This window comes from Mytilus galloprovincialis, chromosome 12 (assembly GCF_965363235.1).
Source record: "Mytilus galloprovincialis chromosome 12, xbMytGall1.hap1.1, whole genome shotgun sequence".
In the NCBI taxonomy this organism is placed as follows: Eukaryota; Metazoa; Mollusca; class Bivalvia; order Mytilida; family Mytilidae; genus Mytilus; species Mytilus galloprovincialis.
In genome coordinates this window covers 53,398,707-53,523,099 of record NC_134849.1, presented here as the reverse complement: position 1 = coordinate 53,523,099, position 124,393 = coordinate 53,398,707, and the positions used below count along the sequence as shown (strand labels likewise).

Here is a 124,393-nt window from a genome sequence, read left to right as displayed (position 1 = left end):
ATTGTCCTTATTTAGCAAACTGACTTTTTATCAATAGTTGGACATTTTTAAAACTCTATTACAACTGAAACTGGAAAATATATATTCGGAATCAGCGAAAATTAACATCAAATACCTTAAAAATAAATTGCATAAAAATAGAAAAATATTTCTTATTTTAGGCCAGTGTGAGATTATCCATATGGCCACTTAAAACATAGAGTTACAATCCAAGTACTTTCAATGATATTTTACAAATAAATACATGTAGATAGAAAAAATGTTTTAGAATGTCTGGCAGAATTTTACCCATCTTCCATGTGTTTCTTGCATTTTCATCGCTGAATACAAGACATATGGATAACAATGATGTTTTCAAAAGAATTTTACGAATTTGAAGAGTGGCTCAGTAGTTCCGTTTTCAAAATATATCACTCATTTTAAATGAAATACAGCCCTCAACCGTTTTTCTCATTTTTCCTTCCTGTTTATCCATTTTATTGATAAACATGACAGGTTGTTTTGTAAGAAGTACATTCCATTTGTTACCTGACCATTTGGAGATTATACACATTGTATTTTCTTACAATGCAAGGTGAAGGTCTCTTTATAGGAGTGATTACCCTTTAATGATAATTTGTTTACCCTCTTTTTTCTTTTTGATAAATAAACTAAGAACCTAGAAGATAGAGATAAACAAAACAGATTAGTTATGTAAATGATCAACAAAACAGAGTTTTTTGTCATGAATTCCATTCTCGTCTACAATGTTGGAGAGTGTCCTTTGTTGAATATGCACATATACCAAGGTGAGCGACATCATTTAAGCATTTAATAGACATGATGTTGCCTGTTTTTCTTCAATCTATGATTTTGATTAGCCCCTATGACAACTTGTTCCCCTTTCAACTTGACAAAAGGTCAATCAATACTTTGCTCATCATTTAATTTACGCCATTCATCGTTTAATCACTTTTACACTTGGAGTAGACACAACCTCATTGGGGTAAAGCTGATGACCGTAACTGCATTCACGGTCATCCCATTGCAAGATGTCGGATAAAAATTAGGTCAGTTTCTGTATTGTCTGTTAAAGTGTTTCTATATCATTTTCTTTGCAAATCATACATTGAAACTACGTAAATTTATAAAAGAATCACTCGGAAATCACAAATTACTACCGAGAAATGTGCATGAAATGGGAAATTCGATTTAAAAAAATTGTTAAGATGACCGTAAATCATAATCAAAATATTTTCAAGATGACCGTAACATATAACAAGGATGACCGTGATTGGTAAATAGATGACCGTAACTTGTGAAGGATGACCATAATTTGTAAAGGCTGACTCTAATTTATAAAGGACGACCGTCAATTCTAAGAAATATCCGTACTTGTATTCAAAGCTTGTTGTTGAGTTTGTCGATCTCAATAGGGGCTCGGTTAGCGGATATAAATACATGTATGTTTCATAAATTTCTTTTTTTAAACTATTGGCCGTATTTTGGGTTCATGACAATGATAGTAAATTGCATATTTCTCGTAAACAATGAAACATTTATTGGACGTTAAAATTTTAATACAAATTGACAGCGATACGACGAAAATTTGAAGAAACATGAATGTGTCCCTAGTACACGGATGCCTCATCTACACTATCATTTTCTATGTTTAGTGGACCGTGAAAATGGGATAAAACTGTAATTTGGCATTAGAATAAAAAAGATCATACCATAGGGAAAATGTGTACTAAATTTCAAGTTGATTTAACCTGAAGCTGGACAAACGGACAAACGAACAGACGAACGTACGAACGCACGCACAGACCAGAAAAAAAAAACATAATGTTCATAAATGGAGCATAAAAAACATTAATAATACATATGAATATTCGGTAATCGAGCCCATGTGTATGGTTCCAGAGGAAGCAGATTAAAATCTTGATTTGTCTTGATATATGCAGGCAGAAATCCAGTTGAAATAGAACAAAAGAATCGTAGCTCTTTGTTAGAGAAGGCGATAAATGTTTACTGTAATGTTTACTAAGTAACAAAATTTTTAAAAGTTATTAGAAACAAATAAAACGACAATTTTCTTCTCAATTACGAAGTGTTTAATTTTAAAAACACCATTTGCATAAGTTTTCAATTTATCAATTACATAGTAATGCAGCACAATAAGATATCATGTCGACGACATGGGTACTATAAGTTGGATGTAGAAAATGCATAACCTCCGAATTTTTTTTACCACGGACGGAGAATATATCAATCTATTCATCTATTAGTTCAGAAATTTTCGTGTCTGCCCTTCCATTATGTGAATCAAGAAAAAATTCCCAAAAATAGGTAACGATTGTATCGAAAAAAGAAAATCGAGTGCACCTTTTTATGTTAGGGCGTGTTTGAGGTGTATATTTTGTCTTTAAAACGTACAAAGCGAGAGTATTTATTATAGCATCTCGATTCAGATTCTATAATTTTTATATATCAAAGCTACAGGTTGACTTTATAACGTAAAAAAATGACAGTACGAAAAGATGAAATATATGGGTCAAGTGAAATACCTATCTAATAAATCACTAGTCTCGATCATCCAGACGCTCCATATGCATATTGTTGGTTGTAAGAACGATAACTCTGGTGCATCGAGACTAATGAATCACAAAAACAGAGTACGTGTGTTCGAATAGATATTTTTTCTAAAAGTACTTGACGACAGTCTTTTTTAACTAGGGTTTATAATCTTCAACCACTGAAAATTTTTAGTCTGCCCTTCCACGAAATATTTAATCAGATTTTTTTTTAAATGTTTAAAAATTTTCGAAAATTCCACCTGACATCCGATTAGACAATAGTTTTAAGTTGAATCAATGCAGACAAGATCATTAACTGATGCTCATTAGCTAGTAGATACATTTGTCTTTTAAAATACAACTGACATATAAGGATCGTAATGGTGATATGTGGATCAATTTATCGGATTTCAGGAGCAAAATTGGCAGCGCGTCATTCCTACGATTGTGAAAATGAACTGCCTGGCATAATGTGGAGATAATTTTGACGAAGTAGAATCCTGACTGTATGAATAACATTTCTGTATATATACAAATTGACAACGTTCCCCCTTGTGATACGCTATTCGTACAATACTATTTTAAGGATCTACTTTGCTGGAGCTCACCATCACTAGTTTAGTCGTATGATATTTTCAAAATATATTCTGTTATTTTATTTGCACGACAAAATGGAAGACGATATATCAATGGGTGTACATGCATTGGCATTTTTAAAAATGTGTATTTATAATACGTCATTAAAAAGGAATCCCAGAAATAAAAAAAAATCTTTTGTCTTGTAGTTGGAGGCTGTGCACCGCAGTTTTGTTCATTATACTTGTAAGGTGTCATTTTATCGCGCTTTTGTTGCATGGTTTCCCCACTTGTTCATGCGCATGTCTTGCTGCAAATTCATTTTAAAAATTCAACCCTCTACTGTAAAAAAAAGATACATATGGTGAACTATGCATTTGAAGCACGTCTTAGTTTCTTCAACTTATAGGATGATACTCTCATATTAATACGTTTTTACCAACACGATTAACTTCATTGGATACAAAAAGGTAGTTATATAAATACGGATATTTCTTAGAAATGACGACCATCCTTTATTAAAAGTTACGGTCATCATTTACAAATTACGGTCATCTTTAAACCAATTACGGTCATCCTTGTTATGAATCGCTGATTCTGTTACGGTCATCTCGATTGTGATTTACGGTCATCTGAGCGATTTTTTCAAAACGAAATTCCTGTTTCATGCACATTTCTCGGTAGTAATTAGTGATTTCCGTGTGAATCTTATATAAATTTACATCGTTTCAATGTATGATTTGAAAAGAAAATGATATTGGCTCTTATATTTATTAAGCCCAATTCTTGCTATGTATTTACTTTTCTAAAATATTGTAACATGTGTAACTGAACATATGGAATTTCTTGAAAGATACTACCTAATGTAAATATTACTGCAAGGAAGATTTAACATGTTTAATTGTTATATCAATGTTTTTTTTCAGGTTTAAGCGATGATGCGTTAAGCCAGAGACCGAGTGATATTGAATTACTGCGTTTTTCAACCAACTGTGTATCAAACCAAATGCATGAATTAGTGTCATATCTAGAAATGTCAAATACATGGGATAGTATCACACACTATCCAAATGATATAGAGGTTGCGAAGTTTTTGGTATTATCAAAATGGAAAGAGATAAAAGATCAAAGCAATTTCAAAACCTTGGCAGATGCTCTGACCAAAATGGATATATCAACACATGTTTTGTGTCAAGTTAGTTTGTATTATTTAAACATCGAGATATTTTCCGTAAAGCCTTTGTGTCCTGCATGAAACCATTTCCTTCTTTAGATATATTTAGTTACATTGGGAAATAGGAAATTACAAACCTAACTCATTTCTATCTATTAGAGAATATGATTCTCTTCATATGCCGTGCACATTTATCTTTATATAAGAATGAAACTATTGAGAAGCGAAATATATATTAAATGGACCTTCAAACTGATAAGTCGAAAATAAAACGAGAACGTCAAGGCTAAAAAAAGAAAACAAAGACTAACAGACAAACAACGTACAGTACAACATAGAAAAAAATGACTGAGCAACAGGAAGGGTAGGCAGATCCTGCTCCACATGTGGCACCCATCCTGTTGTTCATGTTAGTACAAACCCTTTTAAGTGTACATAGGTAGGTCCCATTCTGGGAAAATGGGGCGGTTTTTAGTAACGACAAGTGGAACATATATCCTTTGTCATCTGTGAAACCGATATTGCATAATGGTCAACCAACTGGTGATGGCGTCCATACATTTATGAAGGGATAGTTTTAACTTCACCACTTAATATATACAAACTGAAATATCATTCTAAATACATCACATGTATGTATAAATATGCACAGATCAATAGAGACAAAGGAGTAGGTTCAGTAGGACGATTTTTTGGCCCCAAAATATAGCAGTTTTACAAAATTGTGAAAATATAATCTTTATGCTTCTGCTTCAAGAATATGGGCTTTTTTTGACAATACAATGCCCATATATCGTGTACTACTATCATAAAGTCATGCTAAATTAATGAAATCTTCACAATTTTAGCATTTTAGTTAAATTTTAGGCGGTGTTCGTCTTGAATGAAAGTGACCGCATTCGTGTTCATTCATAATATTGAAATGTAAGCTATATTTAATGATAATACATAACATATATAAACATGATAAAGGTTGAGGATGAACACGGATGCAGCCATTTTCATATATGTCTAAAAACCATCTGAAAAGTAACGATTTCTTCCATATTTGATAGATTTTTCATATTTAAGCTTGAATCGAAGCGTTTTCATGCCCCACCTACGATAGTAGAGGGGCATTATGTGTTCTGGTCTGTGGCTTCGTTCGTTCGTTCGTTGGTCCGTCCGTTCGTCTGTGCGTCCGGTCAGGTTGAAGTTTTTGGTTAAGGTAGTTTTTGATGAAATTGAAGTCCAATCAACTTGAAACTTGGTACACTTGTTGCTTATGATATGATCTTTCTAATTTAAAAGCCAAATTAGACTTTTGACCCCATTTTCACAGTCCACTGAACATAGAAAATGAAAGTGGGAGTTTCAGGTTAAAGTTTTTGGTCAAGGTAGTTTTTGATGAAATTGAAGTCCAATCAACTTGAAACTTAGTACATATGTTCCCTATAGTATAATATTTCTAATTTTAATGCCAAATAAGATTATTTCACAATTTCACGGTCCATGGAACATGGAAAAGGATAGTGTGAGTGGAGCAACCGTGTACTTTGGACACATTCTTGTTAATGACTTAATCAGTTAAAAACTTTCTCATCAACGAATTGAATCAATTGAAATAGACACTAAAGTGTTAAAAAAGTGTCAAAAATATTTAGATAAACCTGAAGTTTGAGGCCAAAATCGGCCCTTACCAGACCTACTCCTTTGTAGAGTAATATATTTAGGTTGCACTTCTACTATATACAATGCAATTGTCCATAGGAACTTCCTTTGTGCTGTGACACTTTAACTAGTATGAAGTTTCGTAAAACAAGTATGTCCATTGTAAATGTTACCAAACTTTAACTGGGTGCTTTCTATGAAATCTAGTTTTAAAAATTGTATATAGGGATCTGGTCAATCACCAATCATGGCCGCTGATGCTAAACAAAATTGGATAAAATGTAGCTTTCGGCTTATTAAAACAAATCAAGCCGATTTTAAAATAGGTGAAAAAAGCTAGAATTTTCAGTTCGGACTAAATTCAAATATTCACCTTTAAAAATTTCTATAACATTTTAAAATCAACTTTGATTTTCATAAAGCTCCACAGTTATCTGAATTATATATTGATCTTACAATATGGCTGATTATTGGTTAGTTTAGCTTATTGCTTAAAAATTAAACGATTTATGTAAAAGAAAAAAGTTAAGTTCGCATCAAATTCAGATAGTCACCTTTAAAGGAAAAAAAATTAGGTAAATTTTGCAAATCAATTTATTTTTATAACTGTTTTAACTGTTCAGGTATGTCAACTTGATATTGGTGTTGTAAAATTCCAAGTTGTTTGGTAGTTTGGTTTAATACTATAAAATTAAAAAGGTATAATCAATAGGTGAAAAAAAGCTCTAAATTTTAAGTTCATATTTAATTCAGATTGAAAAATCTATAGCTTTTTAAAATCAACTTGGATTTTGATCAAACTGTAGAGCTATCTCAACTTCATAATGAGGTTAAAAATGATAGGTTTGTTGGTAGTTTGTATATTGCTGGTCAAATTTAAGGATTTAATTTATTACAAATACTAGGTTTTTTGGTAGTCGAATTTTAGAATTTGATTTAATAGAAAAACAAAGTCAAAATTTTCAGATCGTACTAAATTCAGATACAAATTTCCTATAACTTTGTCCTGGGATACAATCTATTGCCAGGTCAATAATTCTCGCTTTTTCAAATTAACTTAGATTCCCATACAATTTTACATCTATTTCAATCATATATTGAACAAAGGAGGTTATATGGGAAGGAGAGAGGACGAAAGACGATAAGTCATTTGTTAGTTTAAGTTTATTGCTATAAAATCAAACAGTTTAGGTAAAAAAAAGTTAATACTTTTAGCAGGTTTAGTTCGGACTAAATTCAGATAGTCACCTTTAAATGAAAAAAAAATATGTAACTTTTTTAAATCAATATATTTTTATAAAACTGTTGAGGTATCTCAACTAAATATTGGTGTTGTAAAATTCCAAGTTATTTGGTAGTTTGGTTTAATAATCTGAAATTAAAAAGGTATAATCAATAGGTGAAAAAAAACTATAATTTTCAGTTCATATTTATTTCATATACAAACCTTTGAAAAATGCAATAGCTTTTTTAAATCAACTTGGATTTTGATCAAACTGTAGAGCTATCTCAACTACATAGTGATTTTACAAATGCTAGGTTTTTGGTAGTTTGTTTATTGCTGTCAAATTTAAGGATTTGATTTGTTACAAATGCTAGAATTTGTAGTAGAAAGGGAAAACAAAGTCAAAATTTTCAGATCGTACTAAATTCTAAATTCAGATACAAATTTATATAACTAATAGTCCTCGCTTTTTCAAATTAACTTAGATTTTCATACAATTCTACATCTATTTCAATTATACATTGAACTTAAAGAATGAAATGTTATTTGTTTTAAACGGATTTGAGCATACTGGTTGCTGGTTGAGCATTAAGATTTGGTATGTTCAGACTCTGAGCAGTTTATAGTGTGTACAGTAACTTAAGGTCAAGCTTGTTCTGCCATATCTTGCGCATACACTACACACAGTGACCTATAGGTGAAAACCTTTACATCATGTGGTCTCTAGAAAGTTGTTTCTTCGGCAAACATACCACATGTTCTTCTCTTACATTGTCTTATCATGTCAGGTATCAAAAATAGATTAACTTACTCCCAGGAGGTGAAACGTAGTACAATTAGTTGCCTCTACCAGAAGATGTGTTGCATACAAGATCAGGGAGAGATACCAAAGGGACACTCTAAAATAAACTGACAACGCCATGGTAAACAAAGAAAAAAAAATAAAGTTCAAGAAACACGACATAGAAAACTAAAGTCTGGGCAACTGGACCCCGTTAAGCTGTTCTTGATTTTTTAGAACTGTTAATATTTGTTTTGTCCATACTCTTACTGTTGTATCTACTGATCAAACGTTTCATGTTCATACTCAACAATTGACATTAGTTTATTGACTCTAAAGTATTTACACAAACTGGGCCATCTAGTCCCATGGACACATTCTTCTTTTATTTTATATCTACATGGTGTATGTTTGTCATTATTATATTTGTTTTTGTAGGTAAGAAAAATAAGAAGAGCAGAGACAGGTATGTTAAAGTGATAGTAAACATAGTACAGGTTATATGTATACACATTATATACATTTCTATTACAAAAACAATCATTGACCTCTTAGATTATAGTGTTCTCAGCCAAGGCTGTCCTTCTAAAATTAGTTACTTAGACGTTTGTTTCTCTTTGCCTTTTAGATATTCATATTGATTTCATTGTATGTGTTTTATGAGTGACAGTTTGAGTAATAATCTGTATCTTGACTTTTTGTGAATTTATGTCAAAAATTTGAGTTTTACCATACAAATAGGACAGAACTACATCTATGGCCCATTTCATCTTTAAATGAATTCTGAGAATTTGTAAATTTGACAATCATGCAATAGGCAAGGACATTCAGTTGTACAGACACGTAAAGTATTATCCAAACAACATTAAGAAGTACTATATACAGAATTCGTGAAAAACAAGTAGGCAACAATAATCATTATCTATGGAACGCCGGAACTATCTTATAGTGTGAATATTAAATGTGTGTTGTCGCTTTGACTTTACGTCCTGTCATTTCGTCTTTATGTTATGTGCAGATGCCTTTATTTCCTGACACTACATTCCTGTGTTATGTCAAATTAATTAATTGTTTGGTCAAACAATTGTATGATATGTCTTTGCTAAACTTTGTTGTGTGCAATATGCATTACATTAAACTGTAACTACTATATATGTTCTGAATACCTTCAAACTTTATGATCAACCACCTTTTCATTCTTTCAAATTTTCACTATTTTGTGTCTATTCTTCCTTTAAGTAAGTCAGTAACTAATTGTGTCCTGTAACAAATAAGATTGTTTTGCCGAATGTTCTAAACGTTTTGTTTTGATACATCTTCGTTCAATGAAAACCTCAGTCTGTTAAAGTCTAACGGTTTTATGTTGTGTTTATACATCTGATCTCAAGTGAACAACATAATACATCATGGTATAGTTTATATGTTTTTTGCCGAACAATTAATACTCTCTGTTAACATTCATTACGTCATGTGCAAATGCCTTTTACATTATGTTCAAACACCAAATTCATTATGTGCAAACACTTATAGGTTTTGTGCCAACATCGTTTACGTTATGTGCAAACACCTATAATTTTATGTGCAAACACCTATTACGTTATGTATAACACCAATTTCATTATGTGCACACACCTATTACGTTATGTGCATATGCCTATTACATTATGTCCAAACATCTATTACGTTGTGTTCAAACACCTATAACGTTCTGTGCAAACACCTATTACGTTCTGGTAAACGCCTTTTGGACACAGATTAAAAAGAAAAAACGCATCAATGATATACACTTTGAAAATAAAGTAAAGAAAATTGCAAGTTTGAGCTTTCTAAAAAGGTGTGGACTGCTTAGCTGTATCCTTATTTATGGTAATATGTGTGCATCGGGTTGTTTGTGGATTTACTATTAGAAATTTTGTATTTTTAGATATTGATTGATTTAAACATGTTTAGTTTGAAAGGGAAATTATGTTGTATACTCTAAGAATGTGCGTTATACACCCATGCCTTTTAAATATTGTTCACTTTACTTGTTGAAAATTAAAACATTTACAAATATACAGACACGATTCTTGAGTTGTGTCTCTCGTTGGAGGTGTGCCTAGATTTGCAAAAGTTTCGTCTACAACAGACTCATCAGTGACGCTCGAATCCAAAAAAGTTAAAAAGGCCAAAATACGAAGTTGACGAGCATTGAGGACCAAAATTCCTAAGTGTTTTGCCAAATACAACTGACTTTCTTCCAAACATTCATAGAATTAATCTAGAAATAATTAATTAGGCATTGCGAACTAGTCAACTAGTAGAAAACATAAGTAAAGATTCTTAACAAAACATATTTAACTGCATTTGTCAAATTAAATTTAAGAAACAATGAATTTGAGTTTAATGAACACCCCATGGGTGGTATATTTTCACCGACATACACACATCTGCATCTCTCTGTCCTTTCAATAAGAATCTAGTTGGATAAGTTCCAATGTAGAGAAAAAAAATCGAATTACACTGTATCTATAGAGATGACGGTTTAATGGTTTTGACCGTTCCTTGACCTTCCGTTTGTTCTATATTAATCATGTGTTTCTTTGTCTAATACATTCTCATATTTATTTGTATTGTGGTCCTGTAATATTATGTTGTCATTGCAATGTTATATTTAACATTGCCATTAAAGTGCGAGGTTTGGCATGCCACAAAACCAGGTTCAACCCACCATTTTTATCTTTAAAGATGTCCTGTACCAAGTCAGGAAAATGGCCATTGTTATATTATAGTTCGTTTCTGTGTGTGTAACATTTTAACATTGTGTTTCCGTTGTGTTGTTTGTTTTCTCTTATATTTGAGTTGTAATTCGCATTACTATAAGACGGGTACTTTTCTATCCCAAATTCACGTATTTGGTTTTGATGTTATATTTGTTATTCTCATCGGATTTTGTCTAATGCTTATTCCGTTTCTGTGTATGTTACATTTTAATGTTGTGTCGTTGTTCTCCTCTTTTATTTAATGCGTTTCCCTCAGTTTTAGTTTGTTACCCCAATTTTGTTTTTTGTCCATAGATTTACGAGTATAATACTGTAGCCTTTATCTATAATTGGTTTACTTTTATAAATTGTGACTTGGATGGAGAGATGTTTCATTGGCACTCATACCACATCTTCCTATATATATTTACTGGCAAATTAGAGCATCTTGGAGATTTCTTTAACATGAGCGAACGAAATTGACCGTATATTTAAAATAGGTACTTTGGGAGAGGACAAATCTTTTTTTGCCACCCCCTCTTTTCCCAAATCTGTTGTATTTTCGTTTTCTATTAATTTCAATTATTTTCGCGTTTTTATGTGTCATTAGAACATAGTTATACTTCAAAAAACTTGTATTTGCTATTTACTATCAATTCCAAGTTTACTATCCATACAGGTCAATGATATATTATATAGAAACTAGGTATCTAACTTCGTACATCCATTGGTGGTACACATGAAAATGAAAATTAATACTTGCCGTAAATGAATATTGAAAGTTAATCTTTATTTCATCACATTATATTTAAACCACTATCAACATGCCTAAATTGTCATGATTTACTATTAAAAGAAAATAGTATCCTCAACACAGTTGAACTTATAATTAGCATAAAACGAAATAAGGTTCACGTATTGACTTTTATTTTAAACAACTTGTTGTATATTTTTAATTATTCAGAATGTATCAGGGGAGACAAGTATTGTACCATCTTTAAATAAAATAAAATTGAGAATGGAAATGGGGAATGTGTCAAAGAGACAACAACCCCACCAAATAAAAAACAACAGCAGAGGGTCACCAACAGGTCTTCAATGTAGCGAGAAATTCCCGCACCCGGAGGTGTCCTTCAGCTGGCCCCTAAACAAATATATACTAGTCCAGTGATAATGAACGCCATACTAATTTCCAAATTGTACACAAGAAACTAAAATTAAAATAATACAAGACTAACAAAGGCCAGAGGCTCCTTACTTGGGACAGGTGCAAAAATGCGGCAGGTTTAAACATGTTTGTGAGATCTCAACCCTCCCCCTATACCTCTAACCAATGTAGAAAAGTAAACGCATTACAATACGCACATTGAAATTCAGTTCAAGAGAAGTCCGAGTCTGATGTCAGAAGATGTAACCAAAGAAAATAAACAAAATGACAATAATACATAAATAACAACAGACTACTAGCAGTTAACTGACATGCCAGCTCCAGACTTCAATTAAACTGACTGAAAGATTATGATTTCATCATATGAACATCAGGCACAATCCTTCCTGTTAGGGGTTTAGTATCATACCATCATAACATATATGAGAAGAACATAATCCGTGTCATGCCAACAACTGTTTTTAGAATAAATGTGTTTAGTTCCGATGCAAAGACCTTATCAGTGACTCATTATTAACGCCAAAATATGCAATCTTTAATGACTTGACAACAGTATCGTAATTATATCCCTTCTTAATAAGTCTATTCAAAGGTTTTGTGAGTTTCTGAGGTGAATACTGACACATTTGTGCTTTATAAAGAATATTTCCATAAAAAATTGGATGTGAAATACCTGAACGTATTAGAAGTCTGCATGTAGAGCTATATTTACGAATGATGTCTTTATACCGATGATAAAATTTAGTAAATGTTTTGACTAGTTTGTGATATCGAAAACCCTGGTGTAAAGTATTTATTATTATAATATTATTATGCCTGATCATGAATAATTAATAACATTTGATCGGAAATGAAATACACATAGTTAATTTTCCGTCTTTTGATGTCTTATCCTGAGACGATACAAGTTTTTAATTATTTCTCTCATTACAGCGCATTTAGGGAAAACGGTACTATTTATTCTGCCATAGGCGACAATACTAACAATTCCTAAATTTACTACTTTTTATAATAAAAACCTGGATAAAACAGTTATGTGTGGTGTTAGTACTTTATTATTCTATTTCAAAAATTAAAGCCAAATAGTATCATGCCCAATTTCCAACGGAGCTTGTTTATGTTATCCATGCCCACCGTCATTTTACACCAAATTTTGGAAATTTTGGAAGCCTTTTCGAAAAATTCTCTAGAAAATATTTCAATAGGTTTTAAAATTTATATTGTAAATTTACACACTGCAGTTATTCATAGATATTTAAAAAAAAATATATTCTACCCTTACATCCAATCACAGCGCTCCTAATTTGACTTCCTTCACCTGCCTTGGGTACACAAAAGGCCAACCTAATGCTGGGAAAATGTAATACTACCGTTTTCCCTTTAATTAAGCCAATAGTTGTTGCTGTATTTATCAGCCACGTCATGAAGAATGTATATGTGACTAGTAGTTATTTCAAGATGGCGTGTAAACTAATAGATATATGTATCGTAATTCGAAGCAAAAAAGAATGCTACATGTTGAAAACAAAATGTAACCGCATTTCTTTTCGGAGATTGTGAACGAAAAATGAACGAAAAATAAACACCCCTCCCCGCGCTCCTAGTCAAACTGCTTATAGAACCAACATATGTAGCTTCCCTTTTTATTAAATTTGGTTCCGCCACTGGTCATTGATTGAGAAATCAAAAAGAACAAAACAACAGTATAGATCCGATTGTTTGTTTCCAGAGATTATCTAATGATACTTAAGCGGGAACAATTTCGCTATTCTTTTTTTCAAATCTATAACAAAAAGATTGTTTTACATTTTTCATTAAGGGGCCTTTTAATACCTGACAGTGCAGTACGGGCTGTGCTCATTGATGAATGCCGTACGTTGAGCTATCGTTTTTAATTTTTGCGTCATGAGGTCTCTTAGGAAGAGTTCTAACACTGGAATTCATACCACATCTTTTTTTTATGATTTATTGTTCCTTTCGGTTGTACATCTTGGAAACTAGACTCGTGTCTGTATATTCATAAATATTTTAATTTAAAATCATGGGTGTATAACGCACACTCTTAAAGTAGGACCACAAAAATTCTTCTAAAAACTAAATATTTATATAGAATTTTTACATCAATCAATATATAAAAATACTACATTTCCAGTACTAAATCAGCAACCCGATGCACACACATTACCTTCAATAAGAATATGTACAGCGCACCGGTTCACAGCCTTTCAGAAAGCTCAAACTTGTAATTTTTAAAATGCATAACATTGATGCGTTTTGTTTTAATCTGTGTCAGAAACGCGTTTACCAGAACGGATAAGGTGTTTGCACAAAACGTAATAGATGTTTGAACATAATGTAATAGGCTTTTGTACATAACGTAGTTGGTGTTTGCACATACTGTAATAGGTATTTGTACATAACGTAATAGGTGCTTGCACATACTGTAATAGGTATTTGCACATAACGTAATAGGTGTTTGCACAGAATGAAATAGATGTTAAACATTGCGTAATAGGTGTTTGCGCAAAAGATTATAGGTGTTTGCACACAATTTATTAGGCATTGACACATAACGCTATAGGTGGTTGCACATAACGTAAACGATGTTAGCACATAACGTTATAAGGGTTTGCCCATAATGTATTAGGTGTTTGAGCATAATGTAAAAGGCATTTGCACATGACGTAATGAATGCTCACAAAGAGTATCAATTGTCCGGCAAAACGCATATGAACTATACCATGAAGTATAATGTCTTTACTTGAGATACAGATGTATAAACACAACAGAAAGCCGTTAGACTATAAGATCCTGATGTTTTCATAGAACAAATATGTATCAAAACATAACGTTTAGAACATTCGGCATAACAATCTTATTTGTGACAGGACGCAATGAGTACCTGACTTACTTAAAGGAAGAATAGACACAAAATAGTGAAAATATGAAAGAATGTAAAGGTGGTTCATCATAAAGTTTGGAGGTATTCACAAAATATATAGTAGTATAATGTAATGCCTATTGGACACAACAAAGATTAGCAATGATATATCATACAATTGTTTGGCCAAACAATTAATTACAATGACATAACACAGAGATGAAGTGTCAGGAAATAAAGGCATCTGCACATAACATAAAAACGAAATGACAGGACGTAAAGGCAAGGCGACAAAACACAGTAAATATTTACACTATAAGACAGTTCCGGCGTTCAATAACTATTTATATGATTAGTGGAGAACAAATAGGCAACAATAATCACTATCTATAGAATTAGTGGAGAACAAATAGGCAACAATAATCACTATCTATAGAATTAGTGAAGAACAAATAGGCAACAATAATCACTATCTATAGAATTAGTGGAGAACAAAAAGGCAACAATAATCACTATCTATATAATTAGTGAAGAACAAATAGGCAACAATAATCACTATCTCTATAATTAGTGAAGAACAAATAGGCAACAATAATCACTATCTATATAATAAGTGAGGAACAAATAGGCAACAATAATCACTATCTATCTAATTAGTGAAGAACAAATAGGCAACAATAATCACTATCTATATAATTAGTGGAGAGCAAAGAGGCAACACTAATTACTATCTACATAATTAGTGGAGAGCAAAGAGGCAACAATATTCACTATCTATATAATTAGTGAGGAACAAATAGGCAACAATAATCACTATCTATATAATTAGTGAAGAACAAATAGGCAACACTAATCACTATCTATATAATTAGTGAGGAACAAATAGGCAACAATAATCACTATCTATATAATTAGTGAAGAACAAATAGGCAACAATAATCACTATCTATATAATTAGTGAGGAACAAATAGGCAACAATAATCACTATCTATATAATTAGTGAGGAACAAATAGGCAACAATAATCACTATCTATATAATTAGTAAGGAACAAATAGGCAACAATAATCACTATCTATATAATTAGTGAAGAACAAATAGGCAACAATAAGTAGCATTTATAAAATTAGTGGAGAACAAATAGGCATGATAATTGTAAGAGAAAATACACTCCTATAAATTATAATCAGTTCATTAGAGTGATGGTGTAAATTTTTATGAAAAAATTTAATTCTCTTTAACATGCTTAAGTTACCTGATTTCCTACTTTCAGACATGGATTATTTCACAACTATTAGGTATTAATTCATTTTGACATTTCAGACATTCCTTTGGAATATCTAGATTGTATCCCAACGGATGAGGTACTAGATAGATTAGCACCACAAATTGGCCATATCTATTTTCAACTTGGCGCTGAAATCGGGTTGTCAATTTTAATTCTGGAAACTATTCAGAGTAATAATCCCAGAGATTTAGCAGCTCAGAATAGAGAGGTATTATTCGCATGGAGAGAAGACAGATCAGTAAAACCTACAATACGAGTACTGGTACAGGCTTTAGTTAACATTGGGAGAGGAGCACGTTGTTTACAGAAAGTTTTAGAGAATGTGGATCCAAATACCCTTGGCTTTGAAGAAGAAAGAGGTAAATGTGAAAAAGAACAAATCAAAACAAATACAACTTTGCCAGGAAGGGTGCAAAAAAAATGTTCGAAAGCTACGTTTCTTTCAAACAGTTTTATTTAATTTTACATTGACAAGGTTGCATTCTGTTAAAAAAAAGTCATATAGAGTTATTTGGTGTTTGGAGTGATTAATACATGTATGTGTACTGTCAAGTAGGTTTTATCTGACCTTGAACTCATTTTTTATGGTTCAATGGACAGTGATAGGTTTTTGTGGCTTGATCACTTTCTTAAAAATTTAAGCAAAAGCTAAACAATTATTGGTGAATGGATTGATTGTAATTATAAGGTTCACATATCAGTCTTGCAGTGTTGATCTTACCTGGTCCTAGTTTTTCATGGTTTAGTGGTTTGTGTTTAGTTTCCATGTTTTTGATCCTTTTCGCAGATACTGTAACCAACACAGTAGGTCATTTATATAGGTAGTTTATGGAATGATTACAAGGTGTCTTTACACGAGGGCTTATCTTGTCGTGGTTAATATTAAGCTTAAATGGATAGATGTGTTTCTCAGATATCATAAGCATTGGGATCAATACATTTGATGTATGAAATGATTGAAAACATGTTTGTCTTGTAGGTTTCATTTTACTTTGGCCACATTTTTATTGTTCATTGGTCAACGTTATGCTTTCATGGTAAGATCTGTTTCTCAGAAACTATAATCAAAAAGTTAAGTATATTTAGTATTTGTATGATTGTATGGATTATGTGTATGTTTGACAGGATAAATGTATAATTTACATATTTTTCTTTGTCCAATGGTCAAAATTTCCATTTGGAAAAGTTTCATGGTCAAGTCTGAATTCTATAAGCAATATATTATAAATTTTGTGTATACAATTAATTCTGAGGTTTACATGTCTGTATGAAGAGGTACATCTCTCATTCATTATTTTTTTATTGTCAATTAGTGAACTTTGTGTTTTATTGGTTAAGTCGGTTTAATAGAAACTATAAGCAATAGGTTTACCAGATTTTCATCATAAATTCAATCACAACCAGTAAAGAACGCAAGACATTTCAGCGTTGTGCACTCTTATCATTACTTAAGTAATTTTATTTCCAGTTCATTCTTCATTTTTAAATATACAAATGAGATCACCTAAACAATGTATTCCTTTTATCCAAATATGATAAAGAATTAATAAGGAAATGTTAATGCATTTCTAATATACATACAGTTCTGTTTACCTGTTTCTGTAATAAGGAGCAGATACAGTTGGAATAGTTCTTACATCTCTTAAGAACTCTCAAAATAATATGTCATGACAGTTCTAGAACAGTTCTACATTAGTTAGAATTATTTTACTGTTCAAATATTTTCAAAGGTAGACTGTCATATTCAGTTATAGGGTAGAACACATCTAAAGGATGTAAATTAGAGAACCACAGTGGTAGTTAGCTGGATTTTCCCTATACGTCATTTTGTATATACAAAAAACATAAAATGATAAATAGGATTCATAAATAGTTAAACCCCGCTGCATTTTTGCGCCTGTCCCAAGTTAGGAGCCTCTGGCCTTTGTTAGTCTTCTTTTTTTTTTTTTTAATTCATTTATATGTTTCAGAGTTTGGTGTGGCGTCCATTTTTACTGAACTAGTAAAGTTGAGAATGGAAATGGGAATATATGTCAAAGAGATAACAACCCGACCATAGAGCAGACTACAGCCGAAGTCCACCAATGGATATTCAATGCAGCGAGAAACTCCCGCACCCGGAGGAGTCGTTAGGCTGGCCCCAAAACAAATATGAATGCTAGTTCAGTGAAAACGGACGTCATACTAAACTCCGAATTGTACACAAGAAACTAAAATTAAGAATCATACAAGAGTTAAAAAGGTCAGAGGCTCCTGACTTGGGACAGGCGCATAAATGCGGCGGGGTTAAACTATTTATAAATCCTATTAAGGGGTTTAGTATTATACCATCATAGAAATATATGAGAAGAACATAACCCGTGTCATGCCAACAACTGGTTTTGAAATAAATGTGTTTAATTTCGATGCAAAGACCCTATAAGTGAATCAATATTAAAGCCAAAATATGCAATCTTGAATGACCTGACAACAGTATCTTAACTATATTCCTTCTTAATAAGTCTGTTTAAAGGTTTGAGGTGAATCCTGACATGTTTTTCCTTTGTAAAGAATATTACCATAAAAGATTTGATGTGAAATACCTGAACGTATAAGATGTCTGCATGTTGAGTTATATTTACGAATGATGTCCTTGTACCGATGATAAAATTTAGTAAATGTTTTGACTAGTTTGTGATATCGAAAACCCTGGTGTAATAATTTTTCAGTAATACATCAATTTCTCTCGCTAAAATCTAATACGTTGTTACATACACGAGTGAATCGTACAAGTTGAGATATATAAACACCATAAGATGGTGACTAGGGAACGTCACCATCTTACAATGGATATTTAATGATAGGAAATGAAAATTCTTTTATCATAAATTGTTGTATTAAGCTTCCCGTTTATGATATAGATATCAAGATCGAGGAAGGGCAGTGGTCATAGTTAGTATTAGCTTTATTCAAATTTAGTTCAACAGGATACATTTCTTTAGTATACATACTGAAGTCGTCATTATTGAGAGCCAATGTATCATTCATATATCTAAAAGTATTGTTAAATTTTTGTATCAGATAGTACATATTTTTGTTTAGGGGCCAGCTGAATCCCGCTTCAGGGTGCGAGACATTCTCGCTGTGTTGAAGACCCATTGGTGGCATTGTGCTGTTTTCTGCTCTTTGGTCGGGTTGTTGTATTTTTGAAACATTCCCCATTTCCATTCTCAATTTTATTGTATTGCTGTCTTCTGTGTATATTCAATAGTTATGTTGTTTCTCCATTTACAATCTTGTAATTCATTTTAATAAAAAAAAATATTGTAATCGTATATAATAATGACAAAGCAGTGAGCAAGTGTATTTCTAATATTTTCATAATTATTATCAAAAATACTAGTAATATATTTTGTTTAGAAAGACAATAATATTGTATTTTTTACCAATGAACAACTAATATCTTACGACCACAAGTTGATTATAAAAAAAACCCAACAGGTCTGAAACCGTATAAATCTACCAGGAATTAGAAAAATAGGGTGTCCTATCATAAAGTAAATAGTAAAAAGAACATAAGCAAATAAATATCTTAATAAATACAAAAGAATAATGAAACATAAAAAGATTCATAAATATATATGACCTTATACAATTATCCATATAGCTAAAGTTGTCCAAATCTGCTTTAAAAATACATGTAGAACTGTCAGAATATGGTGTAGTGAAAACTATTTTAAGTTATATCAGCACAGACCAAAACTAAAAGCTTCTGTCAGAAACTATTTGTAAAGATATCAGAAGAACTGTTCGACATACTGTTCTAGGACAGTTTATCAGACAGGTAATGACAGGTTTTAAGAAAGGTTAGACCGGATCCTATCTGTCATCATGTATATTGATATATAATACATTGTCGAATGGAAAATGTCATATTATTTAATAGTAAAATTGAGAATGGAAATGGGGAATGTGTCAAAGAGACAACAACCCGACCAAATAAAAAACAACAGCAGAGGGTCACCAACAGGTCTTCAATGTAGCGAGAAATTCCCGCACCCAGAGGCGTCCTTCAGCTGGCCCCTAAACAAATATATACTAGTTCAGTGATAATGAACGCCATACTGATTTCCAAATTGTACACAAGAAACCAAAATCAAAATAATACAAGACTAACAAAGGCCAGAGGCTCCTGACTTGGGACAGGCGCAAAAATGCGGCGGGGTTAAACATGTTTGTGAGATCTCAGCCCTCCCCCTATACCTCTAACCAATGTAGAAAAGTAAACGCATAACAATACGCACATTAAAATTCAGTTCAAGAGAAGTCCGAGTCTGATGTCAGAAGATGTAACCAAAGAAAATAAACAAAATGACAATAATACATAAATAACAACAGACTACTAGCAGTTAACTGACATGCCAGCTCCAGACTTCAATTAAACTGACTGAAAGATTATGATTTCATCATATGAACATCAGGCACAATCCTTCCCGTTAGGGGTTTAGTATCATACCATCATAACATATATGAGAAGAACATAACCCGTGTCATGCCAATAACTGTTTTTAGAATAAATGTGTTTAGTTCCGATGCAAAGACCTTATCAGTGACTCAATATTAACGCCAAAATATGCAATCTTTAATGACTTGACAACAGTATCGTAATTATATCCTTTCTTAATAAGTCTATTCAAAGGTTTTGTAAGTTTCTGAGGTCAATACTGACACCTTTGTGCTTTATAAAGAATATTTCCATAAAAAATTGGATGTGAAATACCTGAACGTATTAGAAGTCTGCATGTTGAGCTATATTTACGAATGATGTCTTTATACCGATGATAAAATTTAGTAAATGTTTTGACTAGTTTGTGATATCGAAAACCGTGGTGTAATAATTTTTTAGTAATACATAAATTTCTCTCGTTAAAATCTAAAACATTGTTACATACACGAGCGAATCGTACAAGTTGAGATATATAAACACCTTAAGATGGTGACAAGGGAACGTCACCATCTAAAAACGGATAATTAACGATAGGAAATGAAAAATCATCCCTTTTATCATAAATTTTAGTATTCAGCTTTCCATTAGTGATATAGATATCAAGATCGAGAAAAGGGTAGTGGCCATTGTTAGTATTAGCTTTATTTAAAGTAAGTTCAACATGATAAATTTCATTAATATACATACTGAAGTCGTCATTATTGAGAGCCAAAATATCATCCAAATATCTAAAAGTATTATTAAATTTATTTATCAGATGTTGTTTCGATGGGTCTTTGCTTATTTTTGTCATAAATTGTAACTCATAACAATACAAAAACAGGTCCGCAATAAGTGGTGCACAGTTAGTCCCCATTGGAATTCCGATAATCTGACGATATACGGAATCCCAAAAGCGAACAAAAATGTTATCTAGTAAAAATTCAAGGGCATATATAGTATCAAAGCATGTCCAATTAACATAGTTTTTTTGTTTATTGCTACTAAAAAATGACCTAAAAGAGTTTGAACATATATATTCACATTCTAATTTTTTGAATGCCCATTTAATTAGGTGTGTGAATTTTTTCTTAATGAGAATGTGAGGCAATGTGGTATACAGGGTAGAAAAATCAAAACTTTGAACAGATTCAAAATCACCAATATAAGCATGCAATTTATCAAGTACCTCCAACGAGTTCTTGACACTCCAAAAGTAATTTATTCCACTATTTTCGAAGGCCTTATTTGAACAATTTATTATCAGGTTTTTAATTGTACCAAGTGTGCTGGTAAGAAGAATTGACAATTTAGTAGTTGAACAATGGCTTGAAGACGAAATAAATCTATATTTGTAAGGGGTTTTGTGTAGCTTCGGAAGCCAATACATAGTTGGGACTTTCATTGTATTTGGCTCTGCTTGTAAAGCGGTGGCTAAAAGTTTATGTTTGTTACAGATTTCGTTTTCTGAAAATGGAGTCAGTTGGAATGTTGGTGAATTGGTGATTTCCTTTTTCAGAACCTCAATGTAAAATTTACGTCAAACAATAATAATATTATTAGCAGCTTTATCGGCCGGGACAAAAACAAATTCCTTGGCTAGTTCTTTAAGTTTATGTTTGATACGAGAAATAGGTTTATTGTGATTATTGTTTATAGTAAAATGTTCTTTAAAATGTTGAATACGTATATCAACTATCTTCATTACTGAATTAAAAAAAGAGTCCAAAGATTTTTTGTCAGCTTTTTCCCGTTTATCCATTTCATACAGTAAGTATGGAGTGAGTCGTGGATGATATTACGACACTCATTCCAATTAATAATTGACGGGGGACGATATTTAGGTCCTTTACTGAGGAATGATTTTAACTCTCGGTCTTGAACGATGTTACGATCTCCTGTTATAACATGGGAAATGGGTCCATAAATATATTCGGAATTACTGCAATTACATGAAGTAGGTGTATTTTCACTGATATTAACATCTTTACACAATTGACTATAATTAAACACAAATTTCCGGGTAGATTTCTTGTAAATATAACAAATAAGAGGTAGCTGAGTATTGTCAAAATATCCAGGAATTTGTTGTTTAACAGAATGGTCGTTAAATATACCGGCAATATTTACAAAATCAAAGCCTTTATTGACATACTTAATTTTAATAAAATGTTTTTTATGATCTTCAGGGCGATCAATTTTGGGAAATAATTTAGAATAACAATATGCCATAATAATTTGAACAATTTCATACTTAGGACTGTTATATGAAATTGTGTTGCAGTCCTCCAAAATTTTATTTAACTTATTAACCGGTAACGAACAGAGTTTTTTTAACAGATAATGTCTGCCGTTGTTTTTTGAAATAGAAATTAGGTCCGAAATATTGGTATGATTGGCCCGAACTTTTTTTTGATTGCGATTTGTTCTACGACCGTGAGAACGTTTTTTACGAATAGTTTTAGAAACTATATCCAAAATGTTAACGGAATTGGTTCTAGATATATTACCAATTCCCATGATATTATCATTTAGACCGAGAGGGTAAACTGTCTGTAATTTTTTAATCCAATTTAATTCAATTATTTTCCGTGATCGTACAAACTTTGAATGCGATTCACCAGGCTGCTTATTTACTACTTCTAAAGGTTGAACTGCTAAATATTTAAAAGGATGGTTGTGCTTCTTAAGGTGTTGGTAAATGATACTTTTGAATTTATTGGGTCTTTTAAAACGATACAGATGTTCTTGAGTGCGTTCAGATAAATATCGTCCAGTTTCTCCTACGTACTGAATACCACACCCCGGTTTGTTTCATGTGAGTAAATAAATAATACTGTTTGTTTTTCAAGTTATATCAGTTTCAAAATTTAAAGAAAGTGTGCGACCATTAAACGTGGACCTTACCGTATTGTTGGTGGAAAGACGGGGACATGTAAGTCATTTTTTGGCATGACACTTATCGATAGAAGGGTAACCACGATTTTTATTGTTAAAAATGTTAGCGATTGTAGTATTTTTAGATAACCGATTTTGAAGATTGAGACGTGTAGATACCCTTTGAACAAGTTTAGTATTTAGTAATTTTCCATTTCTAAGCTTCATAATTGTTTTGTTAGTGAATTATATAATAAAGGAACAAAGATTGGCGTCCAGAATATGAACCAGCATACAATAATTTAAGTTATATAAAATGGATAAATTTTTTCGGCTAAAAATGTCAAACGCTATCAGTATTAATTACCCGAAAAAGATAGGGTATATCAGGGTAGTAGTATATTTTTTGACATTATTCAAACGAAACTTTCAACAAATTGTACAGCTGTCCCAAGTCCTAAGGATTTCATTTGATAACAAAGTTACCATAATAAATTACTAGTTTCATTATCAAACCCGCAGATATGCGTTTGAACATTTTGTTTAAAATATTACTTCTTGTAGGGTTTTTTTTTCAGATCGGGCTTAAAAAATGGTTCTATACATTGTACCTATAACTTGAAGAAGCATTGCAATTGCATCTCAGACGCAACAATCCCGGTCATAATTACATTCGGTAACTCTCCATGTTACTGGTTTAATTAGGATCATGTTTATTTACTAGTTACCCGTGTAACATAATTTTTCTGAACTGAAATTAAGAACATATTCAATAATAAATAAGAAAAAAAAGATATTTCGCGGTATTGGGAGGTAAAAGATACAATGTATAAAGAAATAGTTACAATTAATTAATATATGTAGCCCGTCCGTTTTCATTCATAAAACGATTGGATGTTTAACGTGCTAGTTTACAAGGTAACAGTCCGCAGGAAGCAATGTCACCTTATCCGAACACATTATTCTGACTTCGAGTCGACCTCAAATTGTAAGAAAGCTACAGCATGTTTCCTTTATATATTGAATTTTAGTATTTAAGCAGGTCCAACTTAAAAAAGAACTGATGGGTGTACACAGTCACTATTTATTCAATTTCTCAATCCATTGTCAATTTTCAGAATCCATTTTGACCAAACTCGGCCAGTTAAATAGTGATGACTTCAAGAGTCTTGTTTCTCTCGGAACATTTGCTTCTTACGAGAACAGGGTATATTTGGCTGGACCTTGTAATATTGGAAAATCGTCGCTAGCAAGTATTTTGATTGGTGAGGATATTCCAAAACAATGGTTTTCAACTGATGGACTAATTATTCATTTTGGTAGAAATGGCATCGATTTAAAACAAAAAAAGATGATTCCTTTGACAAAGGGTATGTATTATAAATGTTTTACATTTTTAGGCCCCAGCTTTAGCTAATAGGGACATTTCCGTCTGTCTATATGTCCCTCCGTCCGTCTGTCTGTCCGTACAATGTCTCATATTCCGTTCTCTTACTTTATAGTTTGCCTCAACCAAATGTTATGATATTGCTGGAATTTCAAGTATTAATTTGAGCCCGCAACCACAGTAGTACGTTACAAAATGTCAACAATACAACACTTTATGCTAACTAGTTTTCCACAAATTTTGGCTTATCGGTCAACGTTAAAGGGTTAAGGCTCTAATCTGGCAATATGTGTTTCTTTGCAAAAAAAATGATGAAATGTAGCCTTTCAAATGATCAGTTAAGGTAAACAAACAACTGTTTTCTGACTTATTTTGTTTCTTTGCTTTTTGCTTTAAAGATATCAGACCACCAATTCAAAATCCCTGTCTATTCCATCGATTCAAAATCAATATCTATTCAAGTTCAACCATTTTTTCAAGTTTCACATCTTTTTTAATACATGCATTTTTACTTTAGTTTTAATTTCATTAAAACCAGGTATAGACCATATTGAACATATTTCCCCTTTCTACATGCCAACTTTCAACCATTATGCAAAGTCTTGTTATGAAATTTGGCAGTTCAGAAGGCAGTTTCTACTTAAAAAATATCGCCTGGTTTTCTGGAAATTTTAAATAAGTATACTATGGAGCGCATTAACTCCCTCATTGTTATGCCCCCGGGACAAAATATCGATAGGCATATTATTTTACACCTGTCCGTCCGTATATCCGTTCATGTGACAGCGAAACAATTTCAAGTTGTTTGCCAACATCACTGTTAGCCGTATATGGCACAACTTTTTGTAATTTGAGTCCTCAATGCGCTTCAACTTTGTACCTGTTTGGCTTTGTAACTATTTTGATCTGAGCGTCACTGATGAGTCTATTGTAGACGAAACGCGCGTCTGTCATAATAAATTATAAGCCTGGTACCTTTGATTACTATTTGTCAAATCCAAAATATATGGAACTATACTCATGCTTATGGCAGATCAGAAAGGGGTGAATTGTCCATATCTAGTTGAATGCAAACTTTGGCTCAAAATGTTCCAAATATATTTCTCTTTCACCAAAAGTTTCATTTCTGCAAGTTAGTTGGTTAGTTTAAATAAACAATTACATCAAAAGCAGTATTTTTTGTCAGGGAAGAACTGCTTTTACATATGTTCTATATTGGAGTGGATAATTGGTGATCTGACAACCCATTTTGACGAAAATGGTCAGATGACTACTTATAGGAGTTACGACCTTCAGATTACTTTTTTTTGTGATCTGGCTATACTCTGGAATACTATAAAGATTGACGACAATTGATCAGTAAACAAGATCCATGATTAAGTCATCATGGCCAAAATCGTTAGTTGACCACATAGGTATCTTTATACTGATTCAATAAATATATGTTCTCTATAACCTTCATCTGAACTAAGGGGGATGATTTGCTATATCCGATTTAGAAATTGTCACTTCTGCATGTTCTGGTCTTATATAAAAGCTCTATTAAAACTGATTCCAAAACCATATGGTTTCTTAAAACTTTTGACTGAAATAAGGGAGATAAATTGCTACATCCTGTTAAGGAGAGATCATTTCCGGATTGATATGATAGCTTTATTCACACTGATTTCCAAAAAATATATAGTTTCTATATACTTTTCCTGAAACAAAGGAGAAAATTCCTGTTTATAAAAAATATACAATACTTATATTACTCCCAGCTTAACGAAGATATTAAACACATACTTATACATACAAAAAAGTGTCAAAATGGCTATTTCTAGTTAACTGACTGTCACTCCCGGTTGATATTGATCAAAGTCATATATCTTTTTTAAAAAGACCGAAATTAATCTATTATGTACCAATATGAAGTTATCATCAACTAACCTTACATTTTACAATATATGAGGTGATAACTCATATACAATTTTCATCATTTTGCTCGGGACCGAATGTACCAATGATGTAATTGCTAAAATTAATATTTAAAATTGGAGTTATTTTCCTTTGCCCATAATTGGAGTTGAATCAACTACAATTATGGACAAAGGATGATAACTCCAATTTTAATTCTTACTTAAGTTGCCTCAACCAAATGTTTTGAAACTTATACAAAATACTTATTACCACAAAATTCAGTTAAAGTACAAATTTAGGTAGCGTCACTTTTATCGTTCTTGACTTATATTCCTTTATAATGTTGTAATGAAGCGTGGGCATCATCCATTTATTTTTCAATACTATATGCAATAGGTCAATTATATTTGGTGTATGCGAATATTTTACGATGTACATGTCAGTCTGGTAGGTTTAATTTGACCTTGACATCATTTTCACGGTTCATTGCTCAGTGTTAATTTTTTTGTTTTTGGTCTGTTTTTCTAACTATAAGCTATAGGTCAACTAAATCATGTATATTAGGTGTATGGAATGATTGTAAGGTGTATATGTCTGTCTGGCAGGTATCATCTGACCTTGAACTCATTTTCATGGTTTATTGGTCAATGTTAATTTTCATGGTAAAAATTGTTTCTTAGATACTACATTGTATAAGCAATAGGTCAACTATATTTAATGCACAAATTGATTGTAATGTGTACATATCTGTCTGGCATGGTTAATCTGACCTTAATCTCGTTTTCATGGTTCATTGGTCAATGTTAAAGTTTCTTGGTTTGTGTGTTTCTTGAAACTATAAGCAATAGGTCAACTCATACTAGTATATTGAATGATTGTAAGGTGTACATGTATTTCCTGTTTGGTTTATCTGGATCATGTTAAGTTTATGTGATACTTAAAGTAAGCATTATATTCATATATATATGGACTATCAACATAAATGCAATGATCAGTAAAGCAGGCGAAACATATCAGCATGTGCTTGTTATATTTATAATGTTATGACATTGTCAACATCGTCGTTGTTATCGTCGTTCGAAGTCATTTGAATTCCAGACAATAACTTTAGAATGAGTGTATGGATCTCTATGAAATTGTACCACAAGGTTCCCAACAACTAAAGGAAGGTTATGATAGATGTTGGGAGGTTTATGTCTTAACGGTTAGATATATGGGGCTTAAAAGGGGACATGAACAAGTATTTTTCTTGTTTCAGGACAATAACTTATATATAAGTGTTTGGATCTCTATATAATTGTACCACAAGGTTCCATACCCCGAGAAATGTTGGGAGTATGGGTTAGGACCAAAAAGGGAAAACAAACTAGGATCTTTTTTATTTCTGGGCAATATCTTTAGTATAAGTCTCTAGATCTTTAAAAATTTGTACCACAAGGTCTTAAACCATAAAAGAGAGTTTGGACTGATTCTGGGGGCTATGACTCTCCGTTTAGAAAAAAGAGGCAAACAACAGTAATGTTATAATACTTTGTATAATTGCTTTTTTTTAACCAATTTCAATGTGGTTTAATTCAAAGTGTTGAATTCTTGGGGTTCTTCAATATGCTGAATCTATCTTCGTATAAAGACTTTAGATGTTGGGCCCGTTTTTTGAATTTGTCCATATTAGGGTCTAAAGTGTCCAAAATTAAATTATTGTAGTTCGTTGATGTACTTACAAAAAATAATGTAATCTAACGATGTATTTAGATTTTTTATTTGGGGGCTCGTTTCACATTAAGTCTAAAGGGTCCAAAATTTAATTTTCTTTGATTTGAAATAAGATTGAATTCTTGGGATTTTGGATTTTTTTAGCAGTTTTTTAATTGTTAATTTTAGCAATTCAATTCAAGGGGTTCATTGATATGCTGAATCTAAACATGTATTTAGATGTTTTAAATTAGGGCCCAGTTTTCAAGTTGTTCAAAATCGGGGTCCAAAATTGATATTTCTTTGATTTCATCAAAAAGTGAATAAATATGCCTAGGGTTATTTGTTATGCTGAATCTAACTGTGTTTTTAGATTATAGATTTTGAGCCCTGTTATCCAATTGGTTCGCATTGAGGTTCAAAACGTCCACAATTGAACTGTTTGATTTAATCAAAAAGGGAATATATAAGGTTCTTTCAGATGCTGATCCTTACCATGTATTTAGATTTTTGAAAGTGTACCATAATAGGTAAATGTCCAATTTCATTAGTTTAAGTTCTTTTACCACGTTTATTCTGTGTCATAAACTATGCTATGTAAAATTTATAATCACAATCCAAATTCAGAACTGTATTGCACAATCGATAGATATTGAAAGAAGAGTCATAGTTAAAAATTGATTTAGCATAAAATCTAATTTTAGAGAAGAAATGTATGCATGAATATAGTTATACATGCTATAAAGACTGTGTATATTTACACCAAACAGTTTTCATTTTAAACTGACAAAATAGATTTTGCAAATTCCCTACAAATTTCAAAGTTAATTGTTTTGAAACATGTCACAAATTCTTGTAAAGTCACTTTTGAAAAATCATTTTCTTAAAGAGATTTGACATTTATTATATTAAAATGATTACAATTTTTGATATCACAAGGATATTAAGAAAATAATAATAAGTTTGTGTTCAAAATGATTCACTTCATCAACAGTTTTAATAAATAAAATGATTTGCATTTGCTTGTTTTAGAAAGAAAAACTATTCCAATTTCATTCTAAAAGCAAATATTGAAATTGCTGACCATAAGCATTTTTTTTAATTTGACATCAAATATTGAAAAATGAAAAATGCTCTAACGTGACTTGAAATGTTGAAAATTAAAATGTGCAGAGCATTTATCATTTTGACATTATAAATTGAAAAATTTAAGATGCCCTAACGTAGAGCATTTTTCATTTTACTTTGTAATATTAAATTTAAAAAAATGATCCAACCTGCATAATTTTTTTAATTTTTAATGAGTAGAATGAAATGAAATTTGTCTCAATATTTGTGTTTTAAATTTTCAAATTGTCGACACTATTTTTTAAATGTATCACTGTTTTTTTTTGGTTTTTTCCCCCTTTTTTTAAGCAAAATGTCTTGAAGAACTTTTTATTGATGTACACGCCTGCACTGTGTGTGGTATCAACTTATTTTAAACATGAGTTAGTATATTGAAAAGTACAGTTATAATCACAAAGATGTGAACTTTTATTAATTAGTTTACCCACAAAACACACACGACTTTATACCTACATGTGTCTGGAACATGCCAAATGTCCTTTTATATGTATATATGATTAACATTGAGAATGGAAATGGCGAACGCTTAACAGAGACAACAACCAGATCAAAGAGCAGAAAAGAGCTCAATGCCACCAATTGGTCTTCAAAACAACAACAAAAATCCAGCACCTGGAGGCGGGCTTCATACAAGTGGCTCCTTAAAAAATCTGTACTTGTTTAGTGATAATGGAAGTCACACTAAAATCCAAAACATAAGAATTTAATGAATTAAAATTGAAAAACAAACAAGTAGGACTAACAAACGCTGGTTTCTGCTCTTTGGTCGGGTTGTTGTCTTTTTGCACAGTCCCCATTTCCATTCTCAATGTTATCATATACTGTGAACGTACTTTTATTCCTGGGGAACTTATTTTCGTGGTTTTCTCGGAAGGCTTTATTCACGACTTTAAGCGTCCAACGAAATAAAACAACTGTTGTCCAAATCATGGCATTGAAACGAAGCTGGGTTTGAGTATATGGAGACGGGAATATAAATCTAGAGAAAAATAAACAAACATATGTATGAAGTAGCTTATGCAGTGACGTAGCACTAGTGTAGCATACACTTGTTCAACTTCAGATGGAATATTAATCTTAAAATTACATAAATTGAACAACTTTTAAGCTTTTTTTATTCTAATGAAAAATCTTGATGTGAAAGGTAAAAGTCAGTCTTCCGGTGAAGATATACGATTATGAAGTGTTAATTTTATGTCCTCATATTCTCAAGAAAACAAAACCAAACTAGACTTGCATTTCATTTCATCGGTATTATTTCAAGGTAAATTTATAGCGATATATGCAACCTTTTTATTTAAATGACATGATTATTTATGGCCTAATTTTTTTAATACCTTTGCTGAGCAATAATTAGTTGATCATTCCATCTCCAGTTAATTAGTGTCAACAGTTTTAAGTACATGTGTGCAACCATTAAAATGTTCACTTTGCAGTTTTCTTCAATAAGATTAATCAACTTATTTCTGAAAGCAATTATTTTAATGAAAAACTGATGAATGTTGTTAGAAAGAAAGACAAACATGAGAGCGAAAATGAACACCATATGAATATTTAAAGAATATTTGTTTATAAATGCTTCATCCGATTTTTTTTCTTTAAAAAAACTAAAATCAACGAATTTATGAACTAACGAACATATAACTTTTGCTCAATCCACAATCTCAAAAATTGAAACGCACGAATTGAAGAACTTTCACAGTATAATCGGATATTTGACATGTTCCCCACACATGTAAGTATACAGTTGTGTGTTCTGCGGGTAAAGTGCGTCATAATAATTCACATATTTTAGGTCATTACCGTACTTTTTAGTATACTACTCATGTTCGGAATAAGTTGAAACCACACCACACACAGTGCATACGTATACATCATCAACAAATTCTTCAAGATATTTTGCTAAAAACAAGGGAAAAAACAAAAAACAGTGATACATTTAAAATTAGTGTCAAAAATTTGAAAATTTAAAACACCTATATTGAAGCAAATTTCATTTCGTTCTACTCAAAACAAAAATTAAAAAATGATGCATATCAGATAAATAAATTTTCGGAATGCTGTATAAATATTTTTCTCTAGTTCTTCGTCAATTTATCTCTTTCTGCACCCATTGTATAAAAAAATCAATCAACGTGTGTTTCGTTTGATCTCATTACTTCATTGGTTAAAATCCGATTATGACGTCGAATTTTTTTGCTTTCCTCTGAAATTCCTATTGTGACGGCATATAAAAGGCGATCATGCCTGATGACGTCACATAGAAAAAACACATCTTTCCGATCATTTGAAAAGAAGGAATAAGTTTGCCTGCATAATGTTAGAAAATCATTAGAGAAACAGGTTCCACCACCAAATCTCGTGTAATACGATATTTATCCACTCTCGACAGTTAAATTTTAAATATTTAAAACGCTCGGGAAAGCCTCGCGTTTTAAATTTGAAAATTCAACTGTCTCGAGTGGATAAATATCGTATTACACTCGATGCAGTGGTAGAATCTATATTTATCCAGCAAATCACTTTAAAAACTTTACTTATATTATCCATCAATTAATAGATAAATAAAATTATCAGTGAACTTGGTGATGTTGAATCTAACCGTGTGTTTAGATTTTAAATACTGGAACATCATTAGAAAGTCCAATTTCAAATGATTTAGTTCTTTGACAACATTAATTCTGTTTCAGAAACCTTTTCTGTGTCAAGTATTATAAATCACAATTAAAAATTAGAACTGTGTTATGCTTGAATGTAGTGTCCATACTGTGGTTTTGAACTCTGCTGTTTTATCGAGCTGGTCCAAGGACACAGTTATCGTTCTTTGGTTTTCGACGAATATAGTCCCTAGTGTGAACAGTGTATAACTTGCATGTTTTATTTGATACACTTTCCAAAATTATTTCTTGAAATTTAATGGATGAAAAATTAAGTAGGGAGTGTAATTACATGTTAAAAAAATTTCGGTTATGAATCTTTATGTTAAGTAGTGAATTGGTGCAGTTGAAAAAGGTCAAATTTTATCACGTCTGAAGAAGTCAAACTGAATTTTACACCCCCTTTACACAGAATTGTCAATAATTTGAGTTAGAGCTGGTAGAAGTTTCTATAAATTTGATAATATTTGTCTCACTAGTAGTACACTACACTGTAAAAAATCTTTTTGCGAAAAAGCAGGTGCTATTTTTTAATTTGAATTTATTGTCTTAAAAATGCACTACGAAATAACTGTGTTCTCGGGCAAGTTGTTCCCTGCAGAACATTTTTAGATGTTACTGTATGCATTTTGGGAATAACTGACATGTGAGCAATTAAGGCTTCTTTATGTTTTTGGAAACTAAAATCGACAAAGAGTAACTGTGTCAGGCAAATATGTTAAGAAGGACAAAATCTACTAAAATTTCTATCTCATTTCATGTCTTTCGTTTAGTTACTGCAACAGAAGAACATTGTAATTGCCTATCTAGAATTAATTGAAAACCTTAAACAAACTACCTCAGGTTCCGATACATTATATACCGTGCGGGGATATGCTTTGCATTTGCATTTTTGTTGTACTGTACATTAAGAAATGTTTGCGTGAATATTAAATTGCAACTGTTGCGCAAAGTAGAGATTACATATTGTGACTTCAGCTTATATCACATATCATAAATGCATTCCATATAATAAGAATATCTTTAATATCTTTAAATATATTTCAACAAATATTGTGTTTTTAAACATTATCAGGCAGTGGTGATGTTTTAACGAAACTTATACTTGGAAATCCTGAAATAAAGGAACAGTACAGACTGGAAACTGAATCTTCAAAAAGGCAGACGGATGATGAACAGGCACATGAATCCCAAGATGTTCCAGAGTCAAAAATTACCCAAAATGAGATCAATAACCTAATGAAAAACCAGCAACAACGAACAACAATGGCAACATCTAAACAGACCCCATATGATGGACATCAAAGCAAGTCATCAAAACCTTCTCTGGAGATGTTTACAAGCTTTTTGAAACCAAAAATACATACTGCCAATTCCATTCAATATAAATTAGCTAATGAAGGGAAGAAAGACACGTATATTATGAACATCGCACCATCTGATTTGGTTGATTTCGGTGGGCAAAAATCGTTCGATATGACACATCAGCTATTTATCCAGCACAGGGGAACATTCGTGCTGATGTTCGATGGCCGTAAAGGTCTGAATACAAAATTGGATGAATATCTTCAGGGAGATGTAACAGCCATTTGTAAGTTAATACAAATATGCCATCTATATTTGAATACTTTTAATGATCATAGCTAATTATCAAAATGCATTCATGGTATTTATGAAATACAATATTTTGAGATAAATAGAAATTAAAGCATACTCACAACTCTATAAAAAAATGGTTCCATTGCTATCATGGTAAAGAATTGCCTACACAAAATTGTATGCAGACTGTACATTGTTTTTAGAAATAAAAAATGTTTCTTGAGTTTTAAGCGGATTCACCTTTTCTTTCAGTTGAAAACTTTCATAAACAGCGTGTGGAAGTTCTTCATTTGTCAAAAGATTTTAATTTCCACTGATTTTGATAATGTGATGTCATGACAAAAAGAGATCTTGCCTGATTTTATATTTCTGGACAAAAAAAATATCATGTATACCTATAGGTCTTTAAAATCAAATCTGTTTGTAAAGAAAATTTTGAGGATGAAAATATTTATGAAGTACTAACTGTTTACAAATCTTTAGAATTTTTAAAATACTAAAAAGGCTTTTCTTCCTCAGGAATAGATTACCTTAGCTGTATTTGGCAAAACTTTTAGACTTTTGGACCTTTATGTTCTTCTATTTCGTACTTTATTTGGCCTCTTTAACTTCTTTGGATTCAATCGTCACTGATAAGTCCTTTGTAGAAGAAACGCGCGTCTGGCGTTAATACAAAATTTAATCCTGGTATCTATGTTGGGTTTATTTGCTATGAAATGATCATGATTATGGCCCTAACAGGTGTGTTAATTCGAAAGTGTTAATTTTAAAGCTTTCGCGTCAGGCAAAGATTGTACTACCAAATTGACACTTGCTGTTCTGAGGATTAGATCTGGTATAGTGGTAAGAACATCTTTACATTCTAAAGACCGGTGGTCTTTAAAGGCTGAAAGAATGGTTTGTAAGTTTGTTTCGAGAGAGATGAGTTAAAAATCAAGTGTTTGTGTACAGACGAATTTAATAGTGGTAATAACTATCACATTGTTTGGTGCATCAAAAGCTATTAACTGAAGAAACTTCTGAAGTATTAATCCCGCAAATCTTAGTTATCTTTAACTATTACATAAGGAATAATGCACATACATGTACTAGTTATTTGTCCTTCCGTTCTATTCTTCTATTAAATATGTGTATGTAAAAGAGGGACGAAAGATACCACAGGGACAGTCAAAATCATGAATCGAAAATAAACTGACAACGCCATGGCTTAAAATGAAAAAGACAAACAGACAAACAATAGTACACATGACACAGCACAGAACACTAAAGAATAAGCAACACGAACCCCACCAAAAACTAGGGTTGATCTCAGTTGCTCCGGAAAACTAAGCAGATCCTGCTCCACATGTGGCACCCGTCGTGTTAGTGAAATACATTTGGAACACCATAACTACACATTTTTCAAGATGTACATTGTACGTGGTAGTTGTTTGTATATTGTTAAATGTTTAATTGCAACGTTTATGGTTCCAGACACGGTGTTAATTTTTGCCTCATCTGGCCATTTTGTCCTGTTAAATGGTCTTTACAAAATCATTTACCCACCGATAGATTGCAACTAACACATAATCATTGTATTTCTTACGTTTAAATTCTACTTCATATTATTGCAGCTATTTTGGAGCATTGGATTAATTCTGTATTGACCTACTGTAGCAAAAGTGCAGATAAAATGCCAAGAATTGTGTTTGCTGCAACCCATAGCGATAGCTTCTCTGAGGTATGTAAACTTAAGACAGTATTCTACTACCCTTATTTTCAAAACTATTTTTACGTCTTCTTGTGAAATGACTTGAAATGATATGTATGCAAATGTTTGCATAAAAAAGGAACAGTTTTCAACAAATTTCAGATATTTTGAAGAAAAATAATCCATTTCTTTTCTGTACTTTTAAATTTTGTTAAGACTCAATTGATAAGGTACCAAAGATAAGAGTTAAACTCAACTTTTTTTATTTAAATACAATTTTAATTTTCAAATAAACAAAACATTATAGTGACACAACAATAGATGTAACTGTTGCATCAATATTGCAGAGAAACTTATTAGCTGCAATATTGCAGCAGACAAGTTATGTTTCAGCAATTTTAGGCGAAAAAATAAGGAATTCGTTATTTTTTAAAAAAGGCTTTGAAGACACAATACAAAAAAAAATCTATGTCCTGCTACATGTGTGTATCTTTAAATTTAGTGTCCCAAGGTACTCACAGTCCTTAAAATGAATCTGTTGATGGCAAATACTGCAAAATAAATGTAAACAAATCTAGTATATAAAAGAATAGATAAACATTATACAGATATAAAGTTTACTGTAATACAATTATAAATTCATGTATTGTAAAATGAAATAACACTTGAAAAGAGGAAGGGGAAACTTCTCCTGTATATAAATAAACTCATCATAGATACCAGGACTAAATTTTGTATGTACGCCAGACGCGCGTTTCGTCTACAAAAGACTTATCAGTGACGCTAGAATCCAAAAAAGTTAAAAAGGCCAAATAAAGTACGAAGTCGAAGAGCATCGAGAACCAAAATTCCTAAAAGTTTTGCCAAATACAGCTAAGGTAATCTATGCCTGAGGTAGAAAAGCCTTAGTATTTCAAACAATTCAAAATTTTGTAAACAGTTAATTTATAAATATAACCATATCAATGATAATTCATGTCAGGACAAAAAGTGCTGACTACTGGGTTTGTGATACCCTCGGGGAAATAAATCTCCACCAGCAGTGGCATCGACCCAGTGGTTGTAAATAAACTCAACAAAGATACCAGGACTAAATTTTGTATATACGCCAGACGCGAGTTTCGTCTACAAAGGACTCATCAGTGACGCTCGAATCCAAAAAAAGTTAAAAAGGCCAATTAAATACGAAGTTGAAGACCATTGAGGACCAAAATTCCTAAAAGTTTTGCCAAATACAGTTAAAGTAATCCATGCCTGAGGTAGAAAAGCCTTAGTATTTCAAAAAAATAAAAATTTTGTAAACAGTTAATTCATAAATATAACCATATCAATGATAATTCATGTCAGCACAAAAAGTGCTGATTACTGGGTTTGTGATACTCTCGGGGAAATAAATCTCCACCAGCAGTGTATGTTATTAAATTACAGGGGTATCTCTAAAAATATAAAATAACACGTTCAATAATTTATTGCGTCCGAAGCGCTTTTCTGGATTTACCTTCATCAGGAACGCTCAAAGCCAAACATTTGAAATCCGAAAATGTATAAGTACCGAAAATCGTTGAAGGCTGTAAATTCGTCGAGAAATAAAATATTAAAGACTTTAGAATTCATCATATACTTAAAATAAAGTTTCACAAACGCATGTATAACCTGTTAAGTCGCAACGTAATTCCCGTATCATGGCTTTGAGCAGGAATTATCAGCAACGTCACAACGTGTGAGGAGACGACAATAAGCTTGATTTTGTCAAGCGTAAAACAGTTGTAAGGAGGATGAAAAAACAAGTAATGGAACGATACACAAATAGTAGCGTTTTCTTTGTACATATATTGTAAAATAGCAGACGCTTAACACAATGTAAAGCTTGAAGCTCGTTTGCTGTGCTCACTGTTTAAAAAGGTTCACATCGTGGCTTGCAGCTAATATTTTACGATACTATCTATGATAAGAAAACCTAATCATCTATACTTATCTGGCCCTGAAGTGTCTTATGATATTGACATTATTGAATCCTTCTAACATTATGTTAATTTTATGGATGTATTGTTATGAGTATGCAGAAAAATACAATTTATCAATGTGTAGCAGAATACGCTATTTTCATGAATTCCCTCTTCTTATGATTGCTCAAATCGTGGACCCAAATTTAGACGAGAGTTCTGTACTGTTGTTCGAGAATCGTAAATCAGTTCAATGCAACCAAAATGAGAAATAGGAAAAATTAAAATCACAAAAATACAGAACTTTGAAGAGTATTCAAAAAGGAAAGTCCCTAATCAAAATGAAATTGATGAATTGTCTGATACATAATACTGTAATAAGATCATTGAATAGTGTTTTTATTGGTATAACTATTGATTTTTTTTTATCAGTAAACTAAAAGCAAACTAAATATTACTAGTATGTTATATACATTTTCACATTCATGTATCAATATATCGATACCTGTAACTTGGCATTGCACACGGTCATGTTTTTCTCTGACTGTTTATGACGTAATTACACTAAATTCATTGAATGTTGGATGTGTACGGATTGATTGTTTAGTCTTTGATGCATGATTTTTTATTAGTTGTTAGTGGCTTTGAACTAGCTGTCCGATAACTTTAAGTACTCTCAGATCTGTTCCTATTGTCTTTTTTTTGTCGGGATGTACATACCCGGCCATGTCCAATTGTATGTTTGTCCATCTGATGAGTTAAGCCTTTTTCAACTGCTTTTTATAGTTCGTTCTTATGTTGTACTGACATACAACTGTCCCAGGTTAGGATGGGTTGGGATCCCGCTAACATGGTTAGCCTCGCCACATTATTAGCTCACCTGGCCCGAAGGGCCAAGTGAGCTTTTCCCATCACTTTGCGTCCGTCGTCCGTCGTCGTTAACTTTTACAAAAATCTTCTCCTCTGAAACTACTGGGCCAAATTAATCCAAACTTTGCCACAATCATCATTGGGGTATCTTGTTTAAAAAATGTGTGGCTTGACCCGGCCAACCAACCAAGATGGCCGCCATGGCTAAAAATAGACCATAGGGGTAAAATGCAGTTTTTGGCTTATAACTCAAAAACCAAAGCATTTAGAGCAAATCTGACATGGGGTACATTTGTTTATCAGGTCAAGATCTATCTGCCCTGAAATTTTCAGATGAATCGGACAACCCCTTGTTGGGTTGCTGCTCCTGAATTGGTAATTTTAAGGAAATTTTGCTGTTTTTGGTTATTATCTTGAATACTATTAAAGATAGAGATAAACTGTAAACTGCAATAATGTTCAGCAAAGTAAGATTTACATATAAGTCAAATGACCTAAATGGTCAGTTGACCCCTTTAGGAGTTATTGCCCTTTATAGTCAATTTTTAACCATTTTTCGTAAATCTTAGTAATCTTTTACAAAAATCTTCTCCTCTGAAACTACTGGGCCAAATTAATCCAAACTTGGCCACAGTCATCTTTGGGGTATCTAGTTTAAAAATTGTGTGGCGTGACCCGGCCAACCAACCAAGATGGCCGCCATGGCTAAAAATAGAACATAGGGGTTAAATGCAGTTTTTGGCTTATAACTCAAAAACCAAAGCATTTAGAGCAAATCTGACATGTAGTAAAATTGTTTATCAGGTCAAGATCTATCTGCCCTGAAATTGTCAGATGAATCGGACAACCCGTTGTTGGGTTGCTGCCCCTGAATTGGTAATTTTAAGGAAATTTTGCTGTTTTTGGTTACCTTGAATCTTATTATAGATAGAGATAAACTGTAAACTGCAATAATGTTCAGCATAGTAAGATTTACAAATAAGTCAACATGACCGAAATGGTCAGTTGACCCCTTTAGGAGTTATTGCCCTTTATAGTCAATTTTTAACAATTTTCATAAAACTTCTAAATTTTTACTAACATTTTCCACTGAAACTTCTGGGCCAAGTTCAATATAGATAGAAATAATTGTTAGCCGCAAGAATGTTCAGTAAAGTAAGATGAACATACACATCACCATCACCAAAACAGAATTTTGTCATGAATCCATCTGTGACCTTTGTTTAATATGCACATAGACCAAAGTGAGCGACACAGGCTCTTTAGAGCCTCTAGCTCTTTTCACGGTCTCAAAGGCCATTTTTGCTTCGACAACGTAACAAAGTAAACTCCTTTTTAACCAATTTTGCTGGGATTTTATTTTTGACTGGTGATAACAAAGGGGGGGTAACTTCTTGAACAAATCGAGAAAAAAAACACAGCTTTGTGTCGAATATAACTTGACGTTTGCTTATCGGAAATTTAATTGGCTAGATATTCATATCGAGTGTTTGTCTTAATGGGATGCTTTATTTAATTTAAATTCAGTCCATCATTTTTAGTTTCCTCGAAAATATTTAGATTTTTCGATAAGGAGACTTGACAATTTGCACACAAACTTCAAGTTTGAAGATAAAATAAAGAATATTTTGTTTCATCCGTAGTTTTACTGATATTTTTACGGTCACGTGACTCTATTGTTGCTGATGGACTTGAGGTCAAACCGTGACCTGCTTTCCATCAGGTTAGTTGATGCGCATGCAACAATTATACGCTGTTTGGTCTTTAAGTGACATGGCCTTCAAGGAACCGGAGCCATAGATCAAACAGTTAATGCTTTGGTCAAAATTATCAAAAACAGAATAATTCAGAACTTTTTTTAACTTTATTCACAAAAAACTTGATGGGCTAAAATAAGAAAGAAGATGTGATATTATTGCCAATGAGATAATTCTTGACAAGAGACCAAATGGCAAAGAAGTTACCAACTATAGGTCACCGTTCGGTCTTCAACAATGAACAAAATTCCATACCGCATAGTCAGCTATAAAGGACCCCAAAATAAGAAAATTAATATAAAACAATTCAAACGAGAAAACTAACGACCTAATCTATCTTCAAAACAATGAACGAAAAACAAATATGTAACACAGCAACAAACAACAACCACTTAATTACAGGCTCCTGACATGCATTTCGACTTATACAGTAGTAACACTGCAAGATATTCAAAGCAACACTATTGTTTTAACAGAAAAAAAGGATATGATTCATTTGGTCATAATTTTACAGGAGAAATACATTTGGTCTAGGGTAATGTAAGTGATTAAGACATTTCATAATAGACTAGAATATCATGAATAAGTAAAAAAAAAATCAGTTTTCGAATGTTTTCAAAATGGGGATATTCTGAGCATAATAAGTAATTGATAAACAAATGATAAACTAAGATGCTAAATCTCCAAAGGAAAGTTGACCATACATTACTTTATCATTTTCATATTTTTTTTTTAAATAAATCCTTAAAGCAATTTGGATTCACGAAACTTTCGAAATTAATTCAGTGTTTTCCCCATCTTCTACATAAAATTCTCAAGACTGTAAAACAAAGGATATTTGCTAGACAAGTGCACATTAAGGTCATGCCCTATGAAATTACTCAGGCACTCTGGAAAAAAAGAGACAAACACGTGTGTATACTACTTTCAGTGGTCTAGCACGGGACCCAATTTCAACTATATTGCATTATTTCTTTGTATCATTAAGTGTACGTGAAACATGTAGTTGAAAAATTGTATAAACATTGTTTAACTAACAAAATGATGAAATGTTTCTCCGAAATCCGAAACTCTGTCAGACAGTGTTTATTTTTAGATGTAGTTTTTTTTCATTAATATTTTTATATTCCCTTATTACGTCAAAAGCAAGAGGAATTATCATCCGTGTACTATGGACACACTCGTTATTTGTTTATTATTTCTATGTCTTTGGTATCATTTTTAGTGCAGCTGGTTATGACGCGGCCCCTAGATTCTATTTAAAGGGACATAAGCTACGAGATAAAACAAAAATAAAATATGATTTTGTTTTGTTCAATCATGAATGAGATTGATAAAGTGAAATAAAAATTCACCTTTAGCAGTCAATTCAGTTCAATTTATAGACTACGAAACATCACTTGCAAGTTTAAAATACTTTAAACTCGGTGAATCCGTATCATGTGACCTTCAATTTAACCGATTAGCATTCATATAAAGGAAAAGAATGTCAAAATTAAGTGAAACAAAGTTAAGCCGTTTTGTTGACTAATTCGATACACAAAAAGTATACTAGTACAGGTAAATACGATGATAAATCTAGTTTTAAACATAAAACATAAAATCAAATAGACCTTAAAAAAAACAGCTTTTTGGCATGACACGGGTTATATTCTTCTCATATATTTTTTTGATAGTATGATACTAAACCCCTAACGGGAGGGATTGTGTCTTATATTTATAGGATGAAGACATAATATTTCAATCAGTTTGATTGAGGTCTGGAGCTGTCATGTCACTTAACTGCACGTAGTCTGTTGTTATTTATGTACTATTGTCATTTTGTTTATTTTCTTTTGTTACATCTTCTGATATCGGACTCGGACTTCTCTTGAATTTTAATGTGCGTATTTTTATTAAGTTTACTTTTCTACATTGGCTAAAGGTATTAGGGAGGTTGAGATCTCATAAACATGTTAAACCCCGCCGCAATTTTGCGCCTGTCCCAAGTCAGGAGCCTCTGGCCTTTGTTAGTCTTGTATGATTTATAATTTTAGTTTCTCGTGTATAATTCGGAGTTAAGTATGACATCCATTATCACTGAACTAGTATACATATTTTAAGGGGCCAGCTGAAGGACGTCTCTGAGTGCGGTAGTTTCCCGCTACTTTGAAGACCCAAAGGTTGTTGTCGCTTTGACACATTCCCCAATTCCTTTCTCAATTTTATTTGAAAAACCAAGCAGCACATGGTCGCAATCTATTTTTATATATGTTGATAGGTATATCGGGTAAGGTAATCATCAGTATTCGGAGGTCATCGCGATGGTTAATTAGCTGGCGTCTAAATTAAAATATACACGCAATGTTGATATATATATGTTATCGATTAAATGCATTGTTAATTTTTATTTCAGACTTAGTATAATTTATCAATCAAATTTTAGAAATTGAGTCAAATTGGTGACCATGATTTTGACAGTTCGTGCCCCTTTAATTACATCAGATATTTGTTTAAAATTTAAAAAAAAAAATCAAAAAAAAATCCATTTTGAATTCCCTCGACCTAGCTCATTTTCAAGCACTATACAAGATGTTATCATATTTATCAAATTATTCAAACAATATTTTTGTATGAAAAAAAAACCACATTATTCGTGTTATTGCATGCTTATTTTGTTGTAATTGACAGGATGAGAAAAAGAAACAGGCTATTAACTTCAAAGATGAACTGACAAAAAAGTTTTCCTCACACCAGCTTCGTGACCATATCATGTACGACAGAGTCTTTTTCATCAACGCAACAAATGCAGCTGACCTGGATATTGATCGTTTAACGGATACATTAGTTGGTATTGCCTTCCAGCAGTCAACATGGGGACAACAAATGCCAATTGTGTGGGTGCCTCTTGATTTACAGCTATCAGATATGAGAACAAATGGAGTAACGTTGATAACTAAAGCAAGACTTTATGAAATAAACAAGTCAAATAATGAATTTTCTCTTAGCGAAAGAAGACTAGAAGATTTCTTACTTGTTCAAAACTCAATAGGAAAATTATTATACTTTAACGAACCTGCATTAAGAAATTTTATTGTCATTCAGCCTTCGGCAATGGTCAACATTCTAAGAGCCTTCATCACAGACATAATGTTTTGGCCAAAGAATAGACACATTCGAGACATACTGGAGAGTTTATCATCTACTGGAGTTCTAAAGAAGACAGATCTATTTACACTGTGGTCACAACCAGCTTTCAAAGATATTTTGACTGATGACAGAACAAAGGAATATGTGGTGCAGGTCCTCCTTCATCTTGACATCCTCGTAGAACCTAAACGCTACACTGATAAGGATACAACTGCAGATTTATTTCTAGTACCTTGCATTGTAAAGTCTAAAATTCCACCTGAAATGCAGAATACTGCAACAGATGACAGAACACTATGCATTGCTTATCATCTGAAAGAGACAGTTGTTCCTTCTGCTTTGTCGTTTAAGCTTATTGGAGCTGCAATTAGTATTTGGCCTGTGAAAGTAGTGGACTCGCGTTTTGGTCTCTATTTTCAAGCTGTAGTTATGGATGCTGATAACAGAAATGAACTTCACATTCGTGTAGAAGACCAGAAAATTGTTGCATACCTTATTAATGAAGAGTCAAAGGCATTCATATCACCCGATTTGGCCACAAAAACTCAGGAATGCTTGACTTTGGCATTAGGACGAATTTTACAGTTGTACGGTCGTAGTTTTGGGAAACAAGATCACCAAGTAACATCAGATTTATTTGATATAGAAGTTGGAGAAGTATGCAAAGGAGAGACATGTTTAATACCATTGGCAGATGCAGAAATGCAAATGCATTGGAGATGCAAGAATGGAAAACAACATGAAACAAAAAATCTTCTGAAATTAGTTAAGGTAAGCAATATGTTTTAAAAACATTTCGTCTGACTGCCTACAAATGAAATTATTTGATAGTTGCTGAAAACTTTCTAGATTTGAAAAAAATGTGTAGAAGAATGAAGGAAATAGCAAATTGAAATATTTAGCTGAAAGTTTTTGCCCGATACTCGTTTTAACTATTTTTATTATTTATATGAATTTTATACTTAAAACTGTTTCCCAATGTTTAAGCATAGTGCGTGCATGAACGATCAGACAAGGATACTAACACTTTCGAATATTTTTCGTATCAGGTTTTTTTTCTACAAAATCAGTCCTTTTATAACAAAATATATATTGGTGTTGTGTGAAAAAAAATTATCATCTATTTACATGACAATGTGTATTTCAAATTCTTTAAGCAGTATTTTACGACAGAAAAATTGTTTAATAGAATATTGTAATGCTGCTAAGGGGTTTTCTTTAAACAAATCGTAAAAAGGAATATTTTTTATAACACAAATTAATTGCAATGAGTTAAAATATGAGCAAGCATTGTTTATTCTCGACATCAGTTGTTTTCCTGAAAACAGTATTTATGATATTTTAATTAAGCAAATGCAATAAATTTTCGTCACTTACAATTGTTCGCTATATATTGCATATTAAACTACGTTTTTCCTAAAACAAATTGTGCGAACAAATATTTGGTTGAATTTTAATCAGTTTGGTACCAATTTAACCAGATTTGTCACATGTTCCGATGGTTATATTGTTCTTATGAGGCGTTCTTATTTTCTAATGATATCAACATAAGCTTTTTTAATCGTCCAGACCTCTGCAATATTTTCCAAACAAATAAGGTAAAGCAATATTAAACATGTTCACATCTGGAAAAGACAACATCAACTAATGACAAAATTATGACCAAATGACTAGAAATTTCCTCGGATCATTTCCTTCAAAATATTTTTTTTAAATAAAGGCAACAGTATACCGATGTTCAAACTCATAAATCCATGGACAAAAAACAAAATCGGGGTAACATTCTAAAACTGAAGGAAACGCATAAGTATATATAAGAGGAGAACAAAGACACAACACTACAATGTAACACACACAGAAACGGACCAAGCAACAGACAAAATCCCACGAGAATAACAAATATAACATCAAAACCAAATACATGAATTTGGGATAGACAAGTATCGTGACACGTCTTATCGCAATGTGAATTTACACTAAAAAATAAGAGAAAACAAACGACGCAACGTTAAAATGTAACACATACAGAAACGAACTATAATATAACAATAGCCATATTCCTGATTTGGTACAGGACATTTTTAAAGAACAAAATAGCGGGTTGAACCTGGTTTTGTGGCATGCCAAACCTCCCCTTTTATAGCCATGTGAAATATAACATTAAGATGACAACTCAACACCACAGGACTACAATATAAATAAAATTGACAAAGAAACACACGAACAACAGCCAACAAAAGGCAACAAGTTGTGAATGTGTTTTTATATGCAATTTATAGCATAAAATTGTACGTTAGGAATGATTGCATCAATGCACTGCACATGTAATTAATTGAAACTGAATAAAGATTTTATATAGTTTCTTACAAACTATAGTAAACCACCTTTAGACGAGATTTATTTGATAAAATGTGCATGATGTACCTGTGATCATTGTTTACTTTGAGAAAACCAATAATAAAAAATTACCTGTTGTCCTTGCTGGACACATACATGTGTAAGGTGTGTAACTTATACATTCCGAAAATATCTATAAGCATTATATGGTTCGTGTTGATTAGTCTTTAGGTTTCTATGTTTTGTCTTCTTTACTATTACGTGTCTGTTTGTCTTTTTATTTTTAGCCATGGCCGTTGTCAGTTTATTATCAGTCCATGAGTTTAACTGTCCCTCTGGTATCTTTCGTCCCTCTTATATGACTTATTACTGATATACATTGTAAAGATTGTTTTTTTAAGTACAATTACATGTACAGTATGTTAGTTTCTGTTAACATGATAGTTGCATCATTAACAAGGGGAAACAAAATAATACCAGTTAACCTTATTCGTCCATGCATTAATCAAAAATTGTCAAATTTAGCAGTCCAAAAAATAATATAAATAAGAGCAATGGACTGATCTACATTTATGTGTGCTAAGCCTTTTGCAACTGGTTTTCATCAGCTGTTACTTTTAATGTCATCGTGTATGGCCATTTTTGTTTATCTTCAAAATAGAGGACCATCTTTCTTGTTTAAATATCAAAATATCAAATGTAATAAACGGAGGGTATTATTGGTAAATCGTACTTGGTACTAGGTTTGCGGATCTGCAACAAGTCGTGTTTATTTCCAAGTGGTAATTTTGTGTATCAAGATTACGATGCCCCCTATTTCGTACGGAAGCAGTTTAAACAAAAGGGTCAAGTATTTGGCATGTCCTTTTGCAATGTTTTGATATACGGCAAATGTTTTCTAGCGCTTTAACGCTTTGGTTAGTTTGTTATAATTTAGTGTTGTTACACCACTGTTTCAAGTTTTGCAGAGAGTTGAGTTGTTTGAATCAGCCAAATTAGGTAAACAAATGTATGTGTGCTTGTCCCGAGTTGGTAGCCTGTAGTTAATAGGTTGTCGTTGGTTCTTGTTTTTCGTTTGTTTGGATTTTTTTTTTTTTTTTTTTTTTTTTGTAAATTGCATTTTTAGAAATTACCCTTACAAAATAATACCAGTTAACCTTATCCATTATGTCCATGTATTAGTCCAAGATTGTCAAATTTGGCAATCCAAAAATAATACGAATAAGAGCAATGTACTGATTATTTATTTTTTAGAATAAAGCTCCTTGTGATCCAAACTGTACAGGTATTTATATAGTTTAGATGAGTGCCAAAAATAAAATAAATATCACATTGAAATCAAAACTCAGGTCAAGTACTGGGCAAAGAAAAATGTCTCAGAACAAATAAAATTAAAAACACGTGAACTTATCCACGCAAAACTTGGGTACTGTTAGTGGTGAACATATCGTGCGCAACTGGTAGAAAGCCTACAACATGTACTGTGAATGAGGAATACACACATTTATGACAAACAAATAGTATGATCTCAATGTTTCAACAGACCATATTTTATAAATGAACCGACCAAAATTGTTGAAATATAGTGACTAAAAGTTTGTATTTCAACATCGGATGCATGCTATTAATGATGTGCTATGAAAATCCTGCTGGATAATCTAGACAATACAGTTATATATAGGTTATTACAGCTTTAATTTATGGCATATTTGTGATTAGTGTTTTTTTTCTGTCAAATATTCAAAAAATATTGTTTTTGTTTATTTAAATTGTACACTTGCTTTTCATGTTCCTCTCCCTTAATTAAACTACTGAATGTGACAGACAATATTATTCGTGTAGATATACCTGCTATTGTCCCGATAAAGGTTCATTTTATTCTGAGTGTTCTATTCATATTTGATCTCGTTCATACTGAAACTACGAAACTATTGGGCCAAAGTTAAGGAACTTCTTGTGATTTATAATTTATGTAATGTGCTTTTTTCCCGAATCCCTATCACCATTGTAATATGTTCTTAGGCTAAAAATATAACATAATAGTACAGCACAATTATTTTTCCTTTTCTTAAAACTTTTTGTTTTTGTTGAAACTGTAGTATATAATTGGAATCTTTAACAAAAAATAACTGGTCAGCGAGTAAAGACACACAAATAAGATTAGTAGTTGACTCATTTTTACCGTGATTGGCAATAGCTTTACATGTTTGTATTTATTGCAGAAACTACGATTTATAGAAATAACTGTATAATTGATTTAAAGCAATCAACTGTTTTAATGACTTGGAAAACCCCCCAAAAAACATGTTTTTTTGGTGATATGATATTTTAGTCTTAATGCAGGTTTCATTTTAGCTGTTATTTGCTTATACTTGGCAGCGTCCAGTCTGTGTTTTTGTTAGATGTTTTCTCTATTGTCGATGTTATAATTAAGCCCTTTTCAACTCATTTGTCTGTTCTTATTCTATACGTAGTATTACTCAACGGGGGGTTTTGCACCAACAAACTAGATTAACCCATCCAAATTCTGTCTGTTTTAGTGGTTGTCGTTTGTTGTTGTATATTTTCTTTTGTACATAAATCAGGTCGTTAATTTTTTTCTCATTTGAATTATTTTACCACTCTCATTTTGTTGCTTGTTAAAGCTGGCTTTGTGGTGTGGGTTTTGTTTATTGGTGAATACCGTGCGGTGACTTAGAGCTGTTAACATATACGTCATGTTGGTCCATGGTGTCAGTTGTTTCATAAAAAATGATACCACCTCTAATTTTGTATTAGTTTTGTTTAGATATACGAATATAAAGATAAATTCAAGTTTAGCGATACATGATCCTGGACAAAGTTGCGAAAGCGAGACTTAGACGTGCTGTAACTGGCAGCAATAGTGGAATCAACAATTATTAGGTGGTGATTATGTCAGTAAGATCAGATTTGGCCTTCAGTCAAGGTCTTTTGATTTTAGAATTTTTAAAGATATTTGTTTGTTATAAAATTAGTTCAAGTACAGCTACAAGTAGTATGTCAATAGATTAATATTATGGGGTTCGTGTTGCTTATTCTTAAGTTTTCTATGTTGTGGCTTCTGTACTATTGTTTGGCTTTTTGTCTTTTTATTTTTAGCCATGGCGTTGTCAGTTTATTTTCAATCTATGAGTTTGACTGTCCCTCTGGTTTCTTTTGTCCCTCTTTTATATGACCTCGGCCTTTAGTCATATTTGAATGAGCGTCTATTTTTTTAATTAATTTCATATTTAGAATGCACCTAAATACGCATTTTTTCGTCCTATTTTTATTTAAGATATATTGCCTTGCGCCTTCAATCAAGGTTAACTTTACATTTTTTTAACAGTTTACATTTACAGGTATTATCATTTTGATTGCAAACATTTGCATTTTACTATCAAAATTAAATACCAGGAGATAGAAGTTCTTTTTCATATAAAAGTCAGTTATTTTTGCCCTTAATCCTTACAAATTACAAACTCTCACTTATTTCAGATTCTATATATAAATGTTTGTACAATTTACACCTTGCAGTTAAGTTTACAACATATATTTTTAAGAGTTCTTCAGTTATACATAGATATAGGAAGGTGTGGTATAAGTGCCAATGAGACTCTTCATCCAAGTAACAATTTATAAAAGTAAACCATTATACATCCATTACATTTAAACAGAAAATTCAGTAAAATGGCAAAACCTTGTTTGCTAATATGCAAGAAAATGTATAGCCACCTTTTTGGCATACGAGTGAGGGAAAATGACATTGGAACAATGTCATAAATGATGTCATTAATGTCTAAATATAGTTCACCATTGTTAATTTAAATTCATATTTTTTTTCGAGGTGTTGATGCAGACATCTTCTGTCATAAACCTATGGATCATCATTTTGTGCATCTAGCACGTACCTTGGGGATTGGTGACTTCTATAATTTCTTCTTTCATCTTGGTATGAGCAAAGCTGATTACGACAACTTGAATTTTTGTTATTTCGCAAATCCGATGAATTTTATGTTGATGGGACTGTTTCAGTGGAGGGATAGAGAAGAAAGTGGCCAATCATCTGCAACATTTGGGAAATTGCTGACGGCTCTGACAGCGATCGACAGACAACACTATCTATGTCAGGTTAGACTAATTATTTTGTTTTTAACTGGGTTTTCTGAACGTAGCATGTGGTTGAAACCATGTGAAATGCAGTTGCTGGCTGCAAACACATATAAAAAGTTTAACCAATGTTTTTTTATTTATAATATAGCGTTATTACCAATGTCATTTCAACTGATCGGGCGGAGCTTACGTTTGAATTTGCATAAGGACAGTCTATTTGAAGATGTGTGTGATTAGGATGATTGCCGTTATAATTATTACTGATTTCTAATCACCTATCAGTGCCATCAAAGGAATTAACAAAAGAATAACTGGACACTTCATTGATGAGTTTATCCTAAAACGCCTATCTATAGATGGAATGGTTTATTATGAGCGAAACGGTTAAACTCCGCCCAGTCAAGTGGAATAAATTGAGTAATACTCGTGACTAAATATAGTAATATTAACAATTTTTATCTTTACTGTTCAACAGTACAATTCCTTGATGAATGTGGAAATGTCGTTTCGCTATTTCAGTGCATTAGTGTAAAATAATACCCATTTAAGCTGCGTTTAATCTGGGCGTAACCAAGTTCAAAATTGTTGATTTAACTTCTACCGTTCAGGACATTTGATCCCTGTAAAATATGCACAGAACGTGGTTGAAAATGCCATGTATTTAAACACAGCAACTTCATTTACACGTGTTTCCCTCAACCTTAACAACGGTTACCTTTAAAAAATCTAAAAAAATCCAGTCAATTGTACAGCTCATCATTTATGAGTAAAGAAAGTGGGAAATTTCTTTAAAACAAATCAGTTACAATATTCGATATGACAGGTCGATATGCTATTGCTATATTAGATAAAAGGCGGAGAATAAAAACTCTCGATGCCCGGCTTACAAAGAAACCAAATAATGAATTGCGATGAAGGGAAAAATCAAAACCATAAAGATAACAAAATATTTCATATCAAAATACAACTGATATGGTTTTGTAGGATATATTTTCACCAAACAAAGATAGAACATTATACAACTGCGTATCGGTTATATTGTCTCATACGTGTCTACATTATCTGTAAATGTTTGAATATTTAAACTACTATTTTGAACATGCGTCTCCATTTTATTTACTGCATGTACGTGTACAGAAAATACCTCATTACGGGAGGATTATTTGTAAGCATTTTGCAAAACCATTGAAATGTTTGTTAACATGGTTTACCAACCCCATGACCAGCCGAGGAAATAAAGGTAGAGTTTTCGTTTTCCTGTCCCTCTATCCATCCATTCGAGTTTACCGGATTAAGAGAGTCTATGATCCATTTTTGCGCACCTGGCTACATGGGCTAAGGGATGTTTTCTCATTACTTGGCGTCGGTCGTCCGAAGTCGTCGTTTGTTAATTTTAACAAATATAATCTCCTCTGAAACTACTGGGCCAAAATCAACTAAATTTGGTCAAAACCATTATATGTGTATCTTGTTAAAGAAAAGTGTCCGCCTGCCAACCAACATGGCCGCTATAGCTAAACAGAACAATGGGGTAAAATGCAAGTTGTATCTATTGTTTTGAAAACCGTTATATATATATAGAAAATATCACAGGATCAAAATATTCAGTATGATGATCTCTACTAATTAACGATATACGTCAAAACTGTCAGACGATTTCTGAAGCTATTGCCTTAAAATAAAAATGTTTACTATTTTTGTTCGTGTTTTGCTATTATCTATGATTATCTTGAAAACTATAATATAAATAGATAAACTTTTAAATTCGAAAGGGTTCCTCGGAACCCAGTGTCTCGCCTACTTTTGCTGTTAATCGCAGCAAAAATGAGGTAAAAATCAATAAAAGTATTCCTCTCGATATTATCTTTGGAATGTAAGAAGCTTCTGTCCAAGTTTGTTAAAAAAAAATGGATAGTTTAAGAAATTTATTAAAATTTTAAAAACGTTAACCACAGAGTAAATGTAATGTTTCCTAGCAAAAAAAAACTAAGTCTATTTATAAGTAAAAAAACGGAAAAAATGGAATTTCTTTTTTTTTAAATTTACTTCTGTATACTATCTTATAATCATAAACATGCTTCTGTCCAATGTGGTACAAATCCAGGTTAGGTGAAGAAAATTATTAAAATTTCTAAACTTTAACAACAGAGTGAATATGTGTGGAAGCCGCCGCCGCCGACGACGACGGAATGTAGGATCATTAGGGCTTGCTAAAGTCGAAGGCACGACATAATTGATAAGCATGAAAAGTTATACAAATGCTTTTTGTCGAAATCGTCAGTCCAATTTAATTAGAGTTATAGCCCTTTGGTGACAACTTCGACCAATTTATTGCGTTTAATTCTTATATCTTTAAATTATTTTTTAAAGATAGAATCTAAGAGTAGCAAAAATGAACTGCAAGACAAGATTTACAAATAAGACAATCAAGAGAAAATCGTTCGAAGCATCTTTATTGAAGTTATTGCACTTAAGATGGTACCCAACACTTTCACTAAAATTAATTTTGCTCAATTAATTTTCATAAAAAGTTTTCAGAGTATTTACTTTGACCCTTTAACAAAAGTATTAAAATATAACAAATTTTGGACCAACCGTTTTGTCAGAAAAATTACACTGGTTATATAGCAATTTGACAAACACCAATTTTGATCATTGAGAAGCTTAATATTCCTTTTACAACACAACGTAATTAAAACGTTTAGCTGACTTTACATAGTTATCTCCCTGTAGTGTTAGGTACCATCTTAAATGGAGATATTCTTTTTTTTGTTTTTGCGTTTTGCCGTATATGGTAAAAAAATATAATAGGTAAGAAAACATTTAAGATCACAAAAAATTATCAATAAGGAAATATTGTTAGTAGACTCTCTCTCTCTTGATTGCCCTTCAACTATGATTTTTTTACTCTTTTGTGTTTTAAGCAAAAACTACGGAAGATAGCAGGACACTTAACAGACTAGTATATGATACGCTATACAAGATCAATAAAAAAAAACATTTTTGTCATAAATGATATCCTCATCTACAATATTGTAGAGTGTCCTTTGTTTAATATGCACAGAGACAAATGTTAGGGACACAGGCTTTTTAGAGACAACACCTTGTGAATGTAACTTCTCTGAGAATGTTATACAGAAAGTTATGATAAGTGAGGGACTCTATGCCCTCATTTGTAGTTGACCATATTGTATCAGTATCTAGATCTAATTAATATTGCGGGCATTATTAGACTTTGACCATTTCTTCCACTATTGCTCCATAAGGACACCATGTTTGATTTATTAAAAGATGGCACCTTGTGAATGACATACTATATGATGAAATGATATTTATGGGAGGAATAAGCAACTAAATTATTAAATCCGTATTCAGATACCTGCCAAATTGTTTCTCTTAGAACATCTTTTTTCATTTGGACATTTTCCATTATATAAAGAAATCAATATAACGTATATTCAATTGGCAGACACATCTAAAATTCTATAATTCCTTATATATATTTGACATATTCCAGGTACATAGACAGGACCATAGTTTAATAGGTAAGTCTATTATTATTTTAAAAGTCACAAAAAAAATGAACTGTCAATATATTCATGATATAGACTTGTAAACTTTGATGGAATTTTTTTGTTATTTGTTAACAAAGTATAAATGGTCAATGGAAATCAAATACTTATCATGTATTAAAATTATCATTTCATGTCATTTAATTTTTTACAGAAAAGGCTCGAATGCGTCTTCAAGATGTTCCGTCAGATGAGGTCATTGATTCTTTGACAGAAAAAACCTTGATAGGTGATTGTGTTGTCCACTTAGGAATTGAATTAGGTCGAAGTATTGAGGACATTCGGAAGACTATGCACAACTTTCCAAAGGATTTGGATGGTCAAATTCATGATCTTCTAATAAAATGGAAGAAAACAGACCACCCAAAACCAACTATCTTCTGGCTTATGACCGCTTTAAGGCGTGTTGAAGCTGCTAAAGGACTAAATTTCCTCGAGAAGACATATGGTGTGGAATAAGACTATTCCTTAAAAAAGGAATCACAGATATTTATTTATACATAACACTTAGCACTTACAACTTACCTTGAGTTCATGTAGGACCGTTAATACTAACAAAGTTCTTTAAGTTATGCGTTCATACTTTTGATAATTAAAAGTGCAACAACTTACACCGGAAACATATTAAGAATAGTAGTATTAGTAGTTGGAATACTGGTTCATACCACTTTTTCATGATTATTTAGATACGTTTCATTTTAAACAGAAGCATATATTTGAAATACTTAAACTTATTGCTTCTTTTGATAAAATAAAATAAAGCCACAAAATAATACGAGAAGTTTTGGTATACATAAAGAAAAAATATTCCTTGGTTTAACTCACTTTGTTTGACTTATAATTATACTGTTGGAAGTTTAGTGTTTAGGTCTCATTCTACTCTCGATTTGACTTCTTAACAAATTGAAAGAATTTTATTTTTTACTGTACATATTTAGGATTTTTGTAAATAATGTTATAACCTTCTATCTGCATGTTTTTAAACAGCCAGCAGTATTGTAGTATTATTCTGTTTTGGTCATCAGCCTTTACTAGTTTGATAGGAACAACTTGTGATAGATCATTGATATTTTATATGAAGATGCATTACTACCATTACATATCAGTGTGATGACTATTTTGAGGCCCTGTCCTTTATTACATTGTTCAGTGACTTTCAAATAATAAGCAATTTTTGTATAAGTTTTCTGGTTAAGATAGTTGATGTGTATTTTGTTAATAGATTTATGAAATTGTAATTACTTTTGCCTCTAATTATCCACTTAAAACAAACATTTCAAACCTAACAAAAATATAGAAACATTAAAACAAACTGGAAAAATCATGGATTATTACTAGGGTAGAACCGTAAACAATATATCATGTAAATGTAATCTTAGAATGAATAGTAATGAATCAGCTTGTACATAAATGACTTTGCGTTTTAAATAATGTTACTTTGTGTATTAATGCTTTTGTACATAATTAAGCATTAAATAATGAATTTGTGTTTTAGTCGTATGTTTTTTAATAGTTTACTAAACTACACTGCATACATTGTACATAGTTGATAAATTTGTTGAATTAATGGAAACATAATTTTTTTTTTTCAGCAGTTGTGCTGAAATATAAATCATTGTATGTTTATCAGAGAGAAAAAAACATAAATAAATATATATATACTAATAGTTTCAACTTTCTGTTTAAGACATTAAAACCTTATCGATGTAGGATATAAAATTAAGAAATACCATATAATACAGAGATTAAGAGTGATCTTCAATGGGTATTTCTTTTCATTTCAAAACAAGGTTTTTTATAACAAATAAGTTCTAGAAGGACCAATTTGAAATCTAAACCGTTTAATACGGCATCCTTATGGAACGGTATAAAAGACAACATTCATAAGAATACTCCTAAAATAGTTTTCTCAAAAATGTTCGTGTCAATGAACGTCACACAACAACAGATGGCAAGTTTTGTGAGACACATCTGAGAAGAAATTCATTAAGAAAAACAGCAGACAATATCTCAGTTCCATAGTACTAATTGACTTTATGTCAATGACACAGTAAGGGGGTATATGCCAATGACACAGAAATGGATTATATATAATTTAAAAGATAATAAATAGATATAAGAACATGTGGTATGAGTGCCAATGATCAACCATTATAGGTCAAAGTACGTCCTTTGACAAGGAGCCTTGGCTTACATTGAACAGCAAGCTATAACATGTGTAAAGGGGCCCGAAAATGACTAGTGTGAAACAATTCAAACAGAAATACCACCGGCGAATATTTCAAAGATACACTAACGGAATATATTGCAATAACACAGTCATGGGACATATGACAAGGACCATGTTATGGAGTATATGGTAATAACATAGTAAGAGAGCATATGTGAATAACACATAAATAGAGTATATGTCAATGACACTGTCGTGGAGAGTATCAATGCCACAGCAATAAAGTGTATGTCAATGACGCGTTCATAACGTATATGTCAATGACACTTGTACAGTAAGGGAGTTTATCTCAATGACACAGTATTATAGCTCAAGTATATGCTATGGTAATGTTACTGTTATGGAGTGTATCAATGACACAGTAAAAGATGTGTCAGTGACACATTAAGGAAGTATATGTCAGTATGAGTAATGGTTTTTATATCAATGACACAGTATGGCGTGTATGTCAAATAAACTCATCATAGATACCAGAATTAAAATTTAATATTTACGCCAGACGCGCGTTTCGTCTACAAGACTCATCAGTGACGCTCGAATCAAAAATGCTATAAAAGGCCAAATAAAGTACGAAGTTGAAGAGCATTGAGGACCAAAAATTCCTAAGATTTTGTCAAATATAGCTAAGGTAATCAAGGACACAGTAACGAATATATGACATTGACAAAATAAGGAACAACATGTATATGCAATGACACAATACTTGAGAATATCATTAACAGTAATGAAGTATGCGTCAATTACACTATGAGGGACTATAAATGCTACTTGTATATGTCAATTAAAAAGTAAGAGACGATATATCAATGGTCATAATGAAATATATGTAATGCTACAGTCATGTGGTATAAGTCGTTGACACAAAATGGAGCGTCTGTAAAAAACACAGTAAACGAAGTATATGTCAAAGACGCAGTAAGGAAGTATATGTCAATGTAGTAAGAGAGTATATGTCAATGAAACAGTAAAGGAGTATGTCAACTTATGGTTTTGAGTATATTTGTATTCAGTTATGAAGTACATGTCTATTTGACAACTGGGTATAATTTAATACAAATACAGCCGTGAATATGTTAATCCGATTGTTAGAGATTTAACGTAATTGACACAGTTATATTATATATTTGTTATGTCTATCAGATAACAACATAATATAAATAAAAAACCAAAAACATGCATGTAGAAAAACCAACGAGTGTACGTCAATGCAACATTAAGGGATCATATTTGAATGCCACAGTTAAAGATGACATAACCATGATAAACCAATCGAGTATATTTTTATGTGAAAACAAATCAGCATACCTAAATTCGACTGTAAGGAAATTTACGTTTACAATCATAGAATACGTCTATCAGATATCAGATTACAACTTTGTATAAACCATCCGATCACATGTCAGTGTGACAGTGAAGCAGCTTACGTTTTTGTAACAGTAACATACAATATCTGTTCAATGACACAGTTATTGAGTTTAAGTCTGGCAGACAAGAGTACACGCATGCACTTGAATATACATCCTGCTTTACTGATAAGATGTTTTGTTGAATCTTAAAGGTATATATATATAAGTTTGTGCGATTCATCTAGTAAAACCTTTTACATTATCAATGAGGTCAATGTCAAATGATTCCTGAAAGACAGGCACGTACACCTCACAATCATTTCATTCACCAGATATGGTTGACCTAAGTGTCTTACAAACAGACTCAACACTGTAAATCTACATTGACCAATAACTCATGAAAATGATGTCAGAGTCGGGTGAAATCAGCGAGACGGAAATGTTTATGTAACAATTATTCAATCAACCAAAAATAGTTGTCCTGCTTAGTATAAAATCAAAGAAGAGGCCGACAGATACCTGCCAGGTAGACATGCACACCTTACAATTGTATAATCCACTAAATATAGTTGATCTATTGATCACAGTTTTTAAATTACAGCCGAAAACACTAAAATGCAACATTGACCAATGGATTATGAAAATGCAGCCAATGTCAGATGAATCCTGCCAGATAGATAAGCATACCTTAAAATTATGCTGTGCACTATAAATATTGTTGCCCTATTGGTCACAGTATTAAATTACAGCCAAAAACACTAAAATGCATCCTGCCAGAAGGATATGTTCACCTTACAATGTTGTTATACACCATACTTGGCATCCTGTTTATAGTATGAGAAAAACGGACCTTACAATACAACTGCAACATTGATCACCAATCCATGAAATGAGGTAGGGATCAGTTGAATCCTTTCTCACCGATATGTAGACCTACCAAAATTTTTTTTATCAAATATAGTCATGTCGACACTCATAAGGTGGAGAAAAATGCAAATGACAACAAGAATGCACACTCTGAAATGTCTTTACTGACTTACCAACTGTTGATATAATATTGAGCCTTAAATATAGAACTTTACTACAACTATCACATCAATTAATATTATCCAAGAACATGAGGTAAAGGTTAGATAAACAAAACTGGAAATAGGTTTACACCTTACAATCATTTAATAAACCAATTATGCTTTAAATATAGTTGACCTAGTGCACATCGAAGAAACAAATTTCACAAGGAAAAATTAGCATTGCTTAATGAACCATGATAATGTGGTCGAAGTCAGATGAACCATGCCAGAAAAACTTGTACACGTTACAATCATTATATGCTTTAAATACAGTTGACCTTTTGCTTATAGTATCTAAGAAACAAACTAAACTAGGAGAAATTTAAATGGACCAATGAATCATGGCAATGAGGTTATGGTCAGATGATAATTGCCAGATATACATAAACATTTCACAATCATACCATACACGAAATTTAATTGACAAATTGCTTGAGGTATGAGAAAAAAAGACCACAAAACACAAATTTAACATTGAGCAATGAACCGTACAAATGAAGTCAATGACAAAAATTATACATATTTTTAAGTCACTGGACCATAAAAATGAGTAGAAGAACAATGAACATATGAAAGACGGAAACATGTAACACAAGGTATCTGTAAACATTTGAGGTGTTTTACCAAGTCAGGAATATGACAGTTGTACACTCGTTTGATGTGTTTTATCATTTAATTAGTGACTTACCGTTTTTGAATTTTCCTCGGAGTTCAGTATATTTGTGATTTTACTTTTTACCCTGTACTGAAATATAAAGCTGCATACACATAGTTTAATCGTATGGGAATTTACTTTAATGACAAGGTAAAAGATAGTAACCAATCATACAGATGAACAAATTAATTTGCATGAAAGTATACGACTGTTGCTGCCATTTCCAGCAAAAAATACATCAGTAAGCAACCCCAAAACTCATGCGCCTTTCAACAACCTAATTAAGCGCATGTTTAATGTGTAAGGATCATATGTATTGGCCGTGTGTTACTGTCTTATTAAAGAATATCCCACATTTCTTCTACATAAAATACATGAATTATAAATCATTGCACAAGTTCCCCATTGGACATCAATTGGTGTTCTAAGTGTTCACAAAAGACACCGAGTTGCATATGACAATCAAAACTAGTAAAATAGACCAATAAATCATTCGATAGAATATTCAAAATAAAGTTTTATGAATGTTGAACCCATTGGGTGTCACACATGGTTCTGCATCTGTTTACCATAAATCAGAGATCATTCCTGGTCTTTAGTTGGGCTTGTGTTGCTCAGTTTTAGTTGGGCTTGTGTTGCTTAGTTTTAGTTGGATTTGTGTTGCTCAGTTTTAGTTGGATTTGTGTTGCTCAGTTTTAGTTGGATTTGTGTTGCTCAGTTTTAGTTGGATTTGTGTTGCTCAGTTTTAGTTGGATTTGTGTTGTTCAGTTTTAATCTTCTAGATGTGTTGTTTGAGACTGTCTTTTTCTTTTTTTGCCATTGTTTTGTCACTTTATTTTCGACTTATGAGTTTGATAATCTCTTTGGTATCTTTCTCCTCCCTTTGTTGAGTATAATATTAGTATGTATCGACATAAGTAAATTTTGTTTACTTAAGTATTGAATGCTTCTTTTTGTAAATTCATTGGGGTGTAAAAGCGTTGACCGAAGTTCATTTTGTATGAAGCACGGAAGCGCTTCATTCTAAAAATGTGCGCACGGTCAATGCTTTTACAACCCTATGAAGTTACAAAAAGAAGCATTCAATACTTATAATTACATTTTTTTAGCTATGATCAAGAAAAAACGAATTTTATATTGTTTTTATTTAATTCACCTGTGCACTTTATTGTGGGACCACGTGTTATCATGAATGAAAAGTTTTATTGAGTGATACAATTGCTTATGGAATAACATGTGATGTGCTGTTAGCTAATCAGAATAAAGTATTATAATGAAACATACATCTAATGTAATTATAAGTAAAACATTATTGTTTTACTGGACTGAATGTCCAGTGAAAAATCCAGCACATCATAACCACTTTTATTATGCATTTATAATAACATATGACTGGATTTTTTTTTATTTCAACTTTTGAATTAAAAACATAGTTCAAATTGTGAAAGAAAGTTACAAAGAATAACACAGCATTCTATTTTATAAAACAATTTACAACTTATCAATATTATCTATTACAACCAAATCCATACATGTTTTAACTATTATTTTGCAATTTTAAAGTTAATCTTAAATTGTATCAATCAATTTTAAATGAAAGTTGTTTAGTAATGAATTCATTTTCATTGCTCAGGTTAACAAGTCACAGCAGTGTGGGTGATTTTACCTTAGATTTGCATGGACATTTCTCTGGAGTAATGTTTTAATACCTATGTAAGGAAATAATATTTTTGAGCCCATTTTAATCATATTAAAGTTAAATTAGCAGTCAAGTGCTAACATAATAGTGATCTGGACATAACAAATTAAATAAATAATGAATAATAATTTAATTTAGGATTTAACGCGTCTTCTGATTGGCTGACATTGTTTTGTTTATCAGCTCATAGACATAATTTTGTCATGTGGCCTTGACATCATCAACGTTTTTTCATGGTTTACTATGGTTTAAAATGGAATTTAGAATTAAATTATAAGAAATGACTGTAATTTTTTTCTGTCTATTCGAAATAACATAAAATATGTGGTGCAAACTTTAAAATAACATGCTAGATTGATTATTCAGTGTGCACCACATTTTTTATGTTATTTCTTCATAGACAGAAAAAATATTACAGTGATTCCTTAAATAACTTTACATTAATTAAAATCCTGAAGAGAAGGGTGAACAGGGCTCCCCAAATCTCATTTCCCTTCCCCATACTCCCAGTAGAAAATTGTCCCTATTTTTTATTCACCCTTTTCACCCACTTCCCACCCCTTACCTCTTGTTTTGCTGACAATTTAACCAAAACTTTTGATGTTTACATTTACATGAAAACATACATGTATAAGATGATTAGTTCTAATGCAGCACCAATGTTCATAACTTCCCTTTTTATAACGTCAACAATTTACATGGCATCAATTCCCAGTTTTCATATGTTCCTCAATGTAAAAAACATACATGTTATTAAGCAGACTGTATAGATGGTGGCTGTTTAATGTCCAGTGGCCAAGATAATGCATATTCAGGATGATAACATGTAAGTGGGATATGAACATAAACCAAGCTTTGTACAAGACTAACACACTAAGTTGGATTTTTAACTTGCTAGTTGACATGGTTACAGTCCACAGACAAAACATATTGCCTGGCCCACACACATTATTCAGACTTCCAAGCAGCCTAGTCTTTTCTTTTACTCCTAAATGTCGCATGCTTAGCAGAGAAGCAGGAATAACCAATTTTATAGTCTTTGGTATGACCCGGCAGGGGTCCGAACCTGCAATCTCACTCACTCAAGGAAATAGGAAGTAAATACACAGTAACTTAAATGGTCATAAATAATTGTTTTACTGGTTAAAAATGACAATTTTCATAATGATTACTTCTTGAAAGGACTTAAAAACAAGATTTGTATTATCAAATTAACCATTGTATACACTGATTACTCATTTACGTATAAATCAGATAGTTAGGACCCAGCATCCCTATCAATCATAATGTTTCACTGTGGTTCTCTCAACACGCTTCAGAAATGATTGCTTTTAAATTTCTCTGGATGTACTATTTAACTGTATATATGTAGCAATGATTGAAACATAGTAAGCTTTATAAAAATACAAGTAAAACAGTTTTTAAAATATTTAAAATAGCACTATGTAAATCTTTAATATCCTATATCTCCACATATACTGGCATGAAACTGTACTACATCTGAACTGTAAAACTGACTACAAATAGGACATTCTACATATTCTGGGGACCTTAAGCTGTCCACTGCTGCAGGGCCTGACACACCCACTTCTATGACATCTGGAGATACAGATCTGCCATTGGTACATGTCATTATATGGTTTTTCATCTGTCCTGGAGGAAAGGTTTCTAGAAAAAAAATCACAAATATATACATTATCAATTTTCAATGACAATACTTTTCTCTGACAGTGTATAAAATGTATTCTCATGTCCATAACTGAGAACCTTTAAATATTCTGAATGAATATTTCAAGAACTGTATCTGTCCTGGTTGATGGTCATTAATATAGTACCTTTTGATGTCTTGTTTGCTATTTGAATGAAGGATTGCTGTCTCAATGGATTACACATATCTTTGCATTTCTTCATAGCAACCCATTATTACAGAAATTCAACAATTAATGGGAGGTTCTTCTTAATGTGAATAATCCGACTTCTTGAGTATAGCAAAAATAAGAACTTGCATTCTGGTATATAATACAAATTTATATATGAAGCTTTTCCTAAAATCACAATTAAAATCTCACATTTTTTATTATTCTTAAAAAATCAAAATAATTGGAATAATATCTGAATTTACAGTAAATGAATAACATCATTGATTTTTTCAAATTATTTTTTTAATATTTAATTAATGAATATTTTTTGTTTAAATTAGGAATTTCATTTGTGTTTTTATAGTTCTACGCATTTTCTTACCAATTAAATTTCTTACATATTCCAAAAAGTGCTTGCATGTTTGTTATTTAAATAAAGACACTTCTAGTGTCCCATAAAATCACACAGGAAAATTTCATCAGCAGTCTGAACTTGGCTGATTTAATAATCCTGAATTGTTTCCTTTCTTCAAATTAACATCTTATTCTAATTCCAAACAATGGCTCATAAATATTACATATATTTCCATTGCATGAAAGGAAACGTTTTAAATTAGGCCATTAGTTTCCTTAATTGAATACTATCATATTTTTCATATCAGGGCCTTTTATAGAAGCTGGTCTATAAAACATGTTCTTGAAATAAAAGGGTGGACAACATGGGAGAGGGGAGGGTCTTGTGATTGTATTGAGGCAGGCAGGATGTCACAAAGTCATGATGTACATGATAAAGTCCTGAGGGAAGACCTATAAATAGTATTGCTGTCCATCTGCAGTGTATTATAAAAGTAGAGGCACTAAAAAGCCTGTGTAGCTCATCTTGGTCTATGTGCTTATTAAACAAAGGACACAGATGGATTCATGACAAAATTGTGATTTTATTAGATTTTCAACAAACCTTGACAATTTTCACATCGTTCAAATGATGTTGGTCTAGTTTCCTTTCCAGCCATTGCATTCCCACGTCCTCTGCCTCGTCTACAATGAATAGATACACTGTATATGTATAATCTTTTTACTTTTAGTACTGTATATATGTATTCTTTTTTTACAATAAAAGTATGCCTGCTTTACTTATCAAGATGGGGTTAGTATCGAAAGTCATTATTATGAAGGATTACCTACAAATATCCCATAAATGTAACCTATACATCTTTTCTAGTAATTAAACCATATACCAATTTTCATTACAAATATTTTCACCACAGAACCAAATTCTATCTAAATTGAGGAATAATCTCTTTCAACCAGTTTGACATGAATTTTAGTTTAGTAATATCAACTATTGTCAATTAAGAAATTATTGTGTGCATTTATTATTGTGATTTTGTCATTTTAGACTAATATGCAATTTTATGTGTTGTGATATTGAGAAAAATCCTGTTTTATTTCATATAACAAATTTCAAAATGTGAGTTTAAACTATGTCACATTTTTCGCAAAAATAAAAACATTGCAGTAATTTCTGAATTCACAGTATCTTTTAATTACCCTCTTTTAGGCGTCCCAGATTTTGATAGATATTCAATCTCCCCATCAGAGTTCTTTGAAACTTTGGAGGCCCTCCCTCCAATAGCTGCATTTGGACCTCTCTTCCTTTTACCTCTTGTAGGAGGTGAAATCATCACATCGGTTCTAGAAGGATTAACTTTGGATAACCACTGATCATTAGTACTAGGCGATGAGACGGAATTCTTCACTGGCGACTCATCATCGTAGCCACTGTCAGATTTACTAGGTCCAAAACTCATGCTGTTGCTGTTTTTATTTGCCTTGTAAGGATTTGTAAATGCAAATGCTTTTCTTTCAAGATATGACATATTTTTATACATTTCATTGTCTAACGCCATTTTTTTAGCAAAATTCTCATACTTGTTGTTTGAACCTGATTCTGACAAACATTCGTCATGACTAGAATAGTTAGTTCCTGTGGAGGTAGAATTTTCAGGTGATTGTATTTTATCTACATTTGCTGTATAATTTTTATGAGCATTTTGTCTTATTTGTTTCAGTTGATTTGCAATATCAGACTTCTTCTGTTCATCTGCTGGTGTTGATTTAGGAGATGCAAAGTCATTTTTAAGATGAAAGTTTCCATATTTTTCTTCCCCATCTACACTAGTATTTAGTCTGACAGGGGAGATAAGTCTGTCAGGGGAGTTAAGCCTGTCCTCTATCCCTGATTTTGATTCTTTGCCATAACAAATTTTCTCAGTTTTTCCACATTTCACTTTTTTAGAATTCACAATTTTCTTTTGTGAAGAGTTATTTTCAATGTTATCTTTTTTGATATTTTCAATTCCCTCCCTTGATTTCCCAGAATTCTCTTTTTTCTCATCATCACTTTCACCAAATAGTTTACAGATATAATTTCGGGCCATTTCAGCAAAAGTTTTTCTTTCATCTTTGTCAAGTTTTCTCTTTTTCTTCCTTTCCAATTTATGTCTTAAATCTGAAAAAAATATCAATAGTATAACATTTATTTCTCTGTGTAAAATTAGTTAAAGGCAAACAAATTTTAAGAAGTATATTTATACTAGTACTCACTGTCATACAAATTTGTTAAAGCTTGTACAATCTGTATAAACTGATGGCTATCAACAAATTATTTAGAAAAGTTAATTATATCAGTAATGTTTAAAATAGCCTTGTTTTCAACATTACTTATTTTATATAGCTACATGTATAGGTAATTTTTAAATTATTTGTTCAAGTAATGCCCCAGACTGTATCTTGTATGATTTTTAATTTTAGTTTTTTGTGTATAATTCGAAGTTTGGCCAGCTGAAGGACTACTCCAATTGCAGGATTTTCTGGCTGTATTGGAAGACACATTGGTGGCCTTCAGCTGTTGTCTGCTCTATGGTTGGGTTGTTGTCTCTTTATCATATTCCCCATTTCATACCTGTCAACCTGTGACGATGAAAATGCAGGTCATGACCTGCATTGAAGAATCAAATCTCAGGTCATAACGCGTACAAACTTTTTCGAGCTGAATTTCAGTATTTATGGTACATTTTCTTATAATGTATATCAAAGATACCAAAACATCAATGCATGTTCACTTGGTTAAGTCATTTTAAATCTTATTTATTATTATTTCATTACACTTTTAAAGATTTTTATTAACTTGTGTATCACAGTCTTATGTCCTTTACTTTTTGTCATCATCTAAAATTTATTTTTCAAATGTAATTTTAAAATGAGACTACTAGCCTTTAAACATACCATGTAGAGATATTACATGTATGAACATTCATCTCTCAAAAGACTAGGAAATTAGACTATGATTAAATATAGTAATACAGTTAAAGGAAGTAAACTTTGTTTTAAAAATTGTATAAAGGTATAAAAATAATGAAAAGTTATTTTTCAATATGTATTTGAATTTTATATTATTATGATTTAATCTTTTTCACCCATAAAACGTAAATATAAGGAATAATTTTGAATGGTGACAAATAAGGGGAAGTAACTCTTAGTTGAAATGTCTTTGTAAAACAACAGGGCAATTTATTTACGATCTAAAGCTAAGGTAATTGATGTTAATCAACAGTGTGTTTGACACCAAAGCTGTCAAGTGAAGCCATGCACTTAATGGGTCACTTAATTTGACAGTTTACATAGCTAGATGAACTGCATGTTTATGGAAGAATTACGAATTTGCCGGTATTTCAAAGGAATATTACTTCTGAAAATCAATCTCAAGGCTAAGAAATACGGGTGAAATCGGGTCATTTTCAGAAATTCCGGGTTATTTCAATGACCCGGCAGGTGATCCGGGTGATCCCTCAGAATTGTGAAAATCTTGGGTCACACCCGCAGAATCCGGGTCAGTTGACAGGTATGCCCATTTTCATTCTCAATTTTATCATATATGTATATATTATATATATATATATATATATATATATCTCACTAAATTCTCTTCTTAAGAAAGGAGGGATAGTTATTTTATACATACCAGCAATTGTAACTTTGTCAAGTTCTTCTTCTTTTATTTGCAAACCATTTAAAAAGTTGTCCACTTCCTCACTGAACTGAAAATATAAAACAAATGTGTAAATGTGTCTGATTGTATGATAAAAAATGCATGATAAACTTAATCTCAAAATTTCAGAAAGTACCATCTACATCCAAACTTTAAAAAAAAAATGTTTCAAGTTATGATAATATAATCTTTATTGCACAAAACATGTTATGAAAGAAAAGAAGAATTTCATAAGAATATCTTTTAACTTGAAAATTTTCCCTGGTAAATAATCCTGTTTTTATGTCTATGGTATATGGTAAGATGTGAATCAATGTCTGTGTCAAACTTTATCTAATACAATATAGGGTAACACGAATGACCGAATAACACTGTTATTATCCGAATAACACTGGTAATGACCGAATAACTCTTGAAATTTTAATATTAGCACATGTTTGTGACTTTAAAACATTGATTATTAAATAATAATATATAATCTATGTATTTTATTACTAAAAAATGATTTACAGATCACAGATAATTTCATAAAGATCATTTTAAATTTATTTTTTAGTGTGTACATCGAACATGGCGGCCATTGTGATTTCCGGTATCAGGTCCATTCAATCCCATTTTCGATGTGCACACTAAATTTTAAAAGTTTTTTATGAACTTATCTGCTTTTTGTAAATCATTTTTAAGTTATAAAATACATCGATATTTAATTTAATTTAATAATCAAAGTTTAAAAGTTTATTTGTGCGAATATGAAAACTTCAAGTGTTATTTGGTCATTACAAGTGTTATTCGGATAACAGTGTTATTCGGTCATTCGAGGTACCGTACAATATATGCAAGCTGCCAATTTACTTTGAAAGGAACATTATGGCAAACTTGCTAAAGTAGTGACACATCTTAATGGATAGTTGTTCCATTTGCAATCATACCACATTTTAAATATAATTTTTACTATAGTCAATTGAAAAGAAAAGAACAGTTACCTCTGGTCCATATTTATGTGCTAATGTATCAGAGTAGAAAGGTGTCTTATTTGGAGTTACTTCCCTTAGTTTACTTCCTGCTGAAGCTGCTAACACTAGTTTGGCTGTACGTGACATGGCACCTTCCATCTCTGTACCATTTTCAGAAGAGCCAGCCATTTTTAGTAATTTTGTTTTCACCTCATTTGTAGAAGTCTCACTAAAAAACAACATTGACTATTACAAAATACTAATGGGCTGCTTGAACTGCACACAAAAAATAAACATAAAAACCGGTGGAAGAAAAATAAATAGGCTTTGCCAGAAATTCCTATATACTGCTTAATCTTGTGCTTTTCAAACATTTAAAACATTTTTAACAAAACATTTTTACACGGTCTTTGTATAGCTCGCTGTTGTATTTATCCTTCTTTTTTTTATTGCAAATTGATCAACCAATGTTCTTAAAACTAAGGCTAATAATATCCATTTCAAATTTTTATTTTTTATAAAACATACATGGGCGTGTGCATCTAAAATGAAAAAAAAATTTGTTAGTGGTGAAAATTAGTCTAGATCATGCTTTTTTCATAAATTAATATCATCAAAAAATATTGGTTATGGAGCTTCAAGCTTCAAGTGGGGCATAATTGTAAAGTGTCATGTATATTATACAAACGTACTAAGAAATGATCATGAGAAACTGATTTTTTGAGGGGATAGGGATACAAACAAAACTAAACAATAGTCCTTTAATAAAATGAAACAGGATATCTCATATACTGTACTTTCAGAAAAGTTTTTCTTGCTACAAAACACATAAATTTATAAAAGTAAATTTTCAGTACATTCAAAAAAAAAATATATTTTACAAAGAAAACTAACCAATAGTACTTTAATAAAATAAGAGAGGATATCTCATGTATTGTACTTTTAGAAAAAGTTTCCTTGCTACAAAACATTTAAATTTAAAAGCTTAAGTTGTCTGTACATTCAAGTATAAAATTTCTGAGTTGTCTCCCTTTATACATCTTAGTGGAAAAATGTTGAATTGAACAAAAGATATTTGTTTCATATTTGTAAAAACTGTTTCAAAATTGAGATAAACCATATGGTCCTATAATCTTCATTTAGAAAAACATCATTACAAATGAATTGAATTCCCTTTTTTATTTTTTATTTGCATCCATTTTAATGACATTTTATGAGATAATTCAAACATGTTATCGATAGAGTAAAATAATTTGTCAATTAAAGAGATTTTTTACTAGCTTACCTTGATTTTGTCTTCCCAAAGAAATGTTTCTGAATGGATCGTATTGTCTTTTGTTGGTTTGTGGAAACTGAAGACAGATCTTTACTGGGGGTGATAGTGTCCATTGTTTTAATACGAAGGAAAGACAACCCAAATTGTACATCCTTCTTCAATGGTTGTCGACAAATGATTCTTATTCTGTCCCAAGTCTTTGATGTAACATGGTCTTTAAAATCCTCTGCAGACGACAGAAATATATGACAATTATTGAGATAAAAAAGGCAATGCCAGATCTGTATTTAGTACAATCTAATTAACTAAATAAACAAAAAGATTTTCTTTTCAAAATAATTCTAATATTCAAGCCCATTTCTCTCATGGTCTTATTTCTGTGTGAAAAAAAAATCCACTAAAGTAAATTATCTCATACAATGTACTCTGAACTTCAGTAAATTATCTCATACAATGTACTCTGAACTTCAGTAAATTATCTCATACAATGTACTCTGAACTTCAGTAAATTATCGCATACAATGTACTCTGAACTTCAGTAAATTATCTCATACAATGTACTCTGAACTTCAGTAAATTATCTCATACAATGTACTCTGAACTTCAGTAAATTATCGCATACAATGTACTCTGAACTTCAGTAAATTATCTCATACAATATACTCTGAACTTACAATGTACTCTGAACTTCAGTAAATTATCTCATACAATGTACTCTGAACTTCAGTAAATTATCTCATACAATGTACTCTGAACTTCAGTAAATTATCTCCAGCATTTACTACGATTAATAAAACAAAGGTGTACATAATCAATTACCTTGTCGTTCATGTGTTTTGTAATTCTTTAAGAGTTAGAGAGTAAGTAAACATTTCTAATAAACATTTAGAAGTTGAGCGATTGCACGATATTCTATGTTATCGCTAAGTTTTAGTAGTATGGTTTACTCAAGACAAATCTTACAACTCTCAAGGTGTTGCAGCAGGACCTATCATATATTATTAAAGGAAAGTACAGGGATATTTCAGAATGTCAGAATCATCAATATTCACCATGTTCACTGTGAAAAGTAACCATTAACAGGCCCTCAAAGTAGCTTCTGAAATGAAGTTGCCAATTGGCCACCAGACATGAAAATTTATTGGCCAACTTGAAATTTCAGTTGCCAGGAAATAATTTCAGGTTGCCTACATTTTTTGTCTAGCTAAAAAACCCTTGTAAAATAAAAGTAGTAAGTTTTTGTTCTGTGTTTTTATGCTGTAGAGGGTAAAAAATAGTTTGTATAAATTAACTGTAACATAACCACATGATTTATTTAATTTTATTACATTGAACATGTTTTAAGACAATCTGTGACCTTTAGCGGTAGTCCGAAGCCCCAGTCTTGTAAAATTTGCAACAGACTTGTGCAAAAGCACAGGTGATTGCCCCATCAGTCAACATGAACATCTGAAATCGTTTACGAAATTGTAGCTGGTATTTTATTGAATCGATGAGAACAAGTTACAAAATTGTCGCCGACCTTGTTTCATCTACTTATTGACGAAATCGAGAATCAGACTCGACCATGTGCTTTCAATAAACACAAGCTATAAATGACAATGGTTTTCTTTCTAACGGCAGTTGTGACCGAATGTCAAAATATAGGGAAGACAGATAGATCTGGGCCATTTTCTTACAAGTGACCTACAATTACCTGATGTAATTAAGCTCTTACAAGATCAAGCTTAAATCTAAAAGGCACTCGAAAAACAATATAAATTTGTGTTACTGTCAAGTGCTCAGACGATTTTTTAAAACCTGACTCGGATCAGGGCAAAATTTCTGCAAATTTACTGTCGCCAGGTCTTCAATTTTCTAATTGCCCAAATGGCAACCAGTTTTGAATGTTTTGTCGCCAATCCGCTTTAACAGTCGCCCTGGCAACCATTTCAGAAGGCTAAATTGAGGGCTGATCAATGATATGGACTGTATACCCAAAATTAGCTCAGTTTTAAGTTTAAATTCCAAATACAAGGGAACAGTTGAAATCTTACTTGATGAGAACATTCTAGTGCTGGTACAGTTCCTTGCTAGATTACAATCAATGGGTGTCATCATTATACAGGTAGGGGCCAATGTTTCATAGTCTTCACCCTGTGGCCAGTCTGATCTTCCAACCTGAATTTCTATATTTGCACACCAATGAGTACCTTAAATGTAGATTAATAAAGATGCAATAATCTGTATTTGAAAAGTTAAGACTAATATACGTGTACACTACAGCTAGATCAGTGATATTGTTTGCCTAAAATTACTGGAGAATAAATGCTTTTCCCCCTGGAGAAGCCTCCCAATTTGAAAAAAAATGGCTTTAAATATTCTCAAAAAGGGAACTTTTTTCCCAAACAGTGCAGTCTCAGTAGTAATTGTCCTTGAATTCAAACTGAAAAACACCCATTGAAACATTTTTCATACCTAAAATGACTATATGTGCAGATTTTAGGGTCTATAGTATTTATGTATCATCACTGACAATAAGGGGTCTTATTTCAAATAAGGGTTAACCTCTTGAAAGGGGTCTGCAAATTGAAGTTCCAGTCAAATTCATAGTTTATTATAAATTTCCCAATTTGATAAAAATGAAGCATATTTTCCCAATAAAAAAGGGTAGAGGTAGTTTTGAAAAAAGCAAACAATATCACTGTTGATGGATTTTGACACCTGAAATGCATGAACTCTTATATTTAGACCAAAATAAATAATATAATGATTGTGCTATCACCTGATCTTACCTATTTTATTTAACATTTTGTATTGAGCACTTTAGGAATTGGCTCCAGGTAAAATATGGAAAAATTAAAGAAAAAAAAAATAATTTAGCATCCTATTTTTTTATATAGATCATTCAGTCACAGTCATGATGGATATATAATGCTCCCAAAATAAATATTTGAAATCAAAACATATGTCAAATATTTGAAATAAAGCAAAATATCAAATCCCCTTAGTGTTTGAATTGGCCAGTACACATACTTTATATTTACTAAATTATCTAATACAAACCAATATCTATATAGGATATGGAACATTCTCTTTCTAATTGCAGAGTTACAGAAATCTCTCCTGATCTCTCCTTTGGATGGGATAACCACTTCTTGAAACCATCAGATGTAATAAGATTGGCAGCCTTATAGTGTTCATCCTATTAAAATAAATGAAATAAGAGTGTAATGTTAATGTCACGGCTTGCATCCAGTTGCAAATATTACACACATAAATGTATCAGGAGAAATTTAATAGGACTTTGTGACATTGATACGAACCTTGATTTGAACCAAGGGTCTGTAAACCAACAAATTAAAAAACCCTGGCCCTATATCTACACTATAGGCTCTCAAGAGTTTGAAAGAGGGACAGCAAACCGGATTTTTAAGCATTAATTTGTGTCTTGGCATTTTTCAATATCACATGGACCAGAACTCCTGAACATTTGAGTCTTAATTTTTGCTAATGTTCTTTGTATATATGCCTTTTCAATCTTCGTTGTTACATATTTGTTTGGGTTTATATATTTTTGTGATTAAGATTATAACACTGTGTTGACTGCTGTACCCCTACATGTATTTTTGACATTTTTACCGAGTTGTATTATTCAAGTCAACTAGTTTTGTTTACTAATTGTTGTCAATATAATGGAATTTGATGTGACTGTCATTCAATTGAGAGGTTTAGCTACTAAGCTATAAAACCAGGTTTAACCCACCATTTTCTACATAAGAAAATGGCTGTACCAAGTCATGCATATGACAGTTGTTATCCATTTGTTTGATGTGTTCCAGCTTTTGATTTTGCCATTTGATTAGGGACTTTTCTGTTTTGAATTTTCCTTGGAGTTCAGTATTTTTGTGATTTTACTTTTTCATCAATATCAAATTTGACCTCCATTTTGTCAGCAGTAACAACAAATTAAAATTACAAAATGATTTGGTTGAACAGTTCATAAGTTAAAGCACAAACATGACTGGAAAGACTATTTTAAAATTTTCAAGGACCATTATAACTCCCATATGAACAGTGAAAGTGACGGTTAATAAGTTACAACATTGACACTACTGGAAACACTATTTTGCAATCTTACAAGAATCACAACTTCTGAACAGAGAAAGTGAAAATCATCAATATAGCATTGACCTCCATTTCATCATCAGTTACACATTAAAATTTGAAAAGTTTTGGTCAATGTTGATTGAACAGTTCATGGGTAATTACACAGACACCAGCCTTAAAATTATTCTTTGGTTTCAATCTATCTACTTATAAACTATTTTTAGACATCAATCTTTAATGGTTCACTAATATTTCGTAATTTGATAGGCAGAAGTATTTCCGATGCATAATGGTCTTAGAAGACAGTGCTTTGCAACCTGTAGATGTTCATTTTAGTCACTAAATTGGTAAATCATGGTCTCCCAATGAAGTTCCATATCTGCATTTGTATTTTAATTGTATTGATACAATGTAGTGTATGAAGAAATTAAATCAACTCGTAGGTTATTTAATTCCAGTCTTTTAATATGCATTATTAAATTAGTCTCACAGGAAATATTGTGTTACATTGAACATGTTAAAGCTTTAATAATTTCCAATTGTGCCCAAAGCTACAATGTATTTGTACTGGCCTATATACATTTGTATATGTAAATGGTCTGCACAAACACAATCTTACATAAGGTACAGTGCAGTCTGGTGTATCCGCGTACATAAGACTTATAACTTTACTGCATTCAACTAATAAAACACAAAAAATGGATAATATTTTGTGAACACATTCATAACATACTTTTATTTCTTAAAATTTTGTTTGTTTGACTTCACCCTCAAGACTTTGTGTAATTTTATAATATGCATTAAAGTTGATTCCCCCCCCCCCCCAAAACACACTGCCAAGGATGCAGAGCAAAATTTATTTCAATCTGATATACATTTGACTTAAATAAAACAAATTTTATCTGATGATGTAGGTTTTTTTTAATGGAAATTGGCCAAATATGGTAAATCACGGGATTTCAGTAATTAACTAACTCTTGAATTTCCCCCACCTTAGTAGCAATATACCAACTTCACCTGCATATGGGATATATATTTCCCAACTTATTCGATATTCAACAGCTTGCAGCTCCTACTCAGACTTTGTAAAACGTCATCAGTGTCTGAGTAGAAAGTTGATGAACCATGACAAAGAATGTCTCATCCTTTTTCTAAAAAAGTTCATCGGAAGGTACCAAGACCTTGTTGATAAATATTCCGTATCAACTTCTCAAATAATACACGATGGTCTTGATGTATAGATTCTGCGTACTGATGTTGTTTATCATCTTAACAATGTGTTTTATAGTTCTTTCATTTGTCTTTGTTCTATTATTAATATTACTTTTACTGTTGAATGGTTTTATGAGATATCTGTTTGACGTGGCTCGGTACTTATACATCTCGTCAATGTGTTTGTATTGGCTTTCACTTTTTGGTGGTTTGTTTTGTATATGTGACTTTTTGTATTTCTTTTGTTCTTATAACATTATGATATATTTCTATTATGAATTACAATATACGTTGAACCACAAACGTCAAAATCATTCAATCTCGTAGTGGAATTAACTATTTGTGGATTTTTATAAATTCTATATAACTTTTGGACTAGTTTAAATCTCGGTCTATTTCTGAAATTTATTCTTACATCCTTTTGATTTTTTAACCCTGTATGCTAACATTGCCTATGTAGATTTTAAAATTGTTTGTATGCACATTAACGACAAATTTATGTGACGTATAAAATTTTCTGACGTCAGACACTCAAACCAATGAATGCGTTCGTAGATAGTGGATGTTTTTGTGTTCTGTTAAACTGTCCCTTTTAAAATTGTTATACGATGATGACTGATGTACCCATATTTTGACTATTTTATTTATTGTGTCTGTTTATTAAATATAACGGAATTTGATGAGACTGTCATTAAAGTGAGAGGGTTAGCGCTATAGAACCAGGTTTAATCCACCATTTTCTACATTTGAAAATGCCTGTACCAAGTCAGGAATATGACAGTTCTTGTCCATTCGTTTTTGATGCGTTTTGTTATTTGATTTTGCCATGTGATTATGGACTTTCCGAATTGATTTTCCTCTAAGTTCAGTATTTTTGTGATTTTACTTTGAACTTATCAATTTATTCTTTTCTATCCCTTCAGAAGGCTCAAACAATAATAAGAACTATTTTATTTGTGTTACTGTGGTGATATGATGAAATCAGCTAATGCACATCATCACCAGGGACTCCACTGTACATATGTCTTTAAATCCTTTCTAATTCAGCAATTGTATCATATTACCTATCAGTTCTAAGTAACATGAGTCATTTTGTGAGGCCCATTAAGTTATTTGCCGAGTTTGTTATGGGCCGAGATACATGTGTAACGTGTACATGTAACTGGGCGGGGACCTTTTGATATTTTTAACCTTGGGTTGGTACCAGTTTCCTTGGATTTGAAGAGCAATGCAAAAAATATAAAGTCAAACGGTTTACACTATCACTACCAAATATAAATCAAATTCTTCATGAAATGAATAGGTGCCGATTTGACTAGATGCCGATTTAACCAAGTGCCGATTTGACTTTTTCTTATGGTTGCCGAATTGACCGAGTGCCGATTTGACTATGGTAGCACTCCACAGTTAGGTGTGTAGTTTCGCATTTTGGCCCCTGTGGATTTTTTAAATATGAGAGCTAGTGTGCAATAAAATTCATTTTTGGATAGCTGAGTATTTAAATAGCCTTTGTATTGGGTTTATATGAACATCAAGGTTATGTAATGTATGTAATATAGGCTGTTTTCTGTATGAAAGTCCGTATTTGCATGTCCATACCATACATTGGTCCGGCAATTATTGTAATGTTTTTTTCCAACTTTTTATCGCACGAACTTTGTGATTGGATTTTACGAAAAAATGAGGCGAAAGACACCCATTTTTTATTTGATCATTAGGAAGATTTAAGAAAACAGTTTCCAAAAAGGTATCACTCAAAGGCATTGAAATTCTAGTTTGATCCAAATTTTGGGGGGATATATGACATGTTCACCCCCCTTTTTGCAATATTTTATGGTAAATAAATGCTGAATGTTGCCATGGATACACATACACGGAATTAATTTTCACCCTTTTAACTTTGGAAAATTGAATCTATGGAAGATACTGATTACATACATATGCACATGTACAACACAAACAGTTAGGTTAATGTATTAAAAATCCAGGAATAGGAGATGATAAAACATTTTGGGGCTCATTTTTAATTTTATTTTCTAACTGTGGAGTGCTACCTTTTGGCACATCAGAAAGCACAGAAATGCACTTTTAAAGTTAAAATTGACCACAAATCTTTAGTCTTTTGTGTTCTTCTTTTAGTTCTGATTGTAAAAAAACTGCTAGGAATGCAATTTATGTTAATTTTATTGTTTACTGTCCTTAGCAACCAAATATACACATTTTGACACTTAGACATGTTGCGGTCTTAAATTTGTACCCCGTTAGCTTTGCCCTTGTAACCAAAGATTGCGCTTTATATGATAATCTCAGAATGTATCGCTTTATATTTTTGAATGCGAATAAGTCAAATAAACATTTTTAGCAGGATTTTATATCATAATTTGGCATTAATTAAATTTAATGATGCCAGTACTGTTAGAAATTTATACCCTGCTTGAGAGCTTCTAAACCAAGGTTAGGTATGCTATTTACAGCAAAAATTACCTATAAGTGCTTTCAAACACCTAAAACATGTACAATTTGTCCTCTTTTAAGGCAATTTTATAATTTCAAATAAAAAAAAGGGAAAAGTTTTAGAAATTTACCCCTATAATGAGACAGACTTGAAGTTTTTCACTATGATCCAGCATTTATTTTAAAATCACTTTTTGTCGCGTTTCAACACCAACTGCTAACCTTCATAAAATCTTTATTACTGAACCAATTTTAAAAACTAAGGTACCATTTTCATCGTAACAACTAGTAGAACACAGAAAACATAAAAAAATTTGAGGCAGGAGGGAAAAAAATTCACCTTAAGGTAGCACTCCACAGTTAGGTGTGTAGTTTCGCATTTTGGCCCCTGTGGATTTTTTAAATATGAGAGCTAGTGTGCAATAAAATTCATTTTTGGATAGCTGAGTATTTAAATAGCCTTTGTATTGGGTTTATATGAACATCAAGGTTATGTAATGTATGTAATATAGGCTGTTTTCTGTATGAAAGTCCGTATTTGCATGTCCATACCATACATTGGTCCGGCAATTATTGTAATGTTTTTTTCCAACTTTTTATCGCACGAACTTTGTGATTGGATTTTACGAAAAAATGAGGCGAAAGACACCCATTTTTTATTTGATCATTAGGAAGATTTAAGAAAACAGTTTCCAAAAAGGTATCACTCAAAGGCATTGAAATTCTAGTTTGATCCAAATTTTGGGGGGATATATGACATGTTCACCCCCCTTTTTGCAATATTTTATGGTAAATAAATGCTGAATGTTGCCATGGATACACATACACGGAATTAATTTTCACCCTTTTAACTTTGGAAAATTGAATCTATGGAAGATACTGATTACATACATATGCACATGTACAACACAAACAGTTAGGTTAATGTATTAAAAATCCAGGAATAGGAGATGATAAAACATTTTGGGGCTCATTTTTAATTTTATTTTCTAACTGTGGAGTGCTACCTATAGCACTTGTACCCGAAAACATATGACACGACGATATGTCTCATTTGCACTTTTCAACGGAAATAAATGGTTTCCCGTTACATTTGCAATTGCCAAATCGTGCGGAACATCACCTATTAAGGAGTAATGATAATATGCGTGTAATAAGTTTCTCACCTGTGACGTAAATGATACAATAAATTTGCTTTTAACTTGTGGCATTGTTTGGATTTGTTTACGTTTATGTTTTCCGCGGGAAATTCGTAAACTGGTTCCTTCGGTAAATTGAAACCAGTAAAAGTATAAAACATGTGAACGAGTCCCGGGTTTGTCTTGCATTTCCCGGTTTTGTCTACATTATGTGTTCCAAGTGTCCATATGATCTGATTCTTACAAGTGTGGTTGTAAGGCAGCAACCATTTGATTTTCAGAGGGAGGGGAGGGGGCTATAGATTTTTTTTTGGAAAAAAAAGTTTGTTTCCAGTTTTTGGAGAAAAAAATAATTTGTTTTTGACCCTGAGAAAAAAAAAATGTTTGTTTCACACTCAGCTGCCACCATATGTTAAGCTACGATTAAAAGAACAAATGTTTTCGACTTGTCGCCCAAAAAATAGATTGTTTTTCACCGTAGTCGATAAAAAGGTCTGTTAGGAAGAAAAAAAATCCATACCCCCCTCCCCCCAGAAAATCAAATGGTTGCTGCCTTACAGGTGTCAATCTGACTGTTCGTGTGATGATGGCCCGGCCGTGAATCTGATTGTTATGACAGTCAATCTGATTGTTATGATAGTCAATCTGATTGTTACCGTGCTAAATGAGTTTGTGACAAATTCAATATAAAAGTTAAAACAAGTTATAGGCATTGTATCATACAGTACAAATGTAGTTAATTACATAGTCTTCTTCTTTAGTTACGGAATATATACCATCAATTTTTTTAGGATTACTTTCCGGCGCATGCCTGTATGAGGTCGTTTTAAGTAAATTTCATTTTTTTTTCTTTTATTTATTTATGAAATTTACAATTTTTTAAGTTTTAATTTTTACATTTTTTATATATATTTTTTATAACTATAAGATAACAAGAATGTGTCCTAAGTACACGGATGCCCCACTCGCACTATCATTTTCCATGTTCAATGGACCGTGAAATTGGGTAAAAAATCTAATTTGGCATTAAAATTAGAAAGATCATACCATATAGGGAACATGTTCACTAAGTTTCAAGTTGTTTGGTCTTCAACTTCATCAAAAACTACCTTGACCAAAAACTTCAACCTGAAACTCCCACTTTCATTTTCTATGTGCAGTGGACCTTGAAATTGGGATCAAAAGTCTAATTTGGCTTTAAAATTAGAAAGATCATATTATAAGCAACAAGTGTACTAAGTTTCAAGTTGATTGGACCTCAGCTTCATCAAAAACTACCTTGACCAAAAACTTTAACCTGAAACTCCCACTTTGATTTTCTATGTTCAGTGGACCATGAAATTGGGGCCAAAAGAAGATCATATCATAAGTAACAAGTGTACTAAGTTTCAATTTGATTGGACTTCATCAAAACTACCTTGACCAAAAACTTTAACCTGAAGTGGGACGAACGGACGCACGGACGAACGAACGGACAAACGAACGAACGGAGGCACAGACCAGAAAATTTAATGCCCCTCTACTATCGTAGGTGGGGCATAAAAACAATAAGCACATTTAGTTTAGGTGAATTAATGTTTTAAGGAGCACCTTATGAGTAACATGAGTAAGTGCATCCTTAAAGCTGCCTGTAGAGGTTTGGTTTGAGATATCGGGTGGTAATTTGTTCCAATCTTTGATTGTCTGGCTGAAGAAAGAAAATTTAAAGCTGTCTTTGTTACATTGAAGTTGTCTGTATGTTTGTTGATGGATAGATCTTGTTTTAGACTGGCTTTTTATGAGTATATCTTGCGATAGTATTGCAATATTATTGTTGACTATGTGGAACATTTGGAGTCTGATTTTTAGTCTGCGTTCTTGTAAGGTTTGCCATTTTAGATTTTCTAGCATTTCAGATACACTGCTGGTATTGTGATATCTGTTGCAGGTATATCGTGCAGCTCTTCTTTGTACTCGTTCCAATATATATATACTTTTGAGGTGTGTGGATCCCAAACTGTACATCAATATTCTAGTTTTGGTCGAACTATTGTTTGCTACGCTTTTTTTTTTTTTAATTTATTTTTTAGATTTCGTCTGATGAATGATAATGATTGGTTTGCTTTAGCTGTTAATTGTTAAATGTATTTGTTTCATTTGATCATGAGGTCTGAAGAGAGTGTAATGCCTAGATATTTTTCAGATTGAACTTGTTCTAGGATATGACCATCCATATTGTAATAAAAGTGTATTTGTTTTTTTCTTTATTGAGACTCTCAGGATATTACATTTGTCCGGGTGGAAAGACATGAGTCAGTCTTTCTCCCATTTAATAGCTGATTCTATGTCTTCTTGAAGCTTTATGCAATCATTTTGGCAGGTTATAGACCGATAGATTATGTTGTCGTCTGCAAAGAGTCTTATTTGGCTGTGTTTTAGATAGTCTGGTAGGTCGTTTATTTATATGAGAAAGAGTATTGGACCACTAGTCCATCTAAAGGAGCCTGTCTCATTTATGTTCTTAAGGTTGTGCTTGGTTGACATAATAAATCACATTGGTATTGAATCATGAGTTCACCCCTATTTACTAATACCCTTATGTTCACTTTGACCTATTGGCAAATAGAGCCGTATTTTCACCACACATATCACTCTAAGTACAGACACAACTGTGCACCTAGGAAAAATTAAGTGTGAATGGACCTAGATGAATACAACTTGAAATACATTTAAGATATTTATAGAATAACTAAACGAAGATTTCAAATAGAGAAAAATATTCAACGAGTGACCGAACAACATTTTTCTAATATTTTAATAATCATAAAGTAGATAAATCATCTTTTAGATTTTATTATTTTGGGTATGGTGCACATTTGATCTATCCATGGGTATTGATAAAATTGAGAAAGGAAATGGTGAATGTGTCAAAGCGACAACCACCCGACCATAAAACCGACAACAGCCGAAGGCCACCAATGGGTCTTCAATGTAGCGAGAATTCCCGCACCCGTAGGTGTCCTTCAGCTGGCCCCTAAAAATATGCATACTAGTACAGTGATAATGGACGTCATACTAAACTCCGAATTATACACAAGAAACTAAAATTAAAAATCATACAAGACTAACAAAGGCCAGAGGCTCCTGACTTGGGACAGGCGCAAAATTGCGGCGGGGTTAAACATGTTTATGATGTCTCAACCCTCCCCATACCTCTAGCCAATGTAGAAAAGTAAACGCATAACAATACGCAAATTAAAATTCAGTTCAAGAGAAGTCCGAGTCCGATGTCAAAAGATGTAACAAAAGAAAATAAATAAAATGACAATAATACATAAATAGCAACAGACTACTAGCAGTTAACTGACATGGCAGCTCCTGACCTCGATTAAACTGATTGAAAGATTATGTCTTCATCATATGAATATCAGGCACAATCCCTCACGTTAGGGGTTTAGTATCATACTATCATAAAATATATGAGAAGAACATAACCCGTGTCATGCCAACAACTGTTTTTTTAGAAATAAATGTGTTTAGTTCCGATGCAACGACCCTATAAGTGAATCAATATTAAAGCCAAAATATGCAATCTTTAATGACCTGACAACAGTATCGTAACTATATCCCTTTTTAATAAGTCCATTTAAAAGGTTTTGTTAGTTTCTGAGGGGAATACTGACATTTTTGTACTTTATAAAGAATATTTCCATAAAAAATTGGATGGGAAATACCTGAACGTATAAGATGTCTGCATGTTGAGTTATATTTACGATCATTTACGAATTATTTCCTTATACCGGTGATAAAAGTTAGTAAATGTTTTGACCAGTTTGTGATATCGAAAACCCTGGTGTAATAATTTTTCAGTAATACATAAATTTCTCTTGCTAAAATCTAATAGTCGACCTTCCCATGGATAGAAACAAGTGCCTGAGGGTGGTTTAGTTGTTGGTAATATTACTACGTCACCTATAGAAGCTATCGCTCTGCTTTGCTCAATTTCATATGACACATGTCTGCGGGTCTACATATCATCGTCATCTGCGCTTCCGCGTGAAGCCGACGACGTAGACTTTAAACGAACAGAATGATAACCTTGATTTTTCTGCGATGTGTCCATTTAGTTTACATAGGACTACATAAAGTATAAGTATATGAAGAAAAAACACGGACCTACAACCCATACTACTTCGGAAATAATTTGGCGATTTTTCAAGTCAATATATATTCAATTATTTACAATTACCACGTAAATTTCCGGAAAAGTAATAAATAAAAATTGCGGAAACGTATACTTTAAATTTGCGGAAGCGTAGCATTGGGACTCTGAAAAATTAGCGGAAATGCAATACGCCCATTGATTGACATGGACAAGAGATGAACCCTAGATACCTGAAAATAAATGGTGATTAAAACTGTACCTGATAGGACCATATCAAGTGAAACTGAACTGTTTGTTAATTTTATCATCTTCTGCACTAGACGAAAATAGTGCACTGCAAATCCAGTTAAGTTTTGAAGTTTCTAAATCATACAATTCAGTTTATTTTGAGGTGAAAATACAGCTAATTTTAGCCAAATGGTCCAAATGGACCTTATAAACTCTATTAATTTGCATGGACAATATAGGGACCAACAATTGATGATTGCTAACATCTTCTGCAGACAAAGGGGAAATGGCATCAAAATCCAGGCAAGGTTTTTGGTTCATCTGAATAAAATGCATAAAGCTTTAATTTTACATTTCCTATATATATATATAGGTCTTTATTCATCAGTTTGTCTTTCCACCGACGAATAATATTTGTGGTCAGTTTTTTTCAATTCTTTTTCCATGTTGACGTCACGTAACTGTTGTCTTATGTAAAGGAAAAGTCTTCATAAGTTCGTCAAACCTGTGTCCGACCCTTTTTATCTCTTTGAGTCTCTGAGTAAAAAAAGTTACTATAATTTATTATATTAAATGTTGGATTTTTTTCGATGTGAAGTGTGTATAGTCAAACTACGTAACGTTATATATATATATATATACACGTGACTGTGTAAATATTGATGAGTATTGTTTACAATCAAGCGGCTTGAGCAACACAGGATATATAGGAACATGTTTTCGCATTTGAAATCATTACTTGGCTTCGAAACATGCGTAAGTTTGTATCGCATTGATGTTGAGGTTCATATTTATATATATATATATATACGGTTTCAGATGTTATATCTCAAGTACTTCCCACTACATAAGAGGGGGCCCCGCTCTCGTCACGCTTCATTGGTTCCATATATAACCAACCAAAATTTTCCCATTGACGATGGTCGGTAGTTCTCGCTGGACACTCCGAAACCATTCTAGGTTTAATAATAAGTGAGAATTGAATGTCGTTTCATATCAACTGGAGTACTGGAGCTATTTAATTCAACGAGCCTATGGCGAGTTTATTAATTTATTACTATCTAAATTAAATAACGAGAGTTGATATCCAGCGATATCATATTCTCATGAGTTGTTGAGAATATTTCTCATATGATAACACTCGGTTGTATTAAATTAAAAATTCCATGAACCCTTGGTACCAGTATGACATCATATCCTGTTCCAGTGTCAAACTGTAATACCAGCTATTTCAAAACTGTATGTTCGCTTCAAAAATGTAATGAAAGACAAACAAAAAATCAGGTGAAATTTGTGAGTGTTTTGTGTATATTTGAACAGTTCGCATATGTCCATTACAATGAACGAAATGTACATAGTTGTAACCTTTAAAAGACTTCAAGTGCCTAACTTATAGCCAATCATCATCATGGAAATATAATGCGAATCTTACTGACAGATAATTGCCTTTCTCAGCATAGTAGAGTGATATGAAAAATTATAGTTCTTCTTCTTCTTTATATACAGAAAAACATCAACTGGTTGATGATTACTTTCCGGCGCATGCCTGGTTTAACAATATTGTTAATGATTAAAAATATATATTTTTGGTTTCTTAATAATTTTTCAATTTTTATGATACAAATGTATATGTAAGTAATATTTTTCAATTTTTATTTTTTAATTTTTGGTATAAGATAAAAACAAGATACATATTATACATGTAGGTGTTTGTAAGTGTCAAGGAGCATCTCTCTAGTGAGTTTCTCCTTGAAGCACTCAGTAGTGGTGCTGCAGGCTATTGGTTCTGGTAATTTGTTCCAGTCTTTTATAGTTTGGCAGAAAAATGAAAATTTGTAACTGTCTTTGCTGCATCGAATTTGTCGGTATGTTTGTTCGTGGCTAGACCTGGTGTTTGATTGGCTTTTAATTAATATGTCAGTATGTGGTATGGCAATTTTGTTGTTTGTTATTCTATGGAACATATTTAATCTGCTTTTGAGTCTCCTTTCTTGTAATGTTGGCCAGTGGAGTGTGTTAATCATGTTTGTTACACTTTCAGTATATTTGTAGTTTGAGCATACATATCTCGCTGCACGTCAGAACTCTTTGAACTTTTTCTATGGAGTTAATGTTCTCTGTTGTGTAGGGGTCCCAGACAGTGCAGCAGTATTCAAGTTTTGGTCTAATAAGGGCTTGGTATGCTCGGTCTTTGATGGTTACTGAGTTTATTTTTAAGTTTCTTCTGATGAATCCAAGGGTCTTATTTGCTTTAGATGTCATGTTCTGAATGTGTTTGTTCCATTTTAAATTTGATGAAATAGTTATACCTAAATATTTTGCATTTTCAACTGACTCAAGAATGTGACCGTGCATGTTGTAATAAAAATGGATAGGTGTTTTCTTTGTGGTCACTCTAAGTATGTTGCATTTATCAGGGTGGAACATCTTCGCTAGCCAAGGGTTACGATCCACTCCCGCTCTCTTCACCCTTGGCAGATTGAGCTAACATTTGTGATATCAATGTTGCGCCATCTATCGGAAGATTAAAGTCACGCCCATTCCGAATACATTAATCTTGACCAATGGTAGCACTTGAACTCTTCAATTTGGAGGTAAAAACACTGTAGCGTCTAGATTCTACACACTTGGTAAAGCCGGAAACGAAAATATACGTCAACATTCATGCATTTGTGCATGAAACATACACAGGAACTTCTATTAGTTGATTAAAACATTCCAGTTGTCACTAAATATAGTCGTATGTTAAGTGATGTAAAGACTTGTTGCGCAATAAACACGTGGCAATTGTTTACAAACACTTTCTACATCTACACGTGATCATTTTATAGGCGCTTTTTGATTGGATGCAGCGAGTTTCTACTGCAACCAATAAAAATCCTTACCTTGTTTCTCCGAAATTTTATCTCAATCCGCCAAGGGTGAAGAGAGCGGGAGTGGATCGTAACCCTTGGCTAGCGAAGATGAGGGTGGAACTGCATTAGCCATTTATCAGGGTGGAACTGCATTGTTCCCATTTGATTGCTCCTTCTAGGTCTTCCTGGAGTTTAAGGCAATCTGATGGTGATTTTATCTGTCGGTAAATGATGCTATCGTCAGCAAAGAGCCTGATTTGACTATGATGTAAGTAGTTAGAAAATAAGGTCGCACGTCCCGTTGTCTATGAAGTTAACAACGTCTTCATGGTTAAAATAGTGATACATAGATTATCATTGATCAGCTCCATTCGACTGCTTTTCTCACTTTCGCCGTAATGGCTTAAGCAAGAAAATCAGTTGAGATGACCAACGATAATCTATAACTATACAAATAGGTTGTGGCCTGTTATCTATTTCTTGCACGAAGAAATATTTCTCTTTATATCATATACTTAGACTAAATAACATGATTTGTACTGTATGATAATAGCATTAAATTAACGTAATTTCCATATTTTTCGAATTTGTGCTTAGCGGGCTGATATGAAAAGTTTATCACATGCTTCGATTGTTATCACATGCCTTTCCGTAACGTTATCGCATGGCATTCCGGTGATACTCGGCACATTCCGGAAAATACACATCATAGTCAAAGCTAAGTTTTCAGTGAAAAAAATTACGAAGTAGTACAAAACTACAATTTGAATACTGGAAAGTATATTGTGTAAAATAATAAAAACAAAACAAAAACAAAACAAAAAACAAAGAAACAAATTATTGAATAAATGCATTTTTCAAAGTTTCAAACATAATTTAGAAAGTTACTTTAAAAAAGTTAACTTTTCCAAACAGTGTTCATTATGTATATTTTTGTCGATTCGTCCATTTAAAATATTTTTCTTCTCTGTTGAGGCATATGATAGAAAGATTTCAAATCGAATGTACTAAATTGTGGGTCCGACGTGCGTGAACTTTTCACTCTTTGAACTTCTACCCCCAAGGGTGACTGGGGAATAGAAATATGGTCACTTGGTCTTCTCCCGACCGGCAGTAAAACGCTTGCCGAAGTGGGGCGTCCGTTTGGCTGTGCGGGATGTATAAAGTTCGCAGTCACGTCCGGTCAGAATGGGGACGTTAAATCCGATGTCTCGTGTAAAGAGAGTGCCACGCTCTTTGCACGTTAAGAACCCTTACAACATCTCTTTGAGGGCCCGTAGGTGGCCTGTTGTACGGCAAAATTTCTGTCCCTATCCAATATACCCTCATTTTCCAGGGCAGTCCAAATTTCCCCGACCATCATCCCTTATGGCCTCTATTATGACTATTGTATTTATTGTGAACTTGTTCTCGTCCTGAATATGCAAGAAATATTTGCCACTGGACGTTAAGCAACCAACAATCAATCAATCAATTGAATTTCTATATGGGAACCACGTAAAAGGATCAATATATGAATCTGTTATTTTTCTCCACTGTTGAAGCATATGATAAAAAGATCATAACATGTCATTTTTCATATCGCATGTATTATCAGCCCTCGAGCCATGCGGCTCTTGGGCTGATATTGAACCTAGGGCTGATAATACATGCGATATGAAAAATGCCATGTAATAATCTGATACTATTACACTACAAGGGCACACCATTGATAGTAAAAAAAAATAAAAAAATCAAGAGTATAGCAAAATAAGTAAATAGTAAACATAAATAGAAAATAATGCCTCGATATATAATATAGGACTAGCCACAATCATTAGAGAAACATTATAATACATGTACCTGTCATTAATTTGATCCATGGGCGTTTTTATACAATTAGATAATTGGTTTCTTTTTAAATTGGAGTATATATTTTATATAAATTTTGTATGCATTAATATGTATTCATCGAGTGTCAATGGAATACTGTAAACTTAAGGACGAAGAAATTCCTTTTGAATTCATGAACAGCTTCGGTGGTCTCTTCGGTAACCGGTGCTCAGCTTGCGTGCAGGAAATCGTGAGATCTCACCGCATCCGGATAAAACCAAAATCTTGAAAATTGTCATTAAAATGATTTTGTTCTTGATGTTTGGTAAGCACACGGCAATAAGAAGTGAGCTTACACGGGTCGGCACGAAGTCTAAAATGTCCGGGTACTGTTACTTTTTTGACGGACTTTACCGTTTGGACCAGCACAGAAAATTCAACTGAGTTTCTGCTTTCACCACATCAACATGGTTTTTTGTAATCACGTGCATGTATATTTGTTACATGTGTTTAACACCAACCAAAACGTCAAATCAATAGATCAGTTTTTGTCCGATTGTTTGTTCATGTTTACAAATTAGTATAATACCAATTTGCATTGATTGAAACTCTTTGATTTTGTTTTTGATTTTGTTTTATTTCTGAAGGAGCTAGACAGTTTTTTGTATGGATGTATGCATGTTTTAATATGTTTGTTTCTTTTTGTGTTATGGCCATAAATGCGTGTGCGCATAACAAGAATATGAATCGTAGTGTTTACATTCATTTAGGAGCCTGAACAAAACAGACCTAATCACCAAATAAATGATGGGAACCCAGTATTTGCATATGTGAGTATTGTTATTTTTGTTTTATAATATAAAAATGAAGATGTGGTATGATTGCCAATGAGACAACTGTCCACAAGAGACCAAAATGACACAGACATTAACAACTATAGGTCACCGTACGGCCTTCAACAATGAGAAAAGCCCATACCTCATAGTCAGCTATAAAAGGCCACGATAAGACAATGTAAAATAATTCAAACGAGAAAACTAACGGCCTTATTTATATAAAAAAAAAGTGAATGAATAGAATGTTTTATTAAATTGTTAAAACTTTATCACCATGGGCTTTTGTTCTTTGTCAGCGAAATATTGTTTTTAAAGTTATATTTTAAAATTCAAATAAAACTGTCCAATGTTTAAATCTGTATAATTGAAATTTGTGGAGCATACATTGTACTGTAGTTATGTCACCCGATCGACCATGTCGGATGACGCATATTATTGCTTTTTTTTCCTTTCAATAATTCAGTCTTTCCGCAGTATTTTTCTGATTTTAGGGGACAAACTTTAATGACGGTTTACTAAAATGGGACCACCATATAAAATTGTGCATCTGACTTTGGAAACAGAAAAATGTGAAAAGTTGGAATGTTGCCATGAAATGGCAGAAAAGGAGTTAAAAATTTCAAAATTCTCCAAAACGCAATGAAATTTTACAGCAATATTGACTGGTATTTAATTTGGGAGATTCTGTTGTTATCATGGAAACAATGCAAAAATGTAAAAATGCTCCTCAAACATTAAAATAGGATATATCTGTTCCAGACCATATAAGTATTTGGACCGTAAACGTATACTACTCGTACGGTCCGACCATACGCGTACGGTCGGACCGTATGAGTATACGCGTGTGGTCCAGTACGAGCAGACCATATTAGATCATATAGGTTAAATTTAAACAAATTAACATTAATCACAATCTTTATTTTTAGTTTTACTAATTGATATTATTACAATTACACGGATAAAATGAACAAATGAACAATTGAAATTAAATATTTGTTTAATTGTATATCTTGATTCTTATTTTGGTACTCTCAACCAATGTTACACTTGCTGCCACAAGTAATGTACTAATATTTTTTACATTTACATTTTTGCAGTTTGTGTATGTTCAAGGCCGTAACTAGGTATCTTATTTTAGTGTGGCAAAATAATTGAGCCGAGCGAAGCGAGTCGAAATTTTTTTTTGGAGGGTATGAAATGAATGGTGCAAAATCCTGCATTCTAGGCATTTTTAGAGAGTTTGATAATGGTTTAAATTTGGACACTTTTTATACAATTTTTTCATATTTTAAGACTTTTACAAACACCAAATTTTTAACAACTTTATTTAAATTAATATATAAGATAATCATCCAAATATCAATTTGAATCTGTTGCCAGAACATCGAACAAACATCGATTCAGTAGAGTTTGCTAAATTTTTCTATGGCCAGTTCAGTCAAATCGTTTCAGAATCATAATTTGGACTGCTGATATCCTTATCGCGATGAACATGGAGCATGGCAAGACTGCACAATCTCTCGCCACTCAGGCATGCTCTTTTCCAAGTTTTCAGTCGTTTCAGGGCAGTCTGTGTTTCTAAAGGTAGAACATTATCATCAACACAATGATCAATGTTTTCTTCCAATTCCTTCTCCATCGGCAATTCGGTAGCTTCATCGGTAGTAACAGTTTTGTTTGCAAAAGGGAATTACGCTTTCCTGTAAGCACCATCATATAACTTTGTATACAGTCGCAGTTACAAAATATTAAACTCGCTTGTATGCTGACAAAGAGAAGACAAACTAGGGATAGAATGAGATAAGATACATGTATATGATTCTATCTATAGAGTAGGTATATATAATATGGATACAGGGGAATTGGAATGGAGTTTTTGACGTTTATACATGTAGGTCCGTAATTTCAAATTATTTCTGGAAATAGTCGGTGGTATTTTAGTTCCAGAATCTATCAATTTAGAGGTTAGGGGTTGGGGTATCCGATTCCAAAACCCTGAATATAAAGAAACGAAATTCCGTAGTCCCGAATAAGTAAAGACAAAATCCTGTGTTTAATGTTCTTCCATTCCTCAATAATGTCAAATTGGAATATGGGATATTTTTAAGGTTAAAGAAACATGGATAACAAATAATCCATGCATGTTTCATATTTTATCTGTAAAGAGAAAGATTAAAGTTTGTGGAACAGAGAAATGAATACACAGACAGGACTGCCCCCTTGCGATGCCCAGTACTTGATTTGTCAGTCTACTTATCGTTTTTGGATTATTCTAATGAAGTTATATGCAATACTGAGACTCTGTTCACAAAAAAAAATACTAGAATTATTCCTTCTTTACCTTCAGTTTCGCTTTTCCTTTTTCTGCTAGAGCCTGTTTTTAACCAGAGATCTGTCAGAATTAGAGTCTCTATGTGTTTGCTTGGAATTGGTCTTATACCAACGGGGTCTATACCTTGACGACTTGTGATGTCTGTATGCTGCTAATGTGCTATTTTGACGTTTAACAGTACCATTTGTATTTACATGATATGAACTTGAATGGTGTTGTTTAACCTGGAAAACTTCACAAATTGCTTTGATAACCTTTGCCATGAAGGATTGACCTCTATCACTAAATAAAAATTTAGGACTGCCAAAACGGGCAAAAACTTCTGAGCATTATATAGTTGCTACCTCTTTTGCTGTTTGTGTTTTCATAGGGAAATTTAAGCTTCTGTCCAACGAGTGAAAGAATCAACTACTACTAAAACATGTTCAAAACCTTGTGGTGTTTTTGACAAAGGACCTAGTATATCAACATGCCAACGATGAAATCTACCAACATGTGGCATTGGAGACAAAGGTGGTTTGTTGGGGTTGTAATTTTTTTTAGCACGTTGACACCTTTCGCAAGTTTTTATGTATTGGTTTACATTTGCATGCATTTTTGGCCAATAATATTTTTCCATCATGGAATAGACCTTATCAGCACCTAAGTGACCTCCCCTAATAAGGAGTCATGATATGAGTGAAGAGCCTCTTCTCTTAGACAAGTAGGCAATGCTATCTGTTTAATTTGCCTAAGTTCCTTGGGTAACTTCCAACATCTTCTCTGATATAAATGATACAAAATACCATTAGAAATAGAGTAATAAGGACTTTCAGATACAATTGCACGACTGAGTTTCTCATCCTCAGAAAAGTTCTCTATCTTGCAGATATTTAATGATATCAGAAAAATCAGGACATTGTTTTTGCTTTTCAAACAGAGATATAGGATTAGCTAAGTTTTCAGGAAGTTGATAATGCTGAACCTCTTGAAGAACCGCCAAATGATAACATACAACCTGAAAATGATTTAAGTCAAGAAAATGTTACAGAAAACCACACAAATAAGCCTCATATCGAGCAACAATCATTTAATTTTCATCAAATTAAAAGAGGTAAATTGCGCAATGGTAAAAGGTACATGAGAGTTGAATGGCTTGATAAGCCACGCACATGGGAACCAGATAGTAGTTTTGATCCTCCCATGTTAGAGGAAATAAATCTTAGATTTACCCAGAAAGGTAAAAGAAAGAAATCTTTCTTCAAAAGAATAAAAAAAAATAGTTGTGCTCATAGTACATGTAGTATTGATCAAGAAGATACCATGACAGATCCGTGATGATTATCGTTACTCATGTACTTGGTTAATTTAATCGAGAAACATCTACCGTTGAGATGCTGAGTTATATCCAGGGAGAAAAGTTTAAAAGGAATGATGACAAGTTATAGAAATTAAGATTGAGACAGAACAATAAATGACTATTATATTTATATATATGTATAATAAAAATGATCAGTGTCGAAATTTTAGTGAGGCAATTTTGCCTCAAGGGTAGTTACGGCTTTGATGTTCCTTAGCATTTGCATTTTTAAAGTTGCTAAATATTCTAAAACAATTGTCCTCCCCAAGTCTAACTACTTCCGATCTTTGATCATAATTCAATTATTTTACTGAGTGATCGACATGCTAAATACAAGAGATTAACAGATTTAATAACTTAAGCGTGAATTTTTTAAATCATTAAATAAAAAGTGTTTTTTTTTCAATTTCAATTAAACTTTTTTATATCAATTATTTGAGAGTTAAGTTATACTGATATGTTATATGCATCTAAGAAGTAACTTTGTCAACTTCTTAATATTCTCATTTCTCATCCTCAGAAAAGTTCTCTATCTTGCAGATATTTAATGATATCAGAAAAATCAGGACATTGTTTTTGCTTTTCAAACAGAGAGATAGGATTAGCTAAGTTTTCAGGAAGTTGATAATGCTGAACCTCTTGAAGAACCGCCAAATGATAACATACAACCTGAAAATGATTTAAGTCAAGAAAATGTTACAGAAAACCACACAAATAAGCCTCATATCGAGCAACAATCATTTAATTTTCATCAAATTAAAAGAGGTAAATTGTGCAATGGTAAAAGGTACATGAGAGTTGAATGGCTTGATAAGCCACGCACATGGGAACCAGATAGTAGTTTTGATCCTCCCATGTTAGAGGAAATAAATCTTAGATTTACCCAGAAAGGTAAAAGAAAGAAATCTTTCTTCAAAAGAATAAAAAAATAGTTGTGCTCATAGTACATGTAGTATTGATCAAGAAGATACCATGACCGATCCGTGATGATTATCGTTACTCATGTACTTGGTAAATTTAATCGAGAAACATCTACCGTTGAGATGCTGAGTTATATCCAGGGAGAAAAGTTTAAAAGGAATGATGACAAGTTATAGAAATTAAGATTGAGACAGAACAATAAATGACTATTATATTTATATATATTATGTATAATAAAAATAATCAGTGTCGAAATTTTAGTGAGGCAATTTTGCCTCAAGGGTAGTTACGGCCTTGATGTTCCTTAGCATTTGCATTTTTAAAGTTGCTAAATATTCTAAAACAATTGTCCTCCCCAAGTCTAACTACTTCCGATCTTTGATCATAATTCAATTATTTTACTGAGTGATCGACATGCTAAATACAAGAGATTAACAGATTTAATAACTTAAGCGTGAATTTTTTAAATCATTAAAATATAAAGTGGGTTTTTTTTCAATTTCAATTAAACTTTTTTATATCAATTATTTGAGAGTTAAGTTATACTGATATGTTATATGCATCTAAGAAGTAACTTTGTCAACTTCTTATATAAGTCAGACCGTACGCGTACGGTCCAAATACTCATACGGTCTGGAACATATCCATTAAAGTTGTAGTTAAAACTCAGTGAAACTTCGAAGTTATGTGCCCTCTCATGTACCAATACGGCATCTGTCATTAAAATTTAGGAAATGCAGTATCGTTTATTTTTGAAATTCGAAAATATTTGTTGCTGAACTTTAAAAAATGTTCCTCAATATAAATATTACAAATGATTATTTACGCAATCAATTGATTTTCCAGCGGGAATTCCAAGAAGACGCTGCCGAGGTGGTAAAAGATCTTGAAGATGAATTGGTATTTATCTGTAATTTACTTGTCACATTCAAACTTTGAATTTCGTAAACTTATTACTAAATTTAGAATATGTGATCATAATCTGGAACTTGAATTGGGTATAGATATAAAAAAAAAGTACCACGAAATCTTAGATTATGTAATTTTTGCCCTATTAAAGATATAGATGATGAATTTCACTTCTCTTTCATTGCGAAATAAATTTTAAAAAAATAAGAAATAATTACTTCTCTGAAATTGCTTCTCAAAATCCCGACTTTATGAGTTGCACTAATAAAACAAAAGCTACAATATATACTCAATCCATCAGATTTTCAACAGGTACAAAGTTAAGGTTCCTTTTTAAAACAGTCAATTGAACTGAGGACAAGGGACTCCTGATTTACCATGGTAAAAAGTTTTGTGGTAATACTATATTGATATGTTGTAATTTGTATTTTGAATTGTCACTATATTTTATACTTACAACAATTGATATATTATTTAACACATGACATGGGTAAAATCCCTTTGTTCCAATTATGCTATAATCTGGATAATGCACAGCAAAGGTGTGCATTAACTACCTCAGATATACTGCACAGTTCAAATATATTTTTAACCGGATTTTTGTGACATAAATGTCGGTTATTGATTTGGGGATGTACGGCGGGCAGTCGGGCGGTCGGGCGGGCGGCAACCAAATGCATGTTGTCCGTGCATTTACTCATGAACCGTTCAACCAAAGCTTTTAAAATTTTAATATGTTGTTACTGACAACAAAATGAAGGTCAAGTTCAATAATGACGATTTTGACTTTTAGGAGTTCAGGAGTTATGGTTCTTGAAAGATTGAAAAATGGCATATTCAGTCGCGTCCGTTCATTTACGCATGAACTGTTCAACCAAAGCTCCCCAAATTTTAATACATGTTGTTACTGAAGACAAAATGGAGGTCAAGTTCAATAATGACGATTTTGACTTTTACCGTTCAGGAGTTATGGTTCTTGAAAGATTGAAAAATGGCTTTTCCAGTCGTGTCCGTGCATTTACTCATGAACTGTTCAACCAAAGCTTTTCAAATTTTAATATGTTGTTACTGATGACAAAATGGAGGTCAAGTTCAATAATGTCGATTTTGACTTTTACCGTTCATCAGTTATGGTTCTTGAAAGATCGAAAATGGCGTTTCCATTCATGTTGTTGCATTTGCTCATGAACCATTCAACCTAAGCTTTTCAAATTTTAATATGTTGATACTGATGACAAAATGGATGTCAAATTTGATATTGACGATTTTCACTTTCACCGTTCATCGTTATGGTTCATGTGATATTGGCAGGACACAAATAAATGTTAATAAATCCGGTTTGCTGTCGTTGTGACAGCCTCTTGTTACCTTTAGGGGCGGTTACTGGATTTTAAGGGGGCGTTATTCAATAAAATCAAAATAATATCACCGAGTGTAGCGAGACTAAAAACATTATTGACGATGTTATGCTTAAACACGATATTTTGTCCAATCCAAGGTTCGACCCTACCCCCGAATCCGGCATCTGCCTTGAAATAACGACAAAGTTGAACTTTGTACAAACATCGTAGTTTCAAAATAGAAAAAAAAAGAAAGGTTTCTCATTCCTTTTTTTAATCTAAGCTGGGACATATTTTATAATATTGTTTGTACAACATAAATCTTAAATCAGTGTTTTAAAGTCAGAAAGATAGTTTAAACAATTATTTGTAATTTTTGCCAAAAAAGAAATGTATCTAAGAATATACGGATAAAAGAAATCTGATTTGTATTAGTTTATTAGTTTAAGACTCAATGGAATTAGAACGAATTTTTTATTATTTATTTGATATAAAAAGACTATTTTTGGATCGAATTTAATGAGAATCATATTTAAGTTTGTTTCAAAACAAGGGGGTAGCTGGAGAACCATCAGACTTCATCTAGATGTATCTTAAAAATTAATACAGTAGATGAAAAGAAATTGGGGGGGGGGGGGGTGCTGGGGTAGTAAAAGATTTAAAAGAGAAAGGTATTTTCTTTTTATTTAATTTTTTTTAGGTAATATAACATCTTTCTCTAAGCATATAATTGAGGGAAAGAAATTCAAAAGCAATTAATCTAAACTCAACAACCCTTTCAGTTATACACCGATTTGAAAGTACGCAATTTGTCAAAGTCTTACTCGTGTCTAATTAAATAAGAATTGGGAATAAATTTAACAGAACCGAAAAAAAAATCTACCACCAAATCGCAATTGTAGAATACGCCTTAATATAAAAAAAGTTATCAATTCAAAACTTACCAAAGTCGTATTTCCCCCCTTTCATTAACCCTACAAGAACTTTCCAAGGATCTGTGAATTGCGGAATATCGTCGCGTTCACGTAAACTGATTGCGTCATGTGTTAAAACAGTTATTGACCAATCAAATCGGTATATGTCATTTAATTTGCACAGCACGAGATGACCCAATAACCACGTACGGGTTAAGCAGGGTCACTCGAGCTGTGCAAATTAAATGACATATACCGACTTGCTTGGTTAATAACTATAACATAATATATATATACATATGTATTATATGTATGAGTGTATGTTAGTTTTGTTTTGTTTTAGTTTGTCATAAATATGTTTCATTTGTTTATACGGCAATAAAAGGTTATAATATGTAAAAATTATATTTTTGTTAATAATTGTGTTTTTTAATAGCATCTGGTATATACGTAAACGTGCAAATCACAATTATTATTTCTTCATAGAGCTGTTCACATTATTAAAAATTTAAAGTATACTGCTGTAAATTGGTTTCGTTGTGTGTCAGTATATTGATGCAAAATTGATGAGAGGTTTGTCTTGTGTAAGTATATTGATGCAAAATCAGTGAGCGGTTCGTCATGTCTAAGTATATTGTTGTAAAATCAGTGAGCGGTTCGTCATCTAAGTATATTGCTGTAAAATCAGTGAGCGGTTCGTCATCTGTAAGTATATTGCTGTAAAATCAGTGAGCGGTTCGTCAGGTGTAAGTATATTGCCGTAAAATCAGTGAGCGGTTCGTCATGTGTAAGTATATAGCCGTAAAATCAGTGAGCGGTTCGTCATCTGTAAGTATATTGCTGTAAAATCAGTGAGCGATTCGTCATCTGTAAGTATATTGCCGTAAAATCAGTGAGCGTTTCGTCATGTGTAAGTATATTGCTGTAAAATCAGTCAGCGGTTCGTCATATGTAAGTATATTGCTGTAAAATCAGTGAGCGGTTCGTCATATGTAAGTATATTGCTGTAAAATCAGTTTGCGGTTCGTCATGTGTAAGTATATTGCTGTAAAATCAGAGCGGTTCGTCATGTGTAAGTATATTGCCGTAAAATCAGTGAGCGGTTCGTCATGTGTAAGTATATTGCCGTAAAATCAGTGAGCGGTTTGTCATGTGTAAGTATATTGCCGTAAAATCAGTGAGAGGTTCGTCATGTGTAAGTATATTGCCGTAAAATCAGTGAGCGGTTTGTCATGTGTAAGTATATTGCTGTAAAATCAGTCAGCGGTGCGTAATCTTCAAGTATATTCTTGTAAAATGGTTTGCTTCGTCTCATTTACTCGAACAAAAATCACTATTCCAACTGAACACTATACCTACCGTGAACATTTATTTTTAGGAATTCAAAAGGAAACAATTATCTAAATTGGAAAATACAGAAACTAGAGATCTGAAAAGAAAATTAGTGGACGTTCAATTTAAACTTCAAGACAAAGACGTAATGAAAAATAAAGAATTGTCTGCTAAGAAAAAAGGAACAACTTCGCTCTTGTTAAATAAACAGGTAAAATTTGTGTTATAAAAAATATAAAACAGTTTTTATCTCCCCTTGTCGATATTCATGTGTCTGTTTTTCCGCTTTTCAAGTTAAATTAACGACTGAACTCAATAGTAACAAACAAATATTATTCGATAAAAAAAAAACGTTGAAAAGACACGATATGAACATACAAAGGCTTAGATTATAGAACTAGTCCTGTACTTTGTCGTTTTGAAAGTTCTCTTGCTGTCAGGTATTGATTTTGTGTGAGGCATGAATGAATATCCCATATATATTATATAAAACAAAGCAAACAAGGAGATGTGGTATGATTGTCAATGAGACAACTCTCTACAATTGACCAAAATGACACAGAAATTAACAACTATAGGTCACCGTGTACGGCCTTCAACAATGAGCAAAGCCAATACCGCACATGGTCAGCTATACAAGGCCCTAAAATGACAATGTAAAACAATTCAAAAGAGAAAACTAACGGCCTTATTTATGTACAAAAGATGAACGAAAAACAAATATGTAACACATAAACAAACGACAACCACTGATTTTAATACAGGCTCCTTTGACATGCTTTATTTTTTCTATGAAAACATTACTGACCATTTCCAAAAATACTACTAGTAATTACGTCTTTAAATTTATTCTATGAATTTATTTCAATCGTTCATTACATGTATCAATTTCTTCGTCTGTTGAATCCTTTTAAAATATCTTTTTTTTTTTTGAAAGGGAAGTAACTCCATTATGCCAACAATAACAACTTGTTAGCTTTATGTTTTATGAACTTATTTCAACCTTTCATCATCAATTTCTTCGTATGTTGAATCCTTCAGATTTTACCTCAACACCGTGTTGTTTTTATAAAGGGTTCATGTGACATCTTTTTTGTTTTGAAAGGGAAGTAACTACTTACTATAATAAACCCCTATACGGTAACTAACCATGTATGGTAACTAACCCTATATTTTTTTAAGGACACCCTATATCATATATACATAGTCACCACGTGTAGTCCTTTAACCAATCATATCTCTATAAATCTATAGGAGGTAAGATAAATATACTTATAGCGTAAGTTCAAACATTTGATATACACGTCATTTTGGCTTCCCTTACCGAAAAATAAGCCCTGCGGCAAACAAGTTTGTAGCAAACATTGCCGCAACCATTTTACCATGCAAATGAAGTTTGCGGCAAGCTTGCTTCAAACATAATTATGTAATTATGCAAGCTTGCGGCAATTGTTTGTTGCAAACTTGCGGCAAACTTGCAGGAACTATACATATACCAAGGTCATGTGTGTAGACACATTCAAATTATCTCTTTCAAATTACACAGCAACATTTGTAGACGGTCAATTCCTGTCTTTATACAAACAGTCATTGAAAGAATTATTGCAAACTCGTGAGATTTAAGGAAATACATACATGAATTTGAGTTTTGAAAAAGGGACAGGAGTCATTCTCAAATGACATAATCATGATAATATACCTGTATTAAAAAATGAAAAAGTTAAAATCTCAAATGTGTATTGGGTATAAAGCTAGGTAATGATTGCATTACCGAGTTTAACCTAATCTTAATAAACATGATCATGATGGTGCAGTACATCACTTACAAATTCAAACTTATAATAGCTTAAGTTTTTCAATCACACATACATGTATACATAGTTGCTTACTTAATTATGTATGATGATAACATTAATTATTTTTAAAACATGCAGTTCTATGAACCATTTGTACTTACAAAACTACATACTGAATATCCCATATTATTGAACCAAAATGCCTCCTTGATCTCTTGTATGTGAAATGCATTTCCAAACACAACTAACATGACCCAGCCACAATTTCAAATTGTTAGCATCCAGGAAGTGCCAACTAGGCATGCCCAGTCATTATTGTGTAGTTCTGGCAAACATATAGAATCGTCAAAGTTTTCTGCAATCTTGCGGCAAACATATAGAATAATAAAGAATATTTGCCGCAAGATTGCAGAAAACTTTGACGATTGTATATAGAATGATCAAAGTTTTCTGCAATCTTGCGGCAAATATTCTTTATTATTTTAAACTTTCTGGCAATCTTACGGCAAACATTGATGTTTCTGCAAACTTGCCGCAAGCTTGCAGCAAAAAGCTGCAATGTTTGCCGGAAGTTTTCAGCTAGCGGCAAATATCTGCTAACACTATTTTCTGTGTTCCTGCAAACTTTTTGTTTGCCGCAAGTTTGCAGCAAGTCTGCGGCAAGTTTGCGGCAAACAATTCAGTTTCATAAGGGTTTCCCTAATTTCGAACTCAATCAAGTTTTTATTAATTTATTTTTTGATTTGATCGGATCCTGAATATGCATGATATGTTTGCTACTAGATATAACACCAACAAAACTTATGCAGATACATATACATGATGTACTTATAAAGATACAATTTAATATTTTGCATATAAAAACTGATTTTTTTGTACAATATTTTTAGATTATAAGGAGGGTTGGTCCTGCTGATGAACTGTCCAAGTACAATCGTCCATTTGGTGGGTTTATATCAACTCTTATATAAATAGGCATCATTATTTTAACAGAAACATATACATGAAAGCAATATCAATTGTTCACCATTCTCATTGGAAGAAAAAAGTTCATTCATAAAAACAGATACAATTGCTACCACAAAACTTCGATCAAGTTAGAAATTGGGTACATGTTGTCAATTTTACCGTAACGGTTTGTGAGCCAAAATTTTTTCCTGTGAAAAATGTTCCAGTGGAACTAATATCACAGGAAATATGTTCTGGGAGAACTTTTTTCATAGACAATTTCAATATAATTTGTTCCATCTCTATAAAAATAAGTTCCCCACTTTACCTGGTGAAATAAGTACTGGGTTGGTGAAATTTGTTCCTTACCTAGTGAAATAGGTTCCAGGTTTATGAGATTTGTTCCTTACCTGGTGAAATAAGTTCTGGGTTTGTGAAATTTGTTCCTCACCTGGTAAAATAAGTTCCTAGTCTGTGAAATATGTTCCACTGGTTAAACAGGTTATCTTATATACTGAACATTTGTCATCAGTGAGTTTAAAAGTATATTATATTGATAATATGATAAATAAAAACTGTAAATCATCCAATTAGGATCTTGTGGACTATAGCAAAATTTTTCTATATACGTAAAAAATATCAAAATGACAGTCCCACTAAGAAAAATCTTTCAGAAAAAATTAAAGTATAGTTAAAGATGAATATATGAACTTATAATTATAAAAGGACAAAATGACTGATCAATTATTCCAAAAAACATGAAGAAACAAAAGACACATTCTTTTGAAACTGTTCCATGACAAGTACATAACACTGTGCGGGACAAATTTGCCATTCCAGGATTGGCAAATCTGACTTTGTCGGTTTACAAGATATAAAAAATATTTTTTGCCCAAGTGATAGATAATCAAAAATATTAAATTTTCCCATATGTCCCAACATGTCACCGTTGTCACTGTTGTCACCACAGCTGATTAAAAGTACATTTCCCATGGGAAAAGTTAAAGTTTCCATCGGAACTACAATTTCCCATGGGAACATTGGTAGATAGTTTCTTCCCATGGGAAATTCTAAATTTCCCAAGGGAATTTTTCTTCCCATGGGAACTAATTTTTCTTCCCATGGGAACACCTTTTTCCCTTGGGAACATTTATTCTTCCCATGGGAACTAAAATTCTTCCCATGGGAAGATACATTTTTCCCATGGGAACATTGTTTTTTCTTTTTTTTTCAGAATTTGTAAAAGAGCTGTGAAATATCGCAATGGACTGACAGTCACTAGTAACAATGACTGGAACAGTTTAACAAGCATTCCACTTGATAAAAAGGTGTTATTTCAACAAAATAAAAGTATTTATATCATACTTTTACACTCAAAAGTCTTTTATTATCGTCGAATGATTGATAGAAATTCTACCGTTCAGCGGCTGATTTTACAATTTGAATCTCTCACCTTTGTGTTAGGTCAATAGCATCGTGTATTTCATGTAATAGTGTTTGCTGAACTGTCAATTAATAGCGCCATGCTTTTGTATTTCATAATTTAATCTAAGAATAAAAATTATAATTCTGTTCTAATCTATATACATGGAGAATCACGAATCGTGTTTAAGATTGTTTCTAATTAAAACCCTATAATTTCATGAAATTGACATCATAATTATTAAGTCTCCCAAACAAAGTTTGGAGACTTATTGTTTTTGCTCAGTTCTTATTATTTTTATTATTATGGCACCCTCAACGGAGTTGGGGTGACATATTGTTATTCTACGTTTCTTTTTTTTCTTATTATGGCACCCTCAACGGAGTTGGGGTGACATATTGTTATTCTACGTTTCTTTTTTTTTCTTATTATGGCACCCTCAACGGAGTTGGGGTGACATATTGTTATTGTTCGTTTCTTTTTGTCTTATTATGGCACCCTCAACGGAGTTGGGGTGACGTATTGTTATTCTACGTTTCTTTTTTTTTTCTTATTATTTTTCTTCCACCGATTTTGTCCAGCTTATTTCTTGGAATCCGATGGACCAATGTTGGTTAAACTCTACTATAATGAGGACCACCATGATAAGTTGTGCAGTGGACTTTGACATGTGCATGATGGCTACCGTTACCATGGAAACTTAAAAAATGTAAAATAAAATCAAAATTCCAAATCTTTCATTGTAAGACCCAACTGGATGAAACTTTATGGAAATGTTCCTTGGTATGCCCTGATGTACCGACTATATTTAGAAATTCCAAAATGGCCATCATTGTCATGGAAACAGGACGAAAGTTTAACATTGGCCCTATGGGAAAAAACATTAAACCTGCTTTTTCTTAAAGAATATGATATTAAACCCATAGAAACTTTATAGGGAGGTAACATGTAATGAGTCAAAGAGGAATCTGTCTTTGGAATTTTCAAAATGACTACCGTTACCATGGAAACTACAAAAAAATGAAATTGCACCAAACTTAATGAAACTTTACAGAAATGTTCACTGGCATGTTCAGAGTTGAAATATAATTTTGGAATTTTCAAAATGGCCGCCGTTACCATGGAAACAGCAAAAAATCCAAAATTTTCAAAATACTCTAAATTGTCTAAATCTTTACTGTAATGACAACTGGCATGTCTTAATGTGATTTTCGACTTTGAAATGCTCAAAATGGCTGCCGTTCACCTAGCAATGGGGGAAGGGTGCCATCCGCTATTGCTTGCAATGGCAAATCTAGTTATTATGTCACCCGATCGACAATGTCGGGTGACATATTGCTATTCCTCTGTTTCTTTTTCACTATTATTATGGCACCCTCAACGGAGTTGGGGTGACGTATTGTTATTCTACGTTTCTTTTTTTTCTTATTATGGCACCCTCAACGGAGTTGGGGTGACGTATTGTTATTCTACGTTTCTTTTTTTTTTTTTATTTTTATTATTTTTCTTCCACACATTTTGTCCAGGAGATTTCTGGAAATCCAATGGACCAAAGTTGATGGAACTCTACTATATTGTAGACCCTAAGGTAAAGAGTTGCAGGCACCATGGAATGGTTCAAGGTGGCTGCCGTTTCCATGGAAACGGAACAAATGTGAAAAATTCCAGTTTTTTATTTGGGGGAACTGTTTGGATGTGCTTTAACTCAAAATCATTATATTTTAATACAATGTAGGTGTCCACTATATACAGGTTTTGGATGATTTTGGAACTCATTGGAACTACTATGTTGCCATGGAAACTACTCCAAAAAATTCAAAAATCTCAAAATGCTCCAAACTTCAGGAAACTGCACAGTAATGATGAGCAACATTGGAAGATGTGGAATTTGGCGTTGGAATTTCCAAAATCGCTGTTGTTACCATGGAAACAATGCAAAAAGGTCAAAACTTTGAATTTTCACAGAACATTCTAGAACATCAATGTTAAATTTATTCTAGAGACATTAAATGGTATATGATTGTGGAGGGAAAAAATTGCAGCGGGGGTTTGACTTTGGAATATTCAAAATGGCCGCCGTTACCATGGAAACAGCAAAAATACCAAAAACTTCAAAATGCTTCAAATTTATTGAAACTTATAACAAATGTTGCTCAGCTAATGAAGACTTGGCTTTTGAGTTTGGAATTTCCAAAATGGCCGCCGTTACCATGGCTACCGCTCTCCTGACAATAGGGGAAGGGTGCCATCCGCTATTGCTTGCAATTGCAAATCTAGTTATTATGTCACCCGATCGACAATGTCGGGTGACATATTGCTATTCCTCTGTTTCTTTTTCACTATTATTATTATTATTATTATTATTTTTCTTCCACCTAGTTTTGTCCGGCAGTTTTCTCAGAGCCAAAGGAACCAATCTGAATGATGGTGCACTATAACAAGGAACCCTGACTTTCCAGTTGCAGTGCAACTTTGGAACTAAAAAATGGCTGCCATCACCATGGAAACCGAAAAATAATGGAAAATTCCAGTTTTTGGTTTTGATGAATTATTTGGAAATGCTTTAACTTAGAATCATTATATTTTGATACAATGTAGGTGCCGGGCATATACTGGTTTTGGATGATTTTGGCAATCATTGGAACTGCTATGTTGCCATGGATACTACACCAAAAATTTCAAAAATATGGAAATGCTCCAAATTTTATAAAACTTCACAGTAATGATGAGCAACATTGGTAGAGGTGGAATTTGGTGTTGCAATTTCGAAAATGTCTGCCGTTACCATGGAAACAATGCAAAACAGGTCAAAATGGTCCAAAAACCTTTAAGTGGCATTTACTTTCTTAGAATGGTAGGTCAAATGGATTGAAACTTTGATGGTATGGTCCCTCCCATGTACCAATGTGGTATATGCCATTCAATTTTGGGAACGGTCTCTGTTGCCATAGGAACCATCCCAAATGTCAAAAATTTCAAAAATTTCAAAATGCTCCAAAATTGATGAAACTTAATATGATTGTACACTGACAAGTCTGAATGAGACTTTTGAAGTTGGAATTTTCAAATTGGCCACCGTTGCCATGGAAACTGCAGAAATGTCAAATATTTTCAAAATGCTCCAACCTTAATGAAACTTAATATTATTGTTAACTGGCATGGATAGATGAGACTTTTGACTTTGGAATTTTCAAAATGGCTGCCGTTGCCATGGAAACAGCAAAAATGTGAAATTTTCTAAAATGCTCTCGATGTACTGAAAATTTACAGAAAGATGTACTGCAATGCATATATATATGTGCATTCACTGTTAAACAATTTTGAAATGGCTGCCGCTTAGTGGCCATTGGGGGAAGGGTGACATCCGCTATTGCTTGCAATGGCAATTCTAGTTATTATTATTATTTTTCTTGCAACACATTTTGTCCAGGTGATTTCTCGAAATCCAATGGACCAATGTTGATGGAACTCTACTATAGTGAGGACCCCCATGTCAAGTTGTGCACGAAGCATGGAATGGTTTAAGATGGCTGCCGTTACCATGGAAACGGAACAAATGTGGAAAAATCCAGATTTTTGTTTTGGTGAACTGTTTGGATATGCTTAAACTCAGAATCATTATATTTTAATACAATGTAGGTGCCCACTATATACAGGTGTTGGATGATTTTGGAACTCATTGGAACTACTATGTTGCCATGGAAACTACACCAAAAATTTCAAAAATATGAAAATACTCCAAACTTCATAAAACTTCACAGTAACGATGAGCAACATTGGAAGATGTGGCATTTGGAGTTGGAATTTCCAAAATATCTTTAGTTACCATGGAAACAATGCTAAAAGGTCAAAAATAAAAAAAAAAATAAAATTGCTGCAAACTGGATGAAACTTTACAGAAATGGTCACTAGCATGCGCGGGGTTGACTTTTGAAGTTGGAATTTTCAAAATGGCCGCCGTAACCATGGAAACAGCAAAAATTTCAAAAATTTCAAAATGCTCCAAACGAGATGAAATTTTACAACAATGTTAATAAACATGTGTAAAACCGCTCTTTGACTTTGAAATTTTCAAAATGGCTGCCACTCGTCTGGCAATGGGGGAAGGGTGCCATCCGCTATTGCTAGCAATGGCAAATCTAGTTATGGCACCCTCAACGGAGTTGGGGTGACGTATTGTTATTCTACGTTTCTTTTTTTTCTTATTATTATTATGGCACCCTCAACGGAGTTGGGGTGACATATTGTTATTCTACGTTTCTTTTTATGGCACCCTCAACGGAGTTGGGGTGACATCTTGTTATTGTTCGTTTCTTTTTTTTCTTTTTATTATGGCACCCTCAACGGAGTTGGGGTGACATATTGTTATTGTTCCGTTCTTTTTTTTCTTATTTTTATTTTTATTCTTCCACACATTTTGTCCATGCTATTTCTCGGGATTGGTCAGACCCATGTTGATGGAACTATACCATAATATGAACCGCCATGTGAAGTTGTGCAAGAGACATTGGAATGGTAAAAAATGGCTGCCGTTACCATGGAAACGAAACAAATGTGAAAAATTTCTGTTTTTTGTTTTGGTGAACTGTTTGAATATGCTTACACTCAGAATCATCATATTTTGATACAATGTAGGTGCCCACTAAATACAGGTGTTGGATGATTTTGGCACTCATTGGACCTACTATGTTGCCATGGAAACTACACCAAAAATTTCAAAAATATCAAAATGCTCCAAACTTCATGAAACTTCACAGTAACGATGAGCAACATTGGAAGATGTGGAATTTGGCGTTGGAATTTCCAAAATATCTGTAGTTACCATGAAAACAATGCAAAAAGGTCAAAACTTTGCATTTTCACAGAACATTCCAGAACATCAATGTTAAATTTATTTTAGAGACATTAAATGGTATATGATGGTACATATGATTATGGTGAAACAAATTGCAGCAGTAGGTTGACTTTGGAATTTTCAAAATGGCCGCCGTTACCATGGAAACAGCAAAGATACGATAAACTTCAAAATGCTTCAAATTTATTGAAACTTATAACAAATGTTGCTCAGCTAATGTAGACTTGACTTTTGAGTTTGGAATTTCCAAAATGGCCGCCGTTACCATGGAAATTTCAAAAATTTCAAAATGCTCCAAAATTGATGAAACTTTACGACAATGTGAATAAACATCTGTAAATGCGGTCTTTGACATCAGAACTTTCAAAATGGCTGCCGCTCACCTGGCAATAGGGGAAGGGTGCCATCCGCTATTGCTTGCAATCGCAAATCTAGTTATTATTATTATGGCACCCTCAACGGAGTTGGGGTGACATATTGTTATTCTACGTTTCTTTTTTTCTTATTATTTTTATTCTTCCACACATTTTGTCCACGCTATTTCTCGGAATTGAATGGACCAATGTTGATGGAATTATACCACAATGTGAAACACCATGTGAAGTTGTGCAGCAGACTTTGGCATGTGCAAGATGGCCGCCGTTACCATGGAAACAGAACAAATGTAAAAAATATTTTTTTGGTTTTTGGTGAATAATTTGAATATTCCTGAACTGAAAATCATCAAATTTTTATATATTGTAGGTGTCCACCATATACAGGTTTGAGATGATTTTGGGAATCTTTGGAACTGCTATATTGCCATGGAAACTAAATATGTTTAGCATTAAACCCTATGGGGAAAATCTTAAAGTAGTATTTAAACTCTTAATATGGTATATCCAACCATTAAAACTTTAATGGTATGTTCCTTATCATGTGCCAATGTGGTAGGTGTCTTTGGAATTTTGGAAATGGTCACCGTTACCATGGAAACAGCAGAAATGTCCAAAAAATTCAAATTGGTCCAAACTTTCTATAAATTGGCAGACATGTTAAGTGGCACATCAAGAGTTGGTATTCGACTTTGGAATTTCCAAAATGGCCGCCGTTTCCATGGAAACAACACAAAAATCAAAAATTTCAAAATGCTCCAAAATTGATGAAATTTTACAACAACGTTGATAGACATCTGTAAATGCGCTCTTCAATTTTGGAAATTTCAAAATGGCTGCCTTTATCCTGGCAATGGGGGGACGAGGGTGCCATCCGTTATTGCTAGCAATTACAAATCTAGTTATTATTTTTATTCTTCCACACATTTTGTCCATACTATTTCTCTGGATTGGTCAGACCCATGTTGATAGAACTATACCATAATATGAACCGCCGTGTAAAGTAGTGCAAGAGACATTGGAATGGTAAAAAATGGCCGCCGTTGCCATGGAAACTGATGAAATGTGAAAAAAAATGCAAATTTTAAATCTTTCATTATAAGACCTAGCTGGATGAAACTTTATGGTAAGGTTCCTTAGTATGCCTAGATGTTGTGACAATATAAGAAAATTCCAAAATGGCTGCCATTGTCATGGAAACAGGGCAAAAGTTTAACATTGGCCCTATGGAAAAACACATTGAAGCTGTATTTCCTGCAAGAATATTAAATCAAACCTTCTACAACTTCATGGATATATAACATGACATGTCCCAAAGTGGCACCTGTCTTTGGAATTTTGGAAATGGTACCCGTTACCATGGAAATAGCAAAAATTCCCAAAATTTCAAAATGCCCCAAAATTGATAAAACTTTACAAGAATGTTAATACATGTAGACATCTGTAGATGTGCTCTTTGACTTTGGAATTTTCAAAATGGCTGCCGCTCACCTGGCAATGGGGGAAGGGTGCCATCCGCTATTGCTTGCAATGGCAAATCTAGTTATTATTATTTTTCTTCCACCTAGTTTTGTCCGGCAGTTTTCTCAGAGCCAAAGGAACCAATCTGAATGATAGTGCACTATAACAAGGAACCCTGACTTTCCTGTTGCTTTCCGGTATTGGAACTAAAAAAATGGCTGCCATCACCATGGAAACGAAAAAATGGTGGAAAAATATAATTTTAGAGTTAAGGGAATTGTTTGAGAATGCTTAAGCTTAAAATCTTTAGATTTTAATACAATGTAGGTGCCCACTATATACTGCTTTGGGATGATTTTGGCAATCATTGGAACTGCTATGTTGCCATGGATACCACACCAAAAATTTCCAAAATATGGAAATGGTCCAAATTTAATAAAACTTCACAGAAACGATGAGCAACATTGTAAGATGTGGAATTTGGCGTTGGAATTTTGAAAATGTCTGCCGTTACCATGGAAACAATGCAAAACAGGTCAAAATGGTCCAAAAACCTTAAAGTGGCATATACTTTCTTAAAATGGTAGGTCAAATGGATCGAAACTTTGATGGTATGGTCCCTCCCATGGACCAATGTGGTATATGCCATTAAATTTTGGGAATGGTCTCTGTTGCCATAGGAACCATCACAAATGTCAAAAATGTCAAAAATTTCAAAATGCTCCAAATTTGATGAAACTTAATATGATTGTAGACTGGCAAGTCTGGATGAGACTTTTGAAGTTGGAATTTCCAAAATGGCCACCGTTGCCATGGAAACTGCAAAAATGTCAAATATTTTCAAAATGCTCCAAACTTAATGAAACTTAATATGATTGTAAACTGGCATGTATAGATGAGACTTTTGAATTTGAAACTTTCAAAATGGCTGCCGTTGCCATGGAAACAGCAAAAATGTCATGTTTTTAAAAATGATCTAAATGAACTGAAAATTTACAGAAAAATGTATAGCCATGCAAATATGTGCATTCACTGTTAAAAGTTTTTGAAATGGCTGCCGCTTAGTGGCATTGGGGGGAAGGGTGACATCCGCTATTGCTTGCAATGGCAATTCTAGTTATATTTATTCTTCCACACTTTTTTGTCCATACTATTTCTCAGAATTGGCTTGAACAATATTGATGGAACTATACCATAATGTAGACCACCACATTATATAGTGCAGTGGGGTATGGCACCATCAAGATGGCTGCCGTTGCCATAGAAACGAAAGAAATGTGAAAAAATCTAGTTTTTTGTTTTCTCGAACTGTTTGGATAGTCTTGAACTCAGAAACATTATACTTTGATTCAATGTAGGTGCCCACTATATACAGGTATTGGATGATTTTGACACTCATTGGAACTACTATGTTGCCATGGAAACTACACCAAAAATTTCAAAAATATCAAAATGCTCAAAACTTCATGAAACTTCACAGTAACGATGAGCAACATTGGAAGATGTGGAATTTGGCGTTGGAATTTCCAAAATATCTGTTGTTACCATGGAAACAATGCAAAAAGGTCGAAACTTTGAATTTTCACAGAACATTCCAGAACATCAATGTTAAATTTATTCTAGAGACATTAAATGGTATATGATGGTATATATGATTATGGAGGGAAAAGTTTGCAGCGGGGGTTTGACTTTGGAATATTCAAAATGGCCGCTGTTACCATGGGAACAGCAAAATTATGAAAAACTTCAAAATGCTTTAAATTTAATGAAACTTATAACAAATCTTGCCTAGCTTATGTAGACTTAACTTTTGAGTTTCGAATTTTCAAAATGGCCGCCGTTGCCATGGAAACAGCCGCTGGCCTGGCAATGGGGAAAGGGTGCCATCCGCTATTGCTTGCAATGGCAAATCTAGTTATTTTTATTTTCTTCCACACATTTTGTCCGCGCGAGTTCTCAGAATTGAACGGACCAATGTTTATGGAACTCAACTATAATGAAGAACCCCACTTGAAGTTGTGCACCTTGCTATGAAATGGTAAAAGATGGCCGCCGTTTCCATGGAAACAGCACAAATGCGAAAAAAATCAAAGTGGTCCAAACTGGAAGAAACTCCACAGGAATGTTCACTGGCATGTGCTGATTTCCAGTTTGACTTTGGAATTTTTAAAATGGCTGCCGTTACCATGGAAACAGCTAAAATATCAAAAATTCTAACTCTTTCGTTATAACATCCAACTGGATGAAACTTTATGAAAATGTTCTCCAGTATGCCAAGATGTCAAGACAATATATGGATAGTTCAAAATGGCCGCCGTTGTCATGGAAACTGGGGCCAAGTTTTGCATTGACCCTATGGAAAAATGCATAAAATCAGCATTTTGTCAGAGAGTAGTGCACCAAAGTCAATGAAACTGTATTGATATATAACATGACATGTGGCACTGAGATGTACGCTTTTAGAATTTTGGAATTACCTACTGTAACCATGGTTGCAGCACAAATGTTCAAAATTTCCAAAAAAAATTAAGTGTTGCAAACTGGACGAAACTTTACAGGAATAGTGACTGACATGTGCGGAGTTGCATTTTGAAGTTGGAATTTCCAAAATGGCCGCCGTAACCATGGAAACAGCAAAATTGTCCAAAATTTCAAAATGCTCAAAACTGAATGAAATTTTACAAAAATGATAACTTGCATGTGTAGATGCGCCCTTTGACTTTGGAATTTTCAAAATGGCTGCCGTTACCATGGAAACAGCTAAAATATCAAAAATTATAACTCTTTCGTTATAAGATCCAACTGGACGAAACTTTATGAAAATGTTCTCCAGTATGCCAAGATGTCAAGACACTATTTGTATTTTGAGGTTTGAATTTCCAAAATGGCCGCCGTAACCATGGAAACAGCAAATTTGTCCAAAATTTCAAAATGCTCAAAACTTTACAAAAACGATAATTTGTATGTATAGATGCACTCTTTGACTTTAGAATTTTCAAAATGGCCGCCGTTTCCATGGAATCAGCAAAAATGTCAAAAATTTCAAACCTAATCAATGTACGCAGCCACGTCAGATAAGAAATTGCTCTGATCTTCAATTCAAGTCTGTCCAGCATCAGGTTAAAGTTTTTGTTGAAGTTGCAGTCCAATCAGTAAGAAACTTACAGCACATGTTCCCTTTGATGTGATCTTTTTAATTTAAATGTAAAATTAAAGTTTTCATCCATTTTCACAGCCCACTGAACACGGAAAATGATAGTACGAGTGGGGCAGCCGTGTACTATTAAGACATTCTTGTTTTTAACTATTACTCATGTTGAGAGCTTACTGCTCACCAAGTCCTATATATAATATATGACTTTGGAGGTTGATATCGTTTACATTCAACGTCGTTTACATTCAACGTTTTCTATCGGGTTTTTGCTTTTACTATCATCGTTCACCATACAATATAGGGGTTGAACGATGATAATGAAAACAAATTTCCGATAAAAAACGTTAATTAGGGTTGAACTATGATAGAACAAAAAAATAATCCGATAAAAAACGTTAATAAGGTATGAACTATGATGAGTTTAATAAAACAAAATAATTTCCGATAACTTTTTTTAATGTAAACGATATCACCCTCCAAAGTCGTATATATTTTAGAACTAACTGTACATTATGCATGATGTAGGAGTACGCAGCCACGCCCACTCAGATTTTCCTCGTTCTCTTTTTCTCAACAGACAGTAACACATTTTTCACAAACCGAAAGCGTACTGCACTGTGTGTGTGTAGGATGTATAAGTACCTAGCCACGTCCAATCAGAAATTTATTTAATCTTTTTTCAACTCAAAGAACATTACATATCATATCTCTTGTTAAGAATGTAACAAACTGTGCTGCACAGTATGCATAATGTATAAATACGCAGCCACGCTCACTGAGATGTTCCTCATTCTCTTTTTTCAACAGACAGTTACAGTTTTCTCAAACCGAAAGCGTACTGCACTATGTTTGTGTGTGTGTAGGATGTATAAGTACCTAGCCACGTCCAATCAGAAGTTCATTTAATCATTTTTTCAACTCAAAGACCATTACATATCATTTATCTTGTTAAAAGTGTAACAAACTGTGAAAAATGTATAAATACGCTGCCAAGTCAGATTATACGCAACCTGATCTTCTTTTCATGGATAGTAATACCCTTAACAAGCCAAGGTTAGTAAAACCCATACCAAGCCGACGAATTTTATGCCCCACCTACGATAGTACAAGGGCATTTTGTTTTCTGGTATGTGCGCCCGTTCGTTTGTTCGTTCGTCAGTCCGTCCGTCTGTCCCGCTTCAGTTTAAAGTTTTTTGGTCAAGGTAGGTTTTTTTATTTACATTAAATCAAAATCCTCGTGTAAGAAATCTTACAGTCAACTTCTGGTACCCAATCAATGTACACAGCCACGTCAGATAAGAAGTTGCTGTGGTTTTTTGTTTAAGGATAGTAATACTCTCACCAATCCAACATTTTGTTTGCCCCACCTACGATAACAGCGGGGCATGATGTTTTCTGGTCTGAGCGTCCGTTAGTTCGAGCGTCCGTTAGTTCGTTCATCATTAGATTTAAGTTTTAAACGAAGTTGCAGTCCAATCAGTTAGAAACCTAGATCACATGTTCCCTTTGATGTGAACTTTCTAATTTAAATGCAAAATTAAAGTTTTGATCCAATTTCACGGTCCAGCAATCACGTAAAATGATAGTACGAGTGGGGCATCCGTGTACTATGAACTCATTCTTGTTTTCAACTATTACTCATGTTGAGAGGTTACTGCACAGTATGCATGATGTATATAAGTACACTGTTGAGCAACGTTCACTCAGAAGTTCCTCACTGTCTTTTTATCAACAGACAGTAACACAGTTTTCTCAAAGTGAAAGCGTACTGCACTGTGTGTGTGTATGTGAGTGTTGGATGTATAAGTACCTAGCAACGTCCAATCAGAAATTTATTTAATCTTTTTTTCAACTCAAAGAACATTACATATCATATCTCTTGTTAACAGAGTAGAAAACTGTATAAATACGCAGCCAAGTCAGATTATACGAAACCACGTCAGATAACAGGCTACTCTGACCTTCTGATAAAGAGCAGTATTACGGTATAACCCAGACCTAGCAGACGTAACTTTCGCCAATTCAACATGCGAAAGGGCACTTCACTCGTTGCAGGATATAAAAGTAAGCAGCCACAACGACTCAGTAGTTCCTTTTATCTGTTTTCAACAGACAGTAATACGCATGCCATATGCATATAGGTTTGCGCCATGTTTCATGTCAGAGCTCGCCACACTATAAACAAGTCCAAAGCAACGTCCATTCAGAAGTTGTACATTAAATAAGAAGCCTTGTGTAAGAGTCTTCATAGTCAACCCCTTGTACCCAATCCATGTAATTGAAGCTCCACAGTTTGTAATAATACACAGCGAGGCTTAATAAAAAAACCTTATATTATAAGCCTGGTACCTTTAATAAATAATTATATTACATTTAATGCCTAGTGTTTAGAGTGTACCACGCTGTGTAGTATGCATGCAAGCAGCCCTGTCATATTAAAACTTCCTTTGATGTAGAGTTATACCTTCGTCGTCAAGTCGCAGTCGTTTGACTTATTTCTCGTACTGAAAGAGTACTGCGCTGAGTGTGTGTAGGATGTATATTAAAGTACCTAGCCACGTCCAATTAGAAGTTCATTTTATTTTTTTTCAACTAAAAAACATTACATATAATGTTTCTTGTTTAGAGTGCACATCACTGTGTTAAGTGTATAAATTCACAGCTTCGTCATGTCACAAGTCACTGGAACTGTCAATTTGAAGTAAATCTTGAATCTCATACAATTTATATGCCTTATAGTCTCTTTAAGATTTACCGCCATTTTAATCTACGTATTTGAACAAAGTATAGCCATTGAACACAATACTCTTACACAAGTTACACGTGTTATTTATCAGTGTCGAAAGATATATAAACTCAGCTACAACAGTGAAATTTCTATGATCATAATATTTTATCATGGATTCACACGAACAGCACGTAGACAATTATAAATTGCAAAACGCTGTTTCATCTCTTTTGAATGAAACACGCTACCGGTGCTCTGTTATAAGTGATTTCAATCTTCCATCAGATTATCTAATGGCTGATATCAAATTACCTGCGAAAAAGAAAAAAGGTCGAACTGGTTCTAGTTCTAGATCCAAAAGAAATAAAGACAAAGAGCGCAAAAGAAAGCAGAGAGCACTATTAAAAAACGAAGTATTGAAAGATGATCCAGTGAAAACTTCAGCTACCCGATTTCAAAATTTATATAAAACCAGTTTAACTTATAACAGAGAGAAGAAATTGGCATATAGCAAAGACAAATACAACATTAATGTACCATATAAAACAGCAAAGAAACTTGCTTTAAAGAAAAAATATAAATCCGATATCCAATTTAAAGAATCACGAAAAGATTGTATTAAGAATAAATACAAATTAAACAGTCTATTTAAACAAGAACATAAAGACAGAATTAATAAGAAATATCATACAAGTGTTCTATATCGAAAAGCACGTACAGACTATATTAAGAATAAATACCAGTCAAACATTTCATTTCAACAATATCAGAAAAATTACATTAAAAACAAATACAAGGCAGACATTTCATTTAAACAAGGGCAGAAGGATTACAGTACGAATAAATACAGATTGAACAATCAATTCAAATTAGCTGTTAAAAAAGCCAGGGCTGAAAGGTATGCTTGTGACACTGACTTTAAACATAAAGTTAAAGCATTAAATCTTCTCAGATATAGACAAAATGTATTAGTCAGAGAGAAGTGCAAGAGAAGGCAGCTTGAACTATACAGACGGGAGTTACAGTATAGAGAAAAGAAAATTTCTCTAGCACAAGCTAGACGTTTAAAAAGTGGAAATAATATTGCTGCATGGTTTAGACAGCAAGTACGAGATGGTCCGATATACATTTGCTCTGTGTGTATCAAGATGAAGTTCAGAAAGCAAGTTGTTCAATTAGACACGCAAAAATATTTAAAGAAGGGCAAAGAAAGTGCTGCATTGGCGAATCGGTGTATCACTTTTGAACTTAAATCTGCTTGCACAGCTGATTGTCCAATCAAATGTGAAACAATAAACCACAAACTATGGATATGTTACACTTGTCACCGTCATCTCATTAAGAGTGAAGTTCCAGCAGATGCACGAGCAAATGGCTTACAGCTAACGCCTATTCCAGATGAATTGAAATCTCTGAATTTATTGGAAAAACAGCTGATTTCTCAACGAATACCGTTTATGAAACTTGTGCAACTGCCAAAAGGGAATCAGAGAGGCATTATTGGCCCATGTGTTTCAATACCAACAGACATTCAAAAGACGGTAAATATACTTCCTCGTTCTGAAGATGAAACACAGCTTGTCCGGTGTAAAATTAAAAGAAAGCAATCATATGTGGGTTATAGTCAGTATGCATTTATCAGTACCAAAAAGATATGCAAAGCTCTGGAATATTTGAAAGAATGCAACCCATTTTACAAGGACACATCAGTAAATAACACATGGCAGGATGGATTTTCTCAAGATTTTGAAGAGTTGACAACGGCCGATGAGGATGATGAAAGTAATCCTCAATTTTTTGAAAGACCGGACATCAAAATGCAACAAAGTGAAGAAGACCCACAAACTGAAGAAGATCAGAATGTAAAAGACAGAGGCTTTCCATCAGACACGTGTCTACAGCCTGTAGACATAGGACAGGAGATATTGGACCAACACTTTGATGACATTTTTTGTGTTGCTCCAGGTGAAGGTAGTACCCCAGTTAGCATTATGCAAGAAGAAGGCAATGAGGCGATGTCTTTCCCTGCACAGTTTCCAAAAGGATCTTTTGGATCATATGATAACAAAAGACAGGTTCACCTCACAAGATTAAGGTACTTTCATACTAGACTCCTTAGTGGAGACAAGAGATTTTCCAGTGATTCGGCATACATTTTTTATGCACAATACCTCTCCGAACTGGAACAAGTCATCTCCAAAGTGTCCATAGCGCTTCGAAAGAGTACTGTGAAAGATATAACCGGTAATGCCATAACAGCAAGCAGTTTAACCGATAGAAATCAGCTGAAAAGTCTGTTGAGTTCAGATCAAGGGTATAAGTTTTTAACTCCAATTCGAGGAACCCCACCATATTGGCAGAGTGCATTGAAGGATCTATTGGCTACTGTTCGTCAACTTGGGATTCCTACGTGGTTCGCAACATTTTCAGCTGCAGATATGAGATGGACAGAAGTTCTACAATTACTCATTGAGCAACAGAAAAGTGAGCAGAAGTTGGAAGATCTTGACTGGACTGGTAAATCACAAGTATTGAGGAACAATCCCGTAATGAATGCCGTCATGTTTGACCACAGATTTCATACCTTCCTGAAAGATATCATAATTAAACGTAAAATAATTGGAAATGTAAAAGACCATTTCCATAGGATAGAATTTCAACAACGTGGCTCTCCTCACGCTCACTGTCTCTTCTGGATTGAGGATGCACCAGTGATTGATACGGATGATGACAAGACAGTGTGTGATTTTGTAGATAAATATGTCACTTGTCAAATACCAGATAAAACAGTTGACCCAGAGCTCCATTCAATAGTAAGCAGTGTTCAGCAGCACAGTAAAAACCACTCAAAGTCTTGTCAAAAAAAGGGAACCACCTGTAGGTTTAATTTTCCCGCCCCCCTTCAGAAAAAAACTTTTATATCTAGACGTCAAAGCCTAACAGATCCATCCATAAAAAAGTCTCCGCAACAAATGAAGAATTATGCCCAATTTATTTTACACAAACTTGGACCGTTTTACATGACGAGCATTTGGAAAATGTAACAACTCAACATTTGTTTGATGCTGCTGGAATCACGCAAAAAGAGTTTGAGGATGCCTCAAATATTCTAACCAAGAGGAACAGTGTCACTTTGGTACGTACCCCGTCTGACTTATGGATAAACCAGTACAATCCTGATCTCCTACGTTGTTGGAATGCTAACATGGATATACAATTCATCACAGATGTTTATGCATGTGTCGTATATATTATTTCGTATATTTCCAAAGCAGAGAGAGAGATGGGAGTAGTTTTGCAAAATGCAAGCAAAGAGGCAGCTGAAGGCAATTGTGATGCACAGCAGGCAATGAAAAAGATCGGGGGAGCGTATTTTAGACAACGTGAAGTCAGTGCACAGGAAGCTGTTTATAGAGTGTTCAAGAAAGGTAGTTTGTTCCTGTTGACAATCCAATAAAAATGAGTCTTCCGTTACATGTTATTCAAATGAAAGCTAACCAACTTGATGAGAACAATATTTGGATGCCGTCTCTATATGACAGATATAAAGCAAGACCAGCTGAAATTGTCTTTGAAAATGTCTGTTATGCATCATTTTGTTCTGAATACTATGTTCTATCTGCCTCCCAAATACCTAAAAATCCTAAAAAATCTCAAGTTTATAAGTTACAGAATGATTTAGGTTCTATCAAAAAACGTTCCAGGACTGATTCGGCAGTTATTAAATATCCCCGATTTTCATCAGAAAAATACCCTGAATTGTTTTTTCAGTCTAATCTTCAGCTGTTTCTTCCTCACAGAACAGAAGATCAATTAAAACCACTGCAGTTTAAGACATATGAGGAAATGTATTTAAACGGAGCGGTATTAATACCACCAGAAACAGAACTGAAAAATGTTAAATCCATTGTTGATGTGAACAGACAAATGTTTGAAAAAGAGGCTGAAGCCTTGGATGAAGCAGAGGAGATGTTACTAGCTGATGGACCCCAGGAAGATGCGTGGGCTCTGATTGCTCCTGAGACAGAGGCAGAACGATTAGAAGGACAACAGGACAGACAACAGATAAATGAAGAAGACAGTGTTGAAATTCCCGAATTAGACATTGCAACCAAAAAAAGTCAACAAGGCAATGATATTGAAATAAGACAAACCGTATGTCCTGCTCCCCAAATAAAAACTTTCATGCAACAACTTAATAAAGAACAAAAAGACGTGTTTTATAGAATAAGGCAACGGTGTATAGACAAGGTGAATGGCAAAAACCCTGAACCATTCAGAGTCTTTATTAATGGAGGTGCGGGAACAGGAAAGGGTCACTTAATAAAATGCATGTTTTATGAAATGACTAAAATTTTATCCACAATTTCCGCCAATCCTGATGATATTGTTGTCCTTTTAACTGCTCCGACAGCAACTGCTGCCTTTAATATTGGAGGTACTACACTACATCAAGCTTTTGCACTGCCACAATCACTACCATTTCCGTATATGTACCTGCGAGATGATGCAGTTAACAAACTTCGTTAAAAGCTGCAAAGTCTGTGCATTTTGATAATTGACGAAATCTCTATGGTTGGTCAGCGAACACTCTTGTATATAAATGAGAGATTGAGACAAATCAAACAGAGCGGAAATTCACCTTTTGGCAATATATGTTTAATTGCAGTGGGAGATTTTTTCCAGTTGCCACCGGTTAAACAGAAATGCCTTTATGATATAAGACCAGAAAGCTCCTTTCCACTTTGGAGTTCTAACTTTTCCTTAGTAGAGCTTAAACAGGTCATGCGTCAGAAAGACGATTTGGTTTTTGCCAATTTATTGAACCACTTGAGAGTAAAAACAAAAGATCAGCATATATCTCTAAGAGACGAAGCCCTCTTAAAATCGTGTGAACATCATACAATTCCCCCTGAAACGCTTCATATTTTTGGAACTAATAAGGAGGTTGATTTACACAACAACCAACTTATCGAATCAATTTGTAAAATCACTCAAACTATATGTGCACAAGATTACGATAGACATCCTCAGACAGGTAAACTAGCACAGAAAGAGCAGCCATATGATACATCACATGATTATCTACCAGCACATTTAATTTTAGCACCGAAAGCAAGGGTAATGCTCATCAGAAATGTGGACGTGGCATGCGGTTTAGTAAATGGAGCAATGGGAACTATAACTGAAGTTTTACCACCAAAACGGGGTTTGTCTATGCCCCAAGGAGTAATGGTTCTTTTCGACAATGAGAGTATTTGCCCAGATAAAACATCATTCAGACCTAAACATCAGCCTATCATGATTACCAAGTTTGAGGAAAATCTCCCCAAAAAAGCTGTCAGGTTTCAGTTTCCACTCCGATTGGCTTGGGGCTGCACCATACATAAAGTACAAGGTTTAACTACTGATGCAGCTGTTGTGTCTCTCAAGAACATATTTGCTCCTGGTATGTCCTATGTTGCTCTTAGCCGTGTGACATCAATGGCAGGACTAACCATAAAAGATTTTGATGAAAAACACATCTACTGTAATGAGCAGATCTGTAAGGCTCTCAAACTAATGCCTCTATATTTGACAATTACAGACCAACCCATACAGCAAAATAATATGGTAATACTCCTTCACAACATACAAGGGTTAATCCCGCATATTAATGACATTAGATCCAATTCAGACATTTTATCTGCAAACTTTGTTTGTTTGACAGAAACATGGCTGGAAAAGGAAACGCAACCATGTTTGAAAGGTTTTAACTTTTTGCATAAGGACAGATTTTCATCATATCCATCACAGAAAAATGTTTTCAAACAATTAAAACGCAAAACACACGGTGGTGTCGGAATTTATATTGGAAACGACCAACAGTGCTGTCCAATCACACTTGAATCGGTGAACATGGAATGTAAAGCGATATTCATCAAGGAGATTAATACAAATGTAGTCCTTATTTATAGAACGGAAACCTACTCTTCATCTGTGTTTCTAGAGGAATTACATGAATTGCTTTTTTCTCTACCTCAGGAAAATGAAAATACTTCAACAATAGTTTTAGGGGATTTTAATCAGGATATTCTGAAGAAAAATTCCTCCATAGAACAGTTTATGGCCAAACAAGGGTTTGCACAAATAGTTACCAATCCAACAACAGATGGAGACACACTTATTGACCATGTCTACCTCCATGGAATTTTACAGATTTCTGTACAAGTTATTCAGACTTACTATAGTTACCATAACATAGTGTCATTGAATATTAAAATGCCCATGTAAATCAACTCCCAAAATCGGCAGGTTTCTATTGTTTGGTTGCAAAAAAAGTACTAAAGTTTTAGAAAGTTTGTTGAGTACCGTGGTAAAACGAATATAAGAACAGTGAGTACATTGTTCCCTTTACCATCTCCAGGATTGAAATGTAAATGTTTTACCATGTTCTGAACGAAACCAATATATTTGTACTTACCTTTGATGTACCTAATGTTTTTAACATCCTTTGTATATACTTTACCATCTTTTAACGGCTACAACAGTAAATACATTGTTCCCTTGACCAAAATGAGGTTGGGTATGTAAATAATGATTTCCATATGTTTTACCATGTTCTGAATGAAACCAGTTTATTCTTACTTACCTTTGATGTACAAAATGTTTTTGACATCCTTTGTTTATACTTTACTATCTTTTAACGGCTACAAGAACAATAAATACATTGTTCCCTTGACTAAAATGAGGTTTGGGATGTAAATAATGATTTCCTAATGTTTTACCATGTTCTGAATGAAACCAGTTTATTCGTTCTTACCTTTGATGTACATAATGTTTTTGACATCCTTTGTTTATACTTTACTATCTTTTAACGGCTACAAAAACAGTAAATACATTGTTCCCTTCACCAACATAAGGTGGGGGATGTAAATGATGATTTCCTTATGTTTTACCATGTTCTGAACGAAACCAGTTTATTCGTACTTACCTTTGATGTATATAATGTTTTTGACATCCTTTTTATATAATTTGCCATCTTTTAACGGCTACAAGAACAGTAAATACATTGTCCCCTTCACCAAAATGAGGCTGGGGATGTAAATAATGATTTCCTAATGTTTTACCATGTTCTGAATGAAACCAGTTTATTCGTTCTTACCTTTGATCTACATAATGTTTTTGACATCCGTTGTTTATACTTTACTATCTTTTAACGGCTACAAGAACAGTTAATACATTGTTCCCTTGACCAAAATGAGGTTTGGGATGTAAATAATGATTTCCTAATGTTTTACCATGTTCTGAATGAAACCAGTTTATTCGTTCTTACCTTTGATGTACATAATGTTTTTGACATCCTTTGTTGATACTTTACTATCTTTTAACGGCTACAAGAACAGTAAATACATTGTTCCCTTCACCAACATAAGGTGGGGGATGTAAATGATGATTTCCTAATGTTTTACCATGTTCTGAACGAAACCAGTTTATTCGTACTTACCTTTGATGTATATAATGTTTTTGACATCCTTTTTATATAATTTACCATCTTTTAACGGCTACAAGAACAGTAAATACATTGTCCCCTTCACCAAAATGAGGTTGGGGATGTAAATAATGATTTCCTAATGTTTTACCATGTTCTGAATGAAACAAATATATTCGTTCGTACTTACCTTTGATGTACATAATGGTTTTTGTTCTGTTGGCTATATTTTACCATCTTTAAACGACTGATTTGACAACTAAATGAATTGTTCTCTTTACCAAATCAAGGTTTGAAATGTAAATAACATTTTTAAAACTATTTACCAAGTTGAATGTCTTCATTGCGTTTAGTGCCCGGTGGATCTCTTCGTACTCACTTTTCATGTAAATAATTGTTTCGATTTTTTTTGTTTAGATTTTATTTTACCATGTTTGAACGGCTACCAAAACACTGAAGACATTGTCCCCTTCATCAAATGATGTTGGGGATGTACATAATGATTTCCTAATGTTTTACCATATTCTGAATGAAACCAATATATTCGTACTTACCTTTCATGTACATAATGTAGTTGTTTTCTGTTGGCTATATTTTAACATGTTTAAACGACTGCTTTAACAACTAAATGAATTGTTCTCTTTACCAAATCAAGGTTTGAAATGTACATATTATTTTTGATACTATTTTCTACAGTCTTCACTGCGTTAAGCGCCCATGGTATCTCTTTGTACTCAGTTTTGATGTACATACTGTTTTAGATTTTTTTGGTTCATATTCTACCATGTTTGAACAGCTACTACAGTGTTCCCTTAACCAAATTCAGGTTGGGGATGTAAATAATGATTTCTTTATGTTTTACCATGTTCTGAATGAAACCAATATACTCGTACTTACCGTTCATGTACATAAATTATGTTCTTATTTTCTGTTTGCTATATTTTACCATCTTTAAACAACTGCTTTAACACATTACTTTATTGTTCTCTTGACCAAATCAAGGTTGCCAATGTAAATATCATTTTAGAAACTATTTTCTACATCTTCACTGTATTAAGTACCCTGTGCATTTCTTCGTACTCAGCTTTGATGTAAATAATGTTTTTGTTTTCATTTCCTAATGTTTTACCATGTTCTGAATGAAACCAGTTTATTCGTACTCTAATACCTTTGATGTATATAATGTTTTTGTTTTCATTTCCTAATGTTTTACCATGTTCTGAACGAAACCAATATATTCATACTTACCTTTGATGTACATAATGTTTTTCACATTCTTTGTATATACTTTACCATCTTTTAACGCTACAACAGTAAATACATTGTTCCCTTCACCAAATTGAGGTTGAGGATGTAATTAATGATTTCCTAATAATTTACCATGTTCTGAATGAAACCAGTTTATTCGTTCTTACCTTTGATGTACATAATGTTTTTCACATCCTTTGTTTATACTTTACCATCTTTTAACGGCTACAAGAACAGTAAATGCATTGTTCCCTTGACCAAAATCAGGTTTGGGATGTAAATAATGATTTCCTAATGTTTTACCATGTTCTGAATGAAACCAGTTTATTCGTACTTACCTTTGATGTATATAATGTTTTTGACATCCTTTGTTGATACTTTACTATCTTTTAACGCTACAACAGTAAATACATTGTTCCCTTCACCAAATTGAGGTTGAGGATGTAATTAATGATTTCCTAATAATTTACCATGTTCTGAATGAAACCAGTTTATTCGTTCTTACCTTTGATGTACATAATGTTTTTCACATCCTTTGTTTATACTTTACCATCTTTTAACGGCTACAAGAACAGTAAATGCATTGTTCCCTTGACCAAAATCAGGTTTGGGATGTAAATAATGATTTCCTAATGTTTTACCATGTTCTGAATGAAACAAATATATTCGTACTTACCTTTGATGTACATAATGGTTTTTGTTCTGTTGGCTATATTTTACCATCTTTAAACGACTGATTTGACAACTAAATGAATTGTTCTCTTTACCAAATCAAGGTTTGAAATGTAAATAACATTTTAAAACTATTTACCAAGTTGAATGTCTTCATTGCGTTCAGTGCCCGGTGGATCTCTTCGTACTCACTTTTCATGTAAATAATGTTTTTGATTTCTTTTGTTTAGATTTTATTTTACCATGTTTGAACGGCTACCAAAACACTGAAGACATTGTCCCCTTCATCAAATGATGTTGGGGATGTACATAATGATTTCCTAATGTTTTACCATATTCTGAATGAAACCAGTTTATTCGTACTCTAATACCTTTGATGTATATAATGTTTTTGTTTTCATTTCCTAATGTTTTACCATGTTCTGAACGAAACCAATATATTCATACTTACCTTTGATGTACATAATGTTTTTTCACATTCTTTGTATATACTTTACCATCTTTTAACGCTACAACAGTAAATACATTGTTCCCTTCACCAAATTGAGGTTGAGGATTATTTAATGATTTCCTAATAATTTACCATGTTCTGAATGAAACCAGTTTATTCGTTCTTACCTTTGATGTACATAATGTTTTTCACATCCTTTGTTTATACTTTACCATCTTTTAACGGCTTCAAGAACAGTAAATACATTGTTCCCTTGACCAAAATCAGGTTTGGGATGTAAATAATGATTTCCTAATGTTTTACCATGTTCTGAATGAAACCAGTTTATTCGTACTTACCTTTGATGTATATAATGTTTTTGACATCCTTTTTATATAATTTACCATCTTTTAACGGCTACAAGAACAGTAAATACATTGTCCCCTTCACCAAAATGAGGTTGGGGATGTAAATAATGATTTCCTAATGTTTTACCATGTTCTGAATGAAACAAATATATTCGTACTTACCTTTGATGTACATAATGGTTTTTGTTCTGTTGGCTATATTTTACCATCTTTAAACGACTGATTTGACAACTAAATGAATTGTTCTCTTTACCAAATCAAGGTTTGAAATGTAAATAACATTTTAAAACTATTTACCAAGTTGAATGTCTTCATTGCGTTCAGTGTCCGGTGGATCTCTTCGTACTCACTTTTCATGTAAATAATTGTTTTGATTTCTTTTGTTTAGATTTTATTTTACCATGTTTGAACGGCTACCAAAACACTGAAGACATTGTCCCCTTCATCAAATGATGTTGGGGGTGTACATAATGATTTCCTAATGTTTTACCATATTCTGAATGAAACCAATATATTCGTACTTACCTTTCATGTACATAATGTAGTTATTTTCTGTTGGCTATATGTTAACTTTGTTTATACTTTACCATCTTTTAACGGCTACAAGAACAGTAAATACATTGTTCCCTTGACCAAAATGAGGTTGGGGATGTAAATAATGATTTCCTAATGTTTTGCCATGTTCTGAATGAAACCAGTTTATTCGTACTTACCTTTGATGTATATAATGTTTTTGACATCCTTTGTTTATACTTTACTATCTTTTAACGGCTACAAGAACAGTAAATAAATTGTTCCCTTCACCAAAATGACGTTGGGATGTAAATAATGATTTCCTAATGTTTTACCATGTTCTGAATGAAACCAGTTTATTCGTACTTACCTTTGATGTATATAATGTTTTAGACATCCTTTGTTTATACTTTACCATCTTTTAACGGCTACAAGAACAGTAAATACATTGTTCCCTTCACCAAAATGAGGTTGGGGATGTAAATAATGATTTCCTAATGTTTAACCATGTTCTGAATGAAACCAGTTTATTCGTTGTTACCTTTGGTGTATATAATGTTTTTGACATCCTTTGTATATACTTTACCATCTTTTAACGGCTACAAGAACAGTAAATACATTGTTCCCTTCACCAAAATCAGGTTTGGGATGTAAATAATGATTTCCTAATGTTTAACCATGTTCTGAATGAAACCAGTTTATTCGTTCTTACCTTTGATGTACATAATGTTTTGGACATCTTTTTTATATAAGTTACCATCTTTTAACGGCTACAAAAACAGCCAACACATTATTCCCTTCAC

At 32.8% G+C, this 124,393-nt stretch overlaps 3 protein-coding genes across 3 annotated transcripts; 2 read left to right on the top strand and 1 right to left on the bottom strand.

The window, feature by feature from the left end:
* The first annotated feature begins 4,078 nt into the window (after positions 1–4,078).
* Positions 4,079–54,815, top strand: LOC143054232 (uncharacterized). The gene is made up of 11 exons (XM_076227160.1): positions 4,079–4,326; positions 8,400–8,427; positions 16,075–16,398; positions 24,500–24,751; positions 33,220–33,735; positions 35,357–35,463; positions 42,674–43,903; positions 46,724–46,754; positions 49,317–49,600; positions 53,100–53,127; positions 53,309–54,815. The coding sequence occupies exons 1-11, from the start codon at positions 4,138–4,140 to the stop codon at positions 53,611–53,613; spliced, it is 3,294 nt and encodes a 1,097-aa protein (XP_076083275.1). The 5' UTR covers positions 4,079–4,137; the 3' UTR covers positions 53,614–54,815.
* A 6,457-nt stretch (positions 54,816–61,272) lies between these two features.
* On the bottom strand, positions 61,273–77,317 carry LOC143054231 (uncharacterized). Its single transcript, XM_076227159.1, has 9 exons — positions 77,215–77,317; positions 71,339–71,477; positions 70,330–70,485; positions 68,303–68,519; positions 67,048–67,246; positions 66,038–66,113; positions 63,565–64,525; positions 62,972–63,051; positions 61,273–61,822 (listed from the first exon to the last, which is right to left on the bottom strand). Exons 1-9 carry the CDS (start codon positions 77,257–77,259, stop codon positions 61,608–61,610), a joined length of 2,088 nt encoding a protein of 695 aa, XP_076083274.1. The 5' UTR covers positions 77,260–77,317; the 3' UTR covers positions 61,273–61,607.
* A 4,911-nt stretch (positions 77,318–82,228) lies between these two features.
* Positions 82,229–98,931, top strand: LOC143055497 (uncharacterized). The gene is made up of 5 exons (XM_076228647.1): positions 82,229–82,315; positions 86,997–87,056; positions 92,501–92,554; positions 96,196–96,360; positions 98,836–98,931. The coding sequence occupies exons 1-5, from the start codon at positions 82,274–82,276 to the stop codon at positions 98,914–98,916; spliced, it is 402 nt and encodes a 133-aa protein (XP_076084762.1). The 5' UTR covers positions 82,229–82,273; the 3' UTR covers positions 98,917–98,931.
* Positions 98,932–124,393: the final 25,462 nt, after the last annotated feature.

What these genes read in the sequence shown, in the direction of transcription:
- LOC143054232 (XM_076227160.1), top strand. Translation starts at nt 4,138, where the DNA reads ATGCATGAATTAGTGTCATATCTAGAAATGTCAAATACATGGGATAGT. An exon ending in ATAGCGATAGCTTCTCTGAG is followed by an intron (nt 35,464 to 42,673) that starts GTATGTAAACTT and finishes TGTAATTGACAG; the next exon opens with GATGAGAAAAAGAAACAGGC. An exon ending in GACAACACTATCTATGTCAG is followed by an intron (nt 49,601 to 53,099) that starts GTTAGACTAATT and finishes GACATATTCCAG; the next exon opens with GTACATAGACAGGACCATAG.
- LOC143054231 (XM_076227159.1), bottom strand. Translation starts at nt 77,259, where the DNA reads ATGCCACAAGTTAAAAGCAAATTTATTGTATCATTTACGTCACAG. An exon ending in TTGTATCATTTACGTCACAG is followed by an intron (nt 71,478 to 77,214) that starts GTGAGAAACTTA and finishes TTATTTTAATAG; the next exon opens with GATGAACACTATAAGGCTGC. An exon ending in TTTGGGAAGACAAAATCAAG is followed by an intron (nt 67,247 to 68,302) that starts GTAAGCTAGTAA and finishes GTTGTTTTTTAG; the next exon opens with TGAGACTTCTACAAATGAGG.
- LOC143055497 (XM_076228647.1), top strand. Translation starts at nt 82,274, where the DNA reads ATGTTTTCGCATTTGAAATCATTACTTGGCTTCGAAACATGC. An exon ending in TACTTGGCTTCGAAACATGC is followed by an intron (nt 82,316 to 86,996) that starts GTAAGTTTGTAT and finishes ACATTCATTTAG; the next exon opens with GAGCCTGAACAAAACAGACC. An exon ending in AAGATCTTGAAGATGAATTG is followed by an intron (nt 92,555 to 96,195) that starts GTATTTATCTGT and finishes ATTTATTTTTAG; the next exon opens with GAATTCAAAAGGAAACAATT.